The following is a 121,896-nucleotide window of genomic DNA, read 5'->3' as shown; positions in this document are numbered from 1 at the left end:
TGTAGTACCTGGCCCTCAGCTCTGCATCCGGCCCTCAGCGCCAGATCCCGCCCTTCAGCGCCGCGCATCCGCGCCGGGCAGAGGCGCTTTTATCTCAGTGGCTGCGCCAGCTCTAGAAGCGATCTGGCGGGCGCGGGGGCGGGCCAGCGCCTGGGTTGGCCATTGGCAGAGGCCGCCGCCTCTTGTCAATCCCCGCCGTCAGGCCTGGCCCCGCCCTGACGGCTTAGCGTCACGGGACGCAGGGCCGCGGGGGCTGCCGGGACGGGTTAAAGATGGCCGGGCGCTTCGGTCCCTGTCCTGCTCGAGGCCCCGAGCCCCATTCATTGCTGTGCTGCTGAGCGGCGCCGCGAGCCGGCCCGAGGTCTCCGGGCGCTGACCCCGCGGGGCAGGAGACCGCCATGGCGACCCTGGAGAAGCTGATGAAGGCCTTCGAGTCCCTCAAGTCTTTCCAGCAGCAGCAGCAACAGCAGCAGCCGTCTCCGTCTCAGCCCCCTCAGCCGCCGCCGCCTCCTCAGCCGCAGCCCCCGCAGCAGCCGCCGCCGCCGCCTCCGCCGCCTCCCGGCCCGGCCGGGGCCGAGGAGCCGCTGCCCCGACCGTGAGTGCGGGCCCGCTGCAGCTCCCCGCCCCGCGACGGCCCCGAGGCGCGGCGTCCCTGCCTTCCCGGGCCCCGCGGCGACCGGGCCCCCCGCACCTGCAGCCGCGGGCCCCCGTCCCGGGCCCTCTCCCGGCGCCTCGCGTGGGCTCCCGTTTCTCCGCGGGCAGGCGCGGCCTGTCCCGGCCCCCGCCCTCCCCGGCGGGCGAAGTGAGGGGAGGAACTTGCCAACACCCGGGGCTGCGTCGTGAGCAGAGCCGGGCAGAGCTGGGGCTGCGGCGCGTCCGGCTCCCTCCGGGCCGCTTCCCTCCCTCCTGTCCTCGTCGGGGCGCGGGACCCCTCTCGGGGCGCCGGGAGCGGAGCGGGCGCGCTGTGGGCGCGCATGACCTCAGCCTCCGGGCGGGCGCGCAGCCGGGCATCGCGGCGGGAGGCGAGGCCGCGGTTGCCGAGGGCGGCGCTGACCCACTTGGCCGGTATTGGTAACGAGCGGGAAGGCAGGACGGCGGCCGGGGCGCGAGGCGGACAGGCCTGGAGCTTGTCGCCTGTTTTCCCGGGGCCGAGGGGGCCGCGGGCGGAGGGCGCGCGTTTGGTTGAAGGCGCGGGCGGCCCCCGAGCGCCTCTGCTCCGTTCGGGGCTGCGCGGCGGGTGCTGCCGGCGCGCAGGGGCCCCGTGGCTAGTGCCCGGGCGCGTTTCTGAGACGGAGGAGCGGAGGCCCCCGGGAAGCTCGCGCCGCTCGGACCCTCCCTTCCCGCGCCGTTTCCCTGTTCTGTCCGTGCCGGGTCCCGAGGGTTTACCGGGGAAACGTCGGCGGGTCTGTTCGAACAAACTCGAGAAACAAACTCTTTCTTTCTCCTAAGAGGTGACGAGCCCGTTCGGAGACCGGGAGAGGTTCCTTTAAAGCGGCTTTCGTTACCGCCCCGCTGTGGTTGCTCTGCCGGGGCCGGCGTGAGCGGGCGGGCGGGGCGGGGGGCAGCGTGTCCCGCTGCCGCCGGGGCTTGGCAGACTCTTCGGCCCGAAAGTGAGGTCGCCTGCCGCTCCCCGCGCTGGCGACGGAAGCTGCCGCGGTCGCCTGTCCCCGGAACACGGGCGCAAGGAGACTCCGTCTGCCGCCGGCCTGACGGAGCAGACAGGTTCTGTCTCGTTACGTTCTGAGCTGGGATACGGTGGACTTGCGTTAATACTTAATCATTGCTTTCGCGTGAGCGGCACGTTAATGTGATGCGAACTCCGAAAGGTAGTGATTAAACATCTCTCTCCCGCGCCCGAGCGCTCAACTGCGTTCCCGGAGGCAAGCGCTAACCTGGCCCTCCTTCCAGGCATCGTCTGTGCGTACGTGGGGGTAGATTGTAGATTCTAAGTTACAGCTGTTCCGACGTAGGAGCTTTCAGAGGTTCTTAGTGCGCTCAGAAACCAGCTGCAATGGGGTTAATTATAGCTCTTTTAACTCAAGTGCATAAATGTATTTTCACGTGGTTTGCTGTGGAGACAGCGGGTATTCATGCATTCTGAGTGACAAACGCGGTGCTTACGGATTTGGGTCTCGGCATCTCCGTTTGGTGCTTCAGCTGGAAAGCCCGTTCCCCACGGAAAGAGGGGCCGGAAGTCACTTAGGAGCATCGGCTGTGTTTTTACGACTCTCGGTCTCTGTGTGTGTCACCAGCGTCGCAGCCGCACGGGGGCTTCCCGGGAAGGGTCTGAGCATCTGCTCCCGCTGGCGTGCGGGGCGCGGGGGTCCTGGGTGGGGCAGGAGGCACTGGGCGTTCGCCGCTGGCACTTTCTCACGCTCCCTCAGCTTCCCGCCTGGTTTTCCCCGCCTGAATTACTTACTCGCCGAGAAATACTTACCGAGCCTCTAGCGCGCGCCGGGCGCTGTCGCGGGTGCAGCGCTGCAGCAGTGAGCCCGGAGCCCTCGGCGCGCAGGGGCCTTCATCGCGGCGAGGGGCGCAGCGGGCGCGCGCGGGAGCCGACGGGAGACGCACTGTTGGCTGGCGACGTGTGTCGGAGGGGCAGCAGCGCGGGCCGGGGGCGCGGCAGCTCAGGGCTAACGAGGTGCTGGCGTTCCGGGGGGGTTTCCGCTGAGGCCGTGGCCGGGAGTGAAGATCCGAAGTCCAGCAGCCGGCCGGGAGGTGCGGAGGGGGCGGGGGGCACCCTGAGCAGGGACAGCGGGAGACCCCGGCAGGGGCGGTCAGAGCGGCGGGGGGAGGGCCGCGCCGGCACTGGGCCTGCCTCTTCCTCGCGTGTGGCACACGCACTGGTGCTGTCCTGAGTGGCGCGGGAGCGTTTGTTCTCCGGCCAGTGAGCAGGACTCGGCTTCCAGTTCCCGTGGACACTGGCTGAGGGCGGAGAAGGTGGGCACGGGCAGGGGCAGGGGACAGCCCGAGGCCACTGCAGCGCTGGGGCGAGGAGTGGCGGCTTTGCCAGGATGTGGGCAGCGGCGAGGAGCTGAGAAGGGGCCTGAGCGTGAAGGCAGAGCCCCGCCAGCCTCGCTGTGGCCGGTGCGGTCACTTAGGGTGCCCTCCCGCAGCTGCGGCCCTGTGGGGGGGGTCCGCTGTCCTGCTGGGGGCGCGCGTTCTCGCCCAGGCCTGCAGTTGTTCTTTATGGCCGAATTGTATCAATCATGGTTTATACTGTGCGTATACTAGACCCTTATCACATATGTGGTTTGAAAAAGTGTTCTCCTTTTCTGTGGTTTTCCCTTGACTTTTTAAATAGTGTCCTTTGAAGCAAAAACATTTTTAATTTTGATGAAATCCAGTTTTCTGTTTATCTTTGGTTGCTGTACTTGAGGTGTCATATCTAAGAGAATATTGCCTAATTCAAAGTAACAGATTTACGACTCCTGTGCTTTCTCGTAAGAGTTTTAGACATTTAGGTCTTACCTATCTTGTTAATTTTTATGTAAGGTATAAGGTGAGGGTCAGACTTTGTTCTTGTGCGTGTGGATGCCCAGCTGTCCCAGCACCCTCTGTTGAAAAGAGTATTCTTCCCCAGTTGGGTTTCCTTGGCACCTTGTGAGCATGAATGGCCCTTAACTGCATGGGTTTATTTCTGGCCTCTCCATTCTACTGCATGGGTCTGTCTCTCCCCCACAGTGCTACGTAGTCTTGGTGACTGTAGTTTTGTATCACAGTTTCAGATGGTGAAACGGGAGTCCTCCAGCTTTGTCCTTTTTCAAGGTAGTTTTGGCTATTCTGGGCCCCTTGCAACGCTGAATCTGTAGATTAATTTGGAGAGTATTGACATCCTAACAGTGTTAAGTGTTCTTATCCGTGAACCTTGGCAAACTTTCTGTCGAGGTCAGATCCTATATGTATCAGGTTTTGCAGGCGTGGCTCTGTTGCAGCTTCTCAGCGCTGTCATTGTGGAGTCCAAGCAGCCAGAGGCAGCCCGTAAACGAATGCGGGGGGCAGTGGTCCCATAGAATTTTACTATTGAGACTGAAATTTAAATTTTATATAATTTTCACATCATGAAATGGCCTTTGATTTTTTTAAAGTCAACTATTTATTTTCGTTTTTAAGGATTTTACCTATTTATTTTTAAAGAGAGGGGAAGGGAGGGAGAAAGAGAGGGAGAGAAACATCTCAGTTGCCTCTTGCACATCCCCGACTGGGGACCCAGCTTGCAACCCAGGCCTGTGCCCTGACAGGGAATCCAACTGGTGACCCTGCCCAACCCACTGAGCCACACCAGTCAGGGCTAGTCAACCATTTAAAAATGTAAAAACCTTTACTAGCTCACAGACTGGCCAAAAACAGGCTGGCTGTGGTTTGTTCTCCCCTAGATTAAATATGATTGGACCACTAATGGGAAAAATTTATTTTTCAGTTGCTTTTTGTTAACTAGTTTAAAAGTTATGAAAGTTTCACATATACATGGTAAAAACGTCTTCAGATAGCACAGAAGATGGAAAGCAAAGTCCTCCTCCCGGTCCCAGTCCCTAAAATGACATTTATGACATACCTTGTAATGCACATACAGGCATTTTAAACATGTTCCCTGTTTTGTTTGCATGACTGAGCTCACACTGTATTTTTTCACTTAGCAGGGCCTTGTTCCATAGCAGTACAGGCAGGTCCACCCCGCAGGTCCCGCAGGCTCGCTTCCCGATGACTGCTCCAAAGCGAGGCCTCATCTCGGTCCCTCGATTTGTAAAAAAAAAAAGGTGTGACACCTGTGATGCGCAGTCAGTAAGGTGCAGTAAAGCAAGGTCTGCCCGTGTAATTCCTCCTAACTGCTGCGCAATGTTATAGCACTTACTGTCACAGAGGGCCTTTGGGGACGTAAAGGCAGAGGTCGGTGGGGTCCCAGCTGGCAGATGAGCTGCTGACATGAGTTCTCCCCCTCAGTGGCCCTGCCCCGCGGCCTCAGTCCCTGCGGGTACCCTTGAGTAAGGGACCCTCCTTATTCAGACAGAAAGGAAACAAGGCACAGCAGAAGATGTTATTTAATGTTGTGTTAAGTTGAAGCAGCTCTGATTCTAGACTCTGTTAGAGACAAGAATGCTAGATATCCTGCTGCTCTGAGTGGCCTCGGGGCCAGCAGTTTGGTGTCACTTGGGAGCTTATGGGAAGTGCAGAGTCTGCCCACCCGCAGCCCTGCTGAGGCAGAGTCTGCCTTTTACAGGTCCTGTGGGCAGCTCACATGCACGGGAGCGCTTGGGACTCTGCTGGACACGATCGGGCCTCTCCTCTCCTCTCCTCGGGGTTAGGGGTGCTGTGGGCCTGTGGGAGGAAAGGCTGCTGTTGCTCGTGTATGTCCGGGTGTAGGTGAGGCAGCGTCACTTTTCTGCCCCAGGGCCATCGAGCATTTGCATAGCCCAAAGTCAGTTGTGACACTGGAGGCGAGTGGGCATTAAGAGCCCCAGCGCCGGGGTGGGGCCTTCCGTGGGGGTGGACCAGACGACCCGCTGTGCGTCAGGCCCTGTGGCGGCCGGGGTTGCAGCAGCAGCAGCAGGACCGGTGGCGACACAAACTGGAGACAGCAGCACAGAGTAGGCAGGCAGCTGTGCACGCTTACGTGGGGACGCAGTGCACTGAAAAGGTGACACACACTGGGCAGAGCCGTGTGGGTCTGCAAGGAGAGAGGCCCAGGCGGGGGCAGCTGTGTCCGTGGAGCAGCGAGGAGGCCAGCGAGGCTGCGGTGAAATGAGGGGCAGGCGCAGGAGACGAGGGGCAGCATGTGGGGCCTCGGGCACCAGCGGGCGGCCTTCGGGCTGGACTGAGCAGAGGCAAACCCGGAGAGGCCACCTTGGTAACCGAGCCACTGAATCGCGGCTGGTGGGAGAGTCAGGCGGCTGCGTGCGCCGGGTGGCAGCAGGCCCTCCCGTGTAGCACTGAGTGCACAGTCACTCCGCGGCCTGGCGCTGGCACTCCTGGGCCTTCACCCCAGAGCCATGAGAACTGAGGTCCACACGGAAACCCGCGCACGAGTGTCGGAGCAGCTCTGTCTCCGAAAGCCAAAAGCAGAGTTAGCTTAGTTGTCCTTCCGCAGGTGAACAGTTGAACTACTTAGCAGTGAGGAGCCCACTTCTGGCAGAACGGGATCTGGAAATCATGCTCATGAAAACAGCCAGTCAGTCCCAAGACACGACACACGGTGTGATGGGGGCCTGAAGGGGAGAGGGAGGCCTGCAGTTCTAGCAGGGCCTCAGAGGCTCCTGTGGGGCTGGACACACGTGCGCGTGCGCATACATACACGCTTGACACGTTCGGTGAACTTGTATAGAACTAGACACAGTGGTAAAGGAGATTGGTGGGTTGTGTCAGTGCCAGTGCTATAGTTTTGCAAAAGGCTGCCATTGTGGGAAACTGGGTGAAGTGTATACTGGGTCTTAATTATTTCTTACAATTGCACGTGAATCTATAATGACCTCAATACATACTTCAATTGAGGCGAGCAGCCCTCCCCTGGTGGACAGAGAAGCATCCGATGCTGGGTCCCTTCAGAGGAAGTGCTGACTGCATTTGCAGGTAGAGTTTTTCAAAGTTGAAATTTACCGTTTCAAAATGTGTAATTTCGTGGTTTTTGGTATAGTCACAGGGCTCTGCAACCATTACTGCTCTCTGATTTCCAGAGCACTGCAGCCGGAGGAGGAGGCTCCGCCCCATTAGCTGTTGCTCCCCTTTCCGCCCCCGACCCCTGCAGCTGCTCATCCATTTCTGCCTCTAGGTTTGCGTGTCTGGACATTCCTTGTGATTGCGCTCACACAGCACGGGGTCTCGTGTCAGACTTTTTCCGCTCAGTGGCACAGATTGGTTCTGGAACAGCACCTTTCCCTGGCAGATTGTCACTCTATTCAGTTAGTCCGTAGTAAGAAAGGGATTGTTTTAACGGCCCTTTTCAGTGATGCAGTGTAGACTGGGAAGTCTTGCGCCCCAATTCCCTTAGACAAGCACCACTTTTTAAATTATGTCTGAAACATAATTCCAAAGTGACATTTGGTGTCCGTGCCTTCTTTGAGAAAACCTTTCCGGAAGGCTCCTCATCGTCGCGACCACCCTACCTTTTCATAGCACTGGGCGAGTTAGAGAGCCGCTGCCGAGGGTCAGGAGACCAGATCCCTGCCTGTGGGCGATGCAGCCTCCGGACCTCGGTTCTGCCGGCTGGGCGGGCCGTGGGCACGGACCGAGTGCGCTGAGAGCGCTGTGAGCGCGGCTAGCCAGGCCCTGAGAGGTGAGTGGCTGCTAATCCCTCGGGCGCTCCACGCCTTCCCCTTGCCGACTCATTTCTTTGCGCATAACTGTCACACACTCTAGAAACACGCATTTAGGCGAGAGGGCTTGAGTTCCCCCTTTGGCTGTCGCGTGCTGCGGACGCCGAGTTTGCCGCGCCCCCCCGCAGACGTGTGCTTCTGTGCAGGTCGTTCCGTGACACAGTCGGGGTGCTGCCTGAGGTGTGTTTTCATTTTGGAGACGATGTTAAAATGGCTGCTTTACCAAAAACGGTTGAAGAGTCAGGACTGCTCTGACCCTGTTTATCCAGTTCTTGCCCAGAATGGGGCTCTTCCATTTTTCACCTTAATTTCCTTCCTCCCTTTTCATGTGGAATAAGTCGGTTTGACGACGTATCAGTTCATCAGTCTACCGGTAATTAAGTTTCACGAGGAACAAAATAGGTATTGTTTTCTTGAACTGCCAAGTTTGTGCATTGCATGAAATAAGACAGGAAGGAGGAATTTCAAGCAGGAACCATAGAAGGTACAAGAACTGAGCTTGAAGGGAGATGAACAAAACGAGTGAGTTCTTCCCAGTGGCTGGAGTTCCTGGACCCAGGATGGAGGTTAGAGGAACCTGAGGCCGAGCTGGATGGGCGCCGCTACCCGGGGCTTGGAAGCGGGCACCGTAGCCTGTCTTTGGCATCCGCGGTTTGGCAGACGTGCTCAGGTTCTGGTGCGTGGAAAGAGCCGCCTAGGCCTTGGTGGCAGAGGGCGCGGGCCTCAACAGCCTGTGCAGTGCACTTCATTGCTTGCTGTGTCCTTTTGGTTTATCACTTATGTGAGGAGGGGGACAAAGTCCTTTGTAAAACTTAGCGTCTGTCCCTCTAAGAAGATAGAGACGCTCCGTGGGCCTGACCAGCTCCCCACTGGACGGGGGGCGGTGGGGGGGGACTGGTGTGGGGCCGCTGGCACACCCTCACTGGCGCTCTGCTGGCCACTGAGTGTGCACACCGAAGCCCTGCCTGGTGACGGCGTTACCCACACAGGGGCTGGCCTGCGCTGTGCTCTCCCCTCAGTGCTTATTAAGTCTCATTAAGTCCAAGGAGCAGTCATGCTTCATGAAAGCTTATTCTGCTGCAGCCCGAGGGGACACCTTCCCCTGCCTCCGGGGGACGCAGCCATCCCACTTGTCAGTCTCCTACTGAACACGGATGAGGCCTCAGAGTGTTCTGTTCTACAGGCTCCGTGCGGGCAGCCATGGCCAACCCATGAGGGTCGGTCCATCCAGACCCCTGGTTTTCCACCCAGGTTAGCTGAGCCCCTTCCGGTCCAGCGGGGGAGTCTGGCCCAGGGAGCACAGGCGCCTGCCACCAACTGGCAGTCGGCTGGGAGGTGCAGACGCCTGGCATGAAGGTTCTCCTTGTGTTTGGACTTTGCTGGAAACCCAGGTCATGAATATTTCTATTCTGACTGCCGTTTAGTTGTGAGGTCCGCTCAGTGTTTGTCAGCATTTTCCTTTTTAAAGATTTTATTTATTTACTTTTCAGAGAGAGGGGAAGGGAGGGAGAAAGAGAGGGAGAGAAACATCAGCGTGCGAGAGATAAATGGATCAGCTGCCTGTCTCATGCCCCCAACTGGGGACCTGGCCCGCAACCCAGGCCTGTGGCCTGACTGGGAGTCGAACCAATGTCTTTTCAGTTTGCAGGCCGGCACTCAATCCACTGAGCCACACCAGCCAGGGCTTTAGGCCTATTTCTCATTACCAGCCCCCTAATGACAGGTTTCAGACCCAGTGTAAGAGACTGCCATGTTGAGGGGCCACCCCAGTACACTAAGCTGCAGCGACAGAGACTTTGGTGTGGGTCAGTGGTTTAAAGGAGAGAGCACTTTAATTGTGATAGCACTTTCTTCTGTATTTTTAAAACCAAGGTATAATTTACATGTGGTAAAACATGCCCCTTGTAGCGCACAGTTCTGTGCGTTCTGACGAATGCGTAAAGCCGCGTAACTGCTACCAGAGCCAGTTTGGGACAGTCCCACCACCCCCGAGCTTCCCATGCCCCTGCGGTGCCCCCAGCGTCTGCGCCTCCCGGCCCCTGCACCCTGCTGATCGCTCTGGGTCCACAGTTTTGTCTCACCCAGGACGTCATGTAAATGGACTCATCCAGTGTGTAGCCTTGAACCTGGTACGTGGTGGTTCACCCTTGTGTGCACTAACGGTTTGCCCTCCTCCCTGCCGAGCAGGGCCCTGCGGTCTGGCGGGGCGCTGGGTGCGCCCATCCTCCTGGGGAAGCGAGTGTGGGTTATTTCCCTCACAGAGCTCTCGCAGGGGGTGGTCCCTGGGGGTGGCAGGTGGGACCCGCGCTGCTTGTGCTCCCTCCTGTCGCTCTGCGGCCTCCCTGAAGTGACGACTGGGATCCGGCATGCTCGTTCCAGCTGGAATGAACGGCAAGGAGAGGCCCAGGGCAAGCCAGCGAGGCAGCCGCCCCGCACACCGCCTCGGTTCCGCTTCATCTGGGCACTCAGTCGGGGTCTGTCTCTGGCTGCAGGGAGGGGAGGCAGTGGGACTTTTAAGGGGCAGGCATGTGTCCAAGAAGGGAAGAAGGGTGTTCTGGCGGGTGAGTGGCGCTCTGCAACGTAACCTAGCCGTGTCAGCCGCATTCAGGGAGGAGACTCGGGGGAAACACGCGTTCCCCGGCCCACGTGGTGAGGGACTTGAACTGGGTGGTCGCTGGGAAGCGCCTCTCAGCTTGCCACGGGCCAGGCTTCTCATTCGGGCCTTGGTTCTTTCCTCTGCCTGGGTCTCCTGTCTGCTCTTTAAGGTCCCTGACCACCCCTACCCCACCCCGCTTTGGAGGCTCTTCCTTGCCCATTTTCTTCCCCGGCCTGCCGGCAGTGCCTTTTGGAGGGCGTGCCTTGGTTGGATTTGCGCGATTGTAACCTCCTGGACCTTACAGGGCACTTTTTGGAGGCTGATGGTTGCATTAGGGATTAAATAGTCACAGTGTTTGTAGGTTAGACCCCCCCCCCCCCAATTTGATAATAGAATTCCCTCAAAAACCCAGCAGTCTTCTGGTTTCATTGTTCCAGTTTGTACCATGTACTGGTAACTACACTCGGATTCCTTTTTGGATGTAGTTCTTAGCCTGCTTTGTTTTTGGCTTCCCCTTTGGATCATCCCTCCCCGTACCTGTGAGGTGCCTGCCTTGAAGACATCTGCAGCCCTGGCTTTGGGTGGGGAGCATGCACCTTTAATCTGGTCTTGACCTGGCTGCTTATCTCCTTCGGTTTGGCTGAGCAGTCTTAGCAGGAGGCTTTTGAGAAAGGCGCTGAGCACTGGGCTTTTTCCAGCTGTTGTGGGTACCGCGGTGATTGGCCGCTGTCTGTAAGTTACACCTACCAGAGGGCGTGCAGGCTGCATGGTCTGTTGGCCGCACTCGTGCGCGGTGTGGTTCTGAGAAGGGGGCGGCCGTACGCAGAGGAGGCGCTGGGTGCTGTGCCCCTCTGTCGGCGTGGTCATGGACGAGTCCGTTTGCACTGCAGTGTCTCCGCTCAGTTGGGGAAGAAGGTGCATTAGAAACATCCCCTGACTTTGCTGTGGCGCAGGGAGGTGGAGGAAGCCCCGGGTTTTCTCCTTTGCACCCGCCCAACACCCCCCCCCCCCCCCCCCCCCCGCAGCATAGGTGGGTTATTCCTGGCAGCCATGAAGGGCTTATGGAGCGCATAGTGATGTGCGCAGATAATGCAGTGCATAACTCACACCTCTGCTCACTTCTTTTCCTTTCTTTTATTTTAGAAAGAAAGAACTCTCAGCCACCAAGAAAGACCGCGTGACTCACTGTCTGACAATATGTGAGAACATAGTGGCTCAGTCTCTCAGGTAATTACACTTTTGAAAATGAAAACTTTATGTATGTTCATTCTTAGTGGGCTAGAATATTCTCTGTCTCCCAGTTGTCCTAAGCCTTTAAAGGACCTTCTCCCCTCCCTGCCGGGCGGCTCGGTTGCTTGGAGTGTCGTCCCATGCACCAAGGGCTGCAGGCTTGATCGCCAGTTGGGGTGTGCACGGGAGGCAACTGATCAATGTGTCTCTCTCACGTGATGTCCCCCCCCCAAAAAAAATAAATCAATAAACATTTCCTCGGGTGTGGATCAAAAAAGGTAAAAAGACCCACCCGTATCTGCTGTGTGCCGGGGCTGTGCGGCCCTGTACCGAGCGCTACTGCCTTTTCTAAGCGCACAGACGACACTGTAACCCAGTGGGACCCGGGGGCCGCAGGATGGTATTGTATTGGCACCCTTGGCAGCTGCAATCACTTAAAAACTGTCTTCTGTTTGTTATTTTACGTTAGCTTAGTAAATGGAGCCACGCGAGCCCATCCAGCGGTCAGTCCATTGGTTCGCTTTCTTTGGCCCTGGGCTGCTGGTGGTTGGCCCTGCAGGAGTGCGGGACTCCCCGTGGCCGGGGTGGGGCTGCAGGCCTCGGACTGTGGGTCTGCTTCCCTTGCTCAGTCTTCCTCCAGGTGAAGCAGTCCCTCTTCTGCAGCTTCTTTGCAGATTCTCCTGGTTCTCTCCGCTGTTGATGGTCTGTCTTCCTGACCACTGTCCGTAGCAGCGGTGGGGGGGAATGTTTTAGGCCTTTTCCTAAGGGCCGAGTAGGAGACGGGTGTACCTGTGGTTTCTGAATTCTGTTACGCAGGTGGGCATGTGTGAAATACCTCCTTGCTTTTCTTCCCCTTGGAATAAATAATTCATGTTATTCTCCGGCTGGAAGAGCTCTTTATAATCTGCCAGAAAATGCCTTGATAATAATAATCTTGCTTTCAGTACTAACGGACACTTGGTGACGCACTTATTTTTTACCCTTTGAGTGCCAACATTGCTGCAAGCCACGCAGACAAATTTTCCCAAAAGTGCCAGCGTCGCTCCCAGTGACTTTTTTCAATGGCTTTAAATGTAAATAACAATGGAATAATTCCTATTTTATGTTTTGTTCTCTTTTTTTTGTACCTCAGGTTATATATTGATATAACTTTTTCTCATGTTGATCCAAATTTCAAATTACGTATGGCACTCAAAGGGTTAATGGCATTTTACATTTGTATTTTATACTTTTAAAGGGATTTTACATATACTATTTCATTTCAGTTTGACTCACCCAGTTGATGGTGAAATACAGTGGATGATCTCTGTTTCTATCTATAGAAATCCTGTGGGAAGAAAATGTAACAAAGGAAAACCTGTCCTGAAAGTCAACACGGAAGAGTTCCGAGTTAGCACGCTTTTGTTGAACACAGTACGAGGGTAAAAGGGAGAAGGGGAGAAGTTGGAATTTCTCCCCACTCCTTAGAAGCTGGGTGGTTTGGATAAGTTGAGTGTCTGGGAGCCTCTCTTGCCTCCCTTGTGAAATGTGCACCCCTGTCTGTAGGGTTCTTTAGGGATCAGGTGACCCATGGGAAACCCTGTCCAGAACGCCGTGGGTGTGCTCCATAGCCTCCTGTCATGACAGGCCTCGCTCAGTAGCTTTTTGTCAGTTTTGTGTGACGTGACCGTAAATCCCTGACAGCTTTGGGTGCCCTGCTGCTGTGCTCACCTGACTCCACCACCCAGATCGCTGGCAGTGGCGTTTCGCCCTGAAAGCGCGTGGACCCAGCCAGCGAGCTCTCTTCTGACCTGGGCGCTTTGTGCTTTCTACCTTCGTCTCTTGATAAGTCTTGGTGGGACGGACGGAATGTTGGCTTAGGTTTGTGTGTTAGTAAAGTGTGTGGAGATATTTTAGGGTTGATTTGTGGTCCACTTTGCCGTCTTAAGTCACAGTAGTACCTGCTCACAGCTTTTATACGAGGGTATCCATTCTGTGCGAGTGATGTGGTACCGATGGTCTTCATACCCCTGTTCTGCAGAGGAGCTTCTTCAAAGGGTGTTGTATGGGGCGTGGACCTAGAGGGGAGGTTTTTAGTCTCATCAGATCAAAAAACGTGTTTATTTTGAGCTCTATTCCATACTTGGAAGGCATTTGGGCGTGTAGAGCTGAAGTGGTAGTTTATGTATGTGCCATGTTTGGTGAAGTCTTGGTGATGGCAGGTATTTCCGGTGGCCTCTTGCTGAGGGCGTCTAGGTCTTCGGTGCTCTCCTGTGGCCTCTGTGGTGCACTGCCCCCACCTCCAGAGGGCTGCCTCAGTGGCGGCCTCTGGGGTTGGCGTGGGAAGCCATTTGCCGCTCCAGGCAGTGTGGCCATGCAGCTGCCTTAGCTTGGCCTGCTGGTCGAGCCTCCTGGTCCTGAATATGGATGAGCATCACGCCATCTGGAAACCTGGTCAGCAATAGAGTCACGGAGGACCCTCACCGTCATCCTGCCCAGCACACCTACACTCCGCTTGAGTGACGTGCAGGCATTTATTTCTAAAACATGCTCTTAGGGTTAGTGTAAATCAGTTAGATAGCAAAACGGTCCGAGATCCTGTTCATAGTAGCACCGACATGTGAAATTACGAGGAGTTGACAAGAAATATACAAAAATATGTAAAGACTGCTGTTGACTCTTGAAGGGCATAGAGAGCTTTTATTCCTAGGTGGGAAGATGTTTTTATCAAAAGTTGAATTTTCTCTAAATTAATCCTTACATTTAAAGTGATTTTGATCAAAATTCTAGTGGGTGTACTTTGAACTTGGTCATCTGCAAGAATAAATACATAAATGCTGCACAGACTGTGGGAACCCATCAGCACTGTGGTGCGACCTGTGCAGGACATTAAGGTGGCCAGTGACGCTGATGAAGGTGCGGAGTAGAAAGTTAGGGAGGCGTTGTGTGTGTGCGTGTGCGTGCGTGTGTATGTGTGTGCACGCATGTGTGTGTGTGTACTGACGGTAAAGGTAACATTCGGTATCCGTGGCGTAACAGTGGACTTTTGAACCAAGTGACTGACTGCTTAGGGGAAACTTAGGTCTCTGCCTCACATTGCAAACAAACGTAAATATCAGATCAATTTCCTGTGTGTAGAAAGCGGAAAAATTACTACAAAAAGAACCTATATTCTTAGGCTGTGAAGGTCAGTTGATAAAGAAAAAAATGGCTTGGACTGGAATGTCAAAATCCACCTTAAATTCAAAAGTGGATTGAACTTGAGGAAAGTACTGGCGGCGTGTGAGTGACGGGTTTAGTAGCCTCCGTAAGGAACGCGTGGAAGCCGCGAAGGAAGCAACCGGCGTTCTAGTGAACAGGAAGCTCGGAAAAGGAGAGCTGCGCCTGGGCCGGCGCCTGCAATGATGGCGCTTGTTTGGTGCTTCTTATGGAAGAACGTTCAGATTTACTGGTGACCGTAGAATGAGACCAAACAGAAAGACAGTCTCCCTGGCTGAGTGATGGGGGTGTGTTCTGAGAAATACGAGAAGCGCGTCCTTAGGCGACTCTGTCGTCTCGCGCACGTCACGGCAGGACGCACGCTAACCTGGACGGGGCAGCCCCCGCGCCCAGGCCCCCCGCCCGCACAGCGGGTGCCTGTGCTGAGTCCCGTGCGCAGCTGTGACGCAGGGGTAAGCATTCGTGTCCCTACACGTAGAGAACGTACAGTAATGTGTATGGAAAGGGGACTGCAGACACACGGGACAAGGATAAAAATGGTGGCCCTGTGCAGGGTCCTGATGTGAGCGGTGCCTGCAGGACCGGGAGTCGCTCTGGGCGAGGCGGCGAGTGAGGGCGTGAGCTGAAGGCCTGGACCTGACTGTGCTCTGCTGCAGACTTTGTAACACCTGTCTGTGTGCTGGGCTGCGCTACATTTATAAAATGGTGTTACTCCTGTAATAATAAATTAACTTCAGTTTACTGTAACTTCATAAACTTTAAAATTTTCCTGTCTTTTGGACTCTTGTAGTAACACTTAGCTTAAAACACAAATACATTGTACAGCTGTACAAAACTATTTTCTTTTTTTAAAAAAGATTTTCGGGGGGGGGAAGAGAGAGAGAAAGAAAGGGAGAGAAACATCGATGTGCGGGCGGAACATCTGTCAGCTGCCTCTCACTCGCCACCCAACCAGGGGCCTGGCCCGCAACCCAGGCCTGTGCCCTGACTGGGAATCGAACCGGTGGCTCTTCGGTTTGCAGGCTGGTGTTCCACGCACTCAGGCACACCAGCCAGGGCAATATTTTTTCTTTTTTTAGAACTGTTTTTAATATCCTTATTCTGTAAACTTTTTTCTGTTTTTTTAAAGTTTTAATTTTTTTACCTTTTAAAATTTTTTTGTTGAAAACAAGACATACACATACCTTACCATAGGCCCAGACAGGGTTATGATCATCAGTATCCCTCTCTTCTTCCTCCACACCCTGCCCCAGGGGAAGGTCTTTAGGGGCGACAACAGGCAGGGAGCTGCCTTCTTCTAGAACACCTGATGGGCCAGTGCTGGCTCTTTGGGAGGAGCACTCTTTCCAGAAATGTGTCCATGGCGGTTTGTTGGGCTTGTTTATTTTTTCTGTTGCTTATAATCAGATAATGCACCATGACCATTCCTTTCTACTAATTCATATGTTTAAATGATCTTGTTGGGGTCCATGTTTTCAGACTTCTTAAGGAGCTTGCTGAGATCTGCAAACACTTCATGGTGCCTTTTCTTGGAGGTTCTTTGTCTTCCCCTGCAGTTCCCTATTCTCTTGCCGCTTCGTCAGCTCCGTTTTCCGGTTCCAGTGCCGAGAGCTGCTCATTAGTCAGCTTCGCAGGAGCCCCTCCAGGAGCCCCTCAGTGTCCTCCTCACCCACACCAGGGTGGAGCCGTTCGCCGTCTCAACCGCAGCCGGATGAGCCTTGCAGCCCTTGCACTGTGACATCACTAGGCCACAGGACTTGCTCAGCGCCATTATGATTTTAAGGGACCACTCGTATATGCTTTCCTCTCCCAAAGTTTCCGAGGCAGGTGGGCCAGGCCATGTGGTCGGCTCCTACTCTTGCGTTGAAGTCTCCAAGGAGATAGAGAGCGTTACTTCTGGGGATCTTGGATAACGCTTCGTCCAGTGCATGGTAGAACTGTTCTTTCTCTTTGGTGGTGCCGCAGAGGGTTGGGGCGTACGCGCTAAGAATGCTGACTGGGCCGAAAGTTGTTGACAATCGGAGGGTAATTAATCTCTCTGTGCCTCCTGTGGGTGGCTCTATGGAGTTAACAAGCGTGTTCTTCACAGCGACCCCAACACCGTGCTGTCTTGGTTGGTCCGGAGACTTCCCTTGCCAGTAGAAGGTGTAGTTGGTTTCTCTGATAGTTCCGTTGTCGGCCAACCGGGTCTCCTGTAGAGCCGCAATGTCGATGTTTAGTCATGCCAGTTCCCTGTCGATGACGGCGGTTTTCCTGGCATCATTGATCCACGGAAGGTCTGCAGTAAGTCCAGGACACATGGTCCTGATGTTCCAGCTAGCGAGGCGAAGAGCTGGAGGCTTCTTTCTTGTTTTTTGCTTGGAATTGCCTGGTGCGAGTGTTTTGTGGCCCACTTTTCGAGAGACGCCTCTCTGATCCCCACGCACCCAGTGGGGCAGGCGAGCCATGGCGAGACGGCACCTAATTGGCTGGGGGCTGCCCAGCTTGAGGCGGGCGGTAGTTGTCCAGTGAGGTGCGATGACCTCTCCCACCGTCAGAGGAGACCCCTGGCGCTCGTTTCCTTTGCCAATCGGATGAGCTTATAACCGGTATCTGTCTCCTCCCGTGTTGAGTCGACATCTTGCGATGACGCTGGAGTGTCCTCTCCAGTGAAGCTACAAAGCCTGGGCAGGGTGATATGGAGGGCCAGCTGTTGCCCATGCAGCAGACCCCCCCCCTCTTCGCAGCTGAAGGATCCAAGGGGAAAGACAGAGTCAGTACAGCTTGGCTTCAGGTGCGCCGCAGGAGTTGCCGGTGTTGACTACAACGTCAAACCGCCTTAGGGACTCCGGCTCCGGATTTTCTGTCGGGGTTTACTCCCTTAGCCTTTCCCCTGAAGAGGTATGCCGCAAGGCAGCGGAGGTTTTTTGGAGCCAGAGTTTTCCTTCTCTGATGTGCCCTGACTGGAAGATCGAACCAGCGACACTTAGCTCGCAGGCCGACGCTCAGTCCACTGAGCCAGATCAATGAGAATGGTCAGCGACTGCTTGAGCTTTCGTGTCACCACGGCCTGTGCGTGACAAACACATTCTTCAAGTGCAAAGAGATCCACCAGGTGTCATGGAGGCACCCCCGCTCCCGCCACTGGCACCAGCTTGACCTCGTCATCACCAGAAGAACAGATATTGGCAGCACCCTCCTCACCCGCAGCTACCACAGGGCAGACTGCGACACGGACCATGCCCTCGTGGTAAGCAAGGTGCACATAACGTCGAAGAGGTTGCACCACTCCAAGATGAAGGGTCGCCCACGCATCAACACCAGTTGTGACAGCAACCCAGTTAAGACCCAGCAATTCATCAACAGGATGGAAGATGCACTCGGCGAGGGAGTGGCGGCAGATGACATTATCGAATCCAATTGGCCACGTCTCCGTGACGTCTTAATAAAATTGAGTTAAAATACACAAAAAAGTGTCTTTTTTTTATTTATTTAAGATTTTATTTATATTTTAGAAAGAGGGGAAGGGAGGGAAAACGGGAGAGAAGCATCGATGTGCAAGGAGAAACAACTGATTGCCTCTCCCACGCCCCCAGTGGGGACCTGGCCTGCCACCCAGTCCCGTGCCCTGACTGGGAATTGAACCTGTGACCTTTAGGTTTGCAGGCTGATGCTCAATCCACTGAGCCACACCAGCCAGGGCAAAAAAAGTAGTGCCTTTAAAGACTTTTTAATTAAAACTTAAAAATTGAGATTTGTCCTGCAAGTACACCTCTTTAAAAAATAGACTGTAAAATTTTAGAACAGTTCTAAATTTACAGAAAAATGGCAGAGATAGTACCGAGTTTCCATGTGCGCCCCATCTGGTTACCCCACCTATTGGCATCCTGGGTTACTGTGGTACGTGTTTCCTAGTTACTGAGTTCCATCTTCCAGTCAGGGCACATCAGAGAAGGAAAACTCTGACTCCAAAAATCCTCCGCTGCCTTGCGGCATACCTCTTCAGGGGAAAGGCTAAGGGAGTAAACCCCGACAGAAAATCCGGAGCCGGAGTCCCTAAGGCGGTTTGACGTTGTAGTCAACACCGGCAACTCCTGCGGCGCACCTGAAGCCAAGCTGTATTGACTCCGTCTTTCCCTTGGGCCCTTCAGCTGCGAAGAGAGGGGGGGTCTGCTGCATGGGCAACAGCAGACCCTCCATATCACCCTGCCCAGGCTCTGTAGCTTCAGCTTCACTGGAGAGGACACTCCAGCGTCATCGCAAGATGTCGATTCAACACGGGAGGAGACAGATACCGTGTCACTCCCGAGTCGGACTGCACAACCATTCTCGGCGGTGCAGATAGACTCTTAAGAAGCTACACCATCGTCTCTGGAGACGGACGGCTGCCGACGACGACGACGCTAGGCTGTTAACCCACATCACATGCTTTTTCTGTTCCCGAGCCCCGTGCAGGATACAAGACACCGTGTTGCGTTTCATTGTCATGTCTCCTGAGGCTCTTTTTTGCTGTGACAGTCTCTTGTTTTTTTTCACCTAGAAATTCTCCAGAGTTCCAGAAACTTCTGGGCATCGCTATGGAACTTTTCCTGCTGTGCAGTGACGACGCCGAGTCAGACGTCAGGATGGTGGCTGATGAGTGCCTCAACAAAGTCATAAAAGTAAGAGCCCCGGGCACGGGATCACCGAGCTGTGGCCCCTGTTCAGTAGTGCAGCCCCTCGGGGCGTCCGTCCCTGTGGCACTTCCGACGTGTGGTTGCAGGCGTCTGGGCCTGCTGGCGCCCTTGCCACACCTGCAGGGGTTGCCCCTCACGGCGTGGGGCACGGGTCGGGGCTCGGTGCCGATGGTGGCCCCTGGGTGCTCTCGGGGAGAAGGTCGGCACAGGTGCCACTTTCTGTTCGGGCGAGGCCTCTGGAACCCAGCTTTGCTGCCTGTAGTCCCTTCGTCTCCTGTCTGCCCTCCTGAGTGGGGCGGGGCAGTGCTGTTTGCGGGTACAGGTGTGACTCTACCAGGTGAGCTGGAGTTAGCGTGCCTGAGAGGCAGGCAGGGCCCCAGGACGGGGCGTTAGCCGGTGAGCTGAAGCCGCCGGGCAGCAGGTAAGCCAGACGAGCACAGGCCCCTGCCTTCTGCTGTCGCTTCCTGGCGTAGAGCTTGGGCCATGGGGCCTTAATCTGTCCCCATCTCTGCTCCCTGCTGCCGTGGGGAAGAGTCCTCCTTCCTGGCTCTTAATGTATTGGAGAAAACCCCATGTGTTTCTCCTTCTGCCCTGCTCCTGGTTTGGGTCCCCAGCACGTCCTGGTCCCCGTGCTCTAGGCCACGGCTGCGTTTGGGAATGGGCCTTTTGGGCTACGTGTCCAAACTGAGACTTCGTTCCCGCTGCAGGCCGGCCGGCACGGGGCAGGTTCTCTGACGTAGTTCTGGACACTTTCCGCAAAACCGATTTTGTCCTTTTGGTTCGGGGGCAAAATGTCCCCGCTACCGTGCCCGCAGGGACCCTTGCTTATGGGACCCTGCCGGCGCTTCCTCTTTCCCCGCGGCATGGGGCTCAGCCCTGATGTGTGGGGGCTTTGAAAGAGGCTGTGCGTCTGTTTTCTTGGAAGGCACTCTTCCCGGTGGTGCTTCCTTAGCCAGATGAACATAGGTGAGTTGGCTATTTCCATTCTCATTAGGGTCTTGAAAACAAAACTGTTCTTTGGAGTCTTCCCAAGGGCTTTCTCTGGAAAATGCTCACGTCTTACATTGGCCAAGAAATCCTCCCTTTCTCCTTCACGGGTCCAGCCTCCCTCGGGCAGATGGTCACCCCCTGAGTCCTGTGTTTCAGGAGACACGGCGTGGTGGCCTGGCAGGTAGAGCATACGTGGGTTTTGGAGTGCAGGAGACCTGCGTTTGAATCTTGCCTCTGCCCTGATAGCTGAACAATTTTGGGAAATGTATTTATTCTGTGAGCCTCAGTGTTATGAGCTGTAAAGGGAGTCAGACAGGTTTTAGTGGTGTGTTTTGTGTGTGCATGTGTGACTGCTCTGTGTGCACTAGCACGCTGTATGTGCACTGCATACATGTGTGCAGTACTTGTGTGTGCATGTTTACTGTGGGTGCATGTATGTGCATGTGTGCCGTGCACGCACGCACATTACCTGAGCGTGTGCTGTGCGTGCTTCGTCACGTGTGCTGTGTGCATGTGTGCTGTGTATGCGTGTGTCTTGCTATGTGAGTGTGCTTTGCATGCACATGTGTGCTGTGTACGCGCTGTGCATGCATGTATATACATGTGCCCTGCATGCTGTATGTGCTTGCGCCCGTGTGTGTGAGCATGCATGTATGAGATGTAGTCATGTACGTGATGTCCTGGACATCATTGTTTTGGTCACTTACTGGTGCTCACAGTGGTAAGAAGCATTCTAATTAACACTGAGCGTCTTACATGCATGTCAGCTGCTCTTTTCTGTTGTGTGGAATCCCCGGTGCCCAGGGACCCCTTCCCCTCTGAACAGCAAGCACCCCATTTCTTGGCTAGCCATGCCTTCCGTGCTCGAGATGCTGGCTGGCTTCTCTGTAGCCACAGGACTCTGGCTGCTTGCGTCGGAGCAGCCTGAGGGAGGTCCTTCTCCACCGCCAGGGGTCACCTGGCCTCCTCCTCGTGCTTCCATGCTTTGGCTCATGTCCTGCCTCCCACACGGTGTAATGATCAGTGGTTACTAACCCTGTCCTCCGTGCCCAGGCGTCCGTTGGTGACGCTTGTGTGTGCACAGGGCCTCACAGTTACACCACCGCTTTCCAGGCCTGACTGTCCTTATTGCTTTATTATCCCACTGGCAGGACGGGGCAGGGCTGCATCTGATACCTCGTTTCCCGAACTCTGCTCCTTAGGATGAGAAAGACGCCCCCGAGAGGGCACCCAGGTTGCCTTGGTTCATGTCAGGAGGGCAGAGAGAACAGGATGACCCCGAACGCTCTGGCGTTGGTCGTTTTGCCCATCAGCTTCTTTCCATTCGAGGTCTGCCTTCCTCTGAGACCTGCTTCCGCGAGCCGGTGGACAGAAGAGCGTAGTGTGTGTTCGGGGCCCGCGGGTGATTCTAGGTGGCAGCTTTAGGTCCCCGGTTCTCTTCCCAGCCCGCACCCTTCTTCGTTCCCAGTTCCCCTTTTTCGTTTCTGGTCTCCCAGAGATTCCAGTGTCTCATGCTGTGACCTGGAACGTAAGGCGAGGCCAGTCGCTGCCAGTTGCTCCTTCTGCTTAATATCAGGCATAGCGACACTGACCTGCGCTCACGCTGGCTGTCTGGTCTCATCTTCTGGCTCCCAGCCCGGCAGTGGGGCCCGGGTCTGGCCAGGCTCGCACTCCCCGTGGCAGAGGAGGAGCAGGCTTGGGAGAATGTGAATGGCCCTGGGCCTGGTGTCAGGGACAGGCGCACAGGAGCCAGTCCTGGACTTTTGTCTTCTAGTGAGTACTGTCATGTGCTTAGGATGAGGTGCAGACTCTGCGTGGCCCAGGCATCGGGCACGCTGTGCTCTTCGTTGCTGTAGAGGAGTGCCCTGGGGACCCAGGACAGCCTGGCCGCGTGCTCTGCCCCCACCCTGCGCAGGCTGTGAGGCAGCGTGCTGGGTCGGGGCACCTGCTGCAGGGGTAAGCCCCTGGTGCCGGGAGAGGTGGGAGGCTCGTGTGGCGGCAAGGAGGCTGAGGGCCTTCTGTCTGGGGGTGGGGGGGTGCTGAGTAAGGAGACTGGAGGCCTCTGAACCACAGGGGAGTCCGCCTCCAGGTGCCAAGGAGTCAGGGAGCTTCCGCAGACTTGCAGCGAGGGCGGCCTCAGTGTGGGCCGGCGCAGGGGCCTTGTGCTTGATTCGGCGGAGAGTGAGCTGCTCTCGGGGAGCGCTGACGTGCTCTGAGGAGCACTGATGTAGGACCAGAGCCTGGGGACCACGGGGCGCCTTGGGGTGGGGCGGGGCCTGTGCCGAGGATCGCGGGAGGTGGCTGGGCCAAGGAAGGGAGCGCGGGGTCTGGACCTTGGCTCAGCCCTGGGGGTGGGGCAGGGGCTGTGCTGTCGGGGGCTGAGGCTCCCAGCTGGCTGCGGGCTCTGGGGTCCCTGGGGCCACAGCGCTGGGAACGACTGGGCATCAGGGGAGGACCAAGGCCTTGAGAAAGGACGAGGTCGCACTGACTCTGTTCTTAGAGGCGCACCCCGACCTCGGGGCCTTGCTAATGGTGATCACCCACCTGAGTGCCCTGAACGAAGGGAGAAACCTTCCTCGTTGGTGATGGGGTTTTCAGATTAGAGCTTTAGGATGAATTTGAGCCATCTGCCCTTGAACTTTGATATTATGTACTATTTGATTGTGATAAAAGTTAAATTCTTTCTCCTCCATTTTATTCAAGTAAAGCACCTGGATCTAGTTTATTCTGGAACTTCCTGCATATGTATTCTTTTTTCTTAATGAGCAGGTTCTTAGCTTAGTTGCTGTTAAATTCTGCTTTGCCCCAAGATGGGAATTTAAGGTGCTTGTTAGCCTTCCGTGGGGCCGCTGACGGCCTGCCCCCCTGAGCCGCCCCTGTGTTCCGTTGCAGGCGCTCATGGACTCCAACCTCCCGAGGCTGCAGCTGGAGCTCTACAAGGAGATCAAAAAGGTGGGCCTCTGCCGTCTGTCACTGAGGGCCGGCGCCGCCTCGCCGCACTGAGCGGTTCGCGTGGGCCTCTGTGCTCCATGAGTAAAAGCGTTAGGAGGAGAGCTGCCCGGTAGCGTAGGCCTCGTGGTGTGACTTCCCTTCACAAGGTTACCCTTCGTTACTTACTAAACGTCATGGGGGTTTAAAAGGGTAACTTATTTTTATTTCCTTATAATTAAGCTCATTAAACCTTAAAATGTCTACAGTAGTTAAGCATTTAATGGCCTTTTCTCTAAAAATAGAAGTTAACAATGAAGGAAATGCTTTAATTTATATGACGTCCTCTTGGTGACTAGTGTCTGTGATTTTCTTTTTTAATTATTTTTTTTAGTTACGGAAGTTTTTTTTGTTTTGTTTTTTTTGTGAGAGAGAGAGAAAGGAAGGGAGACAGAGGGAGAGGGAGAGAGAGACTCTCACCCGTTTGCTGTTGTGCTGACTCACGCACTCATTGGTTGCGTTTTGTGTGTGCCCTGACCGGGATCAAACCCGCGGCCTTGCTGTATGGGGACGACACTAAGCAGCGGGCCCACCCGGCGGGGCGTGTCTGTGACCTTTAAGTGTAACGCACTGCTCGTTCAATCCACGCAGAACGGCGCCCCCCGGAGCCTGCGCGCCGCCCTGTGGAGGTTTGCTGAGCTGGCTCACCTGGTCCGGCCTCAGAAGTGCAGGTACGTTGCACCTGCCGGGTGACGACAATGATGATGACGATGGTGATGATTTTATTGGAGAGCCAGCTCCTGAGAGTTCTTTGCATCGTGGCTCAAATGTCACTGCCTCAGACACCTTCCCCGCGCACCGGCGGCCGCTGCCCACCTCCGCCCTCCCCGCTGTGGTTGCTGCCGCCGCTGACTTCTCCTTCCCCGCCCACACCGCCCCCAGCAGCAACCTCGCCTGTCACCGGCGGGCTTGTTCCCTCCCTGCCCTCCCCCCACCAGGACACTGGGGGACTGCAGGGATCCTTCCTGTCTGTCCTCTGCCACCGCGCAGCAGGGAGCGGTGTCTGCACGTGGTCAGGTGGCTGGGGGTCGGGTCGCAGCCTCATTGCCGCCCACTCCAGGGGTTGTGGAAACAGACGCCTTCATCGGTGACACGGGTTAAAAATGTGGACGTTACACTGTGCGTAGAGGTTTGGCTCATTGCAGCAGTTCGGTCTCAGTGGATTGGAGACAAAAACAGGACCACGGTTTTCAACTCCGTCCCGTGGCCTTAACTGCAAGTGTCCACAGACCCTTGGCTCTGCCTCTGGGGACCTGGCGGAGCGCCCGGCCCCTCACTATGAACATGAAACAGTGGTTTCTCACAATGCCTTTGAGTTGAATGAGAATCGTATCATACGGCTGTAGAGCTACGGCCATGGAGAAAATTCCTCTGTAATAACCCTCTGCTTTGATGATGCTTATGTTTGAAAGCTGTTTCTAAAGCAGCGCACCCGCAGCTCTCCCCACAGAAAGTGTGACTGGGTCAAGCCGCTTCCTCCCTCGGGCTCTTGGCTCCTCTCCTGGAGCCGCTGGGATAAAACCCAGGCTCCTTAGCCAAGGCCCAGGGGGGCTTGCCCCAGGGCCCCTCACCTCGGACACTCTGGTTGACTCATTGGCCTCATTTAAGGGTGGGCCTCGCCCTCCCTAGTGTAGTCCTGGGCGTGGACCCCCTAGTGGCCTCTCTGTGCACCAGAGGGTACTGCTGTGCTCTCCCCACGTTGGTCCAGGGGTGCTGGTGGTCTTGGTTCCTTTGGCCTGTGACCCCCCGCCCCCCTACACAGAGTTGGCCTTTTTCTCTGGAGTTTCAGATCTTATCTCTAAGGCCTTACTTAGCTGGACCACTTAGAAATGTTTTTGTAATGTTTCTTTTCCAAGAAAGCTTTCTAATTTTTAAAGTCGTATTTTCTTTTTTTTTTTTAAGTATATTTTATTGATTATGTTGTTACAGTAGTTCCAATTTTTTCCCCTTTACTCCCCTCCACCCAGTATCTCCCTCCCCCAGCATCCCCCCCCAAGTCCATACCCATGGTTCGTAAAAAATAACTATCCCTCCCTCTCAGATATTAAGACCCTTTGTAATCTTGTAGAGGACAATGGGCGAAGGTCTCAAGCTCCTCTAGCTGCTTCAAGCTGGACATGGTTGTCGTCCTACCTACCCTTGGGTCCAGAAATCCCTAATAATAGTGGGGGTGTGGAGGGAAGGGTGGCCTTCCCACATGGGGAAGAATTGTGCAGACTCCAGGTCAGTTGGCTGTCCCTGGACAACGGCGTGCTTGGTTTAGCAGGCTGGCATCCTTGTTGTGTTCTGGGGGCAACAGATTTGGCAAAAAGGGTTAAAAAGCATCATTCAATCCATAACTACTAGGTGACAAAAGGCAGGGATTAATTTTTCAATGTTCCACATTAGGAGGGAAAAAAAAAAGGGGGGGGCTTCTTTGGAGGAATGTGTGCTAGGCACATCTCGCCTGTCCAAAACCCTTATGCCCATTTTATTTAGTTTGGGCTGAGGGAAATAGTTTATGTTTCCCCCCTCTCAGACCTCTGGGCCCTTTCTGTCCAAGCCATTAGGATAGAAAAGAGAAACCAGTTTTAAAGTGAAGCCCACAGACCACCCCGTTCTTCACCAACCCAGCCACTTAGTTCAGCCAAACCGTTGAGTCTCAGGAGGCAGCGCTGCAGAGAGGATTAAGTGAGCCTTTTGCGTACAGACAATCACTGAGGTAATGCGGTCATAGGCTTATGCCCTTTGAAAACAGAAAACACATGTTAATTTATGTAACATAACCAACAAACAAGTCTCTAAATCTGTAAGACTGTCTTATTGGGAAGACATCCAGTTGCAAGGCACTTGACATTCTACTTGCCTGCAACTTGAATCTCTTTGGTGATATCACAGATATGGTTTAATTTTCAAGTGAAACCATTTTTTAAGTGAGAAGAAACTTTTAAGACGGTTAGCTGCCCTACTTTACAGTCTGCCACTGATCATTGTGATTTTCCTTGAATAATGATTTTTCTCCCTAAGATTACTCTCCTTGTCTTTAAAGGGACTACATTAAGTCCATTTTTAATTTATCCTGTTCGTTTGCATAAACACAACAAGAGCAGCAAATGATCACTTATGATCTTTAGTTCTGTTTTGCTGGAACTTATCCAAGGGAACATTTAGGGTGGCCCCTCAGTCTGCTCTTCAGGGCACAGAAGCTGGGCCACATACCTGGCATTCATCCTTGCCTATACACACCTGTCCTTTCCAAGTCTTTCTGGTTTTCCATTGTGCCTTAAGTTCCCTTCTAGCCATCTTTCAGGAAAACAACCTTCGTTCCTTCCCTGGAGAGATTGCTGTGGACCGCACAACCAACCGTGGCAGCAGGCCTTTTATTTCGCGGGCTTTTATTACCTTTGAAAGTCATTCCCAGTTCCTTAGGGCTTTTTGGTAACAACCTGAGCCCAAGCATGTCTCCTTTAGGCTTGACATTCCAGTCAAAGGCTTGTTCAGAAAAAGGAACCTCTATTAACAACTGGTCTTATTAGGTCTATGCAAAGAAACTTAAGTCATTACTTACTTGTTTAGAATGCCAAACTCTGGAGAGATCAAATAGGGAGAAAAATATACAACGTGAAGGAAAATCTTTGTCCTAATATTCACTGAACTGGCATTTCCATTCTTCATATTTTCATTTTCCCCCACTAAAAAAATTTTTTTGTTTGTTTTTCCATTACAGTTGTCTCACTTTTTTTCCCCCTCTTGCTTCCCTGTACCCTGCCCCTCCCTTCCCCCACATTCAGTCCCCACTCAGTTGCCCATGTCTGTGGGTCATTTATATATGTTCTTTGATTTGACACTTCCCCTTCTTACCCCCTTTTCTCCCTCCCCCCTCCCCCCTTGTTACTGTTAGTCTACTTCTTGTTTACTAAAGTCGTATTTTCTTACATTATCTATTATTTTCTAACTTAAAATACGAGTGTTTTAATAACGATTATAATTCACTGCAAATAATTTTTAAAGCGAGCTTTGGAGAGCCCTCTGGTCAGAGAAGCGAAGGGTGAGCGGCTCCCAACGTCTGTGCTTCCTTTGCAGCCCATCCTCCTGCCGTTTAGCTGAGGTCTGCCCCCGTCCACTGGAGGAGTGGGCACCTCTCTGGCAGGCTGGAGACTCGCTGCTGGTACCTCATTCGGGTGGACCTGGTAGGATAATCCATGTTCCTCTCGCATCCGCAGACCTTACTTGGTGAACCTTTTGCCTTGCCTGACTCGGACAAGCAAGAGACCTGAGGAATCTGTTCAGGAGACCTTGGCTGCTGCTATACCCAAAATTATGGCTTCGTTTGGACACTTTGCAAATGACAATGAAATTAAGGTATGATTGTTACCTCAAGTCACAAACGTGGGAGAGAGTCTGGTGGGGAGGCAGGGCTTTCGCTCGAGAGCGCGGCTTGCGCTCTGGCGTGCTTCTGCCTTAGAGGGGCATCTCTGAGGCCCCGGGGCTTCTTTCCTCCCCTGCTCTTCCCGTGGGTGCCGAGGGGCGCAGATGAAAGGCGCTGTTCCCGAGCAGGTTGGGTTCTGGGGCCCGGGGTTGGCTCCTTGCGCTGGCCATGGCGAGGTGGGGGCGGGCGGCCTCTGGGGCCTGCCGGACGGAGGCAGCGCACAGAGCGCCCGCAGCTGTCAGGGACCCCGTGGCGTCCTGTTTGTGCCCCGGCACGCTGCCTTCACACCTGCGCTACTGTTCTCTTTACGGTGTCCAGAAATTGTGGCCCCGTCCCCTGGTCTCGGTACCACTGATTCTGGGCTCTCCTGCTTCCGTGGCTCAGTCCTGTGTTAGGATTTCCCTCCACGTTTCTAAATAACGTACTTAGACGGCTAGCTTCAGACTTTTTACTGTGGAGGAGATGAACTTAGCTGCAACCCTCTCCCGCTTTCACTCTAGTTGTACCAGTGCATACATTGCGATGCCTTCGTAAATAGTCACAGCTAGTTTTTTGCACACCTGTCTGGTTTATCTGCGATGAATGATGGCCTTGTTGTCATTTGCTCACCACTCTTCGGCCATGTGGGTCGTCTCGCAGCGTGCAGCAGCTCGCTAGACTGTGTCTCAGTGGTTTCCACAAGACAGAGGCTGTGGCGGACCGTTTCCCCAGCTAGAGTCATCCGTCCGGACTTCTCCGGCACGGCCCGCAGACTGGGGCCTTCCGGGCTGCAGCGCCCCTCGCTTGGGTTTTTCTGGAGGCCCAGTGACCAGGTCTTGTTCCCCGATTTATTTTCTTTATGTTATTATTATTTTTTGTTAATTACGCTATTAAAAATCAGTTGTCCTGGCTTTCCCCCGTCGCCCCCCTCAGGCTGGCACCCCTGCTCCCCGAGGCAGTCGCCCTCCACTGTTCCCGTCCCCGGGTCGCGAGTGCCAGTTCTTTGGCTCCTCCGTGCCCTGGGCTGCGCTTGACATCCCAGGACTGTTCCGTAACCGCGGGTTTGTGCTGCTCGGTCCCCTCGCCTCCTCGCCCACCCCCACCCCTCCCCCCGGCAGCCATCAGAACATGCTCCACATCCATGACTCTGTCTCTGTTCTTCCTGTTTGCTTGCTTGTTTTTTAGATTCACTTGTTGATAGATATGTATTTTTTGCCATTTTATTGTTCATAGTGTTGATCTTCTTTTTCTTAAGTAAGTCCCTTTAACATCTCATATAATAATGTCTTGGTCATGATGGACTCCTTCAGCTTCACCTTGTCTGGGAAGCACTTCATCTGCCCTCCTATCTAAATGAGAGCTTTGCTGGACAGAGTCATCCTGGCTGTAGGTCCTTGCTTTTCATCACTTTGAATACTTCTTGCCAGTCCCTTCCTGCCCACAAAGCTTATTTTGAGAAATCTGCTGACAGTCTTATGGGAACTCCTCTGTAAGTAACTCTCTGCTTCTCTCTTGCTGCTTTTAAATTTTTCTCTTTATTCTTAACCTTTGGCATTTTAATTGTAATGTGTCTTGGAGTGGTCCTCCTTGGGTTCATCTTATTTGGGACTCTCTGTGCTTCCTGAACTTGTATGTCTTTCCTTCACCAAATTAGGGAAGTTTTCTTTCACTATTTTTTCAAATAGATTTCCAATTTCTTGCTCTTTCTCTCCTGGCACCCCTATGACGTGAATGTTGGACGTCTTGAAGTTGTCCCAGAGGCTGCTTATACTATCCGCGGTTTTTTGGATTATTTTTTTCTCCTTGCTGTTCTGACTGGTTGTTTTTTTCTTCCTTATGTTCCAAATCACTGACTTGATTCTGGGCTTCATCCACTCTCCTGTTGTCTCCCTATAAATTGTTCTTTATTTCAGTTAGTGTGTCCTTCGTTTCTGACCGGATCTTTTTTATGCTGCTGAGGTAGGTCCTCACTGAGTTCCTTGAGCGTCCGTATAACCAGTGTTTTGAACTCTGCATCTGATCGTTTGCTCATCTCCGTTTTGTTTAGCTCTTTGTCTGGAGTTTTGATCTGTCCTTTCATTTGGGCCAGGTTTCTTTGTCTCCTTGTTTTGGCAACCTCCCTGTGTTTGTTTCTGTGTATTGGGTAGAGCTGCTCTGACTCTGCTTCTTGGTCGTGTGGCCTAATGCAGTGAGTGTCCCATAGGGCCCAGTGGCACAGCCTCCCCTATCGCCCAAGCTGGGTGCTCATGTGGGCTGAGTACACCCTCCCCTTGTAGTTGAGCTTTGGTTGCTGTTGGCAGATTTACCCAGGCCGGTCAGCTGCAAGGACTGGCTGTGACCACTGACCACCAACCTCCGCCCTCCGTGGAGGATCAGCTGTGCAGGGGCAGGGTGGTGGTGCTCCTTCGTGGTCTGTAGCTGTCCACTGGATGCACTGGTCCTGGGATTTCCTAGGGGTGCAGGCCAAGGTCAGCCCCTACCTGTGTTTTGCCCTGGGCACCCACCTGAGCTATAAAGCAACCTGAGCTGGCTGCTGCTGGTGCAGGGCCTGGGGCTCAGAGGCCAGCTGTTGCCTGTTTGAGAGGATTTAGGACGTTGTGCAGCCTGAGCCAAAACCAGCCATCCTTGTGGAAAAGCAGCTTGTGTGGGACCATGAGTTGGGTGGGGCGGAGTCTGTAGGGATCTCCAAGGCGGGTCTAACAGTGTGAGCCAGACTGATGGAGTCTCAGAGACGGCACCAGTTTGTAGACTCTGTGGGGGGAGGGGTTAGGAAAGGGACAATGGCCTCTGCTTGCCTTGATGCCAGACCCTTCAGTTCCCCCGCTGTGTCCCGCTGGGGCCTTTCAAGCAGCTACCCTGGTGCTGGAGCTCAGAGGGAGGGAGTCTGAGCAGGTGAGTCCGTGTGCGGGCTCTTTAAGGGGAACTGCTTGGGGCTCCAGCAGTTTCTTCCACCGACTCAGTCCCCGCTGGTTTTTCAGCCAGAACTTGTGGGGACGTATCTTCCTGGCACTGGAACACGGGGCTGGGGGTCCTGGTGTGGGGCTGGGACTCCTCACTCCTGAGATATCCCTCCTGAATCTTTGTCCACCACACGTGGGTGTGAGACCAGCCTGTTCCACGTCTGCCCCTCCTACCAGCCTGGATGGATGCGGTTTCTTTAATTCCGTAGTTGTCAGACTTCCATTAAACTCGATTTCTGCCGGTTCTGAGTGATGATTCTATATTCTAGTTGTAATTTTGATGTGGCTGTGCGAGGACGCGAGCCACCTCTGACTGCACCACCATCCTGCCTGGGAGTCGTTACCTGGTCTCTTAGGACGGTGTGCGTAGCGTTCTGTCACCGTCAGCGGCTGTCACTGAGGCAGCACATGCACAGCCATCGCTGCGGCTGGGCGGCGCTGTAGCTGGCTCGTGCTCTTTTCTCTTTGACTCCTTCATGGATTGTTGTTTTTACTGCATATAGTTCATGTAGTGTCGTTTCCTGACCCTGTCCCCAAGTACTACGGGTACAGCTTTTCCAGAGCTGAGACGTCCCCCCTCCCGAGGCCCTGCTTGCACTCTAAGGCAGTGAACAGACTGCATGCTTGCAAACTGCTCTGGAACACTCCAGGTTTGGGTGCGTCACTCAGCCTAAGCGAGCCTGGGGTTGTTGATGACTCGTGCCCTGCGGGCATTTGGAGCAAGTCAAGCTGCATGAAATGCCTGGTAAGCTTCGTGGCGCTTCTCTCCAGCCACGTGCGCGTTTGCTTCTGCAGGTCCTGCTGAAGGCTTTCGTCGCGAACCTGAAGTCGAGCTCCCCGACCGTTCGGCGGACGGCGGCCGGCTGCGCCGTGAGCATCTGCCAACACTCCAGACGGACACAGCACTTCTACAGCTGGCTGCTCAACGTGCTCCTGGGTGAGGCGTGGGCTGCGCTGGTCCCCGTGCGGGCGGGAGGGTCTCCAGCACTCAGCAGAGGCCGACCTCTGCCGGCAGGCAGCCCCGTGGCCTGCGGACCAGACCCTCGGGCACTGGCTGCCTGGGAGATGTGAGCCAGGCAGGGGCTGCCTTGAGCCAGCGTGGGGTCTGTGCGCGCGTTGGGAAGGGCTGCCCCTCCTCTGCAGAAGCGCAGGTGCAGCCGTATCCAAACCCAAGGACAGCCGGCAGGGCAAGGGGTGTGGCCACTGTGCTGCCCGCTCACTTCCTGGGCCTGCCCGGCCTGGCCTCGGTGCAGCCACACAGCACAGCCGCCTGGCTCTGGGTGCAGGGAGGGCCCTGTGGTTCTCCTCACGGAGTGGCTCTGCTGACAGCCTCTCCTGTTTGCGGGATGACTGTGGAAATCCACACCAGCCAGTGCCGCAGACGGCGTGTGGACGTTTGTTGTGAAAGGGCCGCCTGACTGTCCAATGCAGCAGAACTCGGTGTGCAGGCCTTGCCAGGCGCAGGCTCGAAGGCCACCCTTAAGGCTCCTCCTGGGTCACGGCCGCACGACGAGACACACTTGTGTTTCTTCAGTGATGTCCGTGCCTCTGTCCCTCACTGCCAGCCTCAGGGTTGGGTCCCACTGGGAACCTCTTCTTTTTCACAAACTGAGTCCTGACGCTCCCGGTAGCAGATGATGGCAGGAACCTTGTGCTGCCTTCTAGGTCTCCTGGCTCCTGTCGCAGATGAGCACCCTCCCCTCCTGGTCCTTGGGGTGCTGCTCACCCTGCGGGGCTTGGTGCCCTTGCTGCAGCAGCAGGTCCAGGACACCAGCCTGAAAGGCAGCTTCGGGGTCACACGGAAGGAGATGGAAGTATCTCCCTCGACGGAGCAGCTGGTGCAGGTAGGAGCCCCAGGCACAGAAATGCCTGACACGCAGAGGGTCGGGTTGTTGGGAAGGGGGCCGCCGGGAGGGCGAAGGGCGGGGACTCTGGAGCCAGACCTCCTGATTCAGGGCCTAAGCCATGCTCCCCACCTGTGTGACTTCTAGTCACACCAGAGGGAAACGGAGGTCAGCTTCACAAGGTGGCCAGAGCGGTGCCTAAGCCCTGCAGACCTGGGCCTGGCACAGAGGGCGCCGCCACCCGTTGTCTAAAGCCAGCGCCCATGGGAGGTGGGCTTCCGTTACGTCCACGTTTATCCAGCACCTGTTCAATCCTGTGTTTGTGCACATGAGATACATGCGGTTTTTATTCAGTTTTAGACTGAACTTCTAGGTGAATCACATGTGATTTAAAGTTACATGTGAGATACCTAACAGTATGAAGCAGTGATGTCGCTAACAGCATTTGGGAGGGCAGGTGAGGTGGTGGCCATGTGGCTCTTGTGTCCCCATTTTACGTGGCAGTAGTTTGTCCACTGTAGGTGGCTTCAGAAATCAAAGCCTAGCGGATCACCCAGTGCCGGGCCGCATGCCTTTCTGTAGTGGCAGGAAGGCGGCCATGGGGGTGGCGTGTCCCCTGAAACTTGACATGCAGAGACGGGAGGCGAGCCAGGTTGCCTGTGGACTGCAGTCTGCAGACTTGTGTCCTGAGTGACGGAGGGTCCCACCAAAGACTTGAAAACAAGTGATTAGAAGTCACTGCCTCTGAGGCTTTTTCTGTACGGTTCCGTATGGCTCCTTTTTTAGCCTCGGTGTTACTTTTATGATGGTAAAGATGAGGGTGCCTAACTCGGCAAATAAACATACAGTGTGCCAGTTAATTTTAAACTTCAGATAAATCATGAATCGTTTTGTGGTATAAGTCTGCCTGAAATCACATAATTGTACTGTAAAATTATCGATGGTTTATCTGAAAATCAGATCTCACCGGATGCTCTGTATTTCATCTGGCAACTCAAATTAAAGGGGAAAAGAATAAGTTCATCATCTCCATGTAACAAAATAGAGTGTTAAAGACACGGGTCAAATGTGACCCAGCCCTTCCAGCGTGCTGGGGGCTCTTTCTCGGGGCCCTGGTGCCTGTGGTGCGTGTTCGTTGCACGTGTGTTGGGGCCTCTGCCGCAGACTGAGCTCCCCTCCCCACGAGCAGCCCCCCCAGCCTGCAAGAGGGAGCACTTCGTTCTTGCGCCCCTGCTTTTGAGCAGGCGCTCACCCTACTTCTGAGGAATCAGTATCACAGTGAAAGGAATTGTGGGAACTCAGAAAACCACATGGAAGCTAATGCTCACACTGGTAGAAGTGACAGAGAAACTTTTAGGGACAGAAATTAAGGCACACATTTTGCCACCATAAGACTATCAGACAAGAAGTGAGACCTGTCCCCGTTTGGGAGCTGTGACAGCAGCACTCGTTTTCTGCCCCCAGGTTTACGAGCTGACCTTGCATTACGCGCAGCACCCGGACCACAACGTGGTGACCGGGGCCCTGGAGCTCCTGCAGCAGCTCCTCAGGACCCCGCCCCCCGAGCTCCTGCGGGCCCTGACCACGCCAGGCGGCCTGGCGAAGCTCGGCGCCCCCAGCCAGGAGCCCGGTGGTCGGAGCCGCAGCGGGAGCATCGTGGAGCTGATAGGTGAGTCCTTCCATGGGGTCCGTAGTCACGCTGGCTTCCACTGTTGAGTTCTGGGCTGAGCCCGTGACATCTGAGGGGTCGTTGGACTTCACAAACGGAAGAGCTCGAGCGTGGGAAGGGGAGGCGCAAAATGGGGTCCCTCTGACTCGGCTGCCTCCATGTGGCGCTTCGTCTGTTGTGAGGTGAAGACATCAGGGAGCGTACTTCCGGGACTTGTCACATGTCGCTCTGCCAGAGACGGGGCCGTCCGGTCTTCCAGGGCCTGCAGTTTCTCTCTGCCCTCTGGGTCCCCATCTGCTTCCCTGATCAACTTGAGCAAAGCCCTCCCAGTGCTGCCTCTGGCCCCTCCTTGGCCGTTCCGTCTCTGCTCCCCACTGTGCTCTGGCGCTGGGCCCTGAGCCCACCCCCACTGCTGCTGCCCACGGACCACTGGTTTCCCTGCAGGCCGTGGGCGCTGCCCGCTGTGGAGATGCCCCAGGGGCTGGCATAGGTGGCTGGGCGGGGGGGCGCCGGTCCTGAACCGCAGCCTCCGGAGCCGCGCCTGGCGTAGAGGAGGCTCCCGTAACTCTGGCCTCTCCTCGGCCTCACCATTCGCGGCGAACGCAGTGCAGCGTGGGCGTGGGGTGGCCTGGCCTCAGCACCCACAGACGGCAGAGCTTTGGTTAACGGGTCTGGCTGCTGCTTTGTTTACCGAAAGTGTTCGCCTGCACCAGGAGCAGGATGTGACCATGGGCCTGTGCCCTGCCCTTCACACCTGAGAGCCCTCTGCTCCGTGGGACGCGTGCCGTTCAAATCATTGCCGACACACTCAGAAACGAGTGTTTCTGATGAGAGTTTGTGTTTGGTTATGAGTTCACGAAATAATCTGAGACTTCTGATTTTTTAATTGGGCTTTTAAATGCACTCTTTATGAGCCCTTTAATGCTTTCAGTCATATCTTTAGAACTGTGTATGTGAGTGGAATGTCATTTCCATGTCACAATGAAAGCGTGGCAGTATGCACTGCCTGTGTAAATGTGCTCACATGTTCTCGGGCTTTAACACTGAATCAAGCTTTTTGAAGATTTTAGTTCCTTCTGACTTTTAACCGCTCGTTCCCTTCATCTGTCGTTTTTTTGTGATTTTCAGCTGGAGGGGGTTCTTCGTGCAGCCCTGTCCTTCCAAGGAAACAGAGAGGTGATTATTTCAGCCGTCAGAGCCTGGAGCCCTGCTGGTGTGTCTGTGTCGCTGCGACGCCGTCGGCTGTGCCCGTCCTCGTGCTCACAGAGGCGCTGCGTGTGTGCTGCTGGAATCGCCTGGGCCTTGTGGGGCGGCTTTAAAATCGCTGTGTCTGGGAATTGCTTTGCCGCGCGCGTGTGATGGTTTAGGCCGCGGGTCAGCAGACCTGGGAAGCACCAGGTGGTGTGCAGTTCAGCCCCGGGGGCCTTGCCTTCTCCTCTGCGCCTGCTGACTCTGCCCTGGGGCGGGGGGTGGCCGCAGACGGGGCCCAGCTGACCGCGTTCCAGCCAGACTTCACAGAGCAGGCAGGAGCGCCTGCTGCTGCATTAGGGAGCGTGTTCTGTTCTGTGAAGGTAACTCATCTTCCCAGTTTCATTTAGTGCTAGTCAGCAATAATGTTCACTAATTATTTAGTTAGTTTGGACCTGGTTATCATTTTCCAGCCGTGTTTGGCTTTGTACAGGCCAGTGTGTTCTGATACAATTAATTATTTTTAGTGCAACACCAGTTCTTTTCTTTTCCAGTCTAGATTTCCACAGGAAGTAATTGTTGTCATGTTTTGATTTTGAAATGTTAAAAAGACTAATTCTTTTTCAGTTGCAGGGTAGTTGACATAGAGCATACTCATCTGTTTCTGAGCCCTGAGCCGAGTGATGACTTGGGAGCCCGGTGCCCACTATTTGCAGTACCGCATTTGGCCTTAAACAGGAGTGGCATTGTAGCCGTGACTGCGTTAAGCAAACGTTTTAAAAGAACCGAGAAGCAGGAACATTTGGGCCATCCTAGTGTGGGACACTTAATTAACTTGGAGTGAAACGCTGGGGTTGTGAGAAAGTCAAAGGGTCCTAGGAGACGTTAGCCTCTCAGTCCCTGTGCTGGGAGATGCCCGGCCTGCGGCTGCTGCCCTGGCGCCTGGCTCGCCGCGTTGGTCTCAGCTCCCTTTGCAGCGACGAGGATAGGGGGCCGCGTCCCACGGCCGACGGGGCTTGTTGGTTTTCTTCTGGCTATGACATGGGATATGTCCTCCATCTCTTTCATTTTTCCAGCACTGTTTTACTTTGTTTTTTCCTTTAGAGCTGTAGTTTTAAGCTCTTTCTATTGTACGCTCAAACTGGCTTTCTCACCTGAGGTCTGCCACCATGTAAGAGAGAAAAGGGGAGCCGCTGTGGGACATAGGGGCAGGGGCAGCTGAGGCCGGGGGCATTGCGCCCCTTGGTGGGCTCCTGGCGACAGGTTGGCAAACCGCTTTTGGTCTCCTCTGCTTTTTTTTTTTTTTTTTTTTTTTTTAACCTTTGCCTTCAATGTCATATCAGTGTTGAAATTGGAAGTTGTCACGCCTGTGTCCTGTTTTTTGAAGATCAGCGAAATTATAAATTAGAGGTTGCCAAAAATTATTTTCTCTCATTTAATGACATGTATGTGTGATGTAACCATTAGATTTAATGGGTCCAGTTAAATTATGTTAAGGCTTTTGTGTTTTCTTCTTATTAATAGTCTAGAAACCATAAACTGTAAAATGTACTTTTTGAACTTTGCAAAAGATAAAATATTGTTCCAACCACTGAGATTGCACAGTGCCTGACTTCTGGTTGTTAACCTACAAGCTAGCAAATTAAAAGATAATAAGACAAAAGTGACCTTTAGGTATAAGTGTTTTCTATATAAATTCTGCTGTGCCATGGCAGCTGTGACATCTGTGTCCCAAGGCTAATGGAACTAGTTCCAGCCATATGGACCATTTTAGGATTAAAAAATAATATAAATTATTTAATGTTAACAGTAATCTAAGTCTATAAATATTTTATTAGTTGTTAAAATACTTTGCAGTACCATTTGAGAATCATTGCTTCAGACTTTTTTGCATATAGGTTTATTGATTTTAATATAATACAGTCATCCCTCACTTATCGCAGGTATTACGGTCTAGACCCTCCCACGATAGGTGGAAATCTGTGAAATAGAAACCTTACATTTATTTTAGTATTTATATATATTTTGAGGCTTTATAAACCCTTCCCACACACTTATAAACTGTTCCCACTCCCTTATTAACCTTTTCCACACTTATAAACACTGCTTATGTTCTTAAACATATTCTACACTCAAACCTACGTAACTTTAACAACATATGTATACAGTACCACAAAATCCTGAAATATAGCTAAAAATCTGCGATAAGTAATTAAATATAATATTTTTAAAAATCCCCTGATACAGTGTGGCCGCGATAAGTGAACCACGATATAGAGAGGGACTGCTGTACTCTATAATGCCTCTGTGTTCTTTGTGTTTAGCACTCTAGAGGTATAAAAGTATTTCATATAATAAATCATGTAAGAGGTTGAATAAAATTATGCTCATGGTTGTCCACTTAGACTGAGCATTGATTTGATTTTCTCAGCCTTCCCTGTACGCAAGCTTAAAACAGCTCTCGCTATGTCATTTCCTAGGGCACGTGCTCTTCGGGGAAGCAGCTGCCTTGGAGGACGATCCCGAGCCCAGGTCCGAGGGCAGCAGCCCGGCCTTTGCAGGTAGCTCTCAGGGAGCAGGCCGCTCACTGGTGCTGGACAGTCCAGGCTTCTCCTCCGATGTTCACTCTGAAGCGTGTGTGTGCTTTCTCGCCTCCGGGGTTTGCTCTGTCCTTGGCTTAGGCTGTTTTATAATTAGGTTTATAGTGCCTGAGCATGTGTCTTTCTTAGGGGGGGATGGTGGGTAAATGTGAATTGCATGGGTTGTGAGGGGAATTAAGATTCGGAACTGTCTGGATACTTGAACTTGGTAGAATTCTACACACTCCTTCATGCTACACAGGACAAGTAGTCCTATGATACTAATATTTGGATTAAATGAAAGTAGTTTGGGCTGTATAATCCTATTCAAAAGAATAAGTTACTTAGGAAGGAAAATCTGAATAATATCCGTGGCGATTTTTTATTTCTTCATTTATTTTACAAAATAAAAATTGACTTTCTAATTACAAAAGTTAAAACAGCAAAATTATAGCCGTAATAATAAAGCTCAAGCGCTCTCGGGCCCAGTGGCTCCCAGGAGTGACCCCTGCTACCAACTTGGTATATGAGGTCTGTCCAGAAGGTGTGTGGCCATGAACATGAGAAATAGAGACATTTATTGAAGAAGATACAAGAAATAGTGGACATAGGACAATGACATCTCAGTCCCCTTCAAAGTAGGCACCTTGGGACCTCACACAGTTCTCCCAGTCACCATCAGCTGCCCCGTCGTATTTTTGTAAATATCATTGACAGTCTGAAACCTATACCATTTCAGAGGTGATTTTAGTTTTGGGAAAAGCCAGAAGTTGCAGGACACCAAATCTGGGCTGGAGAGGGGCTGAGTCACCTGGGTGATTTCATGTTTCACAAAAAAACTGCAGGAGACGTGATGCACGAGCGGGTGTGTTGTGGTGAAGCTGCCAATCACTAGCTGCCCAGAGCTGTGGCCTCTGAATCATCCGAATAGTTTCTATGGAGGAAAGTTCAGGCTTAATGCAAAATCTGATGCAGATTCACTGCTCTCCTCGCTCAGTCATTTTGAATGTGACGGCCACACAGTGCACACGCTCAGTCAGCGTCTGCCGCCCCCACTGACCAGTACAGTGATGTCACTGTTCACACGTGCGTGTTCCAGTCCATGCTTCTTGGCTGCCAGGTGACATCGATGTCGTGCAAACTGTTCTCGTTATATTAACAGTGGCTGGACTTTTTCTGGACAGACCTCATAGATATTTTTGTAGTGGTTTTATGTAGTATATTTTTATGGGAATTTAAAAACTAAGTGAGGGAAACGTGGTGCAAATTATGCTACAGGAGACTAGGAGCAGCTTAGGTGTCTTGAGGGCTGGGAAGAAGGAAAGCCCACCTCAAAGTGATGGCGAATTTTCCATCGTTGGTTCTGAGCACTGCTTGTGCGGAGCGCAGGGCTTGTGAGCGCGGCCTTGTGCCCTGGCAGCCCCGGCCGAGGCGGCCGCAGCGGCAGAGACTCGGCAGGGGTGGCGCTCGCGGGCACAGTGCGGGTTTGCAGCGGAGCCCCTTTGGCAGTGCTCTCGGCCCTCACGGCGACCTGTGAACACGCAGTGACGTGGAGCAAGGCCGGCCGGCCGCGTGCTGGGGAGCAGTGCTGGTCGTGTTGAAGGGGCCCGTTGTCTTGCCTTTGAAATACCCTAGTTTATATTTTCACTGTATTTCAGGATTTTTGCCGTTGAAACAGTGACAGTAAATTTTAGGGTATTTTACAAACATTTGAGGGATGAGTGTTTCTTTGTTCTTCAGCCTCAGTCAAGGGCGAGATCTGTGGGGAGCTTGCTGCCTCTTCCGGGGTGTCTGCTCCTGGCTCTGCCAGCTCAGCTGCTGCCTCCATGGGTCATGACATCATCACCCAGCAGCCCCGGGCACAGCACACGCTGCAGCCGGACTCGGTGGACCTGGCCGGCTGTGACTTGACGGGTGCTGCCGCCGATGGGGACGAGGAGGACATCTTGAGCCAGAGCTCCAGCCAGATCAGCGGCATCCCCTCCGATCCCGCCACGGACCTAAACGAGGGGACCCAGGCCTCCTCCCCTGTCAGTGACAGCTCTCAGACCACCACTGAGGGGCCGGACTCAGCCGTGACCCCTTCAGACAGCTCTGAGATTGTAAGTGGGTGAGGGGGTGCCCTGGCTTCTATAGGGGGTCTTCCCCGGAGGCCCCCGTCCGACCCCTGGGAGCAGTGGGTGGGCAGCCGCTCAGCTCCTGAATGGAGAGCCTGCACTGAGGGGGAGGGCGGGGCGCCTTGTGTGTTTTGGGGTGCCTTCTGTGTTGAAGTTTGAGGTCAGAAATGAGTTGATGGTATGGACTTTGCCAAAATCAAGTGCATTTAAAGTTTTTTAAGAACTAGTTGGGCAGAGGTGAAAATCATTTTTTTTTAAATCTCTAAGGAACTTGTTATTAATAGATTTGGGGGCTTAATGCAGTGTGATGAATAACATTAACACCTTGCATTATTTTGATACTTTTTGACTTTTTCTAAAAACATTTGCAATATATTCCATCTTATAGAGCATAGATTTGAGTACCTCTGACCCGAGTTAGTAGTGTGAACCATAGACAAATGAGCATGACTGTGTTCCAATAAAACTTTATTTACCTACCCATTCTGCCATGTGTGCATGGTGTGTGTCGGGCAGGTAATAAGCCAATAATCAGTCACCGAGTAAGTGCATAAGGCAGGTGATCGTAAGCACCATAAGGAGAAATAAGCAAGTGAGGGGGCAGAGAATTTCCGCATGAGGCCGCTCAGTGTAGGGCCCACCTGGATGAGCATCGGGGCTCTGCCTTGGGGCCGTGTAGCCTGGAGCAGGGATGCCCCCCTGGCCCCAGCTTTCCTGCCTGTGCAGCCGGGGTGGCCACTGTGCTTGCGCTACAGGTCTCAAAGGGTCGGGCACGTGACGGGGGCAGGACTCTTCACCCGTGTCGGTGCGCACGGAGGCCCTCAGAACGCACTGTCTTCTGTTACGATGGGGTTCCTCCTTTTAATCTGGCTTTGTCTTGTTTTTGGTAAACTAATCTGGAGGGTGGAGGGTGGAGGAAATAATTTTTTCAGGTTGGTTTGGATCATGTAGTTTGATTTTAAAACACTTAGTTGGAAGGATTTGGAATGATTTTTAAAAGATCAGTTTAGTTCAGTAATACTGAGTAGCATGTGGAGGGCCCACCATTCAGTTTTCAGCTCCGTTGTGTGGCGTTTCAAGTAGACACGCGGCGTTTTGCAACGCAGAACTGTGCCCAGTTGGTGGCCACGTATGTGAAACCTCGTGTGCCGCACTTGGCTGATCCAGTCCTGGCACCTCGGGGTACCCTGTGGTATCGCGAGGTTTCTGTTGGAAGATTTCTCCTCATATTTGGCTTACTGTAAAACTCGGTTATGAAGACAGAGATTTTGTTTGGATTTTTAAAAATATGTACCAAAACGATTCCAAATTGGAACTACTTTGGTAGTTTTAGAGTTAAAGCTTTTTATACCAGAGCAGTAATCTGGTCAGTAAGCGCCTGAAATTCGTGCATATGCACCCGTGTGCATCTGAGGGGCGGCCTCCGTGTTGGCAGGTAAGACGTGGTTCGTGCCACTCACGGTCCCTACTTTGCCCTTCTGTGCTGAGGACTCGTCCAGGGGAGGGTGCTGCCGAACCCTCACCGCCCCCTTTGAACCGTGCAGGTGTTAGATGGTGCTGACGCCCAGGACGCGGGGCTGCAGCTCGGCCCGCCGCAGGATGAGGAGGAGCCCCCAGGCCTCCTTCCGGACGAGGACTCGGATGGCTTCCCCCCATGCTCAGTCGGTACGGAGGCTCAGCTGGTGCGCCGCTGGGGGCTCATTTGCAACCCCCGCCTTCGCTCTGCCCACCTTCCAGGAAGGAACCTCCTGATGTCCTTGTCTCCTGAGTTATAAATGAGGACCAGTTGAGGACTGATCGACCTTTTCCTTGATTTGCCTTCCTTTTATGTTGGCTTTGTGTAAACGTGTGTTTGTATTTTAACGGAAAACTTGTCACTTAATCCTGACCCCTCTGTGTTCAGAAGCCCTTCATCAAGTGCATTTGTTGGAGAGCATGGGCCACAGCAGGCAGCCCTCTGACCACAGCATGGACAGATTTGGGTCAAGAGATGAACCCACTGACCCGGGAGACCAACAACAAAGCAAGGTGAGGGACTTGGGCTGCGCAGTCCTCTGGGCTCCTGAGTGTTCCGGGTCCCTCGGGCCACCTGTCCCCCGGCTTCTGGCTTTCCCTGCTGGGCTGTGCCCAGCGCCCATCCTCCAGGGCTGCTCTGGTCCTGCCCCTCCAGGCCCTGCCCAGGCCTTGAGAGCTACTCAGGCTCTGCCTGTGGGTTTGACTCCTCCAGGGGCCTCATGCGAGTAGAATCACACCGTGTTTGTCCTGTGTGTGATTACCTGATCTCGCTCTGCATGATGTCCCCAGGGGCCATCCGTGTCATAGGCGGTGTCAGAGTTTTCTTCTCTTAAAGACTGAATAATATTCCACTCGAAGGCGAGAGCACAGTTTGCTTTTTCTCCACCCGCTGGTGGGCACTTGAGTTCCCCCACTGCTTGGCTGTTGTGGGTAACGCTGCTGTGAGTGTGGGGTGCAGAGACCCTGGTTTCAGTCCCTGCTGTGGGATGGCTGGGTCATAGGCTGAGGAGCTAACTGTCCTCCGGTTACTTCTGAACTCTTCAGGGCAAGGACTGGTCCCACATAGGCGTTCCTCTCAGGCCCCGAGCCCCAGGGCCCCTCCCTCTCAGTGCCGGCTTTCCCAGCTCTAGCTCCTCCTTGTGCCCTTGAGGGGGCTCGTGCTCTGCCTCCCCAGCAGCCTCCCTCTCCGGCGAGCCCTCCCTGCATGCTGGGTTCATCCTGCCACAGCCCACAGGACGGTGCTGAGACTGCCTCTGCCCAGGCTCAGTCTGCCCGCCGGGTCCGTGTGGGCAGGCATGGCCACGAGCAGAGGCAGGTGTCTGTATCCCAGCACGCGGCCCCATTGCTGCTGGGAACTCTCTGTTGCATGAGCTGATGGATGAATGTGTTCTCTGATTATCAGACAAGCAAGCGTCAGTTTCTCTGTTCTAGCCTTGCCGGATCAAAGGAGACATCGGACAGTCTACCGACGACGATTCGGCTCCCCTGGTCCATTGCGTCCGCCTTTTGTCTGCGTCATTTTTGCTAAGTGGAGAACGAAATGGTGAGTGGGGGGGGGGGCGGTGCTGAGCCGAGGGAGTCGCCAGGTCTCGGAGGCAGCCTGATGGCCGGTTCTCGGCCCGCTTCTTGCAGCCAAGGGGTCCAGTCGGGTGAGCAGGGAGGAGCGAGGGAGCGACGCGGCAGCTGCTGTAGTGGGTCTGGTTTTGCTCGTTGGGGAACTGAACGCTTGCAGCCTCAATGCTGGCGGTGACGCAGGCGGTCTCGTTGCAGCGCTGGTTCCGGACCGGGACGTGCGGGTGAGCGTGAAGGCGCTGGCGCTCAGCTGTGTTGGAGCCGCGGTGGCCCTGCACCCGGAGTCTTTCTTCAGCAAGCTGTACAAAGGCCCTCCCGGTGGGTCCGACGTCACGTCTGGCGCCTGCGTGCGGTCGCGGGTTTGAAAACCCCTTCTCCCCCCGCGGCTGCGGCAGTGTAGGGCAGGTGCTCGAGTTACCTGTGGCATGTGCACCGTGTCACAGCTGTCCACGCAGCGCACGCCTGGGCCTGCAGCTCGTCACGGGGGGAGGGGGGGTGGCAAGAGCCGCACTTCCAGGTGCTCCCCCTCCCTTCCCTCCTCCTCCCTCGGGGCCAGGGACAGACTGTGCTTTTGAATTTGCTAGGTAAGTGGGGACCCGTATAAGTGTGTTGTTCTTCTTTGAAGTCAGAAATTGGAATTTTGCTTATTGCTCACAACCTGTTGCTTGAGTGATATCACTGAGTCTAAAGCCTTAAAGCCCCAAAACACTTTTACTGCTGCGGGTTATTCTAGACAGGTCTTGTCTGCTTCTGGATCGCCCTTCGCCCTCTTTTCTTTCTTGAGAATCGAGCTTTCCTTTGAGTTAGAAAGTTGAAGTTGGGACTCTTCACAGTGTCTGAGCAGTTGGTCCCTGCAGAGGAGCAGCGCATCTCAGACGTCTTGAGCTACATCGACCATGGAGACCCGCAGGTCCGGGGGGCCACGGCCATTCTCTGTGGGACGCTCCTCTGCTCCATCCTCAGCCGCTCCCGCTTCCAGGTGGGAGACTGGATGGGCTCCATTCGCACTCTGACAGGTAACGGCTGGCTTTGAGGGTTGCACTTTCTGAGTATCATTGCCAAGTTCAAGGTTACAGGAAGGCGTTTGTCGCTTGCCCTTCTGGTCAGGGAGCACGTTTTCTCTGGCGGACTGCGTTCCTTTGCTGCAGAAAACTTTGAAGGATGAATCTTCTGTTACTTGCAAGTTGGCGTGTTCAGCCGTGCGGGTGAGCATTGTGGGACTCATTTGTTTGAGTGTTAGAGACTTTACTGTTGTTGCAATTAAAGTGTTAAATCTGTCCACACATTCTGAAGCTTTAAATAGTAATTCACATCCATGTATCCACCACTTAGCTTTAGAAAGAAATTGTTGCCGTAGTTTAATAGACTTATTTAAGTTTTGCTTCTCAGATAGTTGTTTGAAATACACTTTTCCTGAAGAGTATATTTAGAAATGACCTTGCTAATGTTAAATGTCAAACCCATTGAATTAACCCTTTGAGTGCCACGCGTAATTTGAAATTTGGATCGACATGAGAAAAAATATCGGTATATAACCTGAGGTACAGAAAAGGAGAACAAAACATAAAGAACGGATTATTCCATTGTTATTTACATTTATAGCCATCTAAAGAAGAGTCACTGAGAGCGACGCTGGCACTTTGGGGAAAATTTGTCAGCATGGCTCACAGCGACGTGGGCACTCAAAGGGTTGAATCAACGCCCTGGCAGGTCCGGGAGGCTAGAGTCAGGGTGGGGCCTAGTGGGGTGGCCACCTCTGCTTATGTTGACGGTGTGGCCCATCCTCTGCGTGGTGCACGTCCAGCCTCTGTGTGCCACCTGGGTCATAAAGCTCACCGGCTAGTACAAATTAAAAACTAAAAAACAGCCCTGCCATTGTCCATCTGTAGGACGCCTTCCTTGTCGCGTTCCGTGGCCTGGCCAGGACGGCGCCTTAGTCCCCAGTGTTTGCTGAGTTGTGGCCGAGCACAAGGAGGGGTGTTGGCAGCAGGTCCCGTTGCTGCCCCGCGCCAGCCTGTGTGTGCAGAGGCCCCGTGGGTGCTGGGGGCGCGGGCAGCCCTGTGACCACAGGAGCCCTGCCCTTCACCCTGGCGCTGAGGTGGCTTTAGAAGCGGTGGGGCGATGTGGCCTGGTCTCCCTCTTGACCACTGATGTGTGTCTGTGAGATGGGTGTCTCAGAGGGGAGACCACAACCGAGGTAGAAACGGCAGGAGGAAATTAAAGTATGTGAGCCCCGCGGAGCCAGCGCGTGCGAGTGACGTCAGGGGCTGCGTGGGTGCCGACGCGGCGGCCTTGCCTTTCAGCACTGCGTCATGAGCCTCTGCGGCAGCAGCCACAGTGACTTGGGGCTGCAGCTGATCACCGACCTGCTGGGCCTGAGGAGCAGCTCCTACTGGCTGGTGAGGACGGAGCTGCTGGAGACCCTTGCAGAGGTGGACTTCAGGTACGTGCATCGGCTGTTGTCAGGGAGCCCAGGACGCTCAGGGCTCCTGAGCGTGGAAGGCCTGGGTTGCTTGGTGCAGGTAGTGAGCGTCTGCCAGGTAACCCCAGGCAGTGAGCCCCACCTGTTATCCCCAGGCAGTGAGCCTCCGCCAGGTAACCCCAGGCAGTGAGCATCGCCAGGTAACCTGTATGGCAAAAACCCGAAGGGTTTAAAGCCCACAGTGGTTCTCTAACGGGCTGTGCTGGAGGCTGTTCAGTGCGGCGGAGGAGTGCACCTTCTGGTGGTCCTAGTCGTGGGCGCGCGCTCAGTGGTGGGAATAGAGAGCTCAGACTTCCGAAGTCCGTAGCTTCTGTCAAGTCTGCTTCCTCCCTTAGAAAGGGTGTGTGCTCGTCACCGTACTGAACTTCGGTCCGATAGCTGGTCTGTTTTGTCAGAGTTAAAAAATGACTTTTGCTGTGCTGCAGATTTTCCTTGTCTGGAGTGAGTTTTGGTTCAAGTTGCTTCCTTTCAGAAGGGAGATTTCCCTTTATCACCTAGCGTTTTGAAGCAGCGTTTATAGAGGCTGGTGGTTTGCTTGGCTTACGCTAGCCCCTCCCCGGGGTATTTGCTGTGTCCTCAGAACATCTGTGTATTAGGGGTTGTCTCACCTGCACCCCACAGGTGGGACTCTGAACGCAGGGCTGAGTCCCTCCTGGGCCGCAGCCAGTGGGCGGGAAGGTGCAGGCCTCTGCCCACTGGGGCCCTGCCTTCTGCCCATGTGTTTGAGCCAGTTGGGCAGCGTGCTTGGAGCCTTTCCAAATAGTACACGCTTGTATTTACTTAGGAAAAAAGCCATTTTCTTGGCACCCCTGATGGGCAGTCTGGAATTAGGAGGGGATGGGAACTCTCACTGTAACACGCTAATCCCTGGCACCCGGACTAACCTGTTCCGGGCCAGCCTGCCCCTGCGGTTTGTCCGTCAGCGTCCTGTAGGCCCTCAGAGGGGTTTGTGGGGCAACGAGCTACCTCACTGGCAACTGTGTCCTCTCCTTAGGTTGGTGAGCTTTTTGGAAGCCAAAGCGGAGCACCTTCACAGAGGGGCGCACCATTACACCGGGGTAAGCGGCGTGCCTCGTGAGGCCGTGCCCACCCTGCGCGTGGCCTTGTGCGGTGTGCATGTGGCCTGCCTGCTGCGTGCGTGTGGCACCCTTTGTGCTGCGGTTTATAAATCTCAGTTTGCACACACATGTTGTGACTGTATGGTGCGAACTTCCGACGAGCTGTCTTGAGTCCTTCCTCGCTGTCTTTCCGAGATGCTGAGAATCTAGCTAAATACAGAGATTCTGTCTCTTTCTTCTCTCCAAAGCTTTTGAAACTGCAAGAACGAGTGCTCAATAACGTGGTCATCTCTCTGCTTGGGGACGAAGACCCCAGGGTGCGACACGTTGCTGCCGCTTCATTGATGAGGTATTGAACCAGTACTTTCCTCCCAGTCACTTTTCTGCTGAAAGCGCTGAATACTGTGAGAACGGGAAAGAGGAGACACACAGAGGCCGCAGGGCCGTGTTCCTGGGGGTTTCCAGGCCACTGCCAGCCAGTGCTGGCTGAAGTATCGGAAGGGAAGGTCTCCGGTAAAACGGCAGCCGCAGCACAATGCTGACTTCCGGTGCGCAGTGTGCCCTCGCGCTGCCCGAAGCCGGCACGGGGAGGATGGCGCCAAGGAGGGCGTGAAAGTCACCTTCCGTCCTGCCGGGGATGGTAACTGCTATTAGTGTTGTGACGTGTATCCTGTATATGAGTTTCTCTCTCAAAATTGGGGCAGAATATGCATGCAGTTTTGTAATCCGGTAATTTCTACTTAATATGTTATTAGCATTTTCCTGTTATCAAATACTCTTCTAAAAAAGACATTCTAATTAGTGCCAGTTTTTACTATGTGTTTGTGATATGCTATAAAGTTGTCTTTGGTGTAAATAATTAATAATGCTACAGTCAGCGTCGTCACATGTAAATGTTTATGTGTAATTTTATTCCTTTTAAATTCATTTTTAGAAGTTGAATTACTAAGACCAGCTTTTATTTTTTAATTTTTTTTTTAATTTTTAAGAGCTATTTTGAGGTATAATTTACATCCCTGAAAATGCACACGTTAAGCGTACAATTAAGTGATTTTAGTGCATTGACAGACTGTGTAAGCACCACTGCACCCCAGTTTCAGAACATTTCCATCACCCCGCGACGACCCCTCATGCCCACTGGCAAACTCCCAGTTCCCACCTGCAGCCCCCCGGCAACCGGGAACCCACTTCTTTTCTCCAGAGATGTGCCTTTTGGGGCGTTCCCTTTTGAGTGGGACCACACAGTGGGTGGGCTTTATCCTGACCCCTCTCACTTAGTTTTTGAGGGTCAGCATGTGGACACCGGCACCAGGGCCTCATTCCCTCTGTTGCTGAAGACATGGAGCAGTCCTGATGCTGTGAGCGTTTGCCCACGGGACTCTGGGGACATGCAGACGCCCAGAGGGCCGTGCCAGGGGCTTTGCTGCTCACTGTGAAGGGACCGTGCTGCCCTGGAACACGCCACCCCCAGACTGCGCGGCCCTGACCCCGCTCACTAGACAGGCCACTGCAGAGAGCCTTAAATATGTGCCGCCTGTTTAGGCAGAAACTGTTTTGTGTTGTTTTTTATTTTTAGAGAGAGGGGAAGGGAGGGAGAGAAAGGGAAGGAGAGAAAAAGCAATCTGGTGCCTTCTCGTATGCGCCCCGACTGGGGACTGAACCTGCCACTCTTGGTCGACAGGATGGTGCCCCAGCCAGCTGAGCCACACGGCCAGGGTTCAAGGTTGTTGTGGGGTTTTGTTCTTTTTTAAAGAGCAAAAACATTTTAATATTTATTGTTTGTCTCTGTGATTTTTTTTTTTAGGTATATTTTAATGATTATATTGTCACAATAGTGCGATTTTTTTCCCTTTGCTCGAGGTTGTTTTTTAATCGAAGTGTTTAATATGTGTAGAGAAAGGCACTTGATTTTATAACAAGTACAAAGTACGGCACCCGTGTATTTCCAAGTGGGCGAGTGGGCCTGGGATCAGAGACCCCACGCTAACATGCTTGAAGCCCACCACAGCTGGACGAGGGGGGCGGGATTGTGTGGGCGAGCGGTGCTGGACGCCTAACTGCTGTGACAGAGGGGTGCTGGCCCCCCGGGGAGTTCCAGCGGCTTCCGAAGTAAATAAACCATACTTTTCTGCTAGGCTTGTGCCAAAGCTGTTTTATAAATGTGACCAAGGACAGGCGGACCCAGTAGTGGCTGTGGCGAGAGACCAGAGCAGTGTTTACCTGAAACTCCTCATGCACGAGGCACAGCCTGCTTCTCACTTCTCCGTCAGCACCGTGACCAGGTACCCCCGAGCCACGTCGGAAACGCACCTCCTGCCGCGCGCTTCAGGGCTTTCATCCGAGACGGATTTTGTGGGGGGAACAAACCGCTGGGTGAGGGTGTTGGAGGAGTGGACTTCCCGCGGTAGGCTCTGTCTCGGGTTAGTCCCCCTCCTTACACACACTCCGCTGGGTCACACAGCACAGACCCTCGCGCCTCAACTCGTGCGTTACAAGCTGCGTCCTGAAAAGTGTATTTTCTGTGGGGCTTCGGTGCTGTCTCCTCTGAAATCCTGCCTGTCCGGTTTCTCCCTTCTGTTTGGGGTGCCTGTGACGAGTCTGGTCATGCTGTGCCCGTTAACTTCCAGGTGAACGGGCTCCTCAAGAGTGCCAGTGTCGCGCCGGCTGCCCGTGTGCCCCGTGGCCCGCAGGCGCCCATGAGCCGCGGGGGGGACGTGGCAGCGCCGCTGAGGTGGCTGCGCGCCGTCTGTCCTCAGACGAGTGGCAGCGGCTGACAGTCCCCGAGCAGCAGAGCTCGCGCGGAGCTGCGGTCCCCTGTGCAGCTTTAATGTGTGAAGGAGGCCACCGGAGTGAGGGGCCTGTGTGCCTTTCTTCACTCTGCGTTTTAAATGCTGTTTTAAAGATTAGTTTTATATGGCAACTTTTTGCTGAGTGGCAATTTTTTTAAAAATTTGGGCTAAATGATGTCTCAGCTGACTCGTTCACTTGATGCTTTTGTTCTGAATTTGAACTCAGCTTGTCAAATTTTGAAGTCATTATTCCTAAATAAACATTGCCTCTTCTGTGTAAAAACCGCTTAAATAAACTCACGGAAATAATTTTCTCTGGCAAGAGTCAGTGCTCCTTTACGATAAGCAGGAGCGGTGCGATGCTTCATCGTCCGTTGACGCGATTCGGGGAAATCGCTGCTTCTAAGTGTCCTTTCAGAAAACGAATGTTAGGTGCCAACAGAGACGCGCGTAATGTTTCATTCAAGTTGGTTGTTAACTGTGACTTGGACGAATTTCCCACTCCCAAGCCCAGGCTGGCTGGCCTTGACATGCAGCGTGTCCCTTAAGAGCACAGGTGCCCACTGTGCAGCTGCGTCCACAGCCTCCGCGTGGGAAGGTGCCGGGGGTCTCCCGGGCTGCTGTGGAGTGCCTCCGCGGCCTGCCTCAGCCGCCACGACCGTGCACCAAGCACCAGCCCGGTGGGCTCCTTCATGGGTCAGAGTTGGGGTTTGGATGTAACTGCAAGGAGATCAGAATCTCTGTGGGCCGTGGAGGGCGTGTGGGCTAGGCCCGCAGTCCCGTGGGGGGGGGGGGTTGTGTTTTGTTGGAACCAGGAGTAGCTTCGTGACAGATGTCTGTAAATGGGCGGCTTCGGCCATGTGGAGAGCTGGCGGGCAGGCACTGTGAGGAGGTCATTGTCCCAGACCTGCAGTGCAGGCGGGCGATTCCAGCTGTGTTTATGGAGCAGCGGTCCCCAGCCTTTCTGCCCCCGGGGGCCAGTTTTCCCATGGTCTGGGGAATGGGCTGGGAGACAGGAGGCGGAGCTTAAGCCGTCATGCGGGCGGTGTCCCGCAGGGGGGAGGAAGAGGCTGGGGACCCTTGGAATGCTGACCCGTTTAGGTCCCGTCTTTCCTTCTCTGTAAAGTCAAGCCTCCTTTAACTCCCGGTAGCCTGCCGTCTTGAACTTCTAAATGCCATTTGAATTTTGTAAATGTCCTAAGCAGTTACTAGTAGATTTTAAGTCCCCACGTTTTTCTCACCAGAATATATAGAGGCTACAGCTTGCTGCCAAGCATGACGGATGTCACCGTGGAGAACAGCCTCTCCAGAGTCATCGCCGCCGTGTCCCAGCAGCTCATCACGGCGACCTCGCGTGCGCTCACGGTGAGTCCCCGCTGGGTGTCAGGGGTTACTCTTCAGTTCTTTGTCAGGTTAGACTTGTGTACCTGGGGTTTACCAAGAACTGGTGCTTCTGTGAGCAACAGCTGAGTTTATTCCAATAGGAATGTAAACAGTTTTGCTTATTAAAGTAGCACGTGCTCCTTATGAAAAATCAGCCAACGTAGGAAGACATGGAAGTGAAAATAAAAACTACCAAAATCTGAGTTGGTAATAGCAGAGGTTTGAACTCTCAGTGACTAATTGTACTGAAGAGTAAAAGCGAGAAATGCTAACAAAGATTTTTATATAATGTAGTTACTTGTATTATTATTATTTATGATGCTGAAACCAGAAACGAACCGTAATATCCAGGAAGCCAAGAATGGCTAAATTCTGATCATGACTAAATTCACTACATATGGTAGTGATATTATGCACATGTTCATTATGCTTGGGAAACTTAACAATATATAGAGAGATATCTGAATTCTGATATTGATTTAAAAAGGTACAATACGGAACAGTGTGCTTGCGTATAGTCAGATCTCAGTTATAAAAAATAGTATTTACACCCTGGCTGGTGTGGCTCAGTGGATTTGAGTGCTGGCCTGCAAACTGGAAGGTCACGGGTTCACCTCCCAGTTAGGGCACAGGCCTGTGTTGCAGCCCAGGTTCCCAGCTGGGGGTGCGTGAGAGGCTGCCGATCAATGTTTTTCTCCCTCTCTTTCTCCCTTCCCCACCTCTGAAAATAAATAAATTAAAAGATATTTGCATACGTATATTTCTCACATATTCAGGGAAGTGACCGGCAGTGTTGTCAAAATTCATTTTAGGATGAGTGATTTTTGTTTTCCTTTATATTTTTCAGATATTCACAGATTTTCTAAAGCGAACAGGTTTAACTTTCATAATTAGGAAAAACTGTTACACGAAAGTAGCCATTTGCTGATTGTAGGCCGCGGCTCGCCCTTGCCTGTGTGTGGCACGAGCGGCGCTTCCATGCTACAGAGCACTCAGTGACACTCGGGCTGCCCTCGCACACCTGAAGGTCTAGGGCTCTTGGTCGTTCGGCCTTCCTTTGGTTTGTCCGGAACACCACAGACGTTGTTTCTGGGTGTTTGCTGGGGTCCCCTGTGTTGGCACTGTTCTAGGCTTGGGTGTCAAGACGGAGGACCCCTGCCCTCGCGGTGGTTGCGGTCCTGATGGGGGAAGAACCCTATGCACTTGGAACCTGGGAGCAGGGCCACACGTTGCAGGCCGTGGGGGTGGCACAGGGCAATGGCAGCTCTGGGCAGGAGGACCTGCGCCGACAGGTGTCCCAGCGCTAGATGTGGGCCTCCACTGGTGGTGCTTTCTCTCCTTTTGGTGCTGGGAGTGACTTCCTCACTCCTTCCCTCTAGTTCGGGTGTTGCGAAGCTTTGTGTCTCCTCTCCACGGCCTTTCCAGCCTGCATCTGGAGCCTGGGCTGGCACTGCGGGTAAGTTTTCCTCGGCACGTGGTTGTCTACAGTTAGGTGATGCAGACATACTTACTGGAACCCCATTTTTCTTTCTTGTTAAGTACCCCACGCACACTTGTTGCTTTGCGGTTAGTTGTGTGGGGTCTGGTGGGGGGCGCTGCAGGGAAATACCGAGCCGGTCGTAACTGGTGGGCGTCAGACTCTCCCTCGTCAGCGCTGTGGAGGGCTGTGTAAGGATTCGTATATGCCGGCAAAGGGCTTCTAACTGGCTGTGCATTATGAACTTAGAAATATTTGTTGTTTAAAATCAAATGTGACCTACCACACAAAATCATGACGACACACAGGAGTGATATTTAGGAACGATTTTCACTTTAAATGATTGTCTGGTGGGTGACCCTGTAGCGCCTGAGGGATAACTCCACGTGACCCGCAGCACCCAGGAGAAGGACAGCTGTCCTACACGTGCCCACGCTGGTCCCTGTCGCTCTGGTGTCGTGTGTGTGTCAGCTCGTGGCCAGGAGCGTGCCGAAGGACGACCTCCTCTGGGAACAAATACTTACCTACCCGCAACTGCAGTTTCTGGTCACGGGTCCAGCACTTGACTTCTGAGTAACTTGCCATTGAGTAGGAAAATGTGCCGACTCAGAAGTTTAAGTTACAAAGTCTTCAAAATAAGCAGATTGGCTACTTGATTTCATTTCTCAGATGACTTACGGAGCTGTGGTTTATAGGGAAGATGATAGTTAATCGCAAAACCGCTTTGTGAGCCGCCGTAATCTGCACAGGGAGATGCGCATCCCACTTGGCTGGGAGGGGCAGGCAGTTTGCTGCGCCATCACCCTGCACCCCACCCCCGCCCGTGTCCGCCCCCAGAGTACCCCCACTGGGCGCCCCTGACGACACCCGGAAGAGCTGCACCGTCGGCATGCTCACGGCGGTCCTCACCCTGCTCTCGTCGGCGTGGTTCCCGCTGGACCTCTCCGCTCATCAGGACGCGCTCATCCTGGCCGGAAACCTGCTTGCAGGTATTGGCGCCAAGTGGAGACGGGGGCCCCCAGAGGGTGGGGTCACAAGCTCTGAAGGGAGGCGCTGTGAGGCCACTGCCATCGACACCTAGCTCCTGCTGGACTGGCGCCCTGTGCTGCCTCGGGGGGAGCGCGTCCTGCAGGCAGCTAGTCTGTCCAGTGTCCTCGCGGAGCCCTTTCCCAGGTCAGCCACTCAATTAGCTACAGACCAGCTCACTGCTGCCTTCATTTTGGGGCCCCGTGCGCCAGACACTCTCAGCAGCCAGGGACAAGACTTACGGGCTGGCAGGAAAGGGCCCACCAGACAGAGGGCAGGGCACATGCCAAGGCAGGAAGCCATGAAAAAGCCTGTGACGTTTGAGAACTGTAAGTCATTTTGACGCCACATCAGGGCAAGGACGAGGATGGAGAATGTGGCTAGTGAGGCAGGAGGGGCCCGTGGTGATTGGTGGGTTTAGGGGTCACCGGTCCCCTCACGGGGGCTCATTCTGCTTGCCGTGGGAGGTCACAAATGGGCCTAACAGTCGGCCTGGGTCTGAGATGGGGGAGGTGGGGAGCTCAGGAGGCTCATATTGCACTTAAGGGCGGAGTCTGAACGAGGTCACTGCGGTGCCTTTGGGGGAAGAGACTGCTGGAAGGATAACGGAGGCAGAGCAGCAGGCCTGGGCCACCGATGGAGCTTCGCTTGAAAAGATCAGGGACGGGCCTCGGGTGACTGTTACAGCGTGGGTGGTTGTACAGTGGTGGCAGTCACCGAAGCTGGGAACGTGGTGTTTTGGGGGAAGCGTCAGCTTCCTGCTGAATGGGAGGTATCAGTGGACTGTCAGGTGCAGATGTCTGATGGGGCTGGGTCTGAACAGTGCGTGTTTCCTCCGCGGTGTCTTTTCCGCGCGCCGCAGCAGTAACTCGTGTGCCTGTCTCACAGCCAGTGCCCCCAGGTCTCTGAGGAGCTCCTGGGCCGCTGAGGAGGAGGCTGGCCCGGCAGCCAGCAAGCAGGAAGAGGTGTGGCCGGCGCTGGGGGACCGGAGCCTGGTGCCCATGGTGGAGCAGCTCTTCTCCCACCTGCTGAAGGTGCTCAATATCTGCGCGCACGTGCTGGATGAGGCGGCTCCTGGTCCTGCGGTGAAGGTAACCTCCGTGACCCGGGGCTCGCCCACAGGCCTGTGCTTCGAAGCCAGCTGCCCTTCCCACAGCGGCTTACACCCCAGCCGCAACCCTCTGGGCCATGGCCCTTCTGGGGCCACCCTCAGTCACTGTCCCCAAAAGGGAGAGGCTGGCTCTGTTCTTCAGCTCTCAGCAGGAGCCAGGACGCTCAGACTCGAGGGGCTGTCTCGCTTACTCATTTGCCCGCCCCAGACATGTCGGCATGGAGCTGTGCTTTTCTGTGAAGCAGAGAGCAGTAGGATCAACTTGGAGACGCATGGCCAGCTCTCCGCACAGCAGGCTAAGGCAGATCAGTGCACTCCCCGCTACATCTGGCTGTTCCCTCTCTTGCCTGTGTCCCCCGTCTTGAACAGACTCGGGGAGCTTCAGGTTCCCCTTTAGCTGCCCTGCGGCCTCTCCCTCCCCGCCAGCTCCCGCACAGCCCTGTCGCTGCCTCCCCCGCGTGCTTCCCACTGCCCTGACCCTGGCCCCTGGGAGGCTCTTGGTCTGGCCTCTGCCCACTGCTCCGGCCCTCATGCTCTGGCCTGAGCAGGCCTGGTTCCTGCCACCACCCTCCACAGCAGGGCCTTTGCCCAGGTCAGCCCCACGTCCCCTCTGCCTCACCCGGCACCCCCCTCCTGCCGCGGGACGGCTGCTCTTGTTGGCTTCCGGATGGTCTCTGGTTTCCCCGACCCCTTCTGTTCCCGGCACTTTCGGCTTTGGTCTTCAGCCCGTCACGAATGCTGTCCAGGCTCTGTCCTGCCTCATACTGGGCCAGGGCTGTCCAGTGCAGCTCTCTGTAACCATGGGAACGTGCCACGTCTGCACCGGCCGCGACAGGCACTCACCGCCTGTGGCTACTGCACCCTTGACGTGTGGCCACAACTGAGAAACTGACATTTTTTTAAATTGTTCTTTTTTTCAATTCCAGTTGACACTCAGAATTGTATTCGGTGTGCAGCACCGCGGTTAGGCACGTCCCGCGGTGGTATTGCCCGTGCCGCCTGTGGCGCTGCACGCCCTGCGGCTGTGCTGTAGCTGCCGGTCTGGGCTTCTGACCCTTTCACCTTCCCCCCAGCTGCAACCGCCCTCCCCTCTGGCAGCCGTCAGTCTGTCCTCTGGACCTCTGAGTCTGTTTTTGTCTTGTTTGTTCATTGATGCTGTTTTTGTTTATTTTTTGAAGACTTTATTTAGTGTTAGACGGGCAGGGAGGGAGAAAGAGAGGGAGAGAACATTGATGGGAGTGAGATACATCAAGTGCTTACCTCTCGCACGCTCCCAACCAGGGACTCCGCCTGCAGCCCAGGCCTGGGCCCTGACTGGGAATCGAACCGGCAACCTTTTGGTCCATAGGTGGGAGCTCAGTCCACTGAGCCACAGCAGCCAGAGATGTTTTGGGGATTTTTGTTGTTGTTTTTTTTTTGTTTTGTTAGAGTCTACATATAAATGAAATTATAGTATTTGTCTTTCTCTGACTTATTTCACTCAGCATAATATCCTTTCGATCCACATATGTTGTCAAAAACGGCAACGTTTCATTCTTTTTTATGGCTGAGTAATATTCTGTCACATGTAAGTATGTATTTGTGTGTGTGTGCGTGCCTCTCCGCTTTGTTACCCACTCATCACTTAGGTTGCTTCCACGTGCCAGCTGTTGTGAATAACACTGCAGTGGACAGGGATACATGTATCTTCCCAAATTAGCGTTTGAGCTTCTCTGTACACACGACATCCAGAAGTGGGATTGCTGCATCGTATGGTCGATCAATTTTTAATTTTCCGAGGAGCCTCTGTACTGCTTTCCACCTTGGCCGCCCTCGTCTGCATCCCCCCCCAGGGCTGAGGGGACCTGAGCTGCTCCTTTTGTTTGTCGCTCCATCTGAACGCCAGCAGCCACCTGTCAATGGTGGGCCAGTGAGGACAGGGCGGCGCCGGGTCGTCAGGCCTGCTCCTGTGTCTTCATCTGAACATCAGAGGCCGCAGGCCTGTCTCTGGTGCCCCAGTCCTGTGGGGTCAGCTGCCGCGGGACACTTCTGCTTGGGGGCTTCCTGGGCAGCTCAGACACAGCGTAAACCTGACCTCCTCTCACTCTGCATTTTGTGAAGTTAGGAGCAGCAGGGCCCTCGCAGCTCTTCGTCCTTGCTCGTCAGGCCCTTTGTTTTCCCTGCGAAGTATCTTGCCCCAAACCCCCCAAACATGTACACGTGTGTGTGCGTGTGTGTGTGCGCTGACACACGTACACACATGTGCCAGGCACACAGACACAGCTCTCTCTATGTTCGCTGCCACTGCTCTGGCCCGGATGGACGGAGCGTCTCTTTTGGACAGCGCAGCAGCCTCTGCTGCCTCCGAGCCGGCGCTGTGGGCGTACGGTGCAGTTAGAGCACAGTCCGCCTGCCTTAGAGCCGCCCCAGCCCCCCGGGGCGGTGCCGGGGGTTCGCTGCGCCCACAGAGTCGTTCCATCCTCACCACCGCCCCTCCTGGGACCCGTGAAGGAACACCGTGCCCTTCGCCCCTCAACCCCCCCCCCGTGCCCCCCGGCTGCAGACCACCCCTTCCCTCTTTTCGTTCCTGTGGACCTGCCCGTTCCGACGTAAACAGAGTCTGACACGCGGTATCTAAAGTGCCCAGCCCCTCCCTGGGTCATGTTCCCAGGAGCAGCCTCAGTGCTGCCTCCAGTCCTCCCCTGACCGCAGCCATGACCCTGCTTTGCAGACCAGGCTCTGACATGGAAGGCGACTGCTCTGAGCACAGAGTGAGCAGGGGAGTCGAGGCCTCAAAGCCCGTCTCCGCCGTCCCCTCCTCTCTGCCCCTGCCCGTTGCCTCCCGCAGTGTGCGACCTGGGTGCTCAGCCGCCTGTCGGCTGTGGCCTTGAGGAAGGCACTTCTCTCTGAGCTGTTTCCTTAGCAGGAAGACAGGGTTTCAAATGTGGCGTTTCCCGCCGTTTGGTGTCGTGGCTCCTGCAGACCACTGGTGGCTGCTCTCAGAGGTGACGCGCCCGGGGTTCCAGGGGCCTTCTCCATCCCTGGCATCCCCAGCCCCGGTCGGGGTCCTCTGCACCCCCGCTGCGTGCGGTGCTGTGTGGACTGAGTGAAGCACACGGGGCCCGTACGGGTTCCGAGCTCGAGGTGTGGGGCGGAGAGAGAGTGAGCGGCGGGTGGGTTCTTTCCCGGAAACGGTGAGGCTGTGTGCTGTGAGCGTCAGCTTCCGCACCGGTCCCCACTCCCGGCCCCTGTTCTCTGTTCCAGGCAGCCTTGCCGTCCCTAGCGAACCCCCCGTCTCTGAGTCCCATCCGCCGCAAGGGGAAGGAGAAGGAGCCGGGCGAGCAGGCGTCCGTGCCGCTGAGCAGCCCCAAGAAAGGCAGCGACGCCAGTCCAGGTAGGAAGGGGGGGACGCCCTGAGCATCACAGACATTGTGTCAGGGTGGATGCAGTGACGTGGGACTTCTGGAACTAAATCACGCAGCAGCGAAGCCAGAGAAACGGTCTCCCCAGGTGTGGCTTCAGGGCCTCAGGTAGCAGGCGCTCCTTACTGAGCGTGCACAGGCCACGTTGATCGTGAGCGTCTCTGGGTGCCGCTTGCTGGGGTGCCATCACCCACAGCAGGGAACCTCACCGGGTGCCCCCTTCTCCCCACTGCAGAGCGGGATGCGGGGATCCCCGGGTCCAGTGAGGGAGGCGGTGTCTATGGCTGGGTGTGGAGGTCTTTGGGGGAAAAGGAGTTCCCCTAGGGGAGGGTTCTGGAGTAGGAAGTGGGAACTTTGCAATGGGGAGTGTCCAGCTGGGGACATGAGGGATGCAGTCATCCCAGTGAGGCGCCTGGAGGGCTGTCGCACCCCGGGGAGTCTCAGCTGCTGGGCCAGAGGTCCCACGTGGCTCAGCTGTGGGGTCTGTGCCTGAGGGGCACCGGGCACAGCAGAGGCCGCCAGCGCCCTCTCCCCTTGCGTGGGGCCTGTCCAACCCTCCCACCCATTCCGTGGACGAAGCCTGTGCGTGAGGGCGTGTGAAGCTGCTGTGTTCTCGGGTGGCCGCCTGCCACTCACAGGAAGACCCCCAGTGTGCGAGCTCTTCCGCTCCCACACGCGCAGTTACAGTGCTGTCCGCTCACCTTCCCGGCCGCCGAACAGACAGAGGGCTCCAAGTCAGAAATCCTCGAGACTTGAGTAGTTTTATCCAGTGCTTGGCATTTATGTGTTAATGCCACTGTCGCGAGTACGTGCATCCCCTCTACGTTAGTCAGAGCACGTCACATGCCATCCCTGTCTGTTGGCTGGAAGGGCCTGACCTAACGGGCCGGGGTCAAGCCTGCCCCCCGCTGGCAGCCTTGGTCTCTTGAGAGCCCCTGTGATTGGCTGAGGCCGTCAGATTAGTTGCTCCTCTGATTCACAGCCAGGCAGCCAGGCCAACGCAAAGGAATAATAGCATCACAATGCTTTTCTTCTTCGTCATTATCTTTCATTTTACTATTTTTGGGCAAGTACTCAGATTGTACTTAGGTTTGTTGGTCAGTTTCTCGTTACTTGTAATTACTGTAATTAAAACTTAGAGAAAAAGTTTGTGTTTTATTCTGCTAGGATACTTTTAAAAATCATTATTGCCAGTGATCTATTTTGAACTTGGCAAATGCTTACTTTTGATCTAAACAGTCGTGTGTGTGTTTTGTTACAGCCTCCCGACAATCGGAAGCTTCCGGTCCTGTTACAGCAAATAAATCCTCATCGCTGGGGAGCTTCTACCACCTCCCTTCATACCTCAAACTGCACGACGTCTTGAAAGCTACCCATGCCAACTACAAGGTGCCACTGCCTTGTCACCATGCACATGTGCCCGAGGGTCTCACGGGGCCTTGGTGGTCTTCTTCAGATTCACAGCTTGGACGCATGCGTGGGCATATGAGTTACAATTGGTTTGGTCAGGTTGCCTGTCAGCCTCGTTTGCTTGTTCTTGGGAGCTTCCAAGTCCTTGCTCAGCTCTTCCAGAGCCCTTGGGTCTTAATGTTCCAGCGTCCTTGCCCCCCCGCTGTCGCTGCTGGAGCTTCCCTCCTCGCCTGTTGGAGGGAAGCGCCCTCGGAGGGCACGAGGGTGGGCACTGTGCCCAGCCCTCTCACCGCCATCCTGCGTCTCATCTGCTCTCCTCTCAGGGCTGTCAGATCTTATTTCACTGGGCGGCTTTCTGTTTCTTGTGGCACTTTGGCAGGGCCTGGGCCAGTCTTTGTTTTCCTGGGCAATCTCTTCCCCTTGATCTTGTTCTTCATAATGTATCTGTGGCCCTGACCTGTTCTCTCGGTTTATTAAATGGGGTAATTGCTGCAGAATTTAAGCTGAGTCCTTTAGAGTCCTCCTTCTTCCTAAGACTAATGTTTTGTTGTAGCCAGACTGAAAGGCTGTGCTTGGATTTGATCATGATTTTCCCGTGGATCCCAATGTGTGTGGAACAGGACATGTATTTTGTATTTTCTGATATGCTGCTTCTCAGATATTGGTTATGATGGACATTTAAAACTTTTCCATTATGATAGAAGGTTAGAAGTTGTTTCTGTCTGCAGAGTCAATATAAAGTTGGATGGAAGATGCCTTTGAAAAGTGAGTTTTTCTGTAGCTATCTGGAAGAGTAGTTTTTTTCCAGTGCACTTTCCCAGTGCTGAAAACTGATGGACGGATGGATGGGTACTCTTCACGTGGCGAGGGGGCGGGGCTACCCTGCACCAGACAGCGTGCCCTCGGGTTAGACAGGCTGATGCGGCCACAGAGCTAAGCTCTGCTCTCTCCCTCCAGGTGACCTTGGATTTGCAGAACAGCACGGAGAAGTTTGGGGGCTTTCTGCGCTCGGCCTTGGACGTGCTCTCCCAGATCCTAGAGTTGGCAACGCTGCAGGACATCGGGAAGGTTCGAGCTTCCTTTCTCCTCATGGGGCTGTTGCTGCTGGCACACTGGATACATGTGTTTAGAAAGTGGTCCCAGCGTGGGGAGATGCTTCTGCGACCCCCCCAACTGCTGCGTCATAGCACCTGAATCTCATCTAGTCCTCGCTTCTAGTTGGGAGGGGCGTCCTTTTTGTAGCCTGTCCTCAGTTATTTGCTGTTTATTAGCTTAGATCCACTTTAGTCTAGAAAATCAATGGGTTCAAAACTGTGCTGGCAGAGTCCTTTGTTCTCTCGTGTGACCTTCCCAAGTGGGAAGGGCAGAGACAGGCCTAGCGAGGGCGTACAACATGCCCTCGGTGCCGCAGGGTGCAGCCGAACTGCGGGGAAATGTGGGTTCCAGGCCCAGCCTTCTCCCTGCCCCCACCCCGTACGGAAATGCTCCCAGAGCCGTGCGGTGCCGGCCGCGAGCTTTGCTTTCATGTGTGTCCACCTGTCTTGCTCCTGACACCGGACTTCCAGAAGGATTTCAAAGTGAATGACAGGTGGCCCCCTTTAAACACGCGGCTCCTGAAATGTAATGCAGGGTGTCTACGGAGTTCACTTGTTTCCACGTCTCAGAGTCTTTGTCTTGATGTGCCTGAGAGCTGGCCCGTTTTTCTTCATCATGCACAGCGTTTTATGTTTCTCCTCAGTTACTTCCGTGCCTTTTCCCACATGTCAGCTGAGTGCTTACACTTGTTGCCAGTGGCCCGATAGTATTCTGTTCCGTTGGTGCCCATCAGTGTCCCCGCACAGTGACACTGGCCCCCTCACTGCGACCTGCCCAGCCGCCCTATCTGTGGGTGCAGCTCTCCACGCGCCGCCTTCTCGCGCCCGACTGCAGCCTCAGCAGCGCGCTGCTTGCTCCCCGGGCTTCTCTGTCCCGCCACCGCCTGCAGTCACGCCCAGGAGGTCCTGGCCCCAGCGAGTGCTTGCCGAGGACTAGGGGTTCTCAGGCTACGGGGACTTTCAGGAGGGGAGTCACAGCAGAGGAAGTCACCTCAGTCGCTTCCTCCGCGTCTCGCTGCTTCTCCCACAGTGTGTCGAGGAGATCCTGGGGTACCTGAAGTCCTGCTTCAGTCGGGAGCCAATGATGGCCACCGTGTGTGTGCAGCAGGTGAGAAAGCAGTTTCCTGTCCTTTTCTTCTCAGCCCTTCTGCTGCGGGCGTGGTGACGTCACGCTTCCTGTCCTTGAGAAGGTGATGCTGGTGGGGTGCCCTAGAGCAGGAGGCCTGTCGCTGGGTAGGGCACAGGGTCTTGGAAGCCCGGCCGGACCCCCTTTACGTAACTGGTGTCTCAGCAGCCCCCCAGGTGTTGGAACGTGCGGTCTCCTTTAGCACCACAGAGCGACTACTAGGGCTGTGGTGGAAGGGAGAGCAGCGCCCCCCGGCCGCTCGAGGGGAGCCCGCGCCTGCGTGGCTGCTGCCCCGCACCGCTGCCTCGGGCAGCCTGGCATGCGTGTGGCATGTACTCGCGCTGCACTGGGCAGCATGTTGATGGCTTCCTTCTTCCACTGTAGTTGTTGAAGACACTCTTTGGGACGAACTTGGCCTCCCAGTTTGATGGCTTCTCATCCCACCCCAGCAAGTCTCAAGGCCGGGCCCAGCGCCTGGGCTCGTCCAGCGTGAGGCCAGGCCTGTACCACTACTGCTTCATGGCTCCGTACACGCACTTCACCCAGGCCCTGGCGGACGCCAGCCTGCGCACCACGGTGCCGGCAGAGCAGGACCACGACGCCTCGGGGTAACCGCGTCGGCCGCGGGCACTTGGCAGGACTGTTCTGCGGGGAAACAGGAGAGAGCAGGCGGGCCGTGTTCACGGGGCGCCGGAGAGCGGGGTGGCTGCCGACACGCGAAGGGCGCGCCCGGCCCCGCCTAAGAGAGTGTGGTCCGGGGGGCGAGCGGGGGTTGGGGTTGTGCCGTCTCAGGGGCGGGGCGGCCGCCACGCGCAGTGTCCTCGTCCCGTGCTCGCCGCCGACCTTCTCCCACTGAGGGCTCCGTGTCAGCACTTTCGGGGCCTACAGCTGAGGTGGGAGGACATGTCCCACGTGGCGCAGGCGTGTCATGTGCTGAGGTGTGTGAAGCTCGCGGGAGAGTCTTGGATAATATTTTTATGTCTTGTGACTTGATGGCTAGAAGTCCCTTTTCACTTAAATTCGTGGTTGTGGTTTTGATAACCTGAAATGCAGCGTTTGTTTAAGTTACCACAGTGACGGCAGCTTTGAATCACTCGTATGTAGTGACGATAGAAGGCCTTGCTTCCCCTCTCTTACATACATGTGGTACAACAGCGACAGGTGAGCTAGTGGAGTCGGGAAGCAAGGGAAGTGCCATGACCCCAGCTTTCCGGCAGGGACACACTTACTGTCGATCCAAGTCTCAGGAATGGGTTCTTCAAACACTTCACAGATGCGGGTATAAATAAAAAGCAGGCCAGTGTGTGAGGGTGTGTATTATTGTCCTTTAAAATTGATGGTACTCTTTACACAAAAGTTTATTCCAAAAAAACGAGGTGGTATCTTATGACTCCTGAACCTTTGAAATGACCATCACCTCTCCATCCCGCGGCTGTCAGGCTGCGCGGTTTGTGTCCCGAAGCAACGGACATGCGTCTGCGCACCTGCTGCAGGTGCCAGACCCCAGGGTCAGCTGCGACTCCGGAGCACAGCTGTCGCCTTCATGGAAGGAAGAGCGTTACTGATGGTTACCTCTGACTGTGTGTGAGTGTGAGTGTGAGTGTGAGACCTGGGATTCGCTGAGCACGCAGCAGAGTGTGGAAGGGCGTTCTTCCCTCCCCTGTCCCCATCGGCAGGTGGTTTGATGTGCTCCAGAAAGTGTCCACCCATTTGAAGACTAACCTCACGAGCGTCACAAAGAACCGTGCGGACAAGGTAAACAGGAGCCGGCAGGTGAACGCTCTGGGGAAATTGGGCCTTACGCCTTGTAGGTGGCCGCTTGACACTTCCCAGCTGAAGACTCACTCTGGATGCTTTCCTTGTTTTTCATAGAATGCTATTCACAGTCACATCCGCTTATTCGAGCCGCTGGTCATCAAGGCGCTCAAGCAGTACACGACCACCACGTCCGTGCAGCTGCAGAAGCAGGTCTTGGACTTGCTGGCGCAGCTGGTGCAGTTACGGGTCAATTACTGTCTCCTGGACTCAGACCAGGTTTGCCACTCTGACTTTCACCTGCCGCACCTGTTCATAACCTAACACAGGCCGTCTCAGCACGGCACTGAAGCTCCTTGGCACAAAGGACGGTGCTGTTTGTTTTTCCCCATCAGCCGCTGCCTCTTAACAATTTCAGGGCCAGTCACGCCGAGGGCCTGGTGCATCCCGGCGCCCTCGCCCCAGGCTGCCCCATCTGCTCTGGCTGTTGGGGTGCTCCTTGACCCCTGTTCACTTTTGCCAAAGGTTCTTCATGTCCACCTACCCTCACCAACTCCACGATAGGCCTGAATTTATTTACATTATATGGTGTAATTAAGGTTCGTTGTTTGGGGGACATTTTAACAAAGCAGAGTCTTACTCTAAACATGATCAATTAGGACATTCAGTTTCAAGTCATCGTCAGTGATCTCACCTCAGACAGTAAGTATCTAACAAGACAACCATTGGTCCCATGTCCCTGGTGCCCGCGGGTCTTGTTACTGTGCAGACGCGGCTCTGGCCAGTCACGTCACTTCCCTGTGCCAGTTCTCCTACACCGAGACCCATGCCAGCAAGTTCGCTACAGCCCGAGTTGCCTTCGGGGCCTCAAATGGCGCATTCCTATTGGGCTGCGCTCTTGGCCGCTTTCCTGTGTGAGCCCGGATATCTTGATGTTAGAAATAACAGTTCTCTGGGATGCAGGTCCTCATCAGCACCGACACTCACCTTAAAGGGTCCGTTTCTTCAGGAGAAGCGGGAAAGCACAGTCAGAAGCCAGTGTGGGGCTGTCACCCAGCGCAGGGCCACAGGGGCCTTGCACCGGTGGCCTGTTCCCTCTCCTCCTGCTGCAGTTACCAGGATGTTATTCAGTAGCACCATTTCCATCTTTGTAGAGGGTGCTTTTTGGGGTTTGTTGGGGTCGTCTCTTCCTCTCCTCTCCTGTGGGGAGGAGCCATTGTCTGAAGCGGGGGAGCTGGGCGGCCGAGGCTCCGGGGCCCCATACAGGAGCTTGAGGACAGAGGAGGGCTCCAGGGGTCCCCGGGAAGAAGCCCGGGGCCCACAGCCAGTGCCACCTGAATTCGAGCCAGGGCCATTGGGTCGATCCCTTCCAGAGGAGACAGGTCACAGCCACAGTCCACCTGGCTGCCCGTCCCTGGACTGTCACTTAGTCGCTAGGACTGACGTCCTGGGGTTGTGGGCTGGGCTCCTAGGGGCTTTGCAGTAGATGGGCATGAGCCATTGCCCATGCTGACGCAGGCCTGTCGGGTAGACTCGACTCTCGTCAGACCCTTCATGAGGTCACCGTGCAGAGGGCCTGTTCTCAAAGACGGAGCCGTTTGTGGTGTTTCCTTCTGTCTTTCTAAAGCCTCCGTCTGGTATTCACACGTTGGGCGAGGGCAGCTGAGCCTCTTCCAGGCCGTGCTTCTCGGCAGACGGCTGAGCTCAGCTGCTTCCTTGGGGCCCCAGCACCTTCTGTCTTGGCCAGCACAGCTGAGTCCCCTCCACCCTGACTCGGCAGCGTCAGGGTTTTGCCGTGCGCACGCCCCATCATGTTGGCTTTTATCACCCCGTGCCCCGGCTCTCCGGTTCTCTGGACTCCGGAAAGTGGCCATTTTTCTGAGCAGGTGGGAGAACTAAAGCTGACAGGATTATTGGGCTCAGTGCGGTTGCTTCTGGGGCGCCTGCCATGTGTGGGTGTCAGGCCAGGGCCTCGGAGGAAGCAGTGGGCAGGGGCCTTCGTGTCCAGTTTGGCAAGAGCAGACGGTGCTTGGAACAGAGGTGGGCCCAGCTGGCTCAGACGCAGGCCTGACGCGCCCGTCTACTCCCGGGCCGCCCCCACCTCTCCGCAGGCCCCGCGTCGGGCTCCTCCAGCCAAACCGACGGGTCCCAGGACGTGACTGTTGAGTCTTGCCCGGTGTCTCCTGGAGTTTAATATCTGTCCTCCCAGAGGTCTCGCCTCAGTGCTCAGTAACTGTGTTCAGGGGGATCTCTGGCAGGGTCCTGAAATCGTCCAGTGGAACGTGTTTGAGTTCTTGTACGCAAGTTTTTCTGCTGTCAGGGAACTTGTTAAAGTTCTACCCAAGTAAGGAGGGAGAAAAGGGTCCTCGTTTGCACGTTTCATTATTGATGGGAACTCCCTTTTTCGCCACAGGTGTTTATTGGCTTCGTGCTGAAGCAGTTTGAATACATTGAAGTCGGCCAGTTCAGGTAACGGCACTTTGTTATTGGGCATTTCTTGTCCTTGTTATGTGAGTACATGTAGCTTGAGATGATTAACGTGGATGTCCTTGAAAGGATTGTTAGGCACTTTTGCTGGGTAATTTTTTATTTGGAATCTGATTAATGTTGGTACTTGTTTCTTTTAAAAATTGCTGAGTATCTGAAGACTTGTCTAGAAGCTGCAAGGCACAGATGTCCCCAGTCTTCATCTCACTCCTCAGGCGCTTGATGGCGGCACTGCATGGGTAGACAGAACCTTGTCTGGCAGGACGCTGTTCTAATCTCCTTAGAGAGAGCGTTCTTAGATGCGGCCGGCCTCAGCGAGGGCCGCTGTTTTGCTTTTCCATCAGTGCAGCGGTCCTTGCCGGCAGGAAGGGTTACTCTCTCCTCCTGCGCAGGTCCAGCTGTATCACCACGGAAGATCCACTCTTCCGTTTCAGGGAAACAGTGCCGAGTGTCCCTGGGGTCTGGAGACCCTGTTTCGTTCCCACCCTGTGACTTTCTGACTGGATGGGAGCGAGACCGGCCACTTTGTCTCCTCAGGCCTCGCCTCCTTCCCCTGAAGAGGGAGGAGCAGAAGGAGAGTCGTGGGGCCTCTCCCTCCAGGCCCCCTGCTGCTGGGTGCTTTCTGCATGCAGCCCCACTGACCGTGGGCTCTCCGCAGACGGGGGGTGTCAGGACCTAGATCGGACCAAGCCAGGTTGCTGGGCTCCCTTATGTGGGAGTTCTTGTTCAGCCGGGATGATTTCACACTGTTCCTGGCGATTGTGTGTCTCTGTGTTAAAAGGAAGTATCTAAATGGATGCTTTTCTTCCTAGGGAATCCGAGGCCATTATTCCAAACATCTTCTTCTTCCTGGTCCTGCTATCTTATGAACGCTATCATTCAAAGCAGATCATCGGGATCCCCAAGATCATTCAACTGTGTGACGGCGTCATGGCCAGTGGCCGGAAGGCTGTGACACACGGTAACTGGACATGCCTTTTCCCAGGGCCTGTGTCCGGTGCTGCTCAGCAGCGTGGTCCTTACAGCCCCGCCTCCAGTGCAGTCCCGCCACTCTGTGCTGCATGGACTCTGTGCACGTGTGTGCACGTGTGAGCAGGCCCGTGCTACGATGTGGGGGCCCACTCTTCACTCTGAGAGGTTAGACTCTACTTAGGTGAAAGTACAGGAGCAGCCAGATGCCATGAGGGTCAGATAAGGTCTGACTTAAACACCCGAGTCTGTCACGTGACGCAAAAAATATAACAACCCTGCTTCTGCAAGGACATTTGACGTGTTGCCTGCTGTGTTGGGAGGCACAGTGGCCTTGATTCAGGACCTCTTTGCCTGGAGATTTTGTAGGCGCTTCTCTGAGGACCCCAGGGGATGGTGCAGTTTTAAGAACAACCTAAAACCGTTCTTCGAGCTTTGAAGCTGACCTTCAGCATTCTCTGCTGACAGTGCCATTGTCAGGAACTGTCGGCTTTAGAGTTCCGATGGGGACACGTCCTGAGGCCTCTGCAGAGCCAGGCGTGCAGACATGGCCACCGTGGGCAGGGCCGGTGTTAGATCGATGGATGACAGGTCTCCTGGGCCGGGGGGGTCTCTGGATGGGGAATGGTGGGGCAGCCAAACCCCACTGCTTTCCACAGGAATGCTCAGTTGTCTCTGGGAAGTCAGCAAGTGGGCTGTGCGCGTGTCAGCAGGGCAAGTGCGTGTCACTGAGCGAGTGCCCGTGTGCGCGTGTCAGTGGGGCGAGTGCCTGTGTTGCATGTGTCAGTGGGTGAGACGGGGCCCCCACTGACCTTGGTGCCATGCGCAGGCTGCAGTGTCCCAGGGGGCGTTTCCGAGGTCTCCCTCAGGGGCTGTCGTTGGACCAGGGACTTCCTGGGGCTGGCTGCAGGTTAGGATCAGGACGCAAGAGTGGGTGTCTCGTTCACGTGGCCCGGGCGGCTGGCACACGGGATGTTTCTGTCAGCGGAGCACGTGGGCCCTGCCTGAACGTGGATGCTGCCGCCTCAGCGGGAAGGTTTTGTCATTTTGAATTTGTGTCTCTTCTTTTTGTCAGGAGTGATGCCATGTCATAGAAACCCTAGTTGTTGTTTCTTAGAAGCTTTTGCAGAATTAGGATTTAAGCGCCAGAGGAAGACTGGCGGCCTTCCCGAGGCCACACTGATAACGTCCCAGTCCTCGATCAGCCAAGCATGGATTGGGGCTTCCTTTCTTTCTTGAAAATACCTGGAGGCGTTAAGCATTGTCTTCCAAGTGGGCGCGTCACTCCAGGCTCCTTAGCCCGGCCCTTGTCCCCGCAGCCATACCGGCTCTGCAGCCCATCGTGCACGACCTCTTCGTGTTGCGAGGAGCCAACAAAGCCGACGCAGGGAAGGAGCTGGAGACCCAGAAGGAGGTGGTGGTGTCCATGCTCCTGAGGCTCATCCAGTACCACCAGGTGAGGGCGGCCGTCGTCTGTGCCCGGGCGGGCGCCGGGGGAGGGCGGCCGCCGATGCTGCCCGAGGGCCACACCTGCCAAGGTTGGACGTACGCACGACCCTCTTTTCCAAAAGGAAGACCAAAGGTGACTCATTGACCGTGGCCACCTGTTTCTGTGAGCTGGTTGTGGCTCTGTTTTCTGTAGGGTGGAGCATGACTTCCATGTTCCAGGCAGTCTGAGGCCATGGAAGGGCAGCGACCTGGCCGTCTCAGTGACTCCTGTCTTTAGCTTGTCCAGTGGCCTGGCCCTCACTCACTGTCGTTCTTGTGGTTACATACGTGGCTTTGAACCTTGATTTAAAGCCATAAGCTTTTCTCACAGAAACACTTTCTCGGCGCATTCTCATTTTGGTTAATTTAGTCATATTTAATTACACACTAGTGTGAAATAAAACCCTGTCATGATGATGACAAGCACTGCTGCCACAGAGGGGCTGCAGGGCCACCCTGACCGGGTGAGCTCGGGGGCTGGTGGGTGGCCTGGCCACGGCTGGTCAGCTCTGGGCCTGGTTGGCGGGAGGCCAGGGAGGGCGGCTGGTCTTCGTCAGCGGGGTTGCGTCGCGTGCCGACGTTCTCGGGCGGTGGGCCGCAGCCGCGTGGCCTGAAGGGAGGCAGTGTGCAGTGGGCGGGCTGACATGGGGCCTCCTTCCCTACAGCAGTCCTCTTGTAGACCAGGTCAGCAAACTTCTAGTGCATTTACCCCCTTCTCTTCCTCTCTGTCAACGGGCAGGTCACAGATAGTGTTAGCTTGGCAGGCTATGTGGCATCTGTTGCGGCTCACGCCTGCTGTCGTGGACGGAACGTCCTAGTCAGAACGTTCACCAGGGTCAGGCTGTGTGCTCATAGAACTTTACTTACAGCTAAAGGCCTTTAGCTCCCTCTGGTTAGAAAGGGTAACTGATGGGCACACGCCCGAGCCTGCTCGTTCTCCTGAAAGGCAGTGCCGCCCGGGGAGAGGCGCCTTTGCAAAGAGCGCAGATAAGGCCAGCGTCCGCGAAGGTCAGGTCTGGGGCACCTGCAGGAAGGTGTAGTCAGGGCTGCACTTGGGCTTTGACAAAGATTGGTGGCCGTTGAATTTCCTTTTGTGCCTTTTCTCTGGTTGTGAAATCTCGTAAAACTCCATGGAAGTAACGACGAGGGCTGGTCTGGCCAGGGCGCGTGGCTGGAGCGGACCCAGGGGGAGGTCCTCCTGCACTCCTGTGCTGTCCTGGCTTGCCGTCTCGCGTTTCCTGGGACCGGGGTTGTCTAGGGGTCTCCGTGGCCTGGTCCTGTTGTCCCCAGCTGTGCCGGGTGGGGGGCGTGGGCATGTGGCAAGGAGGAGGTGACGGTGCCATCTGCCCCACAGGTGCTGGAGATGTTCATCCTCGTCCTGCAGCAGTGCCACAAGGAGAGCGAGGACAAGTGGCGGCGGCTGTCCCGGCAGGTCGCTGACGTCATCCTCCCGATGCTGGCCAAGCAGCAGGTGTGTCCCCGCCCCTGGGGTGCGGTTCTAAGAGGGAAGGAGCCCAGAAGAGGTGGGCACTGCATGGCTGTCCATTCATTCGCGTAGGTTCCCTTTCCCCAGTGCTGTCGGTGCGGGTCACCGGTAAGGAGTCCCATTCCCCGCTCAGGGACACCCAGGCTACTGCGTGTCCTGCTGCAGTCATGGGGCGTCCACAGGTTTCCCGAAGGCTGAGCCCTGTTCTCCTGATGCCCTGCCTCCCTCAGTCCTGTCAGCCCAGGATTCTCACCGCACGTCTCTGTATGTGTTTCCTTGTCACCGAGGAAGCAGTTCTCTGTTGTTTAATCTGAATTCTGTTACCTAACAGTGCAGTGAGTTGTCCACACACGCAGTGAACAGGATGGGCCCAGTAATCACTCGGCCACAGGGTGGCAGAGGATAGGACACTCTGCCCCCAGTGGCAGCAGCACCTCAGTCACCAGGGTGGGTCCCCCCAGGACAGTTTGCCAGCTACTAGCAAAGCTCTGGCCTTCACCACACGGGCCGCTGCCAGCAGATGCTCTGCACGCCCTGGTCACCAGCTGAGGAGGCGAGCGCCCTGGGTGCCACAGTGGTCGTGTCTCCTGGCATCATTGGGGGGACACACAGGCACCTGCTTCACTGCAGACACGTCTGGTTCTACACGGACTTGTCATCTGAGGCCACTTAGACAGAGGGAGGTGTCTTGGCTTCTGTAAGATGGATAGACAACAGTTCTGATAAATTGTGGAATTTGGTGTTGCCATGTGGCCAAGATGCCATGCCTGTGGATACATGTTCAGAGTAACACCCCAAAAGCTTTGTTCCATCTCCTGCCCGTCCCAGCCGCAGCCAGTACCCGGCCCCCTTCCTGCAGGTCTGCAGCACGCCGCACTGCCTGCCGGGCGGCCGAGCACAGGGACAGCCGGTGTTCACAGGCACCCCAGTGACCAGAGCCAATGACGAGACCCTGCCCTCAGGGAGGGGCAGTTTAATTGGAATGGGGGTGGGGACAAAGTCAGGTAGGGAGTAAAATGTCGCGAACCATCAATGCTGTGCAGAAAATGGAGGCGGGGGTGGCCTGGTGGGGCCGTGTGGTTCCCTCGGTGAAGTCTGCATGAGCTTGAGGTCGCGGCTGAGCCCAGCGGGTCCCTGGGACGAGAGCAGAAGTGCCACCCCTGAAGCCAGAATATCTTGTTGGGATTGAAGAGAGCAAGAGGCTGGTGTGGGGGAGGGGGGGCACAGAAACTGGGGTCCCAGGGGTCACATGGGGCCTCTCGGTTTGGCTGGCGCCGCGGACTCTGGGAAGCCGCAGAGCATTTGGTACAGGGAAAGGCCCAGTATGGTTTGGGAGCGGAGCACAGACTCCGGGGATGGGGGTGGGCAGAGCAGGGAGGTCCACTGAGGCGTGGGGTGTACAGACCAGGCAGTGGGGGTGACGAGGCCAGGTGTGGTCCTCTGCTGGGCAGTCTGGGCTGGACAGAACCAGGTCCAGGCATCGGGAGTTCACAGCCCCTGGGGTCCCCTTGCAGTTAAGGTAGGACCAGCACTGTATAGTGTCAGGTCCGCACCTGGGGAAAAGCCACATCTCTGCGGAGAGGCTGACTCTGCACACACGCTGGGGAGCAGTAACAGGAATGGGAGGCATTCGGGACCCAGCGTCCCGGCGTCGTCAGGGGAGCGGGAGACACCGCTCAGAACGCGTGCACCTGCTGCAAAGGCTCCGTCTGAAAGCCTGTTGCCCGGGGCTCTCCGTTGTGTCATTAAGGGAAAAGCAAGGACAGTTATGTGACTTATCAGAGCAGGTGGAACAGGAACCTCTCTGTGTGAACAGTGGAGAAAGTTAAGAGAGAGAAATACACCCTCTGTCAGCGTTTGTTGCTGCTGGGCGCCGTGGGGACGGGGTGCAGGGGGGGCAAGGAACAGACGAGAAGTCATGTGCCGGACCCGCAGAGGGTGCTGGGCGCAGCGGGTGCAGCTCCAGCTGGTTGTTTTGTGTTCTATAAAATATCTGAATATTTTATAGACAACGTATTGTTCACATAATAAAAACCTACGTGAAAAGATGTGCTGTGTGCAAAAAAATGTCGCTGATGCCGTGATGTTCTAAAAAGTGTGTGCTTGGTTGATTGCTGTCGTTTCGACACCTGTAGTGCCAGGTGGTGGTGATGGTGTGTTGGGTCGCCGGGCGAGGGCCCCCTGCCCTGGGGTGCGAGTGTGGCTGTTCTGCTGTTTCGTTGCGACAGATGCACATCGACTCTCACGAGGCGCTCGGCGTGTTGAACACTTTATTTGAGATTCTGGCCCCTTCCTCCCTCCGGCCCGTGGACATGCTTCTGCGGAGCATGTTCGTCACTCCCGTCACAATGGTGAGTGCCCCGCCTCCTGCGGCAGTGCGTTCGTCCCAGCCACTGCGGCCCCGCTGGGCCCGGGTACGACCTGAGAACTTGCACTTTAAACAGGTTCCCAGCTGGTGGGGGTGCAGCCTCGCTGGGACTGTGCTTCAGAACAGAGATTTATTGGCAGAATGACGAAAAGGGGGGTCATTTTCATTCGTGAAGTTGATGATCAGAAAAAATTAGTTTAATTCTCTTTTTTCTTTTAACTGAAGCTTGTTTTCTTCCTTTTAGGCATCTGTGAGCACCGTCCAGCTCTGGGTCTCAGGAATCCTGGCCATTCTGAGGGTTCTAATCTCCCAGTCAACGGAAGATATCGTTCTTTCTCGTATTCAGGAGCTGTCCTTCTCTCCGTATTTAATCTCCTGTCCAATAATTAATAGGTTAAGAGATGGGGACAGTAATTCAACACCAGAAGAACACAGTGAAGGGAGACAGGTGAAGAATTTGCCAGAAGAAACATTCTCAAGGTGTGTTGCATCCCTGACCCTTTTTCTCGTCCCTGTCCTTCTGGGAGTCACGTGGGCTGTGGCACTCAGAGAGCTGGGACTGGATCCTCGTGGTCTTCAGCTCTGTGAGCTGGATCAAGGCGGCTACCCTGCCACTGCCCCTTGCCTTGGTTCACGCCTGTCTCAGGCTCGCTCACATCCTGCCTGATGTCCTGTGGACAGACTACACAGTGGGGCTCCCCATAGCCGGCGGCACGCGTGTGTGCTGCCCGAGAGAAGGCAGAACCTCAGCGGGCTCCCTGGAGGCAGCGTTACTGCCTCCCCTGCCAGGGTGGCTGCTCCCGCGCACTCCCTGCCCATGCTGGAGTGTCAAACTGTGTCTGCTCCCGAATTGTTCGGGGGCTTCTTGAGGGCAGCGATCTCTATTCAGGCACCACGTGCTGTGCTGTACACGTGTGTACCCGTCCTGGCCCAGGCAGGGTGGCTGAGAGGACGTGCTGCGAGTGTGGTTCCTGCCGTGTGCACCTTCCAGCCGGGGCCGCTGTCACGTGCCCTCAGCCACCTGCCGTGGTCTTCGGTGGGGACAGCCGTGTGTGCCGATGAGCCCAGGAGGTCTGTGCGGTGCCTTCTGTTGGCCGGGTCAGCAGAAGCCTGTGGCTCCCTCTGTTGCATTAAGCAGTGGCTCAAATGCACGAGATTCGGTTCCTGTGGGGAACCACGGCGGCTCCGCCACTGACGTGTCAGGTCATCCTCCTGACCGTCCTCTGGGAGCTTGGGATCCCTGCCACCTCGTCAGGGAGGGCAGAGGTGGGCACACCGAGGCAGAGGGGCCCCATCCAAGGTGGTGGCAGCCGGAACCACCCCACGGCTTAGTTTGCTGTCCTCACGCTTTGGCTCTGCAGACCGTGTGTCCCGTGAGTGCACCTGCACGCCGGCCGCAGCTCAGTGCTCCGTGGCACCGCCTTGCTCACTGGCACCCCCCCCGTCCCCGCAGGTTCCTCCTGCAGCTGGTCGGCGTTCTGTTAGAGGACATTGTGACCAGGCAGCCGAGAGTGGAAGTGAGTGAGCAGCAACACACCTTCTACTGCCAGGAGCTGGGCACGCTGCTCATGTGTCTGATCCACGTCTTCAAGTCCGGTAGGTGCCTGCCGCACTGTGTCCCGGGTCTCAGGCACGTGGGCGCGTGCGCCGGGGCCACCCCGGGGCAGGCTCTGTTCAGAGGTGTTGGAAGAGGTTTTGTTGGGGAGAAGAGTAAACCTGAGGGCTTCCTCCTGTTTTAAATATTTGGGAGGCCAAAATGTTTTTGTTACCTTATACTATATGGTTGTGAATTCAAAAGACAGTGAACCCAGAGGGGCAGACAGATGCCCACCGTGCTCGAGTGCAAGCAGCGCCCAGTCCGTGTGGACAGCGGCGTGTCCAGGAGGAATGGGTGCTCTCGGCAAGAGCGCTGGCTTTCTCTGAAGCCAGGGAGCGGCCGGCAGACTTGAGCTGCAGGGCACAGACCTGCCTTCCTTCTCTCGGCCAGAACGGCAGGCACCCCGACTTCTAGGAGGAGCAGCAGGCACATCATGGTCCAGATGGGAAGCAATTTTCATATAAAGATTGACTCGATAGAGATTCTCTAAGTGGCTCAGAGGTCACGACCCAGGACCCATAGAAAGAGTTGTCATCGTTCTTGTCTTCTTGGCTTTGTTGGGACCTGGAGCCACGTGACATTATCAGAGCTGTGAGTTGATTTTGTATTTTCGGGATCAGTGCATGAGTAAAACATCAAAGGCTTATTTGCTTAATTACGGCTTCAGAACAGGATGGAATGTATCTAGTTCTGACCAGTATAGAAGGGTAACTAAGCAAGCTGACTTGGGAAGCGGAAGGTGGAGGGAGAGGCCAGGGACAGAAGGGGTGCTTTATCCTCCTCTCGCATTGCTGGGTGACGCAGTCAGAGTTGGGCTGACAGCAGAACCAGAGGTTCATAGGTGACCACGCAGAACTGCACATGTCGCTCAGGTTGGAAGGAGGGAGCACAGGAGCTGTCTGCCATGAACGGGGCAGAGTCTGTGAAGCAGGACAGGCGCTGCGTCAGCCGTCATTGCAGGGTGGGCCCCGCCCTCCCGGAGATGGAGAGCAGCGTCCTGGTTTGGGCTCCTGCCATGCCGTCGCAGCTCCCTCGTGGTGCCTTGGCCTCTGCGGCCCGGCTCACGCCTCAGCTCTGACATCTGTGCTGCTTGTTCTTGGGCGGCTCCTCTCCCGTACAGACAGGATGGGCCCAGGCCGCCTGGAGTCCCAGTCTCTGCATGAGCCCTGCAAGTGACCCACTGGCCCCTGGGACTCAGGCCAGCCTGCGCCCGTGGAGGTGGGACAGCAGGCCTCTGACAGTGGTGTTGCTTTCCCGGGCAAGGAGGAGGCACGCACAGGACAGCCGGCGGTCGGCTGCAGGCGGTGAAGGCTCAGCAGGTCACGGTTCGGGGCACCAGCCAGGCCACAGGCAGTGGTGACACACGGTCGCCCTCGGAGAGCCGGCAGGACGCTTTTAGCACAAGCAGCCCCTGTCGGTCATGGGGCTGGAAATCACGCACAGATCTTACGTGAGCGCCAGGCAGAGCGTGCACACAGGCACGCACCAAGGGCAGGAGAGCCGCTGCCGTCTTCAGCTGTCAGTCACTCAGCAGCGATGCACCGCGTCAGCCAGCCCCCGGGCCGGGCCGGGGCGCAGCGGCCAGGCAGGTGACGCGGGGCTTTCCTTCGCGGAGCACGCGGCCTGCAGGGCGGATGGTTTGTAGGTACACTGCCACACATCTGGGTGTTCCCTGTGACGGGGACAGGCAGTGGGGACAGGAGAGCACGGGCTTGCTGCTGGGCACGAAACTTAGACCTGACCTGCTGACGAGACAGCTGAGGGCGTGAGTGGGCGGAGCAGGGGGCACGGGGAGGCAGGGGTGGCGGCGCGTGCGGGGCCAGCTCTAATGTAGGTGATGGACTTCGGTTTCAGGCCCCCTTGGTTACTAACCTTGGACGCCTTTTCGTTTTGGAGAGCATCTGATCAGGGACCCGGCAGTGAGTGAAGGTGGGAAGACAGGCCCGTTGGGGTGTGTTGGCCAGTTTCGTATCTGGCTGTCGGTGGGTTCGGACCTGACCCCAGGACACCAGTTCGTCTCTGAGGATGTGTCCTACCTTCTGTGGGCCCTGTGACCCGAGGCACCTGCGCCAGAGGCTTCCGGTGCCACTCAGGCTGCTCACCGCCTGCTGCTCTGACCACCTCGTCTTCCTTTTCTCCAAACTCGGGGGGAGTGTGTCAGAGTCCACTAAGCGCTGTCCCCCAGAGCTCTCTGCACCGTGGGCGCTCTGTCTGTACCATTGGCTGCCTCCGGGCCCACACGACTGCGGGCCCCTGGCGTGTGGCTCGTGTGATGGAGGGGCTGCTTCTAATTCGGTGTCATTAACTTAAATGTGAACAGGGGCGGGTGACTCCCGTGAGGGGACAGGGACGAGGAGTGTCTTCGGGTGTTGTCCGGTTGGTCCAGTGATGGGGGGGGTGCGCGTGTGCACGCACGTGTGTAGCTGTCTGTGTCACCTGGCTTGTTTTGACTCTTACTGACAGCAGGGGGCAGCGTGGTGCTTGGCTGGTTTTGAGGGCGCGCTGAAGTGAGCCGTGCTGTGCTTGTGCGTAAGTGAGGTGCAGCCGGCGTCTAAGGTGGCAGTTTTGTTCATGAACTGCGTCAGCACAGGCGGCGAACCTCACCCCAGTCCTGAAAATGGAGGCTGAATTTGTCCCGTTCAGCTTTCCTTTCCCAAAACAGGCACAGCGTGGGGAATGGCCTTGACCTCTAGCGCTCCTGCCACCCCTGTCAGGAGAGGGTGTGGATGCCGAAGCTGTCCGTCTGTTTCAGGTTCAGTCTGAAGCGAGCAGAATGACGGCGTCGGGGTCACCGTGCCCCGTCCTCTCCTGGGACAGGCCAGCGGGAAGCGGGCGGCGGAGCCCGAGGCATGGGCCGCGCATGTCGTCGCTCTGTTGCCGGCGTGGCTGTGTTGGAGCTCTAGGCCCGTGGTCAGGATAAGGCCCCCTCTGCTCGTGTGTTTCCCGTGTCCACCTCGTGGGCCCTTCCCTGCCGCCGTCAGACACCCACTCAGACGAGGGCCACTGTGGGCCACAGGGCCGTTCCTGACCTTCCTTCCTAGAGGCCGAGCTGGGGGGCTCGCTCAGTCCTCTCAGGAGGGTCGGCCCCGCCGCGCATCTGGGCCACAGGGGGACAGCTCTTCCTGCGTGACAAAGCTGACACGGACTGAATTCGCTCTGGGCAAGGGTGAGGGCTGCTAACGGCCGTCATGCCAGAAATGATGGTGTTGTCCCGCAGGCAGACGGTGCCGTCTGCCCTTAGAGCTCCCCTGATGTCTGTCTCTCTCCTCGCTCACGGGGTACTTAGGCCCTGAAGGGTCGCGCCATAGCGCCAAGAATGCAAACCCGACTTCTCTCGCCCACGGCCTTCCTGCCAACCCACGCTGCTCCCTGGGTTGGTGCCGGGCAGGTGGGTGGCTGACGTGTGTGGGCACCTCCTGTGGCCCAAGTGTGTCCCGCCACCTGAGGTGACACTGCCCCCTGCACCCCTTCCGTCACCACTTCCCGACGGGCTGTCTGCCAAAGGGCCAGGCTGCGGAGTCTTCGTTCGCACGGCCTCCCGTCGGCCTGCAGGCCTCCGCGTGCGCGTCCGCACGTCATCGCTGCCTCTCGGTCCCTTCTCTTCTCCCAGGTCATCAGACTCTTGCTTCCCCTGCCATCTGGACACGGTGCCGGGGTCCTGCCTTCTCCCCGGTCTCGGCCTTTCCCACTCTCCTGAGGCAAGGGGAGGCCTCACTGAAAGCGTCTCTTGGTCTCAGGCAGGTCCTCACCCTGTTTCGTGTTAGTAACGGGCACAGTAGCCGCTGGGACAGACCCATGTCAGTGTCTCAGAGACGGTTCTCCCGTGGTCGTGCAGAGGCTGTCCTCTGTGGGGACTCAGGCCCGGGCCCCCGCTTCCAGGTCGTGCTCCCAGCCAGCAGGCCTCGGTCCTGCTGGCTGGGGTGAGGAGAGAGAGGGTGGACATGGTGTCCTCACCTTGGCCGGAAAGTGACGTGTGTCCCTTTCTTCGCTTTTCCCTGGGGGTGGTGACTTGTTCCAGCCGTGGTCCCAACCCCACATTGCTGGGGGGCAGTATTGTTCCGCTGTCCCTTCTCCTGATGAGAACATGGGGCCCTTCACGTCCGACCCTGGTTTCCTGTTGTTCAATAAAACCCACATTTGTGGTCCGTCACTCCCGTGCTCCTGGCCTGGCTCCAGTGTCCCCTCTGGAAAGACCTGCCACTTCCTGTGTCCATTGACCCCCCAAGGAGCCCGTGTGGTCACGGGGAGCACAGAGAAGGACCGGGCCAGGGTCGGGGGGTGGAGGTGGGCCATGCTGACCACGAAGCAGCTAGAGAGGGACCCTGGAAGTGGGGCCCGCGACCAGACAAGCACTGGGAGTCTTGTCAGTTTATTCGGACTGTCATGCTTCTGTCAGGGCTCTTCCCTCGTCCCAGGTCCCAGATGTAAGCAGACACGAGTGGGAAGGAAGAAGTCTGCCGCCTCCTTTTCCATTTTAGACCCCTTTTGTGTTTGCAGCACATTGAAATTTAAACCAGAGACCAAATTTTGACTCCGCAGCATGATACCAGGAGACACAGGGCCAGGGCTGGGGGTGCTCCCTGCAGGCTCTGCAGCCTGTGTGCACGTGTGTCTGCCCCCACGGGTGCGGGCAGCCAGGGAGCGCGCAGGGTCAGGACAGACGTCTGTCTCAAGGTGGGGCTGGAGGAAGTAGACACTTCCCCGAAGGGATTCTTCCAGGCACTGAACATGGGGCTGTGGGGAAGCTGTGGGCCGCGTCCCACTGTGCGTCACCGTGGCCCGGAGCCCACCTGGCCCTCGGCTCTCAGTAGCCTGCAGAGCGCCAAGCCCTGACCAGCATGGGGCACTGCCTGGCTTCCCTCTGGCACTGGTCGTGGCCCATGTGACCCCTGTAGCCGCTGTCCCCGGTTCTCAGCAGGCCCAGGAGCCCTTCTGTCATTCCGTTACCAGGGGGAGGGGGCGGTGCAGGGAGGGCCTGCTGTTTCCTTTGACCAATGGGTGCAGGGAAGGGCCGTGTGCGGATCTTAAGATCTGGCCACAAAGTGTTGGACTGCGGTGAGCGACAGACACTTTCCCTTCATCGATGTTCCTTTGGATTTGTTTCTAGGAATGTTCCGGAGAATCACAGCAGCCGCCTCGAGACTCCTCACCGCGGACAGCGCCGACGGCAGCTTCTACAGCCTGGAGGGCCTGAACGCGTGGGTGTGCGCCATGGTGCCCGCACACCCGGCCCTCGTGCTGCTCTGGTGCCAGGTCCTACTGCTCGCCAGCCACACTGACCACCGCTGGTGGGCCGAGGTGCAGCAGACCCCCAGGTGCGTCCGCCCGCCTGCCCGGGGCCCAGGGCCGCTCGGAAGCCTGGGGCCCAGCCACGTCCACGAGGCTTTGTGGGGAGTGCAGCCCGTTTGTCGCCGTTCGCACACACGGCGGAGGGGAGGCATGCTCCGCAGGGGGCGTGCCCGGTCGCCACTGCTGCTCTTGTGGGGCGGGCCTGCCCAGTTCTCGACACTGTTCCTCCTGCGGGCCAGGCTTCTTTATTTTAGGTGTATTTCATTGATTATGCTAATTACAGTTGCCCCCACTTTCCCGCCTTTGTCCCTCTCCACCCAGTACCCCCTTCCCTCCAGCAATCCCCCACTTAGTTCGTGTCCATGGGTCGTGCATGTAAGTTTTTTGGCTTCTCCCTTTCCTATATTATTCTTAACTTCCCCCTGTCTGTTTTGTACCAACCAGTTATGTTTCTTAGTCCCTGCACCATTTCCCCATTTCTCCCCCTTCCCCCTCCCAGCTGATAACCCTCCAAATGATCCCCATATCTATGGTTCTGTTCCTGTTCTGGTTGTTTGCTTAGTTTGTTATTTGGATTCAATTATTGATAGTTGTGAATTTATTGCCATTTTAATGTTCGTAGTTTTGCTCTTGTTTTTCCTAAATAAGTCTCTTTATAATAAGGGCTTAGTGATGATGAACTCCTTCAGCTTTACCTCGTCTGGGAAGCACTTCATCTGCCCTTCTATTCTAAACGATAGCTTTGCTGGATAGAGTAATCTTGGTTGTAGGTCTTTGCTTTTCATTACTTTCAATATTTCCTGCCAGTCCCTTCCTGCCTGCAAAGTATCTTTTGAGGAATCAGTTGAGTCTTATAGGCACCCCTTTGTAGGTAACGCTCTGCTTTTCTCTTGCTGCTTTTAAGATTCTCTATCTTTAACCTTGGGCATTTTAATGATGATGTGTCTTGGTGTGGTCCTCTTTGGGTCTAGTTTCTTTGGAACTCTGTGCTTCCTGGACTTGTATGTATATTTTCTTCACCAAGTTAGGGAAGTTTTCTTTCATTATTTTTTCTACGTTTTCAATTTTTTTTGCTCTTCCTCTTCCCCTTCTGGCACCCCTATGATGTGAATGTTGGAACACTTGAAGTTATCCCAGAGGCTGCTTGTATTAATCCTCATTGTTTTGGATTATTTTTTCTTCTTACTGTTCTGATTAAAAAATATTTCTTCCTTTTGTTCCAAATCATTGATTTGATTCTCATCTTCACCCACTTTACTGTTAATTTTGTGTAAATTTTTCTTTATTTCACTTAGTGTATCCTTTGTTTCTGCCTGGGCCTTGAGCGTCCGTATAACCAGTGTTTTGAACTCTGCGTCCGATCGTTTGCTCATCTCCGTTTTGTTTAGCTCTTTGTCTGGAGTTTTGATCTGTCCTTTCACTTGGGCCAGGTTTCTTTGTCTCCATGCTTTGGCAGCCTCCCTGTGTGTGTTCCTGTGTATGAGACAGAGCTGCTCTGACTCCCCGACTTAGTCGTGTGGTCTGTGTAGGAAAGCCCACACATAAGTGGGGTGGGGCGGAGCCCTAGGGAATTGCCAGGATGGGGCCACCTCTGTGAACTAGGTGAATGGGGTCTCCAAGATGGTGTCACCACTCTGGGGCTCTTCGGGGGCGGGGGGGCGGCTTAGAAAGGGGACAGTGCCGCTGCCTGGCCTCTGGAGTTTTGTCCAGGAGGAGGCTGTGCCCTGGCACTCGACCCGATGCCAGACCCTTCAGTTTCTGCCTGTGCCCCTGGGGCCCTTCCAGCTGCTGCCCCCGTGCTGGAGCTCAGAGTGAGTTTGCATAAGTCCTAAGTCCGTTGCGGGCCCTTTGAGAAGAGACTCTTGAAAATCCTGCAGTTTCTTCTGCCACCCCAATCGCCACTGGTTCTTGCAGCCGGAAGTTATGGGGACGTATCTTCCTGGCACTGGGACCCTGGGCAGGACAGTCTGGTGCAGGTGTGGGATCCCTGGTTTCCAGGCCATCCCTCCTGGTTTTTATCCACCGCACGTGGGCGTGGGACCACCTTCTGTGTCTCCGCCCCTCCTACCAGCCTGGACGGATGGGACTTCTTTAATTCCTTGGTTGTCAGACTTTAGCTCGATTTTCTGGTGATTTGGGGGTGATGGTTATTTTGTAGTTCAGTTGTAATTTTTGCTGTGGCGGTGCGAATAGGTGGGCCGCGCTTCCCTACGCCTCCCCCTTGTCTGGGGGCCTGTCCTGTGGGCTGGTCTCATCAGGCTGGGTCCCTCCTGCCAGGTTCTCGTCCTTGGCTTGGTTCCAGTGCCAGGCATGCTGCAGTGAGTTAAACACGGTTCTGCTTATCCTCAGATAACAAGGTAATTGGTTAGCAGCACTTCAGACTGTTTGGAAGTGCCTTATTTTTTAATTATATAGAAAGACTTACTAAGTACCTGATTGAGGGTGGCCCTATTTTGGGGGAAAGTCTTCAGATTTAAGCCTTGATTTCTGTTTGAGGGCATCCTGCAGGTTGGGCACGTGCAGGTGGCTTACTGCGAGAGGCTTTCTCAGCCCTCTCTGAGTCAGCGTCTCTTCCTGTAACATTGTGTACGTCCCCTCTGTCACCCTGCAGTGAAGTGGGAGCACTACAAGACATCTGTTCATAACCCTTTGAGTGCCAGCATTGCTCCCAGAGACTCTTTTCGATGGCTATAAATGTAAATAACAACGGAATAATTCGTATTTTATGTTTTGTTCTCTTTTTTTGTACCTCAGGTTACATATTGATATAACTTTTTCTCATGTTGATTCAAATTTCAAATTTTTACGCTTTTTCAAATACTGACATATTAATTCTGTGATGATTTTTACTTACATTTTAAACAGTCCTTTTAATTTCATTCATCTTTGCAATAATCATTGGAACTCTATGCAGTGTGCATGGTAAGGAAGCTTTTGCTAATCAACATTTTCACTGCATCATGGTACAGTGTTAGCATTTTCTCCGGTGTCTCAGCAGAGTAGTTTATTGCTCTCATGACAGAAACGCGGAGAGTCCTTGAGACATATGACCACCCCATATGGAGAGACAGGAACCTGAGCGTGGATGTGATAGACAATGGGGGACCTTATCCCATTCTACAGTGAGTCAGTCTTTCCGATGAGGAAGCATTGTTCACTGAGGAACTGCGAACTGCTGCATGTTAGGTCCGTTTCACCAGCAACGGAATCACGGCGCATCCTTGGAACATGTGACCCCCTCATCTGGAGAGATAAGGACTGATATCCTCTGACGGTGAGTCAGCGTCTCCGAATGAAGGGAACGTTGTTTACTGCGGAAATGCTAAGTGCTGCATCGGCTCTCAGGGTGTCCCTCTCGCAGGCTGTAACCACAGCAGAGGTTAGTCTCTCTCTCTGCGTCGGGGCAGATTTGGACGTCACCACTGCCTGACGGTGTTTGCGGTAACCGCGCATTTTCTTCTGCTTTAAATAAAAAGTATCAAAAGTTGGTATCCTCTGGGTGAAGTGATATTCTTATCATACTAGAGTGGATCATTCTTTCGTGCTACAAGAGCAAGACTACTTTCGAGAGTCGTAGATGAAGAAAAGGATTCAGTTGAACTTCAGCCAGGGAGTGATTTCATACGATTCTCACGGCCAGTATTCACTCATTTTGTGCCCATGTTTTTTTATATTAGAAAGACATTTATAGAAAAACTGAAAATGAGGGCCCCAATGAAGAGAAAGGAAACTGCATGTGAAGAAGAAATTTCTAAATTGATCATCGATGAACCGAGTGACAGCAATTTTGTGATAAGTGATCTTGGAAGCAGTGCATCTGAAGATGAGGTAAGTGACGATGAAATTGAACCACCTTCTGAGAGTGATGCCAGTGAAAGCTGCTGGGCTGAGAGGGACGCAGACGGGCAGGGCACAGCACGGCGTCAGCATCGGTTCTCAGAGCTTCCAGGTTGGAGCAGCCCCTCCGACTGTTTCCAAGCCAGCTGCTTATTTTCACCTCTTCTCCACTGAAGTGCTGCTGAAGCTGGTGGTCACTGAAACCGACAGATATGTACAACAGCACCTTCAGTCACACAAAAACTTGTCCCCTAATTCTAGAGCGAGTTCTTGGCAACCAACGACAGTTGCCGAAATACAAGCTTTCATAGCTTGTATGCTGAACATGGGCATCATGACTAAACCAAGCATGTACAGCTACTGGGTGAAAAAGAAATCTGTCAGCTCCTTGGTTCCGGCACATGTTCTCTCGTAACCGATTTCAGTTATTGCTGAGGTTTTTTTCACCTTGTAGACAATTCCAAAATGCCCACTCCTGATGGCCCATCTTATGCCCATGTGCTACATTTCAGCCGGTAGTTGATCACGCTGATCGCATCTTTCTGCATTACTGTGCTCCCCACCAACAGCTGAGCACTGATGAGAGTTTGGCTGGTACCAGAAGTCACAGCAGATATTTGCAGTACTTGACAAAGAAACACCATCATCTCTGGGGAGTAAAATTTTGGATGATGTGTGAGGCGGTCTCAAATTACTGTCTTGTATTCTATGCTTACCTTGGAGCAAAAAGTAATACAGACAAAGATGATGAGAAAAAACATGGTTTGGCCTCTACTGTAGTAACTTAATTGCTTACCATAGGAAATTATACGAATAAAGGTTACCGCATCTTCTGCGACAGATTTTTTAGTTTGATTCCCCTGGCTAGGTACCTCTACTCAGTAGGGACGTACAGTACAGGAACACTTCACAGGAATCGAAAATTTCTGCCTCACCAGATTCTCCCAAAGTTCGATGTGGGAGAGGTAAGATTTTTTAGAAATGCCTTCCTGTTTCTGTGTGGGTTTAGGGAAAGGAAATCTCAAAGAAAGCAGGCACCGCTCCTTCGCTCTTATTCAGGTCCAACCGTGTCAAACAGCATCAGAAAGAAACATGACACCGGTTTCCAAGCCAGATATCATATTGGAATACAGCCGATAGACACGTCTGACACGATGCTTTACATGTATATGGATGAAAGAAGAACACTGAAGTGTTGGAAGGAGGTTGTGTTCAATGTATTATCAAGAATGCTGCTGAACGCATACGTTCTTTATATGGAAACTTCTTTAGGTGGGAACGAACCAGTGTCTCGATTGAGCTTCAACCCCTCCATAACAGAAGAGCCTGCCAGAGAACGGCATGAGGTTAGAGACGCTGCTAACAAGTCCAGCAATGAAGAAAACCCACCAGGTCCCTCTCACGTACATGGCGTAAAGATGCTTCCAGAAGGAAAGCTAAGATGTGCAAGGAATGCTCAACACCGGAAAGAAAAATCAGGCCAAGAGCAGCATGTGTGGGATGTGACACAGGGCTGCCCCCACGATGCGTCAGTGGCCACAAGTGTTAACATATAAACATGTTACTGTTACTGTATTGTTTTTGCATTTCATTGTTAAACTTTTTCACTGTTGACATCTATTGATATGTCTCTAGTGTGAATGCCATTTGTGTTCATTTTTTTGTATGTTATGAATTATTTTTCAAAAATTTATGCAATATTGGCATACTTGTTATCCATGTTGCTATGTGTTTTCTCAAATTATAATCATAGGTTTTATATTATGGCACATATTATACTTCAAAAGCCATATTGAAGGAAAGAATTTTTTCTAATTGTTAAAATAATTTTAATGCAGTAAATTTTTAGCATCAAAGAACACTGCTTACAAAAGAAGTGTATTTACTCTATGTTGTGACATTTTAGCAAATTATTATGAATAATAATGTTTTTATAGACATTTTTCATAAACTGCATTTCTCAGCAAAATAGCCTGGCATTTCTCACACAAGTTTTAGCCATTACACATGGCACTCAAAGGGTTAAATTTCACAGACATAGAAGGTGTTTGTGGTAATAGGAAGGTAAGATGAGGGGAACTCAGTGTGATTAGTACTCAGCACCCAAGGGCCTCCCGCCCAGTGGTCCATGCAGGCGCTGTTGTGACCGCACCCCCGCTCTCCCTCCACCTGCGTGCTGTGGACGGGGAGGGCCTCTGCCTCTGCGTTTGAGACGGCGCTACTGAGAGCAGGGGGTACAAAGGATGAGCACTGTCTTCATGTGTAGGCTCTCCAGATGTCACTCCATCAAATTGTTATGTGACACCTGCCCCAGCTCCCAGCCACCCTCGAGGCATCACGGCCCCCTGGGGACAGGCCTCCGCGGCCGAGTCTGCTCTGTTCTGCTTCTTAGTTTCAGGGCCGCATAGGCTTATGATTTGCTTTGACCTGTCCCCGCTTTGGCGGACCAATAGGGTCCCACTACACGTGCCGTGGCACGGGGCTGTGGTGTGGCAGTCACTTCACACCCGTGTGTTCTGAGGCCTGTGTGTGCAGTCCTGGATTTGGGCCATTCTCTCCCGTCGGTGTCTGGCAGCCTCTGCGCAAGGTCCTGGGGCTTGCCCCGCCACACGCTGGGGCTAAATCTGGGCTGACGTCAGACCTTCATCTTGCCTGCTGCTGATACTGGAATTGAAGACTCTGTGCTCCCTTTCAGAGGCGCCTCCCCTGCAGGTGGCCTGTCACAGACACAGAGCCACCCGGGTGTGCGTCAGGCGGGATTGGCAGCGGGGCTGAGAAAGGGTTCTGTTGACGTATCTCTTGCAGTGCAGTGAACGCGCTCTTCTGTACCAAAGGTGGCCAGGCGGTCACCACCGCAGTCACGACAGCATCGCCCATCACCTCAGAGAACTTCCTCGGGTCCCCTTTTGCCTCATCTCCCACCCCGCGTGCCTGTCCCTGTGGTTAGCCAGGTGCCGAATGCAGTAGAAGGGGCGCTCGCAGGTGCGGGCGGCCTCTGAGGCTGACTTCTCACGTTGCGTGGCACGCTCCAGGCTCACGCGTGGTGTTGCCTTGTCAGTGGGCGTGCCAGGTCTAAAGCTTTCCCCCTGTGGGACTTCGCATACCAGTTCTCTCAACGCTGAGGTGGGGCAGGAAAGCGGACACGTTTCTGAATGTTCCTGTCCTTCCGTGACCTCTGGCCGCTCCGCAGCCTTGGCAGAGGCGCGCAGGACGCTGCCACCAGGCCGGCGCTGTCGGAGGTCGGAGGTGGGCGTCAGCGGGCGGCCGCAGCTGAGTTTGAAGTGTTGGGGGAGAGCCAAGAGTCCAAAGTCCCTAATTCCCACCTCCTGAGACGAGGCCTGGGGAGTGCAGTGACCTTCACAGGGGAGGCCTTTGCAGGGGCGCTTGTCAGCCGGGTCTGAGGGCGGGGGTGCTGTGCCGCCCAGAGCTGTGGTGCCTCACTGGCTGTCAGCATCGGCAGCATCGTGCCCACCACGGTCGGGGACTCCAGCAGCCAGGGGCTTGCAGTGAGGGTGCCGGCAGGCACGCGGCTCCCGTGGGTTTGACCTTGGCCAGGCATTTTCGTGTCTGCCTGAGCAGGGCTCGTTTCCTGCCGTTCCCCACCCGTGCTTCGCCGTGGCTCCAGCGGGGGGCTCAGAGGAGACGCTGCGTGCGCACACCTGCCGTGGCAGCATGGGGGACCCCGGCTCCAGGGCCTGAGCTCACTCTCGCCACCTCCAGTGTTTGGGAAGGGAGCTCGCTGGCCGCCCGGAAACCTCGTCAGCATGTCTGTTGCTCCTTCTAGAAGACGCAGTCTGTCCAGCACGAAGTCGCTGAGTCCCCAGGGGTCGGGAGAAGAGGACTCCGACGCGGCACCCAGGCCTGGGGCGTGCAACAGGGAGATCGTGCGGCGAGGCGCCCTCATCCTCTTCTGCGACTATGTCGTAAGTGCGGCGGCCCGGGGCGGCGGGGGGCCCTCCACAGGCCGCCTCAGCGCAGCCCCACCGCCCTCCACGCCAGCAGCTCGCGCTCCAGCCCAGCCCTCGGGTCTTGAGGTGTGGGCTGGGTCTGCGGGAGGGTGCGCTGCTCCGTGCCTGTCGGAGGGCCGGGCGGGCGCCGCACAGGGGCAGCAGGGGGGTGATGACAACGAGGATGATGATGATGGTAACGACAGCGAGCTAGGCGTGCTGGCTGGGGGGCTGTGATTAACTCACTGTTTTAGCCTGTAGAGAAGGTGCTAGACGTTTATCGCTGCAATTTTTAAAAGATTCTGTTTTCATGCCATTCTTTTTTTAGAAAAATAACTTGAATTTCTGACCAGAAAACTGACATCACATGTTTAACATAGAAAGTTCCCAAAAACCAAATAAGTAAACAGAAGAAAATTTCCTGTCATTATATTACTCAAAAGAGATCCTTACGCTTGTTACATTTCTGTGAGGTTTCGTACCTTTTCCACACCGACAGGAAGCACAGGCGTGTCTTGGCACAGACGGGGTAGCGTGTCATTAACACTAGTGCACAGCAGCACCTGTTAAACATTCCAGGCGCGTTCTCATTGTAGGGTTTACTGTTGTGATAGCGGATTATTAATGTCATTTTTTACTTTACATTCTTTTTTTTTAAATATATTTTCTATTATTAGCTTTTATTATTATTAAATATTGTATTTATTTATTTTCAGAGCGAGGGGACGGGAGGGAGAAAGAGAAGGAAACATCACTGTGTGGTTGCCTCTCACGCACCCCGAACTGGGGACCTGACGTGCAACCAAGGCCTGTGCCCTCACTGGGAATTGAACCAGCGACACTTGGTTCACAGGCCGGTGCTCAGTCCACTGCGCCACAGCAGCCAGGGCTTTATGTTCTTAATGTTGAAACAGTTTTTCTGTATTGTCACACTCTGGGAAATAATATAATTATATAACGCATGTGTATTTCAAGATGGGTATTTATTTCCCTTCAAGAAACAAGAAATTGGTATGTGGGATCCATTCGTATTTGGATTCAGGAATTCGATTAAAACTGACAGTTATAGGGAATTCTCATTTCCCACTGACCTCCCACAAAATTGGAGACGCAGTAACTGGAGAACACCCTCAGTAGGCCAGGCTGAGGCTGGGGGAGAGCAGGGAGGCCGCGGAGGGGGGCGGCCCGGCTTCGGGCCTGTCCCCTACGAGGGCAGTGCTCACCGTTGGCGGCTGCTCTGGGTTTGTGCTGGGGTTACGCTGGCTGTGGCAGGTGCCCAGTGACTCCCCCACAGCCCTGGGACCCCCGGCAGGGCCTCCTTCGGAATGGTCCCAGCCACAGTGTGAGGTTAGAGGTGACAGGCCGTAAAGTGAGTTCCTGCCTTGTCGGTGGGTGATGGCGGACACTAGCTATTTTCAGTGAGGACTAGAATGAGGAATCTGCCTGCCCTTCACCCTCTGACCTCGCCTGCGGCTCCGAGGGCTGTTCCCTGCTGCCTGCTGGAGAGGGAGTCTTCCCATCCTTTTCCGCAGTGTCAGAACCTGCACGACTCCGAGCACTTGACGTGGCTCATCGTGAACCACATCCAGGACCTCATCAGCCTGTCCCACGAGCCCCCCGTGCAGGACTTCATCAGCGCGGTGCACCGGAACTCGGCCGCCAGCGGCCTGTTCATCCAGGCCATCCAGTCTCGCTGTGAAAACCTGTCCGCCGTGAGTCTCCCTGGCGCCGGCTGCTGTCAGTCCCAGCTTTCTGGGCCTGGGAAACAGAGTGTTGGGGTTTTATCTGCTGGGTCCAGCAGCAGAACCCTCTTTCCTTCTCTCCCACGCCAGCCCACTACTCTGAAGAAAACCCTTCAGTGCTTGGAAGGGATCCACCTCAGCCAGTCGGGCGCCGTGTTAACGCTGTATGTGGACAAGCTTTTGTGCACTCCGTTCCGTGTGCTGGCTCGCATGGTTGACACCCTTGCTTGTCGCCGGGTAGAAATGCTTTTGGCTGCAAACTTACAGGTACTGAACGAAACACTGACACTGATTTTTGTTGAAAACTGAGCAGGGCAAGCCACCCAGTGGGCTGGTGTTTCCTCCATAGGCATGTCCTTTGTACGGTCACCGAGAGGAACGTGTAACGTGTGTGAGTGCTCATCTGTGTGTCTGATACGGGTGCTTCCTCTCCCTCCTCCTAGTCTGCCTTTGCTACGACAGACGTCACATCAGTTTCTCCCGTGAGCGTGAGCACGAGGTCATTTTGGTCCCTCGTGTGTTGCAAAGCCCCTGATGTGTCCCTGTCCCCTTTAGACCAGCACGGCCCAGCTGCCAGTGGAGGAACTGAACAGAATCCAGGAGCACCTGCAGAGCAGCGGCCTCGCCCAGAGGTAACGCGGAGCCCACTGGTCCTTGCTTGAGTGCGAAGCCTCAGACTTACAAGGGAGCAGACTCGCAGGATGGGAGGGCGGCGTGCTCGGTGGATGGGCTTACTGCAGGGGCCTGCGCGGGGAGCCTTCCTGCCTTACGCGCGGTCAGGCCTCACTCCATTTCACGTCAAGGCCAGCGGCACGACCCGCCTGCCGCACCACTGTGGGCGCGCCGCGTGGTGCCCGGAGCCCCTGCTCGCCGTGCTGTGCCCCGCGGCAGCACACTCTGCCGGCTTTCCCTGGCAAGATCGGGCACGCACTCTGACCGCTGAGGAGCAGCTGTCGCCTCTGGAGGCCCTTACCCAGCTCTCGGTGCGCCTCGTGCTCACTCTGGTTCCTCTGTAGCCGCTCATCCCCTGCTTTGTTTGCAAAGACTTCAGAAGCCTGTACCAGAAGTTACGGCACCTGCTGTATAAGTGTGCGTGCGTTGCCGTGACCGCAAAGTAAATTAGGACAAGCTTTTACCTTATTCCCTCCCTGGGTGGGCGCCTCGGCCGTGGGCGTGCTGGTGGGAGGCGTCTTCAGTTGGGGAGGACGTGAACGGTGGGCAGGACCTGGCTTGGGGTGACTTGCCGGTGTGCCTGGCCGAGCTGTGCTGTAGTTTGCATGTCACTCTGTTAGTTGATGGTGGGTGGTCACACCGCTGTCACTTGACCCTGGGGTTAGCCCTCAGCCCAGCTGAGGAAGATGGTAAGTATCCTATACCAGAGGAGGTGGTTTTTCTGTGGAGGAAACGTAAATTGGCGTGAATTATGTCTCGTGAGGTACTTCATGCACATGGATTTTAGAACAAGCCGTCTGTTTTGCATTGATAAAGAATGCTTATGTTAGCCTCATGCAGTGCTGGAGTATAAATGAAATTCCTGAAAACTATTCACAGGGCATAAGCTATGGTTATTAAAAGTAGACGCGGGCCTGACTTTGCATCGTGACTTGGAAGTTGCTCAGCAGCCGCTCTGAGGCCTGTGTCAGTCACGTGGCGTCTCGCTGTGGAGCTGGGCTCTAACCCACGTGTGCTTGATTCCAGGCACCAGCGGCTCTACTCCCTGCTGGACCGGCTGCGTCTGGCCACTGCACCAGGGTCCCGCGGCCCTGCTCCTCCGGTCACGTCCCACCCGCTGGATGGGGATGGGCCCCTGGCACTCGAGACAGTGAGTCCAGACAAAGTAAGTGTCCGGCGCGTCCAGGTGTGGCGCACTGAGCGTGCAGCGGCCGTTCAAGCAGCGAGACCACGGCGCTTGGCGTGGCTCCGGAGGACCCCCAGCCTGGGCCGTCCCTGCCAGCCAAGCGCAGGGTCCACTCACTGGCCCGGTGCCTGAGGCCCCGCCCGGGTAGTCCGCAGGGCATGGCTGGGAAGGGAAGCACTGATGGGACGCTGTGGCGGGGGCGTCAGGGGCGTCACTGGGAGGATCAGGAGGTGGGTGGCTGCCGCCGTGCACAGGCCTTTGAGCGCACGCCCCCTTGGCCTGTCCCCCTGTCCTTACACCTGCTGAGCGCTGGCACATTGAGCCGCCGCCCCAAGGACCCTGGGAAGTTAGAGCCTCTTTGCTCATCCCTCGGAGCTGGCACCATTTGGGCCTTTGGTGCAGCCTTGGAGCTCTGCTTTCCTGGAGGGAGCTCAAAAACCAACAGCCCCAAATAGTGGAGCAAAAGCTCAGGCCTTTGCTTTCAGGTTCCATTTGTTAAGCATTTCTGCTGGGCTGGCCCTGGGGAAAGAGGAGCAAAGCTGCCACCCAGTAGCAGGTGAAGAGGGTGGGACACGGAAGGACTGCGGTCGTTAGTGCCGGTGCCACTTTGGGAGGACAGTGGGCTGTGCACCAGGTGAAAGGGAGAAGGAGCGGGGTCCAGAGAATGAAGCAAGTTCAAAGACAGGTCTTTGAAGGAGCTCTGTGGTTTGGGGAGCAGCCCGCATGGCCAGCCCGAGGCCATCGTTATGGTCCCGCATCCACGCTCCAGGGAGGCCCCGGTTCTCTGGTCTGGGGCAGGGGTGCAGACAGCACACTTCCAGTAGCACTGGGGCCTCACGGCAGGCCGTCACCAACCTTCTCTCCTTCCCAGGACTGGTACATACGCCTGGTCAAGTCCCAGTGCTGGACGAGGTCCGACTCTGCGCTGCTGGAGGGGGCAGAGCTGGTGAATCGGATCCCCGCAGGTGACATGAGTGCATTCATGATGAACCCGGTACGGTGGGGAGCAGCGGCCGCGGGGCAGCCCTACCTCTGTGCTGTTGCTTAGACTTGCCCGATTGCTTTCGTCATCCCGCAGCTGCGCCCCTGTCCGCCTCGGGGTACGGGCCTGAGGCCCAGGCAGGACGGGACGTTAGACCCCAGCAGGAGGCAGTTTGTGTTCAGTTCAGACGGCTCTCGTACACCACGGGCCACTGCCCTTGCTCGTTGTCGCGGGCGTGCGGGGGGCGGGGCGGGGCGCCACTGTGTGTGACTGAGCGCGCTCACGGTGCTCTGGGGATGGGCCTTGAGTTAGGCACCCCCACACACATGCAGCGAGGCCCCCCTACTTCCTCACTGGGTGTCGCGGGTCACCCACCCGCACTCGGGATGCTGTGCACAGTTGGCCCAGGACGCCCTGGCCGAGCTCCTGTGTCCCCGTGCTCTGCGCTCAGGTGGCCCTGGGAGGAGCGCAGCCCCCTTAGCTCCGTCATCCCACCTGGCTCCTCCTCAGACCCACTGCACTGAGCAGTCAGCCCAGCCCCAGGTGCTTCGCCGCTGCCTTGAGATGTACCCTGTGGGACTGAAGGAGCAGCAGGGACAGGGACGGACGGGGGGTGGCAGCAAGGTGGCTGCATTGGGGGCGATGCAGGCTGGGCCAGGTGCAGGTGGAGAACATGTCCCCAAGTGCTCGTTCCCCATCAGTTCCAAAATAAGAGCTACACTGGAAAAACAAAAGGAAAAAACAGAACTGGCTCCAAATAAGTTGGCTAATAAAGTCATTTTAAAGTCCATTCAGTGAGAGCTGATTTGCTAAATAATCTGTTTTTTAATGACCAATTTATGGAATTTAACCAAATTCGGGAATTGGACCTGGAACAGCTCTAACAGTTCAGTTTTGGTCACTGATGATGACATGCGCGTTTCTGAATATTAACGCGGGAGTGACGTTCTGCCTGAAAACTGCCCAGAAAAACCCTTAAGTGGTTTTTAAAAATAATACAAATAATTGTAATACAAATAATATAAATAATTATTTTGGCAAAATAATGCAGATTGCACCGTGATATAGAGTGTATTTTTCCATGTAGCGTTTATATGGTACTTTGACTTATTTCAGATGCTTTTGAACGTAACCTACTTTTTTCAGACGTTGGTAATGTCAGGGTGTTTCACCGGTTTCTTGGGTGGCACATCAGCTTAGTTTTGTATTTTTGTCAGTTAGAGGTTTGTCATGTTAAATCTGATTTCAAACAAATTTGAAGGCATAATAAAATGAAAATATTTCTTCAAATTTAAAGCACCCGAAGAGACCAGAAACACTTCTCTGAGCATCTGCTTAACCGAGCTGTTCACTGGTTTGTAAGAGAAGGAGAGTGTTCTTCACAGTGTTTTTGGTCTCTTATCTCAGACACACTGCACGACCCTCCCCTTTGTCTTCCTTGCCTGACCGAAAGCGTGTCATTGCTGTCGAACCTTTCACGCCTTGTGCAGGAGTTCAACGTCAGCCTGTTAGCCCCGTGCCTGGGCCTAGGCGCGCGCGAGATATTTGAAGGCCAGAAGAGCCCCCTCTTTGAGGCAGCCCGTGTGGCAACTCTGGACCGTGTGGCCGGCGTGGTTCAGCAGCTCCCTGCTGTGCATCAAGTTTTCCAGCCCCTCCTGCAAGCGGAGCCCACGGCCTACTGGAGCCGGCTGAGTGAGCTGTTTGGTAATGGAAATAAAACATCTCTTACTGTCAGAAGTGCTGCAGAGTAAACCTGCGGTAAATGCTGCTGCTCCAATGCATTGAGACCGTTCACATAAGTCACTGAGGAACGGTGCTGGGGTCCCCAGCTCCACGTGGCTTTTGGTGTGTTGTCCACTTTGCCGTTCATTGGCCCAGCCCGGGCTCTGAGCCCTGGCAGCACGCTGGGACCACCCTGAGGATGCGGGTCCTACAGTGCACGCGCAGATCAGGGGGTGGGGTGCGGATGTGCTCCCGGGGACCCATGTCTCAGAGGGTTGCCGACTGCCTCTCAGAGGTCACAAGCCGCCGCCAGAGTTCCGTCCCCAATGGGGAGCTTCTGTTGCAGGAGACGCCGTGTGGTACCGCTCCCTGCCCACGCTGGCCCGCGCCCTGGCCCAGTACCTGCTGCTGTTCCCCAGATTGCCCGGCCACCTGCACCTTCCTCCAGAGAAGGAGAAGGAGACTATGAAGTTTGTGGTCATGACCCTGGAGGTAAGAGGGCTCAGGAACTCGGGGTTCTTGTGTGCAGGGATGTGAGGCCGGCCCTGGCACTGACGGGGCGGTTTGGCCTGGAGACCTGGAGCTGCGCACAGCCAGGTGCGCTCATTGGCGCCTTCCGACCATGCCCGCCTGCTGTCGGGTGCCCTGCGCACCCCTCACTGTCCTGACTGCTCCGCTGCCTCATGGCGTCGGTAGCAGCCTCCCTGCCCCCCAACCCTCCGAGCTGAGGAAGGGCGGCTCCCAAGAGCCAGGCCTGGGTTCAGGATTCCGCTCAAAAGCCCTCTCCCACCACCATAGCCGGGCCTCGCCCTGTCTGAGGAGCAGGCTCAGGGGAGAGGGCGTCAGTCGGGAAGGAGAAAGGAGGGTCGCGGAAGGCAGGGTGTGCATGAGGGGTGAGTGCAGGCCCTCCGTGGTCTCCGCGGGACAGCGGGGTTGGCACGTGCTCACGTGGGAACCGGCGCCCTTGATTTGACTGTGCCTTGGATTCTTAGCACAGACCATCTATTTATGCTTTTTTCCCCGGGAAAAGGAAGCACAAATGGAGTGTGCATCCTGCCCTTCACTACTAGAGAATTAATAACCTGGGAAATTTACTTGTTTCAAGTTGAACAGTAAACGTGGACTTCTTAGCCATGGGGAGTCAAACACTCTGTGTTAACACTTAAAATTTCCCCCAAATGTGTCTGTATTGTGAGTGCATCACCTTTCAGATGGCCTTGGGAAGTGGCCAGAGCCGAGCCGCGTTGCCGGCCTGAGCACAGGCAGGGTCAGGCTAGCCCCGCTGCGCTGCCACTGCCCGGCCGGGAGGTGCCGGGAGGCGCCGGGCGGCCTGTCGTTCGCGGGTCTGGAACGAGCTTTGACTTGAAGGCAGGCCGAGTCCTCTGGGTTTCAGTGTAGCGGGAAGGCTGGCAAGCATGCGGTTACTGTAGCGTGAGCACTGCCAGCTCTGCTCTGTGCCTGCCGTGCGCAGGAGGGGCTGCTCCCTGTGTCGCCTTCCCCGAGCCTCCCTGCAGCCTGCGCCATGGGCTCTGTGATTCCCGCTCTGCAGACGAGGGCAGGGCGGAGGGAGGCGCACCCAGCTGCGACGGAGCCTCTCTGGCACTTAAAGCCAAGGCGGGCTGTGTGCGGAACCCATGCTCTCAGATTCAGCCTCCTTGAGCACAGCAGAGGCGAGGCCAGGGCTGTGGGGGCCCCGAGGAAGGGCCTGGCAGGCGTGGGGCCACTCCCTGGTGGGGCACACGCAGCTGAAGGGACAAGGCGCGGCCAGGTCGCGGCGGGCGTTCCGGCGGAGAGGGCTCCCCGGGCCGTTTGGGGAGCAGGTGCTCAGGATTGAACAGGAAAGCATGGGGTGCCGGCCCCTCCCTGACGGCCCGCAGCAGGAAGGCCGCCGGGTCTCAGCCGGTGACGGGGACCTCCCCTGCAGGCGCTGTCATGGCAGCTGGTCCACGAGCACATCCCGCTGAGTGTGGACCTGCAGGCGGGCCTGGACTGCTGCTGCCTGGCCCTGCAGCTGCCCGGCCTCTGGGGCCTGCTGGCCTCCCCGGAGATGATGACCCATGTCTGCTCCCTCATCCACTGCGTCCGCTTCATCCTGGAAGCCAGTGAGTCCGTGACCTCGGCCGGTCCCTGTCCTCCGTCGCCCAGCCCAGCAGGCAGCTCCACAGATCCGCTCACGGGCGGTCATTGTGCGCTGAGGGGGGTGTTGGGGTGGAATAAAAACGCGCTCTTCTTTTCAAGGGACAGTGTCCTTGACAAGGGTCATTAACCGGATTTTTGAACAAAGTGACGTTATAGTTTACATGTCGGAAGGTGTTTTGAAGTTCTGTGTTTTTAAATTAAGCATCATAAAGTGGTATTTTGAAGTTTCAGTGTTTAAATTGTTTCCGTCTATGCGTTTGCAGTCAGTTTGCAAATGAAGGTCCAGGGAGTCCTTCCCTCAGGCCAGACTCCCCAGCAGCAGGTGCCACCCGTGGCCGAGGAGCCCGTCAGCACGGGGGCAGCAGGCAGTGGGAGGGCCTGGAGGTCGGGACCAGGGAGCCCAGCCCCTCGTGCATTTCAGGTCGGCCGAGACGTCCGTCCCTACGTCTGGTGTTCTCTAAAGCTGCCCGCCGGTGGTGCTGGGATGCCTAGGCCTCGTTTGACAGTCTGTCCCTGGGGCGTGGGGTGAAGCTGCGTGACGGTGAAATTGGAATAGAAAGGAATGGTAAGTGGTTGTTGGAAACGCTTCTGTATGTTCACTTCAGTTGTGGTGCAGCCCGGGGACCAGCTTCTCAGTCCAGAAAGGAGGACGGACGCCCCAAAGGCCGCCAGAGAGGATGGAGTCGATGCCCACACGCAGAGTGAGTGTCGAGACCTGTGTCGGAGGGCTTGAAGTTCATTTACAGAAGAGGCATTTGTAGTGGTAAACGTGAGCCCTTGAAGGCCGACGTAGCTGTGTATCCTGTGGCTCATCCCAACATGGAGGGGCGCGGGGGACCTGGCACTGCACCTGCTCCTTCCTGCACCCCCTTCCTCGGGCTCACGGCCACTTCCCCTCCCAACTCAGCAGGGGCGTCACGCTCCCGGGGAGGGCGTCCGCCCCTGCATCCGCTCCGCCATTCCGGCACTAGGCTCTCTGTGCACCTACGGCCTTCTCACGTCCCTCACCTGTGCTCTGGCCCCTTGAGGGCAGGGAGCGTGTTTCCCTCCTCTGTTCTCAGTGTTGAAAGCGACCAGCAGGTGTTTGTCGAGTGATGAGTGAACAAACGGAATGCTCAGGCACTTGTAGTTTGGGGAGATGCCCCCCTGAACGTTCGGTAACCTGAGTGTCTGTCTCAGCCGCCTATTTTTGTGGGTTCCTAAGTGAAAATTCCTGCTCTTCCTGCAGAAACAAAGTCCACGTCCCGTTCACTTGGGCACGTACCTCTGGTTTTCACGTACTTTCTCTTGGTTCAGGTGTTTCGCTCTGAAGATGGTGGCCAGGCAGGGTGGGAGGGAGGCTTCTTGGCTGGGTGACATCCTGTTACCAGCGCCTCCAGGCTCTGGGGCCATGGCAGCCCTTCCCCGGAGGGTCTCCTGGATGCCCAGCTGCACCCTGTCCCCCAGTGGCTCTGGGCTGTGTCTCCTGGCGATGCTTGCCGGAAATACTGGAGTCTTTTCCATGCCCCATTGATTTAAGAAGTCACTTTTTTCATAGCTACCACATGAATGCTTTGTGTCTTTTTTTTCTTTCTTTTTGCCAGCTTTTGTGCAATCCCCGGTAATGATGGAGTTTTCTGTTGTTAGTGCTGAGCATAGTGCTTTTGCTTCTGGGGATCCGCTCCAGGCTTTGTGATTGCATAGCGTCCAGAGCAGTGGTGTCTCCTTACGCGGCCGAGCTGGTCTCGGAGCTGATCGCAAAGCTGTGGCTCCCCAGCCCTTCCTTGTGGTTTCACACGGGTGCCTGCGGGCCTCAGCACCGTGCTCGGCTGCTTTCCAGCTGCGCGGCCTCAGCAAGTTCCTTGTCCTGCGGGAGGGCACGGACAGTGCTGCCCTCACCGAGCTCGTGCGCGGGGAAGCCGAGACCTCGGCACGCCCCTGCATGAGTGCCAGGCTCACTCCCGGCGCCCAGCGCACGTTCTTGTGACTTTAGTTCACGTGTGAATTTCCGTTGCTCTGACGACGACTCCAGCCCGAGCAGGGTTAACAGGGCTGTGCTCACCCTCCTCGGCCCCGTCAGGCCGGTGTGTTTCCTCTTGGCCAGAGAAGCAGCTTCTTGATCACCTCCACAGGCCGGCGCCCCTACGGGACAGTCCAGTTCGTTGGCTCTCTTGCGTGGGGTTGGACTCCTCGAGTCCAGCCAGAGTCCCTCTCCGTGTGAGGAAGTTGCCTCCCCTGTCGACTCTCACGGAGCATGGGAAGCACTCACACAGCCCTGAGCGTGGATCGACGCACTGCGCCTTCTGCGCTGGGAGGGCATGTGCTCTGACCGCTCAACCACGGTGCTTGTCTAGGCCCTGAGTGCGTCGCGGCAGCCTGCAGGATGGTGGCCGAGATGGTGGAGTCTCTGCCCTCCGTGCTGGCCTTGGGGCACACGAGGAACAGCAACACCCCTGCGTTCCTCACCCCGGTGCTCAGGAACACGGTCATCAGCCTGGCCCGCCTGCCCCTCGTCAACAGCTACACGCGCGTGCCCCCCCTGGTGAGTCAGGTCGTGTTTCTGGCCTGGGACTCCGGGTGGCTGCGAACGCAGGCTTGGGTGCCGCCTTGCCCCCGTGGCCAGGGTGCTGCATGGAGTCCGCCGCCTGCCTGGCTTCCTCGGGCCCGGTGTACAGCTGGGGTTGGCAGAAGTGCTGGCTTTTCCAAAGCGGGGTGACGGGGACACGCCAGCACAGACCACCAGTATATGAGCTCAGCGGGGTCCTTCCTCACCGGGTGGTGGCCACGTTCCTGCAGAAGGGTGCGCTCCAGGGCTGGCCATGGCAGGAAGGGCTCAGGGGTCTGGCGCTCAGCGGCTTCATTTCTTTCCTTCCTCTCAGGTCTGGAGACTCGGGTGGTCGCCGACGCCGGGAGGGGACTTTGGCACGGCCTTCCCCGAGATCCCTGTGGAGTTCCTCCAGGAAAAGGAAGTCTTCAAAGAGTTCATCTTCCGCATCAACACGCTAGGTAGTCTGGACTCCTTCTTGGGGGCTGGCACCGCAGCAGCTTCGGGGGGCCCGGCTCCGCTCCTCTCCTCCCACAAAAGAGCTGGAGTGTGACCTGCTTACGGGAGTGCATACAAAGGGAGAGATGCCACCTGGGTTTGCGTGTGTGACACGGTTTGATCCCCAGTGGTCACGTCTCAGGCTTGTTGGAAGTCGGGGAGGGTGCCCCGGGAACTGGTGACGTGAGGCCGAGTCTGGCTTCGTGGGGGGCACCCCCGCCTGGCAGCGGCAGCAGCTGTGTCTGTGGGTTTTCTTGGGATCAGTGATGCCATCGCCGTGTGTGAGGCGCCCGACGGGGGCGAGGGAGCCGGCCTGTGGAGGCGGGGGTGGGGGGTGGGCTGCGACTGCAGATGAGAGCACTGGGCTCCGGGAGGGCCGGCCAGTCGGCCGCCAGGCCCCAGCGCTGCCGTCTGCCAGACGGGCCCTGCCTGCTCCGGGGAACCACTGCCCAGCTACAGACTCTCGGCCGCGCCTGCGCACAGGGCACAGCTGCCTTCCTGCCGGGGCCCCTCTGCTCTCTGCAGCACAGTGGGCGTGGCTTCCTCCTGTCCCGTTCACGCTGCAGTGTGATGTGGGGGGTGGGGGGAGGGTAGGCAGCCGACCCTGCAGGGCGTTCGGGCCTTGTGTCTCGGGCGCCCACTCCCCGCCCCTGCCATGCCCTCCACTCTTGGGCTTCTGCAGGTGTGGCGCCCCCTGTGACCCTGGAGGTTCAGGCAGCACACGCCTTGTTGCCTCTGCCTTTCCCTTCAGTCCCCGGGACTGTCCAGAGGTCCAAGATGCACCTGAGTAGCAGCCCGAGGCCGGCTGCCTTGGGTGGTTTTCCGTCCTCTTCTGTGAGACTTGCCACCAGGCAGCCCCAGGCTCCCCACTCTCCCCACCCCCGCCAGCCCCTCCTTCCAGAGCTGTCCTTGTGTGTGAATTGTCAGCTGGACAGGGGACCCGCGGCAGGTCTACGATCTTGTCCTGCTGTTTGCCTTGGCTGTTGCCTGCTTGCTCTTTTCCCTGTGTAAATCCCGGTGCGTGTCTGCTCCTGTGTTTACCCAGGTGTGTGGGTCTAACCCATGCCTTAGTCTGTTGATCTCCCTACATCCAGTTTAGCAAGGAGACCCTGCCACCTCTGGGTGAGGAGTCGGGCGTGGAGCACAGCCCTCAGGCGTAGCTGCTCCTCCTGCAGTGCCTGCAATGCAGACGCCCGGAGGGCCCGTCCCACAGCCCTCGCCTGGGGCTCGCGTGTGCCTGGCTAGTTTGCACTCCTTTCTGATCCATGTTAGACAGCGTCCACGTTTTATTTCCACAGACTCTTTGAGGCAAAGTTCACGCTCACACACATGAACACTCAGTGTGGCAGGTCCTGGCCTACAGTGCAGGCAGAGGGCACCCAGGAGCTTGGTCCATGGCTGCCCTTTCTGACCCCGTTCTGCTCAGCCTTACTGACTAGGCAGGGGTCAAGGGTCACCCCTCCTCCCGGCTGCCTAGGCTGAAGTTGGACATGTGTGCTTCGGTGTCCTGGCACAGGAGCTTCCAGTGTCGCTGCACCACAGACCTGTCCTGAGGGTGGAGGGAGCTGTTGTATGTGACCCTGGGACACTGCCTGTACCAGTTAGAGCTGGTGACCCACCTGTCCCATCGTGTCGAAAAGCTTGAGGAACGAGTGACCCTCTGTCTCATGTAACATTTGTGTTCATAGGGTGGACCAGCCGTACCCAGTTTGAGGAAACGTGGGCCACCCTTCTTGGTGTCCTGGTGACTCAGCCCCTCGTGATGGAGCAGGAGGAGAGCCCACCGGAAGTGAGGTCACACGCAGACCCGCATGTCTGCTGGCTGGCGCAGGACAGCTGTGGCAGCTTATGGATTGGTCGTGGTGGGCAGAGGGGGGCAGCTCGCTCAGTTCTTCTGTCTCACCTTAAGAGACAGAAGAGTCATCAGACCATGTCTGGACTGATGTTCCAGAGCAGGAGCAAAGCTCCCCAAGGTGGGGTGTCCTGCATAGACCCCACGGCTGGGGTATGTTTCATCCCAGTGGCTCCACGTCAGGGACCAGGAGGAGTCCGCAGAGGGTGGCCCCGCAATGTGCAGAATGAGAGGCGCTTTTTGGAGGCCGGGCATAGGCACCTGCGTTCTTCTGTTTTAATTGTCTTTGTTTTGCAAAGATGTCACCAGGCTTCTTGGAGTATTTACTGTATTAATATAACATTAGATGCCAATATTAGGTAAGGCAAAGCTGGAGATACTAAAAATTAAAAGTCACAGGACATAAGTCCTTAATTCTGGTGGGAGGTGCAGCCGACTTGCAGAAGGGACAGCCAGAGTGCATGGATGTCAGAACCATCTACGTAGTCCGTAAATTCCCGCATGGAAACTGTCAGGTTGTCACGTGCGAAGTCCCTAACACTGCTGAGGAGATCTAAGTAATTCTTACTGGAGGGTTGTGCCGTGGGGGACCTTGCTCTGCTTCAGGTCACAGTGTGTGCAGGCTGCGGTGGGTGTGGGCGGGTGCAGCAGGACCCCGGCTGGGAATTCTCATCCCTCTGTGGCGCTCAGGGCTCTGCCCCACAGGCCACGTGGTCTGAGAGCCAAGGACTCTGGAGTCTGCGTGCAGGGGTCACAGGTGGTGGCTCGTGTCTGGCTGCTTGTGACTTGGTTGTGTGCCGGCTGTCTGTGTAGGAGGACACGGAGAGGACCCAGATCAACGTCCTGGCCGTGCAGGCAATCACCTCCCTGGTGCTGAGCGCGATGGCTGTGCCCGTGGCTGGCAACCCGGCTGTAAGCTGCTTGGAGCAGCAGCCCCGGAACAAGCCCCTGAAAGCTCTCGACACGAGGTTTGCCTGAGGGCCCACTGTCTCCAGGGCTTAGCCGTGGGGGGCCCTGCGCGGCCACCCGCAGCTTCACCTGGGCCCTGTCCTTGGTTGCTGAAATTAAACAGAGAAACGTCACACGTGTTGCCTTGGGGCCAGGGGTGCGGTCCAAAAGGGGTGCGTGACGAGCAACTATGAAAGTGAGAGGAGGAGGCACGGGGTCGCGCAGCCCTGCAGAGCAGGGGTCGGTGTGCTAGCAGAGTGCATGCGGGCACGGGTCCTCGGGTCGTGTGGGCGCCTCTCCCCAAATCCTGAACCTGTGTCCTGATGTTAGGTTCGGGAGGAAGCTGAGCGTGATCAGAGGAATTGTAGAGCAGGAAATCCAAGCAATGGTTTCGAAGCGAGAGAACATCGCCACCCATCATCTATACCAGGCGTGGGACCCCGTCCCGTCTCTGTCTCCGGCGACTACAGGTACCCCGGGGCGGGGCCATGTGTCTTTGGCCAGAGTGAGTGGGGCCAGCAGGCTGACAGCAGCAGTCAGCACAAGACCCAGTTCCGGTTATGTTTGGAGGCTGTTTACTTGGTGTGGGGAGTTTTAACCTTTCACTTCACGGCACACGGAAACTACTAAAATTCTGCGGCACACCAGTGATGTGCTTTTTGCCGATCTGCCGAACGAAGTAGATATAGTTTTGACTCAGTCACACCAGACGGCTTGCTGGTGCTTGCTGCTGTCACTTTTATTTGACCGCCTAAGGGAAACAAGGTCCGGGCCCCGACTGAATGCTCAGGTACCGCGTGCTGTAAAAATTCTTGTGACGCACCAGCTGACAGTCGCTGACGTAACGTGCTGCCCTCGTTCATTTAAATCCGAGTGTCCCTCAGGACCGAGGCGCCTGGGCGTGCGTGTAAGCTCGGGGTCCCATGGGTCGGGTGGGGGGCCCGCAGGCCGTGCGCCTGTCCATGATGGACACGGGAGTCTGTCACCTGGCTTAAAAGAAGGGGTTGGTGTGGGTTTTTTCCTTCAATGCACGTATTTTGTAAACAAGTGGGATTTTAGGCTGTAGCTGTTGTGATCCCTTAGGTTTTGGGGAGTTGTTAGGTCCCGCACGTGTCAGCACCCTGAAAGCCTCCACTGGACAAGGTTCCACATGGAAGTGCAGTGCACTGTGCTCCCCGAGACGCTTCCCGGGCCTCGGGTCGGGCAGTGTGTGAACCACGGCCGGTCGGGGAGATGAGCAGTGGCGTCGCTGTCACAGAGGAGAGGGGCAGACGAGCAGGAGCTCAAGGACGGCAGATGCTGCTGGGGCAGGGGTGACACCCGTCAGAAGGAAGTGCGGGCTCATCTGTCGTGGGCCTGGGGGTTATGGAAGGCCATGCGGGGTGTGGGGGCATTGGCCATGCTCTGGACAGCCTGGCGCCAAGGCAAGATCCTTGTCATCCAGGCCCCCAGCGGCGGGCCTGCTGCCTCACCTGCAGCTCCTGGCTCTTAAGCTTTTGCAGCTCAGCCCCAGCCGGTTCCCGTGAGAGTCAGAAGCTGGTGTGTCAGGGAGAAAAGGGGCCGAGCCCACAGCGCCTCGCTGCCCTGCCGCTCCAGGCTCCGCCCTGTGCCTCCCCGCCACGCTCAGGGCACCTGCGGCAGGTGGCTCTGACAGCCCTGTCGCCCGCAGGAGCCCTCATCAGCCACGACAAGCTTCTGCTGCAGACCAACGCCGAGCGGGAGCTGGGCAGCGTGGGCTACCAGCTGGGCCAGGTCAGTCCCCCACGCCCTGCCTCCCAGGCCTGCACTCCACGCTCTGCCGTCTGTCCGTAGACGTGGGCCGTGGCGCGCTTTCCGAAGCAAAGTTCAATGCATTTGAAATCAAGGGAAGCGTTACTTTTATTCATTTATTTACTCCAGGAAGGATGTAAGATACTCTCTGCATGGATGACGTAGATGTGCATAAAGGTGGCGCACTAGTCGAGTGAGACCTCGGGGGGGAAGCACGGGGCGGCAGGGCCGCACCCCCACTGCAGTGAGGCCAGCGCTGGGGGGCTGGTTACACAGCCCCACGTGGCTGGGCACCAGGCCCACAACCTGCGGTGGGGCGGGTCACTGAACGGCGCTCCACAGGAGGAGTGGGAGCGGTGAGGCAGGCGTGCGGCCCGAGGGTGGGGAGCGCTGGCCCCACGGCCGCCGTCTGCCCCCCCGAGCGCGCTGCTTGGTCAGCGAGCAGCTAATGCTGGGAGGTTCTCTCAGCTCCCGTTGCAGAAGAAACTGGTCAGAACGGCGCTCGGACACGTGTTAGTTCTCATGATGGCTTCCTCGGAGCTCAGGGCCACAGGCTCCGGGGGGCCTTCAGGGCCACACTGGGGTCCCAGTTGTCCTGTGCTTCCCTGCACAGCCCTCCTTGGTGACCAGGAAGCCACAGGCACCTTCAACGTTTCCCACCCAGGTAGTCAGAGGATGGGGAGTGTCCTGCCTGTGTCACTCGGCAGGAGGATCTGAGGCCCAGGCTGTGAGCAAGAAGCCTGGGGCTGCGGGTCCTTGTTCTGGGGCCCAGTGGCATTTGCCCAGCTGTGTCCTTCAGTGTCTGTGTCTCAGCTCGCTCCGGGCCTGAGGGCAGTGTCCTCGGGGCGGGAGCCCCCGCTGCCGGTGCAGAGCAAGCCTTGGGGCTGGCGTGGCCCACAGTGGCAGCGTGGCGTGTGCCGCGGGTTCTCCTGGGGCTTCCCAAAGCCCTCCTTCCCCGCCATCTCCTATCCATGGACCTCCCCTTTTGTTTGTAGGGGTGCTTTTCTCAGCAGGTCACTTGGAAAAGTGGGGTGCACCACGAGTGGCAGGCCGGGAGGCAAGTGGCTCCGCTCTCTGCCAGGTTCAGTCAGACGTCCCTGGAGCTGCCGTGTCCTCCCTGAGGCGCTTTCCTCCCCATCCTTTGCCGCTCCCCCCCCAGGCCTTGGAAGGCAGAGCTTTCAGAAGCACCCAGCCCGCCCCCAGTCTGGGCTCCCCCCGGACCCACTGGGTCTGCTCAGGGCCTGCTCAGTTCCCAGGACCCCAGGTCTCAGGGAGCCTGCTGCCTGCTCCTGAGCGTGACCTGGGTGTCCTCTGTTGAAGGTGTCCATCCACTCGGTGTGGCTGGGGAACAGCATCACACCCCTGCGAGAGGAGGAGTGGGACGAGGAGGAGGAGGAGGAGGAGGAGGCCGACGTCCCTGCGCCTTCGTCACCACCCATGTCTCCAGTCAACTCCAGGTCTCTGCCTGCCTGTGGTTGGAAGTGGTTTGACATTTACTAGTCATGTGATTGGTTTGGGTGCCTCTCGGGTGTCCCTCTCAGGCTGTGTGCGGGGGGTCACCCGATTCCACACTCTGCAGGAAGCACCGGGCTGGGGTCGACATCCACTCCTGCTCCCAGTTCTTGCTCGAGTTGTACAGTCGCTGGATCCTGCCGTCAAGTTCAGCCCGAAGGACCCCCGTCGTCCTCATCAGCGAAGTGGTTCGATCTGTAAGTTTCCCTTGGGTGCACGCAGTGCTTGTGCAGGAGAGTACGTGTGTATACACACACAGACACACACAGATCACCATCACTGCAGGAGTACACATGTGTGCACAGACACAGCTTACCATCACCACAGGAGTACACGCATGTGAACACCAGACAACACAGCTTACCATCTCTGCAGTACACGTGTGTACACAGACATAGCTTGCCATCTCTGCAGGAGTACATATGTGTGCGCACACAGAGACACATTTTACTATCTGCAGGAATATCCTTACCATCTCTGCAGGGGTACACATGTGTGTGCACACAGACAAGCACACACAGCCTACCGTCTCTGGCATGGGGCCTTGAGTGTGTTCCCACCTGTGAAGCAACGCCTGTTATTGACACTTGTGCAGTCCGTGGCGGGTGCCGGTCTCATTAGTGGGAGTGTCGTGGTGAGGTCACGCGGCCGTCAGCTCAGCAGGCTCCCCGCCCCCATCCAGGGGCAGGCCCACAGGGCCCCTGGGAGAGGCCCGCATCAGAGCTCTTGTCCTCAGAGTGTCAGCATTGTTGACGTTCGTGGGGACCCCAGAGAGCCTTGTAGGTGGGCGTGTGTTGGTGTTTGCAGTATTAGAAGCTAGATCTGAGAAGTTGTAAAAGCAGTTACTTACTGAACGCTGGCTTAGCGTCTCTGTCATCAGGCCACACGCGGCCCCCCTGAGGCCGACACCAGATCACCGGAAGCACCTGCCTTAGCTGCGCAGCAGGGCGTTGCCTTCTGGGAACCTCGGGACAGCGCTTCTTAGTAATGACAGATGCGGGCTTTTTTAAGCCTGGTTTTCTCAGTTCTTCCTTACAGGTTTTTTAATTGTTTCATATCTAGTCAAGTTGATATTTTTGAACAGCTCATCCTTTATTTTAACGAAAGTTTACAGTTTGGTATTTTCAAAAATGTCAAGGTGTAAGTACCATTAATAAAGGTCTTAAATTTTTAAGAAGTTACTTATTAATGTTTTAAAATAACAATAACGATAATTTTCATTTCCAAGTAATTTTTTAATTAGTGAGAAAAGCCTTATTTTACATTTTTTGCAAATCTCTTTAATGTCTGGCTTTTAGAGAACAGCAGGATTCTCAGGTCTGCTCTGCATTCAGTCTGTTGACGTCAGGTAACTTCTAGAAGAGAGCACCACACATTTGGACAAGAGCAGGAGTGGGAGGGAAATGAGGTTTGAGTGTTACTGTGGAGCTAGTGTCCCCTTGGGGAGCCCCGGCGTCCTGTGCGAGCGCACCTGTGGCCTCTGAGACGCGCTCCCAGAGCTCAGGGGCCTCCTCGCCTCACTGACGTCCTTTTTAGATTAACGGGAAGATCTGAATGTTAGCCCAACATTTTTGGAGAGGAAAAGAATCGCTGGCGAAGCGTTTATGTCTGAAACAATCCCTCTGTCCTGAGGCTTCGGGGAGCCTGGCGGCCGCGTGGGCAGGTCCTAGGGGTTTGTGAGGCAGCGGGCGTGGGGCTTGTCCGCGGTGGCAGCAGCGGGGGCGCAGCCGGCGGGCCGCTCGGCGCATGTGCAGGGCGGGCCAGACTGTCCTCAGGCCGCCCGTCACACTGCGTCGTGGGCCTCGGTGCTTGCCGACTTCTCTGAGCAGTCAGGGCTGTGTGAGTGCCCGGCATCTGCTGTCCCTTGGCTGAGAGACCGTGCATGGGGACCACGTGGCTCACCTTCCTGATCGCGGAACTCTTCCCCGTTCCCAGCTCCTCGTGGTCTCAGACTTGTTCACCGAACGCAGCCAGTTCGAGATGATGTATGTGACGCTGACCGAGCTGCGGAGGGTGCACCCTTCTGAAGACGAGATTCTCCTTCAGTACCTGGTGCCTGCCACCTGTAAGGCGGCCGCCGTCCTTGGAATGGTAAGTGTCATGGGGCGGCCCCGGCCTTGGGAGGCGCAGCCTGCATGTTCATAGCAGGCGCAGGGCGTCATGGTGCTCAGTCCCCTTCACGGCTCCTCCGGGGGGTGGCGTGAAGTGTCCTGTGTGGCGGCCCCGCCCGGGGCTCCCGGGCCGTTCTTTTGTTAGGTCGGGGAGGCGGCTCCTGCCCCAGGAGCTGCGTTTGCGGGCGGTGCGGCTCCCCACCCGCCCTCTGATGCACTGTAGGCCCCCTGCTTCCTGCCGACGGGGGCTCTCTCCTGGGGACGGCTCTGTCACAGCCCCCTGCATCCCCGCCTCCGAAGTGTGGGTGCTATGGTCTTTTTACCACAGAACAGACGGGCCTTCTCCTGAGTTCTCCTCATTGGGCTGTCGATCAGGGCTCCGCCATTTTCGGTGCGGGTCTCACCCCGCGGCGTCTGCTAGACAGGCGTCAGGAGACACGTGGGAGGCCCCAGAGCCTGTTACAGACTCGGCTCTGCCATTAGAGGGAAGTCCCTCCACTGCAGACTGCCCAGAACGGGCGCCCGCTTGCCCCGGCCGTGGCGTCAGCCCCCGCAGGGTCTGCCTGAGGGGAGGCCCTGTGTCCCGTGTGCCCGGAGGCCCAGGCCAGCCACACAGAACAGGGCAGAGCTGGGCGTGCGCCCAGGCTGGTGCCCAACTGCTCCCTCCCCATGGAATTGTTCCGCCCTGCGACCAGGGCGCCGGGGCAGGTGTCCCTGACCCTGGGAGGTGTTCTGCCCCGGTGCCACCCAGGGAGCAGGAGCAGCGGGGCCCTGGCTCCCTCCGCCAGCGCGGCTCTGCGCAGCCTGTGCCCTCTGCGTGCTGGAGGCGGTCCGTGCAGATGGGCTGGGAGGCCCCTGTGTCTCTGTGGGGCTTGGAGCAGAGCGCCGGGGGCCTCTCACGGCCCAGGTCCCCGAGGCACAGGTGGTGTCAGTGAATCAGACAAGAGACAGTGGCCCTTCAGTGCTGTGGCGCGCAGGGGCTTCTCAGGACCCGCCCTTGTACAGGGGGTGGCAGCAGCACCCCCTGCAGGCCCCTGTCCTGGGAGGGCGCAGCCCCCACACTGGCCTCTGCCCTGGTTCAGAGCTGGGCCCTAGAGGCTGGGGTGGCGGCAGCCAGGAGGTGCCTGGCAGTCTGGGTGCTGGCACACAGGGACACGTGGTCGGATGGCCTCCTGCTGCTGTAGAAGAGGGAGCGGGGGGTAGGGGGTGCATCTGCGAACCGTAGCTGCCCCCCACACCATGCCTTCTGTGGGGGTCGCCTCGTATGTGAAGAGACCGTGCTTACTGCTGAGATTCCTGTGGAGCTCCTTGGGTTTGGGGTGCTACGGGAAAGTGGGAACCATTTGTGTAGACAACGGCCGGGTCCCCAAGACCACCCCGGGTTCATGCTCGGAGCACCCACAGACGCACTGTATACACGGCTGTGACTTGCGTGTGACAGGACGCAAAGCAAAGCCCGGGCAGGGAGAGGGCGCCCGGGGCCCAGCGCAGAGGAGAGCAGGCCCAGCTCCCAGGACCCTCCTCCATTCCCACCCGTGCTGCGTGGTGACAGCACGTGGAGTGTGTCCCCCGGGGCGACCCCTAGAGACTCCGACCAGGGCGTTCACAGCGGCCGGGCCCACGGGCCCCTGCCTGGCTCGTCCCAAACTTCAGACGACCCCAGAGGGGGGTTGTCAGCAGAGGCCACACTGCTCGCCCAGACAGGCGGGTGCAAGGGCCGCTCGCACAGTGCAGACGCTGGGGACACCTGTGACGCCCAGGGTCACGACACCAGCCACGGGCAGCCCTGCACGTGGCCTCCGGGAGCTCGGCAGGCAGGCTGCAGTGACGACGCTCTTCTGCCCACTGTCTTCACCGAAGTGGGGGGTCAGCCCCTTTCTGGGCCTCACTGGGGTCTGGCCACCGCTTCTGCCCATCCCCTAGGACAAGGTGGTGGCAGAGCCGGTCAGCCGCTTGCTGGAGAGCACGCTCAGGAGCAGCCACCTGCCCAGCAGGACCGGGGCACTGCACGGCGTCCTCTACGTGCTGGAGTGCGACCTTCTGGATGAGACCGCCAAGCAGCTCGTCCCGGCCGTGTGTGACTACCTGCTCTGCGGCCTCAGAGGGGTGGCCCAGTGAGTGGGAGCCGGCAGGGTGGGGGTCCTCGCGCTGGCTGTGGCGACAGCGCTATTGCTCATTTCAAAGCGGACGCCAGACCCTGCCAGGTCACAGGCGGGCTCAGCGGGAAGCCCAGCGGGCAGCCTGCTCACGGGGACGGGGGCGAGTTCGCACGTGCGGGCCCCATGCGGTTGGCCTGCCGGGGCTGAGCCGGCTGTCGTCTGGCACCTGCAGCTGCGTGAGCGCTCACAGCCAGCAGCACGTGCTGGTGATGTGCGCCGCCGCCTTCTACCTGATGGAGGACTACCCGCTGGACGTGGGGCCCGAGTTCTGCGCGTCCGTCATACAGGTGTGCGCTGGGGGGGTGCGCCCGGGCCGAAGTGAGGTGACACGGGCGCAAGACAGCGCGGTGACTCGGGCGTTGTCCTCTCCGTTCAGCTGTGCGGGGTGATGCTGTCCGGCAGTGAGGAGGCCACCCCGTCCACCGTCTACCACTGCGTCCTGCGGGGCCTGGAGCGCCTGCTGCTGTCCGAGCAGCTGTCCCGGCTGGACGCGGAGTTCCTCGTCAAGCTCAGCGTGGACAGAGTAAACGTGCACAGCCCGCACCGCGCCATGGCGGCCCTGGGCCTGATGCTCACCTGCATGTACACGGGTGAGCGGCGCGCCGGGGGCTGCAGACGCTCCGGCACCGAGCGCCGGGCCGCAGGGCTGGGCGGGCGTCCGACGCGCCCGGGGCACAGGTCTGCAGGCTGACCTCTGCGCGCCTGGAGGCCGCCAAGGCGCCCTGACCTGCTTTCAGATGAACTGTGCGAGCTCAGGGCGCGTCGCCAAAGCCGTCCAGTAACAGTTCTGAACGGTCTGTCTCAGGGAAGGAGAAGGTCAGCCCGGGCAGGACCTCCGACCCCAGCCCCGCCACCCCCGACAGCGAGTCTGTGATCGTGGCCATGGAGCGCGTGTCTGTCCTTTTCGACAGGTAGGAAGGGATGCCCCGCCTTGGCCCAGAGCTGCCCCAAGCTGCAGTGGAGCGGCTGCCTTCTCACGGTGGCGTCTGCTGTCCTCTTGGCCACTGTTGCCCGCTCACACCCTGACCAGGCACAGCCTGGCACACAAGAGTGTGAAGGCAGGGCAGCACCCAGCTGCGTGGGTGTCGGGAGGAGCACCTCAGTGAGACGCGCAGTGGACTGGGCCAGGGGCCCTGAGCAGTGTCGAGAACGTCTGTCATCTAGCACACACGCCTCCACGGGGCTGAGCCCGCCGCCCCACCCTGTGCCGGTGGCAGGTCTGCTCCCCTCGCCCGTTTCCGAAAATGGGCCATGGGCCTCGTTGGGCTTCTCCTGCAGGACAAGACCCCGAGTTTTTCCCTGGCTCTCAGTCCAGGGGACATGATGTGTATGGCTGTGGGGAGGCCGGTGCTGCCTTACTCAGCCGGCACTCGGTCAGCGGGAAGCCATCTGGGTGTCCCTAAGGGCACGTGGATCCCGACGTCCCATGTCCACTCCGGGCCGAGGAGGTGCTCTGGGAAGTGAGGCAGTGCAGTCTGTGTCTACGCTGAAGACAAGCGTGCAGTTGGCACCCCCCTTCCGCCCATACTGGCCAAGCCCCGTGACAGCAGCAGAGGGCAGGGGCCATGTGCGGGCGCCCGTCTTCACGGGCTCCCACCCCAGCGCCACACAGCGACGCGTCCCAGCAGGTGCAGGGCAGGCGCTCAGCCTGGCCACTCCAGGTGGGACACTGGCTGGTGGAAGAGCAGCAGCCCGTGTTCTGGGTCCCTGCTGGCGCATGCAGGTGGCAGACCAGGCGCACCTTAAAGGAAGTGCAGGCCTCACGTGTACATGGCTTTTCTGTGTGCGCCACTCGGGTGGCCCGAGGGCTGTGTCCCAGTGAGGACAAAGTTCCCCACTGACCGCGGTGCTGCAGCGTGGGAACCCGGTGGGGACAGGCCATGGAGCCGTGGACGGGACAAAAGCAGGTCACAGGGATAGTGGTCCCATTGAGAGTCTTTAAATCTGCTGCAGCGTCACCACCCAGGCCATCCCTGCCACATACTGTACATGCCTGGCCATCTGCCTGGGGGTCAGTGGTGAGGTCCCAGCACGGTGGGGAGGCTGGGGGGGGGGGGGCCCTGACTGAGTCCCCTCCTTTTAGGATCAGGAAAGGATTTCCCTGTGAAGCCCGCGTTGTGGCGCGGATCCTCCCTCAGTTTTTAGACGACTTCTTCCCTCCCCAAGACGTCATGAACAAGGTCATCGGAGAGTTTCTGTCCAACCAGCAGCCCTACCCGCAGTTCATGGCCACCGTGGTGTACAAGGTGAGGGGTGGGGTGGGAAACCCGGGCGCCTCTGACCACAGGGTGTGCTGAGCTGCGGGTCTGCCGGCGCACCGGTCCCTCCCCCAGACACAGCAGTGCCGGTGTGTGGACGGGCTGTGCTCCCCCTGCCAGGCCTCCAGCCTGACGCTAAGGCCCCCTCAGGTTTTCCAGACCCTGCACGGCACGGGGCAGTCGTCCATGGTCCGGGACTGGGTCATGCTGTCCCTCTCCAACTTCACGCAGAGGAGCCCGGTTGCCATGGCCATGTGGAGCCTCTCCTGCTTCTTCGTCAGCGCGTCCACCAGCCCATGGGTCTCAGCAATGTATCCTTCCTGGGGTCCTGGGCCGGGCCAGGGGAGCGGCCACCCACCTGTCCTCTCAGCCTCCTGTCGAAGTCCAGGCTGCTGGTCTGCACCAGAGCTTTTAACTCTAACTCCTGCCGAAGCCCCGGGTGTCAGGGTGGTGTTCACCTTAAGCCCCAGGAGGGTGGAACGTAGACAAGGAAACAGAAAACAGCATGTAGACCACGCACATCGAGCAAGAGGGGCTGGGCGGGGGAGGGGCAGAGGTCACTGCCGGGCTCTGCGCAGTTGGGTCTGTCACTGGTGCTGCTTGTCGTCATCCTCTGTCACGGTGCCCTGTGTCATCCCCGTGCGTAAGGGCTCGAGAAAGATCCAGTTCCTCCCAAAACTGCTGGCAGCCACAAGAGGGAGCTCCCCAGAGCCTGTGGGCAGCCAGCTGTCCTGGCGCTGACGGCCTCGCCCAGCGTGCCTGGGCGGCCTGGGCAGGGTGGCCACGGCTCTGCACTCGGTCCGTGGGAGCAGGGGAGCTGGAGCACTGGCCACCATGCGTGCGGGGGGTCGGGCCAGGTGAGTGCTGCCAAGGGGAGCACCCTCCCTGTGGGGCTCCGGCCTCCACAGCCAACTCTGCCTGCCCACCCCACTCCGGCTCTGCTGGGAGCGCTGCCTTCCAGCCAGACAGGGGCCGTGCCTGGGAGCCATCGTGGACTCGGCTGCAGGAGCCGAGGTGGCAGGCGGCCGCTGCTGGCACGGCACAGGTCCGCTCCGTCTGCGTCGGTTGCTCCCGGGGCTCCCGGCCCGGCTGTAGGCGTGTGTCCGGCACCCGCACTGGCAGCCTTGCTCCTTAACGCCTCCGCAGCCTCCCGCACGTCATCAGCAGGATGGGCAGGCTGGAGCAGGTGGACGTGAACCTCTTCTGCCTGGTGGCCACGGACTTCTACAAACACCAGATCGAGGAGGAGCTGGACCGCCGGGCCTTCCAGTCTGTGTTCGAGGTGGTGGCCACGGCAGGAAACCCGTATCAGCGGTTGCTGGCCTGTTTGCGGAACGTCCACAAGGTCGCTGCGTGCTGAGCTCCGGGCGGCACCAGCAGAGTCGGACTCAGTCGGGCTGGCCTCCGGCAGCCACGCTGCTGCAGGGAGGCTGCGGGCAGGGAGTGCGGCCGTCGCGTGTGCGGTCGAGCCTGGGTCCTCACGGGGACCCTGCCAGGCAGCTGGTGTCGATGCCAGGAAGAGTGCGGCTTCCTCCTGCGGCCAGCGGGGCCTCGTGACCAGGCTGCGCTGCTCTGGCGTCTGGGACACGAGTCCTCTGCTCCGGCAGGTTGGCCCCTCGCCCCTCTGTGGCCTTGTAGGCACTGCTCCTGGCAGGGTGGGCGTGGGGGGCAGGAAGCATGAGGCCCACTTCCCTTCCTGTTTTCTTCTCAGGATTTAAAGCTTAATTCTATCAGTAAAGAGATTAATTTTAAGGTACCTTTCTGTGCCCGTGTGAAGTCTGTGTGGCCCCAGAGCCCCAAGGAAGCAAGTGTCAGGGCTTGTCCTCATGTCACTCGCTCTGTCACCTGACTCCTCCCTAGCATGCTGGCGACACTGGCTCACTGCTCCGCACCCCCTTATGCAGTCACCCCACCAGAATGCGGAGCAGGCGCAGGCACGGACGGCTGTCTGAACTCTCTGTGCAGCCCGTCTGAGGGCTCACAGCGCGCTCAGCCGGCTGTCCTGGGGGGCCGGGGGGGCACCGCCACCCACAGCCCCTCTTCCAGGGCCGCCGCCGGGATGGGGAGGGCGGCCTGGCAGGCCGTGCGCTGACCAGGCTGCCCCCCTGCTTGGGAGCATATTCTCTGTCACATCCAGAGCCTGCAGCCCCGTCACCTTCGGCTCCTGTCCCCAGCTGGCTGTGGGCTGCGGTCTGCCCAGGGTTCTCCTTCCCACAGGGCCTCCTGCATGCTGGGGCCCCGACATCCCAGAGGTATAGCAGCTGTGTGTCTGCACCCATCTTGGTCAAGAGCGAAACTCGGCATCTTGGCAACTGCTAGAGAAAGACCCCAGCACCTCCGCAGCCCCCTTTGCCACTCAGCTCATGCGCCGGGCCTCCTAGCCCAGGAGAGCCAGGTCTGCCCGGGTGACAGGGCTGCGCCTACAGGGGCAGGGAGGAGACAGGGTGGGCGGTGGCTGGCCGGCCCATGGCCCCTCTGTTGCCTCTACCCAGGCCTCGGTGCCCAGACCAGCTTTCTATTTTCAGGCCCAAAGTAGTCAAAATATCCATGCAAACGAGGCCTAGAGAGTGGGTTGACAGGGCCTGGAGCTCTGTTGGGCTGGGGTGGGGCTCTGCTCGCTGTCAGACTAGGGGTGCTGACTCCTCTGTCCCCGTGCCCAGAGGCAGGCTGGCCATCTGGTCGTGAACGCCAGTGCCGGCGGCCTTCAGGTGCTCCATGTGGTGAGCGGAGGTGATTTGGGAACCGTTCCCGGGTATCTCCACCGGAGAAGGAGACCTTGGGTTGCTTGCCCTGACGTGTCACTGCCCCCCATCCCCACCCCAGAGCTGCCCCCCTTTTGGCCTTCGCTGCAGCGTTTGTCCGTGGCTCACACCCACGATGGGGGCTGCGCGGCTCTCCCTGCAGCCCCAGCAGCCCCAGCAGGGCCCTGGCCAAGGCCAGCGTGGCGGGGGGGGGGGGCCGGTGCTGGAAAAAGTCACCCCTCTCCCTTGGCCTCCCATTTCTCCCCTGGCTTTTCCCTTAGAAAGCCTGACCACGGGTGCCCACTCCCCATGGTTTCCGCAGCTCTGAGGCCAGAGCGGCCCAGGCTGGCGGTGCTCCTGGTGAGGTTTTGCCCTGGGGAGGGAGAACCTGTGAGTGCAGGGTTTGGGAACATCTCCCTCAGGGCTCGGGCCCCTGGGCTCCCCCCACCCCCGCCCCCTGCTTCAGTGGCGCTCCTGGTTTCCCACATGCAGCCCAGCTCGCGCCAGATGTGCCGGCCAAGGCCGTGCCTGCGCTCTGGGCAGCTGTGTGCTTGGGAGCCACGTTCCTGCGCCGCGTAAGTGCACCTGCTCAGGCTTGTGTGCACGTCCGGGATGACGCGCACAGCTCAAGACGGATTTGCAAGGCCTGTGGGAACGGCCCTGCAGGTCTTCGTAGGAAGTGACGTCTCAGCCCTCCCACCTGGAGTCCGCTGTGTGGTGGGAGTCTCTGAGGCTGGAGGGCGGGGGGCGATTGCTCATTAACATCCCACTGAGGAAATAGACCCCTTTGTCAGCTCTGCCAAAGGGATTAAGACTTTTAAGTGCCTAAAAGTATATGGCAGGCACCAATCATTATCAAGTTTTGTTAGAAGTGTCATAAACTGGATGGTCAGGTTTGTTGTGGGAGGGCGGTTTTGTGTCCCTGCTAGTAATATCAGGGAAGCTGTGAGCGAGGCCAGGGTAGCCTCGTCGGGCAACGCACCGAGGCGCGGCTGCTCCGGAAACGTGCCGCTGCCCCGCCGCCCCGCACGTGTGTGCGGGCGGCCTTTGCAGCTGCCAGGTGCCCCTCGCTACTGCTCCCTCTCGGTCGCCACAGCTGTGTCCTCTCGGGAGGGAAGAGCGGTGCTGAGACACCTCCGGGTGCCCAGAGCGGGCGTCAGCAGGTCCTCCACCCTGAGGCCCCTGCCCCAGGCGCCCCTCATGGGTTCATCCCGAGCTCTAGGGGCCGCGGGCAAGGCAGCTCTTCCTGCGGAGCAGCGGGAGCCCTGCTGTTGGTCAGCGGCCGCGCTGGACAGTGGGAACCGCTGGGCCCCAGCCGCCGCGGGCTTAGCGCGCTGTGGCGTAGGGGGACAGAACTGGTTTCCTCTTGGTGCTATGAGCTTCCTCCCTGGCATGGGTCCTCACTGGGGCTTGTGTCCCTCCCTCTGCAGTGCAGGCCCAATCCTGGCTGCCGGCCTGGGGAGACTGGAGGTGTTTCCCTGGGGAGCGGGCCTGGGGAGCCCCTGAGGCCAGGACCGCCCCGCGCTGTTCCCAGGCTTTGGCCCCTGCACGTGCTCAGCAAGGAGGGGCCTGCTCCGAGGGCGGTGACACCTGAGGGTGACCTGGAAGATTCCAGCACCATGCTGCCCGGTGAGCCTGCCACTCTTTAATGCAATGGAAGGAGCTTCCTCTCCTGAGAGCTTCTGGGAGCACCTGGCCCTGGACAGCCACTGCAGTCCGGTTGCAGACTGGTGACCCCGGCCACCGTGGGCCTGCTGCAGGGGCCTTGGCTCTGACCACGGTGGGGCTGCGCGCGCTCTGGGGGCCAGTGGGCCAGTGACGGGTGCGTACGGAGCCCGACCCAGACCTGGCTGTCCACTTCCGACAGAGACGACGAGGACTGACGTGAGATGTATATTTAAGTTTTTTAAACTGCTGCACATATTGTACATCCGTATTAAAGGAGAAATTAAACCCTGAACTATGCAAGGCCTGCTTTGCTTCTGGAGAACCTGGACTCTGCGGAGGGGAGCAGAGACTGCTGCTGCGCACATGCCCAGCACCCCAAGGGGAGAACCTGCCTCTGGGTGGGTGAGGGGGTGGCCCGCAGACCCCAGCGCCGTGGTCTCAGGTCCGGCAGACACAGGCTGCCAATGCACATGCCGGTTACATGGTGTAACGCAGTTACACGGGCCCACGTGTTCTGGGTTCCAACTCTGCTTCCACATTGGCCCAGGGCCTGGGAGGGATGGTGGGGGCTGGCGCCAGGTTGCAGTGCACACGCGGGGCCATGACCTGGCTTTTGAGCCCTTCTCAGCCCGCTGGCCCCTTGGCCTCCTTGGCTGGCGGCGCCCGTGCTCCTGTGTGGCCGTTGGAACCAGGAAGTCCTTTCCTGCCCGGGACGGTGGCTTCTCCTGGGTCTGCTCAGCGGAAGACACGTCCTTAGCACTGTGGGGCCCATCCCTGGTGCCTGGGCCATCGGCACTGGAGATCTTGGGTACAGGTGTTTACCCCCCATCCTGCCAAGAAGAACGGCTGTGAGCTGTCCAGGCAGGTGCCTTGGAAGTGTCTTCTGAGGTCCCATGGGGGGTGGTCCTCCCAGGCTCTCAGCAGAGCAGTTCCCAGCCGCCCCTGGTGGGTGCCTGGAGAGAAGGCAGAGTCTGGGCCCCACTGAGGGCTTTCTGAGATTTTGTGGCGGCTCTGCGTCCCCGTCCCGCTACAGCCAGTGACAGCGTTCGGCTGCTGAGGCCAGGTGGACAGGCCACACGGCCACGTCAGCTCAGTTCTCACCTCAGTTGCTCTAAACGTTTGGTGGGGGTTGACTTCACCTGCCACATCTGTCTTCTTGGCAACAACAACTCCAGGGCCCGGTGGCCTCACCCTTCAGAGCTGCCTAAGCTCTCCCCCACCCTGGGCCAAGCCTGGATGGCTGGACCTGGCTGGCACCCCTGAGCTCCCCTGCAGTTTCCAGAAAGGAAAGGGCCCCAAAGACCCTGGGAAGCTGCCGCCCGGCCCCTACGGCAAAGGCGAGACCCTTTTCTCAGGAAGCTCCTGCCCCTGACCCGTGATCCTGGAGCCCCTCTGGGTGTGCGGAGTGCGCCCCTCTTCAGCCTGGGGCGGCCCCCGGACGAGGTGGGGGCCAGGACCCAGAAGTGCAGAGTTCGGCTGCTTTGTGGAGCCACCCAAGCTTGGGTACCGGCTTCCACAGGCTCTCCCGCCTCCGCAGCCTATAGCTGCACCTCAGGTTGGATTGCTGTGTACCGTCCTCCAAAGCAGGACAGCCGGGGGCCACCCAGACGGCCTCACCCTGCCATAGCCATGATTGCTGGGGCCCTGGGGTTCCCAGGCCTTCCCCCTCCATGGGGAGCGGTGGGCGGAGCCATTGACCAGGCCTCTTGCTTGGGGCCAGGGTTGGGGCCTGCCCACGGGGGCGAGGGCCGGGGGTGCAGGCTGTGGGCTCCGGCGTGGCAGGGAAGGGGCAGCAGAGTCAGTGCAGCAAGCTGGGCTCACGGGCCCCTGCCGCCCCCCGCCCCGCCTGCACTCGCCCCACACCCATCCATTTCCCTGCCTTTGTCCACGCTGGGCTTCCTGCCCGCTGCTGCCTGAGACCCCTCCGGGGGCTGCGCTCCCTGCCGTGTGCTCCTGCGCCGGCCCGCTGGGGCGTTAAGGCTCAGAGGACCAGACCAAGTGTCAGCTCACAGGAAGACCAGGCCTCTCCTGAGCACAGACCTCCCAGGACGCCCCCACCTTGGCCTGACCGCCCCTTCTCCCCGCAGGTGCAGCCAGACGCCTAGCCCCCTGTCCTCTGCCTCCCTCTCCCGCAGAGACTGAGGGTCCCAGCAGGCCATGCAGCTGTGCCGAGGTACAGAGTCCCTCTCCAGCAGAGGACAGACAGGACCCCCCACCCCTGCTCTTTCTCATCCTTGGGGGCACAATGTGAGTGCTCTGCCTCTGGATCCCAGGGGTCCCCCTCTCCGGGGCTTCTGGAGGAGACAGCTGGAGTCCCCTGGACATGCCAGTGGAGGGTCACTTGGATGCCAGGGCCGTTGCCCTTGGATACACTGGGACCACCCGATCTGGTGTCAGCCCAGGCCGGGGGTTCTGGGGCAGCTACATGTCCTGACGGCCACCTGCCAGAGTGCCAAGGCCACATTGTGTGTGTCTGCTCAGGCTACCTGCTCTGGTCTCTTGCCCGTGGCTGCCTGGCAGGGACCTCAGTCCCTAAGCCCCAGAGGCAGGCCCAGCCCCAGCCCAGGAGTCCCCAGCCCATTTGCAGCCTCACTGCCTCAGTGCCCCCCACCCCCAGCCAGTGCTGGAGACCAGTGTCTTGGTCCCCGGCCCTTGAGACATCAGGATGAGCCTCAGTCAAGCCCTGAGAGGCCCACAGAAGGAGGGTGAGGGTCCCCCAGCCAGTGCCAGCAGTCACCTTGTCTGAGGGTCAGCACTGAGGGGCCCTGGGAGACCCTGAGAGACAATGGGGAGCACTGGCCTTGGCCGCATCGTGGGTGCAGGGGAGGGGTGCCCATGTCCCCCGGGAGCCTGCCAGCCAGGTCGGGTCACAGCCAGCTCCAAGCTGCCTGGTTTCCAGCCTGGCCGCCCCCTGCCCACAGGGCGAGCTCACCTTCCGGGCCTCAGGCTTCCTCCTGGAAACGGGGATCAGAGCCAGCGCTGGCCTCCCTTGCTCCATTGCCGCGGGGGCGCCGCGTGTGGACAGTGCCCGGCACACAGTGCTCACCGCTCGTCACGGCTGCTCCTGCAGTGTGGCCGCCTGGTCCCCCAGCCGAGGGGAGGAAATGAGACCGCTGGCTCTCCGTGGCTGCGGTCGGCAGGAGGGGAAGAAGGAAGGCCCACAGTGGAGCGGGAAGACTTCAGAGAGGAGGTGACGTCAGAACAGGGTTTTGAAGAACGGAGAGGCGTTTGCCAGCAGGTGTAAAGGCAAAGCCAGGTGATCACTGAGGAGGAGGCGGCGTGACTTAAGACTGGTCCCTTGGTTTCCTCCGTGGCTTCCCCAGCGCTTTCCTGGGGGGCTCTGAGGACAGCGGGAGCCCCTGCCCGGCCAGGGGGAGGCGGAGCCAGTGCTGAGGGCTCAGGGCAGGAGGGACACGCCACGCCCCTGCTCCCAGCTACTACCCAGCCTCAAGCTGTCCTGGCTGCTCAGGCCGCCCCGTGTCACCCAGGCCAGCAAACAGCCCCAGCTGCGGGGAGGGAGGTGGGCCGAGGAGGCACGGGGCCAGGCCCCGCTCCCGCCCAGCCTGGTGTCCGCGCATTTGTGGTCCTTGCTGGGACACGTGAGTGTGGCACCTGGGGACACTGCGTGTGGGGCCCGGGGAGAGGAGCGCTGGCACGTCCCTGAGGGTGGTCGTTCCTATCCTCGTCCATCCTGTTGTCCCTGCCCCTCCCCGCTCTGTCTGTCCTCTCAGTTTCCCCAGCTCCCCTCTGCCCCCCCCACGCCCCACCTCGGGCTTTCCTGGGGCCCCTGGCCTGCTGCGTGAGCCGGGGCCAGGCCGGGGAGGGGGCTGCGGCCTGGATCCCGCCTTTCGGGATCCAGGGCAGCCTGGTGAAGGCACTCGGCTCCTGGTGGCCGAGCTGGGGCCGAGGCAGGACCAGCTGCCTGGGCCGCTGGGGTCGGGCCTGGCCCGCCTGCTGCAATATTGATGGCCCGTCACAGTGGCCCTGATTTCTGCGCTTTCAGTTAAAAGGTTTCTGTTGTTGTAGCTTATGCAGTTGCTCTGTTGCTATGGAAACGTGACATCAAAATGACGTTTCCCGTTTAAAAGCTTTTAACTAAATTCCTGCCTGTCAGATGTAGGCCCCATTTTGAGTGCGGAGCTGCCTTCCCAGAGTTGGGCTCCCGTCCGTCCGTGGTGTGCCGGCCACGGGCCTCCCTGGGCCCGCTCCCGTAACCCCACAGGTGCCTCCGGCATGGCCACGGCCGAGGGCCCCGGCTACCTCGTGTCTCCGCAGACGGAGAAGCACCGGCGGGCCCGGAACTGGACGGACGCCGAGATGCGCGGCCTCCTGCTCGTCTGGGAGGAGTTCTTCGACGAGCTGAAGCAGACCAAGCGCAACGCCAAGGTGTACGAGAAGATGGCCAGCAAGCTGCTCGCCATGACCGGCGAGCGCCGGCTGGGTGAGGAGATCAAGATCAAGATCACCAACATGACCTTCCAGTACAGGTAGGCCGCGCCTGCGCGCCGCCACCGCTTCACGGCCAGGCGTCCTGCTGCCCGCCAGCCCGCCTGGGGCCAGGGCAGCTGCCACGTACACCGGCCTCCCCCGGCCCAGTCCCGCCCAGGCTGCAGGGCTGTTCTCGGAAGGAAGCAGGTGGGGTCCTTGCTGGGTCGAGCCCCATGGGACGAGATGGGGCGCACACAAACCGTTTGCAGCTTCCCGTCGGGGACGCAGGGAGAATGAAGCCCAGCGAAGGCAGCACAGGGACGGACCCCAGCTCTCCTGAGCCTCTGCTATGCTGCCCCAGGGGCCCTTTAGCCCTGTCCCCCTGGCCCCGCGAGCGGCTGACCCTTGGCCTGCACACACCACCCCCCAGCCATGAGCCTGCAGATGGCCCGCCAGGCTCGGCTCTGCACAGCAGGGCGGTGGGATGCTGCTGAGCAGACAGGGAAACTGAGGCCCGAGGCAAGAAAGAGGCTCAGCTTCCAGACCTGTGAGTCCCACCTGGTCCTGAGGCTCTGTCACTTCCAGCACCCGCGGGGCCCGCTGTGGACACGGTGTCACACGGACCTGGGCTGGGGCAGCTCATGAGGGCTGGTCGGGAACCTTGAGCGCCCAGGGGAGATCCCACCCGAGAGAGGGACCTTGTTTGTGGAAGGAAGCACTGGGGACGCAGGCCTGGCCCCCGCCCTGGCAGCCTGAGGGGACTGCTAGGTCAGGCCATGGAGGGCTCGGGACTGGGCAGCATGGCGGTCCAGGGAGGACGCCGAGCGTGGCCCTGGGCCTAGCGCCGTGGGGGTCATGGGGCCAGGCCTGTGTGTAGAGGGGCACAGTGTGGAGAGGGTCACGGTCAGGGCTGAAGGTCACAGGTGGGGCAGGGTCTTGCTGGGGTGAAGGTCAAGCAGGAGCTAGAGGCTTGGGGGGTGAGGGTGTGCAGCACCGAGTGCCCGGGGCCCTGTGTGCGGTCTGGGCAGGGGTGGGCCTGAGGTTGCCCCCAGAGCCTGTCAGTGTCCCGGGCAGTGAGGGGCTGCCCTGCGAGGTCCGGCTGGCCCCAGCCCTGGCTGCCTCCTGCTACTCAGTGGTCTCCAGGGCTGGGTGCCAACCAGGCCCTGCAGGGTTGTCTTGGGTGCTGTGAGCCACACTCTGTTGGGGGGAGGTGGGGAATCATCCCCTATATGGGCAAAGAGACGACCCCTGCCCCTGGCCTGCGGCTCCCGGCCCTTCTGGATTCTGGAGGCTCCTCCAGCCTTTGACAACAAGGAGGCTGTTTCCTGTTGCATCAGTTTAACTTGTTAACTTGGCCCTTCGAGGGTCAGGTCCAGAGCCGGGCCCTGTCTGGAGGCCCATTTCTGAGCCCCAGCCAAACCCGGACCAGGCGTGAGCTGCAGGGACAGGAGGCATCAGAGTCACTTAGCACAGCGGTGACAAGTTCCGGCTGGGCTGGTGGTGCCCCCAGGGCTGAGCTGTCTGCGGCCGCTCTGCGCTGGGTGTAGGGGGGCTGTGTTATCGGCCTCCCGGCTGGCTCTGTAGAGCTCGGCCTCTGATTGGCGTCTGACCGGGCTATTCATTATTTATCCTGAAAGCCTGCCGAGTCCCAGGGGAGAGATTCGGTTCCTGGAGGTGGGGGTGTGGGCCAGGGTGGCCACAGGAGGTGAGGGTGCAGCAGGCACTTGGGTGCTCTCAGGGGGCTGCTGCAGCCTGGGACTGGGGCCACAGCTCATGAAGCAGGTCGCACACGGTGGCCCTTCACAGCTCCCGTCCATCCGGGGAGAGACTGAGGCCCAGAGCAGGAGAGACCTGCCCAAGGCTACACAGCCCCAACCCCACCCCCACCCCCGACTCGCCCCACAGCAAAGGCTTCCCTTATTTTTTTAAATGTTTTCACTTTCTTTTTAAAAGTACTTTATTTACTTTTAGAGGAGAAAGGAGAGAGAAAAGGAGAGAAACATCACTGTGTATTTGCATCTCACACGCCCCCAACTGGGGACCTGGCCTGCAACCCAGGCCTGTGCCCTGACTGGGAATCGAACCAGCGACCCTTTGGTTCATAGGCCGGCGCTCAATGCACTGAGCCACCCCAGCCGGGGCCCTTACTACTTTCACAGTAGCTCTTTATATATTCAGGTGTCAGGATAAGGAAGCCTGAGGGCATCCGGGCTCCATGGAGCCTGGATGTTGGGATTCGGGGGCCCCTGTGCTGGGGCAGGCCTTGCCTCAGCCCCCATGGCGTGGGCCGGCTGGCGTGGGGCCTCCAGAGAGGACACCGGCAGAGGCTGGGTGTGGGTCCCGGGTCTGCACAGCCCTCTTGGGCTGGTGATGGCGGGGAAGACGGAGCAGCATCTTCTTCCATGCGTGCTCAGCCCATGTGCTGCTGAGAAGACACCGCTTGCTGGGGGCTGCCACTGGCCTCTGCTCCCCTCCCTGAGCCACAGCCCCCCGTCATCTGGCTGTGCCCCTGGACTGGGGAGACTTGTTCAGATAGCCAACCTGTTTCCCATGACCAGTGGCCTCGGCCTGGTTGGGAACCTCATGTTGGGACATGGAGCCATCTGGCC

The 121,896-nt window shown here is 56.9% G+C and overlaps 2 protein-coding genes across 2 annotated transcripts in view; both read left to right on the top strand.

The window, feature by feature from the left end:
• The first annotated feature begins 265 nt into the window (after nt 1-265).
• On the top strand, nt 266-112,206 carry HTT (huntingtin). Its single transcript, XM_090267143.1, has 67 exons — nt 266-595; nt 11,047-11,130; nt 18,851-18,971; nt 22,869-22,928; nt 23,556-23,635; nt 27,167-27,305; nt 31,107-31,248; nt 31,977-32,155; nt 33,620-33,824; nt 34,953-35,000; nt 37,493-37,573; nt 39,332-39,693; nt 41,253-41,373; nt 41,612-41,736; nt 42,655-42,766; nt 42,994-43,113; nt 43,629-43,811; nt 43,903-44,000; nt 45,099-45,238; nt 46,272-46,335; nt 46,584-46,684; nt 48,471-48,617; nt 50,369-50,489; nt 51,887-51,963; nt 52,822-52,973; nt 53,899-54,101; nt 57,365-57,494; nt 58,784-58,911; nt 59,890-60,000; nt 61,057-61,134; nt 61,537-61,760; nt 62,829-62,907; nt 63,025-63,186; nt 65,321-65,376; nt 66,207-66,355; nt 67,683-67,819; nt 69,206-69,322; nt 71,566-71,688; nt 71,950-72,185; nt 73,159-73,301; nt 78,410-78,617; nt 86,213-86,351; nt 87,908-88,087; nt 88,208-88,384; nt 88,673-88,749; nt 89,816-89,954; nt 90,847-90,969; nt 92,448-92,661; nt 93,026-93,171; nt 94,604-94,781; nt 95,424-95,519; nt 97,152-97,339; nt 97,677-97,803; nt 99,529-99,629; nt 100,506-100,660; nt 100,971-101,110; nt 102,310-102,392; nt 103,731-103,867; nt 103,990-104,119; nt 105,858-106,013; nt 107,957-108,147; nt 108,365-108,479; nt 108,569-108,782; nt 108,998-109,103; nt 110,276-110,438; nt 110,601-110,761; nt 111,597-112,206. The coding sequence occupies exons 1-67, from the start codon at nt 399-401 to the stop codon at nt 111,808-111,810; spliced, it is 9,393 nt and encodes a 3,130-aa protein (XP_090123269.1). The 5' UTR covers nt 266-398; the 3' UTR covers nt 111,811-112,206.
• A 6,756-nt stretch (nt 112,207-118,962) lies between these two features.
• Nucleotides 118,963-121,896, top strand: part of MSANTD1 (Myb/SANT DNA binding domain containing 1) — a 6,422-nt gene continuing 3,488 nt past the window's right edge. The window contains exon 1 of the mRNA XM_090268227.1: nt 118,963-119,346. Coding sequence (XP_090124353.1) covers nt 119,093-119,346 — 254 coding nt within the window. The 5' untranslated portion in view covers nt 118,963-119,092. The remainder of the gene's footprint in view (nt 119,347-121,896) is intronic.

The sequence above is a fragment of the Furipterus horrens genome, unplaced genomic scaffold (assembly GCF_987537825.1).
Source record: "Furipterus horrens unplaced genomic scaffold, mFurHor1.1.pri manual_scaffold_2, whole genome shotgun sequence".
Classification (NCBI taxonomy): Eukaryota; Metazoa; Chordata; class Mammalia; order Chiroptera; family Furipteridae; genus Furipterus; species Furipterus horrens.
Note: the sequence above shows the minus strand (reverse complement) of the source record. Positions and strands in the feature narration are given on the sequence as shown.

Coding starts and splice junctions, on each gene's coding strand:
- HTT (XM_090267143.1), top strand. CDS start 399: ATGGCGACCCTGGAGAAGCTGATGAAGGCCTTCGAGTCCCTCAAGTCT. Junction 41,374..41,611: donor CTTCCCCCCATGCTCAGTCG/GTACGGAGGCTC, acceptor CTCTGTGTTCAG/AAGCCCTTCATCAAGTGCAT. Junction 102,393..103,730: donor TGGGCTACCAGCTGGGCCAG/GTCAGTCCCCCA, acceptor CCTCTGTTGAAG/GTGTCCATCCACTCGGTGTG.